General features: G+C 38.6%; 1 protein-coding gene, 1 long non-coding RNA gene and 1 pseudogene across 2 annotated transcripts; 1 reads left to right on the top strand and 2 right to left on the bottom strand.

Moving 5' to 3' along the window:
* Positions 1 to 11,871: 11,871 nt before the first annotated feature.
* LOC139042585 (uncharacterized) lies at positions 11,872 to 53,092 on the bottom strand. Its single transcript, XR_011499488.1, has 3 exons — positions 52,936 to 53,092; positions 51,722 to 51,835; positions 11,872 to 12,064 (listed from the first exon to the last, which is right to left on the bottom strand). It is a non-coding gene; the product is annotated as an uncharacterized lncRNA (long non-coding RNA).
* LOC139042584 (ubiquitin-like FUBI-ribosomal protein eS30 fusion protein) lies at positions 23,705 to 24,474 on the bottom strand (annotated as a pseudogene).
* A 143-nt stretch (positions 53,093 to 53,235) lies between the features above and the next one.
* AP4E1 (adaptor related protein complex 4 subunit epsilon 1) lies at positions 53,236 to 109,092 on the top strand. Its single transcript, XM_014852394.3, has 21 exons — positions 53,236 to 53,385; positions 55,371 to 55,442; positions 58,425 to 58,548; positions 62,307 to 62,380; positions 63,492 to 63,613; positions 66,214 to 66,373; positions 68,231 to 68,397; positions 71,398 to 71,471; positions 77,787 to 77,909; positions 78,012 to 78,121; positions 79,620 to 79,759; positions 82,026 to 82,138; positions 82,247 to 82,365; positions 85,785 to 86,087; positions 88,579 to 88,693; positions 93,307 to 93,430; positions 97,423 to 97,681; positions 100,976 to 101,527; positions 102,635 to 102,828; positions 104,772 to 104,929; positions 105,946 to 109,092. The coding sequence occupies exons 1-21, from the start codon at positions 53,236 to 53,238 to the stop codon at positions 106,104 to 106,106; spliced, it is 3,414 nt and encodes a 1,137-aa protein (XP_014707880.2). The 3' UTR covers positions 106,107 to 109,092.
* Positions 109,093 to 128,869: the final 19,777 nt, after the last annotated feature.

Below are 128,869 nucleotides of genomic sequence, written 5' to 3'. Positions count from 1 at the left end.
CCCATTTACTGATTCTTTAACGTTCCACTCAGGATTTGTTTTCTCTATGAAAACAAATAATATGCTCTGTTTTGTCTTCTGCTGTCTTTGAAATCCATTAGTAGTTAGTACCTGTTATTAATTTCATAGTTGGAGTCAAATCATTTTGCATTTGCAGGAACATTTGATGGACCAATCTCCTACCCCCTCCAAATTTTTTTGACTGACAACCTATTGCCTCCTTCATTGTTGGACAATTGTAGTTAGGAAGTCTCTCTTATGGGGAACTGAAATTTCTTGTCCTATAACCTGTTAGTTCCTTTACTGGTTTCAGCTTCACATTCAGGTAAACTAAGAATATCTTGAATGTAGATTCCGTGCTTTAGCTAGTGGATAGTCCTTTCATCTAAGTGTCATCTGAGAACCTGGTAAGTCTGTCTTCAATGTCTCTTTCTAGGTTGTTGATAAAAATATGAAAGAGAACAGGGCCAAAGACCAGCAGTCTACTGGATACATATATCTAGATACATGGATATGATATTTAACCAGCTATGAATCACTTAATAATTTACATTTCATCCATTTTCTAAAATGATGTTGTGAGAGATTTTGTGTAAGCTTTGCTGAAATCAAGATACACTAAGTCTGTGATATCCCCCTGAGCTACTAATCTAATTACCCCACCAAAAAGAAAATAGGTTATTTTGTCATAATTTGTTCTTAGTGAATCCACGTCAGCTGCTGCTGATCGCTACACACCTTTTTAAAGGTCCACAGACAAACCGTTTAATAATCCATTCTAGACTTTTCCTGATCAGTCTCAAGCTTTGTAGTTTGCAATTTCCAGAAGCTATACTTTCCTCCTTTTTGAAAATCAGAACCCAGATCATTTTCAGGCTTCTACCACCTCTTATTTTCTCTGTAATTCTTAAAGTTGTTGATAACAGACTTGAGAACTGCACATTTTTTGACTGTTCTTCACCTTGGAGCAAGCTTTGTCTGGTTCCAGGCATTAGAACAACTTTAAGGCAATTATATTTTCTTTCTTTACTAACCTTAGGCCATAATAGCCTCACTATGTCTCTTCTCCTTCGATTTGTATTTTAGCATGTATTTAAAAATTATGGAAATGATATATGCTCATCATAAGACTATTCAAATATTACAGAAATATACAAAGGAGAAATAAAAGTCTCCCTCCTAATCCATCACGGTGTTAACAGATTGGAATGGTGTTAACAGGTTGGGATGTATCTGCCTAGACATTTTTCATGCACTAATGAACATATATTCTTATCTAATTTTTAAATGAGACCATACTCCACATGCTGTGCTGTAACTTAGTTTTTTCACCTAATGATAATATATCATTAACATCGTTCTGTATGTGTCATATAGAACGATCTCATTTTTTCAATGGGTACATGGTATTCCTTTGTAAATACTGCAAAAATGCACCCTTGTACGTATGCCTGTCTTTCTCCATCTTTTTTTCTATATGCCCTCCCTTGAGACTAAAGGGGAAACTGCACAGGGAGCTACCTAGAGAAAATAAGGGGAGGAAGGGCTCTGCTGTGTCCCAGGGGCTCTGAGGTACATAGCCATGTTGTTGTCTTGACATGGCAATTTATGGTTTATGATTGCTTTCACATTTCATTTCATCTTCATCAAGTCTGTGAAACAGCTAGGCCAGACAGTTAAATCATCCCACTTTACAGTCTCAGAGTTATTAAATAACCTGCCTCATGCCTCACACCTAGTTAGGGGCAGAATGAGGTTAGAATCACGTCTTCTGTCTCCTAGTCCACTGCTTATTACAAAGTAGACAGTTGCTTCCGTGCCGGCATGTGGGAGGAGAATAGGACTAACTGAAAAAGCCTGTGTAGTGATTCACAGGGATCTCGGGATAATGGTTGTCAGGAATGTGCTGTGTCAGCGAGTTGGTGTCATGTTGAGCAGTGTTGGTTTGGGTAGTTCTTTTATATGGTGAGAAGCAAAGAGAATGAAATTCTCTCTACATGTTTCTTAGGCTGATCAATGATTTCTGCTTACACAGTAGAGACAGTCATTGTATGCCTACGCACTTATAATCTTAAATGTAAGGCTGGGATTCTTAACCCTCTCAGCACACTGGAATCACTTGGAGAGCTTTAAAAAATAATCACCCTGGGGGCCTCAAACCCCAGATAGTCTGACTCAACTGTCAGGAAGTGGGAAGCTTCTCAGGTAATTCTAACAGGCAATCCAGGTTAAGGACCATGGATTGGGAGGGCAACCAGAATTGTGAATGAAGTTAAGCTTTACTAAGTGTCTGGGAAGAAACATTTCCCCCCTTCCCTGTAAGTTTGTCCCATCAGAAGGGTTCTCAACTCCTTGAATGGCTAGCCATCCTCCCAGCATAGGACCACATACATAGATGTTTATTAATCAACTGGCCTGATAGGTAGTAGAAGGTTCAGCAGTCAGCAAACAGAGAAGAGACGGGAAACAAAAAGCCTCTATTTTGGGAATAGGGAAAAAATATAAAAAGGAAGTATCACAGAGCGGAAAATCAAGATTTTCATCCTAAGGGAAATTCCATAAAGTAGTGTGACTCAATCTTTTGAGTAGACAATAGCCATGAGTGTCGGGAAGAGTCAGGGAGGTTGTTGGATGGTCTTTCCAGGGAAAGAGGCACTTGTCATTCCCAGGGCCTTCACAAATCCTCTTTAACCCCACGGTCACTTTCAGGCCTAAAGCAGTAGCTCATCGCTGTTCAGCTCCTGCTTGTAGTTCTGGGATCTTAGACCCTGGGCCCAAATTTATACTCTGAACCTCAGAATAGCCCTTAACAAACATGGCATCCATTTAGAGGATATTTATCTCTTAACTAGGAGCCAACACCCTGGAGGGTACAGGTTAAGTGGGCTGAAGTCACTTTATACTTATAGTAACCCTTAAAGCAAGTTTGCTATTCTCTTTATACCAGAAATAACCAAGAAACTTTCAGACTCTGATCACCCTGAATGAACGGTCACTCACAGATCCCAAGAAGGGTAGTAGCAAGAAAATAAGCTAGATTTTACTTCCATAAACATTATAGGCTTAAGGAAACATTTTTAAAAATAAGTTTATTATCATCTGTATTTTCTTTTTCTTCTTTTTTATTTTTCCTTCTTCTCCCCAAAGCCCCCCAGTACATGGTTGTATATATTAGGTCTGGGTCCTTCTGGTTGTGGCATGAGGGATGTGGCCTCAGCATGGCTTGATGAGCATTGCTAGCTCCACACCCAGGATCCGAACTGGCAAAACCCTGGGCTGCTGAAGCAGAGCACATGAACTTAACCACTCGGCCACGGGGCTGGCCCCAGGAAACATCTTAAAATATTACACTGTTTAGATCTCCAGACAGGTACTGTGTATGACTTCTTCCCACACTGGAAAGAAGATACCACTGGGGTATCAAGGCACAAAACAGGAAGGAATAAAGGCATCGAATACCAGAAGATGGGAAAAATCTGACAGAAACCAATAACTTCCAAGATAAACTCAAGATAGGTAGAGAGGAGCAAAAATTAAACAGGTAGTTTAATAAAGGAGAGATAATATTTGTATCCAGGAATTTTTAAAGACTTCCATGTGGATAAATATCACATTAGAAGATACTTATAGGTAGGGTAATCGACCATCTTAGTTTTCTTAGGACTGTCCCGATTTTAGCACTGAAACCCCCTTGTATTGGGGAAGCACTCAACCCTGGACAAATTGAGAGTGTTGGTCGCCCTACTCATAGGCCTATCTTCTTGGAGAATTAATGAATATCAGAAAGTCTATCAGTTAGGGCTCATCATACTCTCAAATTATAACAATTTGAGGAGAATTTAACAAAGGGACTATTTTAAAAGTTGTGGGCATGTCGCAGGAAAATCACAAGGGAAAGTGTAGTATCCTAAAACTGATAATAGCAGGGCTCCCTGTACCACTTCCAAGGCTTACAGTGGTGAGTGGAGGATGTGGAGACAGATAGATCCTGGAGATAGAGGGATTCACGAAGAGGGCAACCTGACTGGGGCTGAGGTCTCTGATGCAGGCACACATCTGATGCACAACACTTCAGGGAGCGGGCCAGGGCATAAATATCCTGATGTCTCTCTCCTCCCTCCCTCTGACCTCCTGCTGGTGCTGCCCATTGGCCAAACCAAACCAAAAATGAGAGGGAAGAAAGCTGTCAATCTGCCTCCTGGGTTACAGAGCAGGGTGGAAAAAAAGTGGAGGGTGGATCTGAAGGACACATGGAAACTATCTGGCCCGGAAAGAAAGAATGAGCGACTACAACTATATTTATCTCTCTTTTTTTTTTTTTTTTTTTTAAAGATTGGTACCTGAGCTAACAACTGTTGCCAATCTTTTTTTTTTTTTTTTCTGCTTTATCTTCCCAACCCCCCCGTACATAGTTGTATATCTTAGTTGCAGGTCCTTCTAGTTGTGGGATGTGGGATGCCGCCTCAACGTGGCCTGACAAGCGGTGCCACATCCGCGCCCAGGATCCGAACCCTGGGCCGCCGCAGCGCAGCGCGCGAACTTAACCACTCGGCCACGGAGCCGGCCCCTATTTATCTCTGAAAAATAAGGTGGATAGAACATTACTTGTTCCCCAAAGATTAGGCTTCAGGGAGAGAAAGGTGAATAGAAGGAATAACAGACTTGACCTTAGGATTCAGAATGCCTAAGAACCAGAGGCTCCATGTTGTTTAGATCAATGCTGTCCAATAAAACTTTTTGTGATGATGCTCATGTCTTATATCTGCTCGATACTGTGGCTGTGGAACAATTAGAATCTGGCTAATGGTACTGAGAATGTGAATTTTAAATTTTATTTAGTTCTAATTAATTTAAACTTAAACAGTCATGGCTTCTAGATACTGTATTAGACGGTGTGGGTCTGCATGCACAGATCGTCTATGCCAAGGTACTGTTGCAGCTGGGTAGAAGCCAAGATGAACTGGATTTCACAGTGCTTTTGACTTCATCTTAACTGCTTTGAAACATTTGGCACTGTTGACTATTCCTTCTTTCTTAGTCTGTTCTTTGTGTTTGGCTGTTATGATACTCTCTTCCTCTGGTTGTCTCCCTACTTCTCTGTCCTTTCCTCCTCATTCTCTTGTGTAGGCTGGTCGTCTTCCCTTGCCCTTTAAACCTTCCTCAGTATGTGGGGATGCTTTGGTCTGCAAGTAACAGAAAACCCAACTCGAAGAGCTTTGAACAATAAGGGAATTTATCTCACGTTATAAGAAGTCCAGGATTCAGGTGACTCAAGTGTTGCTCCATTCAGCAGCTCAATTAAGTCATGGAGGTCTCAGGTTCTTTTACACATTTCTTCTCTGTCATCCTTAGTGTGTCAGTTTCGTCCTTGGACTAACTCCTTTTATGGTTGCAAGACAGCTGCTGCAATTCCAGACATAATATTCAAAAGAAGAGGAGGTTTCTTTTCCTGCCACCCTTGAAGAAAGCTGTCCCAGAAACCCTAGGCAAATTTCCTACATCTCATTGGCCAGAGGCACATACCCAGGCCTAAACCATTCTCTGGCAAACTAACCGCGAATAGCTCAGCTCAGTGGCTCTCAAGCTTTGCTGCATATTTGGATCACCTAAGAAGTTTTTAAACTCCTGATGTCCCAATCCAATTAAAATGCAATCTCTGGGGATAGACCCAATAATTAAAAATATATATATAACAGCTTTATGGACCTATAATTAACATATAATTCACCTATTTAAAGTGGACAATTGAGTGGTTCTTAGTAGTATATTCACAGAGTTGTGTAACCATTATCATAGTCAGTTTTAGAGCATTTTCATCACCCCTGGAAAAGCCTGTACTCATTAGCAGTCACCCTCCATTCTCTTGAAGCCCCCAGTCCCAGGCAACCACTAATCTACTTCTTATCTCTATGGATTTGCCAATATTGGACATTTCATATAAATGGAATCATACAGTATGTGGGCTTTTGTGACTGGCTTCCTTCATGTAGCATAACATTTTCAAGGTTCATCCATGTTGTAGCATAATCAGTACTTCATTACCTTTTATGATTGAATAATATTCCAATGTGTAAATATGCCATATTTTATTTATCTATTCATCAGTTAATGGACATTTGGGTTGTTTCTGCTTTTTGGTCATTATGTATAATGCTGCCATGAACAGTTGTGTACAAGTGTTTGTGTGGAAATATCTTTCATTTCTCTTGGGTATATACGTAGGAGTAGAATTGCTGCGTCATATAATAACTCTACGTTTAAACTTTTGAAGAACTGCCAGACTGTTTTCCAAAGTGTCTGCACCATTTTATATTCCCACCAGCAATATATGAGGGTTCTAGTTTCTCTACATCCTCATCGGTAACTATCATCTGTCTTTTTAACTATACTCATCCTAGTGGCTGTGAAGTGGTATTTTATTGTGGTTTTTATTTGCATTTCCCTGATGGCTAATGATGTTGAGCATCTTTTCACGTTTATTGACCACTTGTATGTCTTCTCTGGAGAAATGTCTATTTATATCTTTTGCCCATTTTAAAATCGGGTTGTTCTCTGTATTGAGTTGTAAAATATATTTTAGATATATTTAACATATATACATATTAATATAATATATATAAAATATATTTTAGATATAAGTCCCTTATTAGATACATGATTTGCAAACATTTTCCTCCATTTTGTGGATTGTCTTTCACTTTGTTGATGATATTCTTTGAGGCACAAAGGTTTTTAATCTCGATGAAGTCCAATTTGTCTATTATGTTTTGTCATGTGTTCTTTGGTGTCATTTTTAAGAAACCACTGCCAAATCTGAGGTCATGAAGATTTACCCCTATGTTTCCTCCTAAGAGTTTTATAATTTTAGCTCTTGTAATTGCATCTATGATCAGTTAATTTTTGTGTATGGTGTGAGGAAGGGGTCCAATTTAATTCTTTTCATGTGGATATCCAGTTGTTCCAGCACCAGTTATTGAAGAGACTATTCTTTCCCCATTGAATTGTCCTGGTATCCTGTAGAAAATCAACTGACTATAAATGTGAGGGTTTATTTCTGGTCTTTCGATTCTATTCCATTGGTCTGTATGTCTATTCTTATACTAGTACAACACTGTCTTGATTGCTGTAACTTTACAGTAAGTTTTGAAATCAGAGTGTCAGTCCTCCAACTTTGTTATTCTTTAATATTGTGTTGGTGATTCTGGATCCCTTACATTTCTATATAAAATTTAGGATCAGCTTGTTAATTTCTGCTAAAAAGCCAGCTTGGATTTTTATAGGGATTGTGTCGAATATGCAGATCGGTTTGAGGAGAATTGTTACTATTAATAATGTTAAGTCTTCTGATCCATGAACATGAGATGTCTTTTCATTTATTTAGATTTTTAAAAATGTTGTATAGTTTTCAGAGAATAAAAACTAGTGCTGGGGTGATGAAGAGTGGGTTGTTGCTGTTAGTAGAATTTTAGCTTCCCTGAATGTACATAAGTTGCCTGGGGGAGAAAAGACTACCACATGAAACTCTAGGTTCTCTTCAGACAGACCAAAAGAGTATACAGTGAGAAGAAATTTCTTAGGCTTGACTGGTGCCTTGGGAACCCACACTGAGGAAGGGAAGGTGAGATATCGTTTATTTTTTACTTTTCTTGCTCCTTCTGCTCTTTTGCAATTTCTGACTCCTCCAGGGTAGGGAGGGGGAATGAGTAACAGGTAAATGGGTAAAGGCTGGTGCTATTCATACTTTTCTCTTGGCTGTGGAATGCCTTCTGTAATAGCAGGTGACCAAAGGTTTCTCCCTTCTGGGGCACTTTTATGAGTTCTTTGGCAAACCTGTGGTGGACCTCCACACACCTTTCTGTGCCAGAGGTGATCTTTTCTCTGCCTGACCTTTGGTGATCTCCCCTCACCTTTTCTCTCTTCTTGCTGTACATCCCTTCTTTTTGGTGGTGGTGGTGGTGGGGGAGATGGTGGTGGGGGTGTCACTTAGTGGTCAGTTCCCTCAGACAAAGTTCTTTCAGACAGCTCATGCCTGGCTGCCCCTTGCAAGGGTGTCCATTTGGCCCAGGGAATTCATGTACTCATACCATGCCAAGTGGTGGAAGTGCAGTTTGACCAGCTCTGTCTCCCTTTCTTGCTGTCATGGTAGCTCTAGCCAGTCTCCCCCATTCAGACTTCTCTAGAGAAAGAGCAGGCATTAGGCCTAAGACTCCCGGGACACTTATCAGGCTCTCCCAGGACTCTCAGGCTCTGCCCTGATAGTAAGTAGCCTGGGGCAGGCCTAAGAGTTTCTGTAACTCAGCCACCATTCCTTCAGGGAATGGGACGTTAGTCTCTCCTGTTGTAGGCAATCCCCACATCTGTGAAGATTCTTTTGGAACTCGACATACTTGGCTTGGGGGAGCATGGAGAGGAGAAAAATGAAAAGGAGCAGCGTCTGTATTAGCCCATATGACCCAGTGTGAATTAGGAAAAGGACCTTTACTCCTCAAGATACTTTACTGCCATCTGCTGGAAAATTGCTATAGCACTATATAAATCTCCAGTGACTGTGGGGTGAATGGTGCCCCCTGTAGTTGTGCAACATACACTTGGCACAGTTGTAAGGAATGTTCCCAAGAAGAAAATCTCAACACTCCTTGCTTCTATGAATTCCTTTCAATGATTCCTTTTTAAACAACCTCTTTTCTCATATGCAGATTGTGCATGGACGAGAGTTCTATCTTTCTATAAATCCTGCAAAGATGTATCTAGCACCTTTCCTCCCAACATGGGAGTATCGATTGCTCTCTGTCTTCCACTTTGTGGCCTTGGATGAAATTCTGAGAAAAGAGAAAAATCCCATTTACTTCTTGTTATTGCCATTTGTTAGCCGATGGTTAGACAGAACTCAAAGTTAACTTATGAAGAATCCAGACGATAACAACTCTTTTGAAGTGAAGTACAAAATATCTACAGTAAACTTTCCCCAACTACAGAGTTAGCAATAACCAAATTTACCCTGGATAAGAATGTGTCAGAGAATCCAAAAAGTCCCAGTTATGTTTTAGACCCAAGTACATAATAAATAGACATTTCAACGATGAATGAATGAGAAAATGAGTGAATGAATGACCAATGGAGGCCATCTGAGAATCTGGGAGTCATTTGTTTTAATTCATCAGGGTATTTCTGGGAAAATCTGCCCCATATAAGTTATATTAGTTTCCCAGGGCTGCCATAACAAATTACCACAAACCGGGTGGCTTAACACAACAGAAATTTATTCTCTCACAGTTCTTGGGGCTAGGAGTCCAAAATCAAGTTGTTGGCATGGTTGGTTCCTCCCGGAGGCTCTGAGAAAGAATCTGTTCCATGCCTCACTCCTATCTTCTGGTGGCGGCTAGCGATCCTTGGCATTCCTTGACTTGAAGCTGCATAACTCCAATCTCTGCTTCCATCTTCGCATGGCTTTTCCCTGTGTCTCTCTTCTATCTCAAATCTCCTTCTCTTTTCTCTTATAAGGACACAGCCATTAGATTTAGGGCCCATCCTAAGTCTAGGATGATCTTACCCCAAGATTCTTTATTTTTAATTTAATTATATCTGCAACGACCCTATTGCCAAATAAGATCACAGTTACAGGTACCAGGGATTAGAACTTGGATATATCATTTTGGGGTCTATCATCCAACCCACTATACCAGTGAAAATCACTCATACTGTGGTCCATACTTGTGTCCTGCAATACAAGTGAATGACTTTTTCCACATCTACTTTTGCTTTCCAGCAGACAGTAGGATTCTATTTGGGCAGTGCAAGTGTGGCTTTGACTTTCCACCAATGCCACCATCAATCATGAGGAACACACCCATCACCGCACCGACAGTAATGAGGTCATATGAGGTGTCTAGACTTTGCATGATAATAAGCGAAGGAAAATTACAAGTAGAATATTCTGAGAGGCACAGTCATCAAATAAACGGACATGCAAAAAATGACAGTCTCTTTGAAAATACAGAGAAACAACAGGCACAAGAGGAGATTCCTTCCTTGTTAGCTCAATGGTTTTTCCTGATATTGAAATTTTTTAGAATAGTCAAATTTCTCAAAAGCATCTATTACAAAAGTGAAGTGAGAAAAACCTTGTTCTTCAGCAAATACCTATAACCATAGCTTCTGAACTGAATGAACCCACCAAAATATACATTTTTTCAAATATAGCATCTTCTGGTGAGCATGAAGGCCTTGTTTCTCTTCACTGAATTGTGATGCAGTGTCTGGGCACCATGCAGTTCATCGTGCTGAGGATCTGTATGGGCACCAGCTGCTTACCATGCTCATTCCAGTCTGAAGAGGGTCCACACAGTCCAATAGGATTCCTCCATGAATAATAATAATTGTTTCTTGTCTATTCCTTTTTTCTGCTGGGTTAAATCCCTTCTTTGTGAGGAATAGCCTTTGTGTTTAAACGAAAAACTTTATCAAATATACACAAATATATAGGCCATCGTCACAACAGCCATCATCAAGATTTTAGAACTATCAATATTTTGCCATACTTACGTAATCTATTTTTTTTTTTGCTGAAATATTTTAAAGAAAATCCTAGACATCATGCCATTTTATTTCTACATACTCTGGAATGAATCTCTAAAAATTATAGACGTTTTCTTACATACCATACACAATACCAATATCATACCCAACAATAATTTTTCAGTATCATCTAACACCCAGTCTATATTCAAATTTCCCTGATTAGCTCAAAAATGTCTTTTCATGGTTTTGGTTTGTTTAAATCAGGATCCAAATAAGACCCACATACTAAATTGGATTGTTGTGTCTTTTCAATCTCCTTTAGTACAGAGTTTCCAGCAGTGGCATTATTAACATTTTGGAGCAGTTAATTCTTGTGGGGGGTTGTCTTGTGATTGTAGAATGTTTCGCAGCATCCTTGGCCTCTCCTTCCTAGATTCCAGTAGCACTTCTCACATTGTGACAATCAAAAATGTCTCCAGACACTGTTAAATGTCCCCCTGAGGACGAAATCATCTCTGGTTGAGAACACTGATCTAGTACAGTCCTCTTTCTTTTTTTGTATGGTGTTGACTTACAGAATAAATTAGACGTGTTGTCTTGTAGAATGTCCCACATTCTGAATTTGTCTGCTCCCTCATGGGATCATCTAACTTATTCCTCTATCCCTTTTTCCTCTCATTGGAAAGTAGGTGAAGAGAGGAAACTAGCTGAAGAGAGTCTTGGTTAGGCTCAATATTTCTGACAAAAAATATTTCAAAGTTGGCGCCATATATTGTACTTCATATTGTATCAAATCAGGAAGCCAGCCTGTCTCACTGTTGCGTTTTGAGTGACGCTAAGATTGATCAGTAGGTTCATGTGTTGACAGTCTTATCCCTCCCTTGTAAAGTTCTACAGCAACTTTTTCTCTAGTGGTTTCATCCACTGATGAGCCTTGTCTCTATCAACTATTTCATTTGGTTGAAAACGGAAGATTTTCTAATTCTATCTTTGCTTTATATTTATTAACTGAAGTTCTTTTGTATAGCTCATTCTGGAAAGACAGGATAAATTCTTAATTATTTTTAATTGCCAATTTTCAAAATAAGCACTTGTACCCTAGGTTTCAATAGTGACCAATGTGTGTAAATAGTGTGTGCTTGCTTTCTCTTGTTTGCTTTTTGATTTTGTAATATTATGAACTCATGAATTTTTATATAGTCAACCTATTTTAACCTAATACAGTCATTATTCTATTTGACGTTCACTTTTTCTCCTGTATTTGGCCAATGGGAACTTCTTTTATTCTATTTTTTCCAAATAAGAAAATTTAGTAGTTCTTTCATGAGGGTCTGGACAGAAATTGCCTTAGTCTTCAAATGTCTGAAGAAATCTTTATTTTGACTTCCTTATTAATTAAGGGTACATATAGATTTTATAACTATACTATTATTTTTCCTCAGCACTTTGAGGATATTAATCCATTGTCTTCTGAAATCTACTGTTTTGATGAGGTGTCTATCGTCTTTCAGATGTCATTCTCTTTCAGGAATTTTCTCTCTTCTCTCTGTTAATTAAAAAAAAAATTAACTTTATTTTTTTAGAGCAATTTAGATTTACAGTGCAAAGTACAGAGAGTTCCCATATATCCCCTGTCCTCACACACCCGCAACCTCCTCTACTATTGACATCCACACCATGAGGTACATTTCTTACAATCTATGAACCACATCACTATCATCCAAAGACTATAGTTTACATTAGGGTTCACTCCTGGTGTTGTACATTCTGTAGCTTTTGGCAAATGTATACCAATATGTATCTATCTTTGTAATATCATACAGAATAGTTCACCGTCCTAAAAATCCTCTGGGCTTTGCCTATTCATCTTTCTTCTCCCTAACCCCTTGTACCACTGATCCTTTTACGGTCTCCACAGTTTTGCCTTTTCCAGAATGTCATATAGTTGGAATCATGCAGTATGTAGCCTTTTCAGATTGGCTTCTTTCACTTTGTAATAGGCATTTAAGGTTCCCAATGTCTTCTCATGGCTTGATAGCTCATTTCTTTTTAGCACTGAATAATATTCCATTGTGTGGATATATCACAGTTTACTCATCCATTCACCTACTGAAGGACATCTTGGCTGCTTCCAAGTTTTGGGAGTTATGAATAAAGCTGCTATAAACATCTGCATGTAGGTTTTGGTGTGGACATGTCTTCAAATCCTTTGGGTAGATACCAAGGAGTATGTTTGCTGGACTGTATAGCAAGAGTATGTTTAGTTTTGTAAGAAACTGCCCAACTGTCTTCTAAAGTGGCTGGACCATGTTGCATTCCCATCAGCAGTGACTAAGAGTTCTTGTTGCTTCACAAACTCATCAGCATTTGGTGTCAGTATTTTGGATTTTTCCCATTCAAATAGGTGTATAGTGCTATCTCATTGTTGTTTTAATTTGCAATTCTCTAATGACGTATCATGTTCAGCATGTTTTCATATGGTTACTTGCCATCTGTATTTCTTCTTTGGTGAGTTAACTGTTTAAGGCTTTTGCCCATTTTTTATTTGGATTGTTGATTTTCTTATTGTTGAGTTTAAAGTGTTCTTTGTATATTTTGGATAACAGTCCTTTATCAGATGTATCTTTTGCAAATATTTTCTCCCAGTCTATGGCTTGTTTTCTCATACTCCTGACACTGTCTTTTCTTTTTTAAACTGAAAAGCTGCTCTTCATAGCATTTATTTTTTTCAAGCTTTATTGAGCCATAATTGACATATAATATTGTGTAAGTTTAAGGTCCACAATGTGATGATTCAATACATGTATATATTGCACAATAATTACCACAATAAGGTTAGTTAACACATCCATTACCTCACATAATTACATTTTTTTTGTGTGTGTGGTGAGAACATTTAAGATCTACTATTCTCTTAGTAACTTTCGAGTATATAATATAGTATTGTTAATTATTCTTACCATGCTGAATATTACATCTTCAGAACTTATTCATCTCCTAACTGGAAGTTTGTACTCTTTAATCAATATCTCCCCATTATCCCCTTCCCCAGCCCCCTAGTAATCACCATTCCACTCTGTTTCTATGAGTTTGGCTTTTTAAAATCTTTTTCGGATTCCACATATAAGTGAGAGCATACAGTATTTGTCTTTCCCTTTCTGACTTACTTCACTTAGCACAAAGTCCTCAAGGTCCATCCATGTTATCACGAATGGCAGGATTTCATCTTTTTTATGGCTGAATAATATTCCATAACATTACCACATTTTCTTTACCCATTCAGCTGTTGATGGGCACTTGGGTTGTTTCCACGTCTTGGCTATTGTGAATAACGCTGCAATAAACATTGGCGTGTAGATATTTCTCAAGATAGTGACATTGCCTTTCTCACAGCAGAAGATTTTAACTATAATGAAGCCCAGCTTATCAACTGTTTCTTCCCTGGATCACGCCTTCGGTGTTGCATCTGAAAAGGTGTTGCCATACTGCTCTGCCTATTCATCCCTCCCCGACCTGATCACTTTTTATGTGTGTTTTTCTACTTAAGGTTCCTAAAACTTGAAGGTAGTGTGAATTCAGACCTTATATCCACGAATGGCACAGGTCTGGGTTTCTTATTTCTTTGGATTCACGGCCCAGGATGACAGCAGAACTCCTTGCTACTTTTACTGAAGTCCACACACAGTACTTACTGCTTTACTTCAAGGGCAGTCCTTTGTGGGTCCTGGTGTTATGGATTTTGTTTCAGCTTCCTATCTTTCTTTTTTTCATATTTTGATCTGTTTTTAAAGTTTGTATGTATTTAAGTAACTTTCATTATTTTTAATTTTTTAATATTTTTTTTCAGTCTTTTTTTTTAAGATTGGCACCTGAGCTAACAACTGTTGCCAGTCTTTTTTTTTTCCTGCTTTTTCTCCCCAAATCCCCCCATAGTTGTATATTTTAGTTGTGGATCCTTCTAATTGTGGCATGTGGGATGCCACCTCAGCATGGCCTAATGAGCGGTGCCATGTCCTCACCCAGGATCTGAACCAGCGAAACCCTGAGCCGCCGAAGCAGAGTGTGCGAACTTAACCACTCAGCCAGGGGGCCAGCCCCATAAGTAATTTTTATTTTAAAAAAATTGTGGTAAAATACACATAATATAAAACGTTACTACCTTAACTATTTTTCAGTCTACAGTGCAGTGGCATTAAGTATGTTCATATTGCTGTGCTGCTACATCCATCTCCAAAGCTTTTATCTTCTCAAAGTGCAATTCCATCTCTGTTCAACAACTCCCCATTCCTCCCTCCCTCTAACTCCTGGAAACTACTATTATACTTTCTGTCTCTGCAAATTTGACTACGTTTTTTTAACAGATTTAATTTTTTTTCCTGCTTTTTCTCCCCCAATCCCCCTGGTACATAGTTGTACATGTTAGTTGTGGGTCCTTCCAGTTGTGGTAAGTGGGACGCCACCTCAGCGTGGCCTAATGAGCGGTGCCATGTCTGCGCCCAAGATCTGAACCAGTGAAACCCTGGGCTGCCGAAGTGGAGCGCACGAACTTAACCACTTGGCCACGGGGCCCGGCCCCAAATTTGACTATTTTAAGTACCTCATATAAGTGGAATCATACAGTATTGTCTTTTTGTAACTGGCTTATTTCACTTAGCAGAATGTCCTCAAAGTTCATCCATGTTGTAGCATGTGTTAGAATTTCCTTCCTTTTTAAGGCTGAATGACATTCTACTCTATGTATATGTCACATTTTATTTACCCATAAATCCCTCGAAGGACACTTGGGTTGCTTCACCTTTTGACCATTGAGAATAGTGCTGCTATGAGCACGGCGTACAATCAGCTCCCTGTCTTTTGCGGACTTAGGATTTAGTGTTCTTTCCTCATATATGCATTTAAACTCTGTCCTTCAACCCCAAAGGCCTGTTTCCAATTTCAAAACCCCTGAGTGATGTAGCTTCTTCTCTCATTGTTAGGGCTGATACTGGCCCTGATATCAGCTCCACTACATTAAACCCAGGACATGTGGGGTTAAAACCAAAAGTACTCATCCCCTTTCCCTGCTTCTCTAAGCTACATTCATATGTAAATATTGGTTCTTTTAAACCTTTGTATCCCTGAACTTCACAAGGCAAATAGAAGTTACAAATTGTTAAAATCCCAGATGACCTCAGACTGGGCTCACACTGAAGTTTTGGCTAATTATGGGTTGTTGAGGTTTGTTACAGGGAAAGTGATATCCAGAGAATATCAAGAAGTTGAAGCTTCCCAGACCCCAACCCCTTGGTTTCCTGGCACCAGAATCCACCATCCATCACAGAGACAGACAACCAAGGATGCCTACCTATGGACTCCCTTATCTTGCCATCCCCTTCCCTACAAGCAGCCTGACAAGGCCAAATACAAGCTGAAGATGAAAACTAACAAGGAAAGTCCAGATAGGGAAGGGAAAAGAAATTCAGTCTTCGAGGCCACGTGCAGGCTGGTGGGAAGGCACCAACCGGCAAGGCCACATGCTCCTCCTTCCCTACCTAAAACCCCAGCACATGCTCCCCCTCCTCTATGTAAAATCCCAAATAAAAACCGCTACCTTTTTCCCTTCAAGGAGGCGGATCTGAGTTCTAACTAACTCCCATCTCTTCGTCTGGCTGCCTTTCAACAATAAAAACTCTTTCCTTGCCATAAGCCTGGTGTTCCAGTTTTTGTTTGGCCCCTCTTGTGTGGGAGGTAAAGAACCTGTGTTTGTGGCTGGTAACAGGGGCACTGGGTACAGTTATGCAGGTTATGTCCTACACAAGAGCACCTGGGTGAGGTGGTGCCCGGGGGTGAAATCAAGCTTGAGCTCCACTCACCAAGTCCTGCGCCCATGAGAGTGAGTCCACTCAGAGGGTGGTCCATTTTCTGATTTATGCAAAGGCACCTATTGGGTTAGCTGCCTTGCTGCTTACTTGACTCATGTCACGGCTTTTAGTTTCTGCTTCAGTTTTGGCATCTAGGGATTTTCCTCTCTTTCTTTTTAATTTATCTAAGTATTTAATTTTTTTTGTTGTTATATATGTTTTATTTCTAAATGTTTGGAATAGGAGGAAAGGCCTTTTTGTTGACTGGAAGTTATGATCTTTATTGTTATTTTAAAATGATGCATTTCTTCTGCGTACCTTTTATTCTTCCAAATTTAGACTGGAGGGGCTTATAATAAAAGAAACAGGAAAAGTTAAATTATAAACCTATTAATTAAGAGCAAGAAGACAAAAATCAAATAATAAAGTGTGGATGTATTGCTAGAAACATATTTGTGCTAAGAGGAGCTACTGAGGGACCAGCCCTGTGGCCTACTAGTTAAGTTTGGTGCACTTTGCTTCAGTGGGTCAGGTTTTGTTCCCAGGCATGGACCTATACTACTTGTTGGTGGCCATGCTGAGGTGGCAACCTACATCTGAAATAGAGGAAGATTGGCACAAATGTTAGCTCTGGGTGAATATTCCTTAGCAAGAAAAAAAAAAAAAAGAAAGGAAGAAAGGAAGAAAGAAAGAGGAGATACTGAAAATGAAGCCTAATTGCCCCTTTTGAAAATCAAGGTAACTACAATGTATGTATTTAAGGCTTATTATTTGGTACCTGATATGTATGTAAAACATAATTTGGTGGGGTTGGCCCAGTGGTGCAGTGGTTGAGTTCACACATTCCGCTTCTTGGCAGCCTGGGGTTCACCGGTTCGGATCCTGGGTGTGGACACAGCACGGCTTGGCAAAAGCCATGCTGTGGTAGGCATCCCACGTATAAAGTAGAGGAAGATGGGCATGGATGTTAGCTCAGGGCCAGTCTTCCTCAGCAAAAAGAGGAGGATTGGCAGTAGTTAGCTCAGGGCTAATCTTCCTCAAAATAAAACCAAAAAAACCATAATTTGGTATTCTTTAATTTTCCCATACCAACAAAAAGATAAACCCTTCTTAGCCCCACAACATAGAGAGGCACTGTGGACTAGATATTCTGAACTTGAGTTTATAAGTGCAAGACTGGCTCTCCTAAGTTTGCTTTTCCATCTCAAGAACCAGAACATTCCTGATTTATACAAAGGATCTGTCCCTGCCTTCCTCTGTTATAACTAACACTTGGCAGGTAACTATGGAAAATTTTTCTGCTCGGTCTCACTGCCTCTATTCGAAGTGGAAGCAGAAGTGTTTTGCCCTCAAGGCAAAAGGTTTTAGTTCTTCCTCTGTGCTTTCCCTTACACAACGACCTAGAAAAATGGAGCCATGAATGTTGCTTAACTTGTTTGAATGGATATGAGGGTAGAAGCCACAGCCTTAGGATTCCGAACCTGAAAGTGAGGGCAGACCACAGAAGTCACCAAGTCCTAGTTTTGAGGCCAATGGGGTCACCTAGAATTTTTTTGTTTTCTCTTTCTCTTGGCCACAGAGTATAAGCAGAGAACGTATGGCCATGAAAGCTGCCTAGAGGCCTGGCAGCAGGGGTATTTACCTGAATTGCATGACAAAGAAAGTCCAGTCTCTCCAGCCAACAAAAGAGGGCTTCTCTTTTCACTGACACCTTGCTCAACCTTTAGATAAGGCACCTGCATTCAATTTTGCATAAAGGGCTGATTTCAGAGTAGCCATAGCAGGAGTGAAATTAACTTGGTGAATCTCAAAACATCATGTGAGAAACACATCCTTGTGCTCACAGTAGGGTAACAAAGGTTAGACCTGCCTAAGATGAGATGGATGCTATCAGAAAGAGAAGTAACAATCAAGAAAAAAGAATTGGGTGAGTCCTGAGATACTTTTGGAATGTGAAACAGAAACAGTTTACCTCTCTGGTTTTGTTCCCCGGGGAGTTTGAAGATACGGAATATAATTCTCCCAACCTTAGCTAATTACTCTGGTTGCTACCCTTAACGTTAGTTTCCTAAATAGTCTTGTGCAGGTGGGAGACTGGGACATAATATGGTCTGCTAACGTCTTCATCCAGGGTCAGAGAAAGACATCTGATGTACATGGCAGAAGAGACTGAGGACGGGGTGGTGATGTTTCCACAGAAGCCCAAGTCTGCAAATGGGCTTGTGGAGCTCCCTTTAATTACAAGGTAGATTATGTATTAGCAGTTTCCTGCTCAAGAAATTCCACTAGGAAGAGTCTAGTCTCTAACAGGATTGCTGTTCCATCTAGGCTACTCTACTCGCTCTGTGAGCCCCAGCCCATGCCTTAGCGGTGATTCTACCTCCAATTCCTTCAGTCTTCAATTCCCACACCTGGTGTCCACTGAAAACCTGTCTTCCTACTTCCAAGTTATTGCAGAGTGCCGCTTGCTTTCTTGGGGGTGGGAAGCAGGCAGATGGGAATGTGTGTTGCTCCGCGTTCATTTCCCACGTTGTCTTTATCATGTGGATAGAGTGTAAGAGTGGGAGTCCCAACCAAATTTTAAGCAAATCTCTTCTATATTCTATTGGCCACAGGATAATTTTACCTGCAATGCAAATCTAACAGCGATTTACACTTTCCTCACAGTCCCTGGCTATAGGAATCACCTACTCTTATTAAACTATTCTCAGCAGTTCACACCGTATCTTAACTTCAGTTTATCACAGTGCCTACCTGCAATACTACCTGATGCTCCCCTCCCTAAAAAGAATTTTATTCTCTTGTGCTTACTTTACCCTTTTCTGTACAAACTCCCACTTATGTACTTTCACGTGTTGTTGACATTATGCTGTCCTTCTCCCCTCCTTTTCCAGCTGGGTTCTGAGGTTTGGGGGTGAGGTTCTGCGCTCCTCCCTTTCTAGTGGATTCTCTCTGCCTCCTTTGCTCTTCCTTCTCCCCTCTCCTACTCTCTTGTCACTGGCATCTCCAGTCTGCTTTTCTTCTCCTCTCCTCTTTTGTCCAGTCTTAGAGCGTCCCCTAAGAAATGCGTTTAGCAGGAAGTCTCTGTTCACTGGTATTAATTTCTTCTTTGGCTATATTTTTAGCTTTTGTGTGGTCCCTGAGATTCCTGCTACAGCAACATTCCATGGAGGACAGCTGGACACTAGGGAAAGGAGAGAGGAAGCTGGGCAAAGAAAAAGAAGAGGGAAGGAGAGGGGCCCCAGGAGGACCGCAAATAAGCTACCATGGGGCATTTAGGAGTAAACTCTAAAAATAGACAGATGTTTCCAATATCTACAAAGTGTTTTTTACGTTTGATACCTGATTTATCTGGGGCATAGGCCTACTTCTTCACATTTTGCAGATGAGGACACTGGGGTATAAAAAATTAAGAATAATATAAACTGTGACAACGCAGCTTGTCACAGCAGGATTGGACTCTGAGGCTCTACCTTCAGCTCTCTTTCCATGTGCACCATTCCACAGCACCTGGAGAAGCAAGGCGGCTCAACTCGGGGAGAATTCAAGTCACCCACAAAAGGCTGTGCTTTTCACAAATTCAAAAAACCAAGAAGTCAAGATTCATGCTATAGATTATTGCAATTATTTTTTTCTTGTGGTAATAGCATAACTTAAAAATTAGGCATTGTTTATTATAGCAACAAGCAGTGAATTACTTTCCAAATTGGGACTATCCCTTAACAGTTAATAGAAGAATGAGTTAAAGTGTGGCAGAGTAAAATCTGCTTGAAGATAAATATAAGATCAACTTATAAAAATTCCTTAGACATTGACAGAGCATTAGACCTGATTTCTAAGTGGTCAGAAAGCTCTCTTTCTAGAACAGCTTCATTGCAGTCCCGTGTAGGGGCAGAAAGATGGACAGGGAGACCAACCATTCAAGGCCCCTTCCAGCAAGGCAAAGATGGTGGACATATTAGGGGGTCATTTTCACTTCTCGTGATTTCAAAATCTCGTGCATTCTATTATTCTCCATCCTTTCTGTGCCTTTGAGAATTGCTCATTCTACCTTAAATCACCTCCGGAATCACTAGGGTAAACATTCTGAGCAAGGAGCATTATTGAACATAAGGTCTCTAGAAAACAGACTGCTGTGTCATTGCATTTGGAAAACAATCATTTTAAGACAGTTTTCAGGTAGGTGAAAGACCAGCACAACAAACTGATAGAATGGCCTGTGTTATCTGATTTCTTGCAGCCAATCTGATGAGAAGTGTGTTACAGTTAGGAACCTGAGCAGAAGCTCTGGCCAGGAGGCCTCTATTTTGCTGGAATCCTGCCCCAATTTAAGGGTCAGATTTCAGCTCTCCCAAAAAATTGCTCTGTAATCGGCTGCATTACTCAGAAAATTCCAACAAAGCACCAGAATGTCTGAGATAAGAGAGTTCTTTGTAAATTAAGGAGAGAAATAAAGGACATAAGCATAATCCTATCTCTAAGCCAAATCTGGATAATGTTAAAGAACTTCCAAATAACACCATTTAACTCCTTCTTTGCCAGAAGTACAAGAATCTGCCCTGGGAGGGATGTTTGTTTCTCTTTCTCTCTCTCTTTCTCCGCAAAGCAAGTAGCAACACCTCATGAACTTACTATTTAAACATGGAAAGGAGCAGAAAAAAAGTGGGAATAAAGAAGGTAAAGTGGGAAGATAGCAAGGAAATGTCCCACTCTTAAACACCTAAAAAAATTAAAAAAAAGATTTGTAATGCCAAGAGTTTCTTAAAGAATTTCCTCTACCCTGCTAGGACCTAGAATCCATTGCATCAACCCTGACACATTTCATCACCTCTCATGCCCACTGTGTCCTTACTTTCCTCCTTACCCAACTTCTATTCATGGTCCTTGCATACACTCCCAATTTCCTTCCCCTCTCTCCTGTCATAGTACTTGCCTGGCAAAATCCTGACTCTAATTAAAACCAGCTCTACCTACTTCACACTTAAAAGCATTGAGGAAAACATACAACCGTGCCAACTGGACTCAATTTAAATTGGAGATCATGGACATCCTATGGCCCTCCATGCTGCCTGGCTAGTCCATCACATTACCCCCTCCCCTAGATTGCTAGTTCACACCTGCTGCCCCTTTTTACTCTGCAAGTCAACTTACTTACTCTTTCCTTATATGAATAATCAGAGGAAACTTCCATGTACTCCCATTACCCCAATTCTCTCATGACTCACATCTATTAAACCCTTGGAAGATGGCTCTCAGCATTGTCTTCATGTTCCTACTCTAGTTGTCATTTAGTTAAAGGGCAGAATATTTACTGGAGGTAAAACAATCAGAGAGCATCAAGATAGCACTGTCCTGGGCATACTTCCTGACAGCAGTGTCCCTTTGTCTTACGTTGCTGCATCTTTTCTGTTCAAAGCTTCAGTAAGTAAATGCAAGCCTATCTAAACTAGGGACTGAGCATTTTCCCTGCCTACGTTTCTGCTGAACTGCAGGTCACATGTCTCCCTGGGCCAGCCTCAGGAGGATGCTAGGTGTACAGATTGCTTTTGGTTCTCACTGCTATTAACCCCATCCATCTGCCACTCAGAGCCCTGCCCAAGGTTTGTAGGTGCGTGTCCCAGGTGTAGGGTGGGGCCATACAGGTCAGCACTTGTGTAGGGCTGCCCACTGAGTGCTGTCCTGATTTTTGCCACCTCCTCTGCTGTCTGCCAGAGGAAGAGACCATGGTAGAACTTGGGAAAACAATATTGGGCATTATGAGGAGGGGAAAATTTCCCCCCTTCCCCTCTTGGTTCTTATGGCTGATTGAACAATTAAAATGACATAAGGCAGGTGAACAGGAGAAAATCAAATTTAATGTGTACGAATGGGGAATTCACATAAGTGTTAAAAATTCCAAAGGCAGTCAGGGAAAATGAGGTATATACAGTCATGTGCCGCATACGACATTTTGGTCAATGACAGACCACATACATGATGGTGTCCCATAAGATTATAATGAAGCTGAGAAATTCCTATCACCTAGTGACAGTATAGTCACCTTAACATCATAGCACAATGCATTACACGTGTTTGTGGTGATGTTGGTGTAAACAAACCTACTGCACTGCCAATTGTATAAAAGTATAGCACATACAATTATGTGCAGTACATAATACTTGATAATGATAACAAACAACTATGTTACTGGTTTATGTATTACTATACTATACTTTTTATGGTTATTTTAGAGGGTACATTTTCTACTTATATTAAAAAAAATTTACTGTGAAACAGTATGCTGTGTTATGCCAGCAGCAGCCTCACACGTCTCATGTTTACCACATCTCTTGATTGCATTGTTTTCTCTTATACTAGATTTAATTTTGTGTTGTTTTGTTCATCATGGCCCCTAAATGTACAAAATCCACTGCTAACGTTACCAGTAAGAGGCCACATTGAGTGAATAACCTGCAAATAAAATTAAAAGTGATTAAGGACTATGAAGGTGGAAAATCGGTGATGGTTATTGATTGCCAGTCAGGCATGTCTCGTTCCACCATTCCACCAAGATCCAGCTATGATCTTGAGAACAAGAACAAAGTGACAGAAGCTGTTAAAGCATCTGCTTCATTGAAGGCAACAAGACTAATAAAAATTGGAAAAAGGCCTATATCAGACAGAAACTATATCAGGAGAAACTTTTAATGACCTGGCTTGAAGACCAGACAGAGAAGTGTATCCCTCTTAGCACCGTGTTGATCACTGCCAAAGCAAAAAGTTTGTTTGCAATGTTGAAAGAAAAGGCTGGACCTGACTACAATGTTGAACTTGCTGCTAGCTCTGGCTAGTTTAAATGTTCTAGAATCATTATTCATTACGTAATGTGAAATGAGTGGTGAATCTGTGAGTGCTGATGTGAAGGCAGCTGAGAAATTTTTGGGAACTCTAGTTAAGCTGATTGTGGAGGAAAATTACTAGCCAGAGAAAATATTTAATATGGATGAAACCTTCCTATTCTGGAAATGGATGCCTGAAAGGACTTTTATCCATAAGGAGGCCAAGTCAATGCTAGCTTTCAAGGCTTTTAAGAACAGGATAACAGCCTTGCTTGGGAGCAATGTTGCAGGCTACAAATTGAAACCTTTTGTGATCTGGCACAGTGAGAACTCCAGGGCCCTCAAGCATATCAGTAAGCACACTACCAGTGTACTACAGGAGCAATAAGAAGTCATGGATGACCCAGCTCCTCTTCCAAGGTGCCCTCCTGAATTGTTATGCCACCGAAATGGAGAAATACTCTTTGGAGAGTAACATACCTTTCAAGATTTTGCTTATTATTGATAATGCTCCTGGACATTCTCCTTTTATTGCTGATCTTCATCTCAATATCACAGTGGTATTTATCCCTCCAAATACCACCTCTTTGGTATGATGAAGGAGTTACAGCAGCTTTTTTTTGACTGGGTTAAGTGGCTTTATTAGAGAAAGCCAGGATTACAAAGGACTTAAGAGTTGGCATTGGGGCCCTTCTTTTTGCCAAAGGTGGGCACAATGTTGACAAAGTGTCGGTTGTACTGCATCCACTGCTTGGCTTGACCTGTCTTCTTTTTTTCCTCCTGTTTGGCCACCTTTGGAGTCTGACCTCTTACTTTCCCAGCACTGGCCAGGGAACCATGGACTTCACCTCCAAGCATGCAGGTGGCTACTTCAAGAGTGGTCAGAGCTGCCTCCACCCCACACTGACAGCCTCATCCTCTAGGGGCATGCCTGCCAGGAGCCTGACTTGATCTTCTGGAGTGATGCCCTGCAGCGAGGCTACATGAGCCTTATGCAACCATCTCCTGGCTGGTCACCTCAATGGTGTGGAGCTCCTGGGCGCGGACAAGGAGCTGCATGTCGGTGACTGAACCATGGCCACTGCTGCTGCTACCTTGAAGATGGAGTTGAGAAAGAGGACGGAATGAGGGCACACATGTCCTCATTGCCTGCTGCATGCCACGTCACTCTACAGCAGCTTTTAAGGCCTACTACCTGAGGAGGATCTTTGCCCAGGCTATTCTTGCAACTGAGGAAGACACTAAGACAGTGATGCAATCATGAAAGGATGACAACATCTATGACTGAATCAAGAACCTTGATTGAGCTTGGGGTAATGTCACCAAGGAGTGTATGAACGGCATCTGGAAGAAGACACTCAAGAGGTTTGTCCATGACTTCAAAGAATTTGCCAAGAACGAAGAGGTTGCAAAAATCAACAAGGATGTGGTTGAGATGGCAAACAATTTTAACCTGGGTATGGATGAGGATGACATTAAGGAGTTCCTAGAGGTGGTTCCTGAGGAATTGACTAATGAGGAGCTGTTGGAGGACTGGAACAGGAACATATAGCTGAAGAAGAGGCAAGAGAAAAGGAAACTTCAGCAGAAGAAAAAGAAGAACCCCCAAGAAAATTCACAGTGAAGGGTTTAGCAGAAGCTTTTGCAGATCTCAAGGAGCTCCTCAAAGAGTTTGAAAACATGGACCCCAACACTGAAAGGTTTTCATGAATAGAGAGGAACACTCATAGTACATTATCTGCTTACAAATAAATCTATGATGAAAAAAAGAAACAAGCCAAGCAAACCACCATGGGCATATTTTTGAAAAGAGTGATACCTCCTCAAGAAGAGCCTCAGGCAGGTCCTTCAGGAGGTATTCCAGAAGGCGTTGCTATCATAGGAGACGACACCTCCATCCGTGTTATTGCTCCTGAAGACCTTTTGGTGGGACAAGATGTGGAGGGGGAAGACAGTGATATAGATGATCCTGACCCTGTGTAGGCCTAGACTAATGTGTGTGTTTGTGCCTTGGTTTTGAACAAAAAAGTCTAAAAAGTAAAAAAAAAAATTAAAAATTTTAAAAATAGAAAAAAGCTTATAGAGTAGAGATATAAAGGAAAAATATTTTTGTACAGCTGTACAATGTGTTTGTGTTTTACAGTGTTATTACAAAAGCATCAAATAGTTAAAAAACTTAAATGTTTACAAAGTAAAAAAGTCACAATAAGCTAAGGTTAATTTATTATTGAAGAAATAAAAATATTTTAAATAAATTTAGTGTAGCCGTCTACAGTGTTGATAAAGTGTACAGTAGTGTGCAGTAATGTCCTAGGCCTTCATATTCACTCACCACTCACTCACTGACTCACCCAGAGCAACTTCCAGTCCTGCGAGTTCCACTCATGGTAAGTACCCAACATAAGGGTACCATTTTTTCTTTTATATCTTATTTTTACTGTACCTTTTCTATGTTTAGATATGTTTAGATAGACAAATACTTAACATTGTATTACAACTGCCTGCAGTATTCAGTACAGTAACATGTTGAACAGGTTTGTAGCCTAGGAGCAACAGCTATACCTTATAGCCTAGGTTTGTAGTAGGCTACGCTATCTAGGTTTGTGTAAACGCACTCTATGATGTTCACATAATGATGAAATCACCTAACGACATATTTCTCAGAATGTTTCTCTGTCACTAAGCGACAAATGACTGTATGTCATTCTGGACTAAGGAGAAGAGGGCAGGGGTCTGGGCCTTCAAAAAAGGAGGCAATTCACAGGAAGATGAAAAGATTTAATGTTTGGTAAACAAATATTTGTTGAGCCAACTAGAGACAGTAGGACACAGAGAGGACTTTGATCAAATGGGCCTTGCTAGGCTCCTCCCTGTCTACCACACCTAGTTCATATTATACTATAGTTATCTATGGTGATAGCTTCTTCCTGGAATAGGCCTTCTATCTTCAATTCTTTCAGGCACTTATGAAGAAGGTCAAAGTTTCTTCCTGAGCCTTTTGTTTCTTAAAAATAATCAGCCCAAAATAATCCTGAAGCCAAAGAGACACATTTCGGGGTGGCAAATTCTGCTCCCCTACAGCTTATTCAGGATAGCTACCATTTATTGAGTATCTGTTATGTGCCAGGAGCCTTCCATACACTAGCTCACTTAATTCCCACAACCACATTCCAAGGTAAGTTTCATTGTCCCCACTTTCTAGATACGAACACCTGCTGTCTTCAGGGCCTCAGCTTTGGATTTCTGGATAGCACCTTATCTGGCAAGAATACACATTACCTAGTTGTACCTAGGACCTGTACCTGTACAAGCAACAGGGCTGCCCTAATCCATTTAGATTCGTATGGAGAGAAAAGAGACATTGCTCCCACCTCAAAAGTGACAAAGTGGGCAGAGATAAAGCACAGGCTCAGAAGCTAACAACTGTGTGAGCAATGAGAATATCTAGCCAAGTTCTCTCTGCATTTAGGTTTCCCCAAAGTGCTTTCCACGACCCAGGGGGGCTACGAGTTTCACTTTTTGTAAAGGGCTCAGTGGGGCATTTCACCAGAGCAAAGGGGGACAACAAGGAATAGTCAAGTTTTCACCTCTTTCTAGACTGAAAAACTCTCTAGCTTTGAAAAAAATAGCTTTTCTAGATTCTTCAGTCTCCTGCCAACCCTCGCTCCTAGCCCTTAAAAAATCTTACAAGTTCTGGGCATCCTGTTGAAACAACCTCATTTAAAAGATTAAAAAACTGAGATTTAGAGAGGCTTAATATCTTGCTCAAGATCAGCCTGGACATGAGCCCAAATCTTCAGATTTAAATTCCACACATTCTCCATTGTACAACACTGTAAAATTAAACTACTGTAAACTCACAAGGACTTTGACAAACATTCTTTAATAAGGTCCCAAGGTTGAATATGCCCCTATGTATTTTTTTTCTATGGAAAAGAAACTAGCCTCAAATGGCCATGTGACTATAGCTGGAAAAATAAATATTGATCTAGTTTCTTCTTATAATTCTGAATTCTAGATCATAAGAACTTAGAGTTGTAAGCAAATTTTAGACATTATTTAGTCTAAATCCATCATAAATTTTAAGTATGAGGGAAAACTCAGAATAGCCTTATTTAAAACAAAAAAGTGCCTTTAGATATAATGCTATTTTCACAGACATATTATTGATAAATGAATCTATTGAGACAAAAATAATATTAGAATAAGATATCTTTGAGGCCACAACTGGTCCTTTTTAGGTTAATGGCAAAACTACAGGTTTGAAATACACGTTAGGATGAAGGTGAAAAGAGTTATTTTACGAAGTCTATGAAAGTATAATGAAAGTTTTGGCTTTCATACAAGGTTTGAATTTGTTTTGTAGATTCTTCCTCATAACTAGATTTAGAGTTTAGATTATCTCATGTGACTCTCTTATAAAAACAGAAGTTTTAAGTCAAGCACTGACATGCAAAGTGAAAACAAAAACCTTTTTCCTTTAGGGACTAGCCTAGTTGTACTTTTAGCTGGAAGTTCAGCACTGCATCTACATAGACATGATGATTCAATCGAGCTGCTAACAAACTTGAAGTTAAATTTTAATGAACTTTTATAGCTGGGTAATAAATTGTATTTAAATGAGTCATGGATGGAGACCTTAGTTTATATAAAATGTCAAAAAACAGTACTGATTGATATACCGCAAAGAAAAGAGGCCTTGGCGTTCTGTGTTCTGGATCGAACTCTGCCACCATAGGTCCTCAGCCACATCATTTAGAGTCTCTGGGCCTTGGTTTCCTCATTGCTAAATATGACGGTTACATTTGGTAATTGTAACCAATGTATGTATAGTGCTTAAGTCTCCAAAGCTCTTTTCTGTGCACGATCTAACAATTTTTATAATTCTATGAAGTAAGAGGACAGATAATGTTACCCTCATTATACAGATGAAGAAACTGAGGGTCATAAAGGCTAAAATATATGACCAAAGTCTTGCAGCTTGTAAATGGTGGTGCTAGGATTCAGACACAGTACTGCAGACACAATTCTGTGTAAGCAGACACCATGCCTACCACCTCTAAGAGTCCGATATAAGAAAGTCGTGTTTAGTCATTCCTCAATTATAACCAGACTTTTAAAGTACCTTAAACACTATTCAACAGGTACAACATGTTCTCTAGCCTGCAGGACTGAATGCTTTTATCATTCCACTGTAGGAGGATCCAATTAAGTGCTAAGTTAATAGCCAACTTTATAGCCAAGCTAATAGAAAAGCCACATTACACTGGCTCCTTCTTGTCAGACTAGCCACTTTTAAGACTTCGTGCTGATTTATGTCCCTGATATTTGTTGGAATCTCTAGGTTACTGTAAAATAATGCATTCTCCCATCGCTCTGCTACTAAAATATGTTAAGTCACAATAGTAGTCAGAACACTTGTAAGTAAACAATGTAGAGTAGTTATGTGTCTCAAGCTCTTTCCTCAGATATTTGACCCCAGGCATTTGGTAAATCCTAAGGAGCCATTATTTCAGCAGTTCTTGGTTTCTACTTGAAGTCAAGCCAAATATTACATCTGCATGGCATTCTTTTATATTTTTCAAAGGGCTTTCACATTCATTATTTCATTTTATCCTTATATAATGCTAAGTGTAGGCTGAAGTTGTTCTCTGTGGTCTCCCAAGCAGCTATTTATTTATTTATTATTTCATCTCTGATTTTCTGTCTCCTTTTAACCCATGGGGCATTACAAATGGTAAAGAAAGAATAAAAAAGGGAAGTCACAGAACTTCCATGAACATAATAGAATGAAGAACAGTAAAGTGTACTAATCCTACCTAATCTACTGAAAATAATTTCAACCACTTGTTGACCACCTCCTATGGGCCAAGGCCTGTGCTAAGCATGTTCAGTATGTTATCACAAATCCTGAAAGTAACCTTGCAAGGTAGTTAGCACTAGCCCCATTTTACAAATGTGGGATGAGACTCGATACAGTGACATAGTTTGTCCAAGTAAGTGGCAGAGCCAGGGCCTGCCATATAAAAGTTATAAATCAATCTGAAGATTAATATACATACAGAAAACTACACAAATTCTCAGTATACAGTGCCATTAATTTTTACCAAGTGAACACTACTTGACCAAGTTCACAGTGCTTGAAACCAAGGAAGCAACAATAATAAAATGGAGCAACATATGTTTCAAAAGTTATAAATCAGTCTAAAAAATATAACCTAGGTTCAGTAATCAAATTTGCAATTCAAAAGAATAGAGAAAGTTGGTAGGAACTGGCTAAAATACTTTTATAGAAGAAATGCCAGTAATACTTATGGATTCAGAAGCAGGCCAAAATAAATTAATACAGATTATTTTTAAAAGATAAAATAAGTCCCAAGGACATTCTTTACAGAAATTGAACAAAGAATCCTAAAATTCATATGGGGCAGCAAAAGACCACGAATTGCTAAAGCAATCCTGAGTAAGAAAAACAAAGCTGGAGTCATCACAATCCCCGATTTCAAAACATACTACAAAGCTACAGTGATCAAAACAGCATGGTACTGGTACAAAAACAGGTGCACAGATCAATGGAACAGAATTGAAAGCCCAGAGATAAAACCACACATCTATGGACAGCTAATCTTCGACAAAGGAGCTGAGGGCCTACAATGGAGGAAAGAAAGTCTCTTCAACAAATGGTGCTGGGAAAACTGGACAGCCACATGTAAAAGAATGAAAATCAACCATTCTTTTCCACCATTCACAAAAATAAACTCAAAATGGATCAAAGACTTAAAGATTAGGCCTGAAACAATAAGTCTTCTAGAAGAGAATATAGGCAGTACACTCTTTGACATCAGTTTCAAAAGAATCTTTTCGGACACTATAACTCCTCAGATGAGGGAAACAATAGAAAGAATAAACAAATGGGACTTCATCAGACTAAAGAGTTTCTTCAAAGCAAGGGAAGACAGGATTGAAACAAAAAACAGCCCACTAATTGGGAAAAAATATTTACAAGCTACTTATCCGACACAGGATTAATATCCATAATATATAAAGAACTCACACAGCTTAACAACAAAAAAACAAACAACCCGATCAAAAAATGGGCAGAGGACATGAACAGACATTTCTCCAAAGAAGATATAAGTATGGCCAATAGACACATGAAAAGATGTTCATCATCGCTAATCATCAGGGAAATGCAAATCAAAACTACACTAAGATATCACCTTACACCTGTTAGATTGGCAAAAATATCCAAAACCAAAAGTGACAAATGTTGGAGAGGTTGTGGAGAAAAAGGAACCCTCATACACTGTTGGTGGGAATGTAAACTAGTGCAGCCACTATGGAAAACAGTATGGAGATTTCTCAAAAAGTTAAAAATAGAAATACCCTATGACCCAGCTATCCCACTACTGGGTATCTATCCTAAGAACCTGAAATCAACAATCCCAAGAATCCCATACACCCCTGTGTTCATCGCAGCATTATTTACAATAGCCAAGATGTGGAACCAACCTAAATGCCCAGAAACTGACGACTGGATAAAGAAGATATGGTATATATACACAATGGAATACTACTCAGCCATAAAAAAGGACCAAATTGTTCCATTCGCATCAACATGGATGGACCTTGAGGGTATTACGTTAAGCGAAATAAGCCAGACAGAGAAAGACGAACTCTATATGACCCCACTTATAGGTGGAAGTTAACATACAGACACGGAGAACCAATGGGTGGTTACCAGGGAAAAGGGGGGGTGGGGGGAGGGCACAAAGGGTGAAGTGGTGTACCCACAACATTACTAACAATAATGTACAACTGAAATCTCACACGGTTGTAATCTATCATAATCTTAATAAAAAAAAAATCGGCTCTGGGTACAAAAAAGAAAAAAAAAAGATAAAATAAGAAATAATTGAACACAACTTTACCAAAACCCATGAATATTCAAAGTAAGAGAATAGAATGTGCAGTGAGGTTAACAGTTAGGTGTCATAGTTTAATCAACAGTTCTTTTTATAATAAAATTTTGAAGATTATTTGAAACTGTTAGTTTTTCTTTTTATAAAGAAGAAACATATGCTGGTATGTACTTAGGAAAAAATACCTGGAGGCATATATGTCACTTTAGTAGCAGCAATTGTAAAGGAGAGAACATTTATTTGTATGGATCTTGATCTGATCTGAAACAAAAGTTTCCAAACGTTCTTGAAATATGTGTGAGTGTTCTCTTTCATAAGACAGTCAGCTCTGTCTCCTTTAAAAATTCCAGCTGGAGAGCTACTGATGTGCTCGTAAACTTACTGTCCCTTGAGACATTTTGAGTCAGTGTGTTTCAATCTTGGGCCCATCAAAATTTGGCTTTGTGTTTCTCTCGTAAATTCTAATGGATGAGGGAGAAGGAAAAGAGGAGAGAATAAGTTCCAGAAGTCACAAGATGGAGGATAAAATATTATGGTCACATTTTAATTTATCCAGGAACACAGCAAGCAGCAGTTTAAGCCTAATGCCAGTCATAGTGTATTTCAGAACACCCAGTGCCTCCTAACCATTTTATGTCTGGAAAGGTTCCTAGAAAAAGCCTAATTTGATTTACTGCCACTCTGGGACCATCCTGGCTGTGGGGCTGGAGTTGTTTTCCCATCTGTCCCCTCTGGGTGCAGTTAAGTGGCCAACTAGTGACTGGGTTGGGAATTGCAGCTTCCTTCCAGCCCCACCCCCTGGGGGTGGGGAAGTTTGTCAATTCGGAGAAATTAGGTTGGCCAACTTCTTCCTCATGGAGACCACCTCAATGCCCCACTTTGCAAGTCTGTCTCCTTGTCCAGAAGCATCTCTGACAGAGCTTTAAATTCTCACATTACTTTACAGAGTTACAAGGGGATAAGCTGAAATTACATAAAGTGGGACACACAAGTGTAGTTTTAAAAATTACTATTATTGTTTTTGTTAGTTAAACCCTTGGAATAGGTCACTGAATAGCCTTGTTAAGTGCAAGTGTGTCAAAAAATCAGAGATGCTAAGGTAGGCAAGACTTGAGAAATCGATGTTTCGACAAAAACTTGAGAAACAAAAGCTTCATTTCAAGTTCAATTTCAAGAATGAGGAAACTGACATTCAGAGAGGTAAAGAGAGAGGAACTCACAGGGCAGTTATACTTTTATTCATTTGTATATTAACAGTATTGTTCACTGAATTTCTACTCAGAGCTAGGTACTGGGGAAGCAAAGATGGATAAGGCACAAGGAACACTCTGTATAGAGGGAAGCCAGACACAGAAGCAAGTGAAGAAGAATGTGGGAGTGCAGCTGGTAGAGCAGTGCAAAGGACTGGCTCACACTAGACCCTCTGGGGACCCTAGGTCCCATTTAAGGCAACACATTTTAAAAAGCACACAGAATAAACAAATGTGGTATATCCATACAATGGAATATTATTTAGCTTTATAAAGGAAGGAAATTCTGATACAAGTTACAATATGAATGAACCTTGAGGACATTATGCTAAGTGAAATAAGCTGGTCACAAAATGGCAAATATTATACGATTCCACTTACATGAGGTATCTAAAGTGGTCAAATGCATTGAGACAGAAAGTAAAATGGTGTTTGCCAGAGGCTGGGGGAAGGGCAGTTGGGGAGTTATTGTTTAATGGGTACAGAGTTTCAGTTTAGGAAGATGAAGAAGTTCTGGAGATGGATGGTGGTGATGGTTGCACAACAATGTGAATGGACTTAATACCACTGAACTGTATGCTTAAAAATGGTTAAGATGGCAATTTTATGTTATGGATATTTTATGACAATTTTTCTAAAAAGTACACAGAAAGCAATGAGAATGAACAAACTACAGCTCCACCCAATATGACATGGAACTCTCACAATGTTGAGCAAAGGAAGCCAGACACAAAAGGATGTAGACTGTGTGCTTCCCTCTATATAATCCATGTGTTAAAAATCAGGGTAGGACCAGCCTGGTGGTGCAGCGGTTAAATTCACACATTCTGCTTTGGCGGCCCGGGGTTCATTGGTTCGGATCCCGGGTGTGGACCTATGCACCGCTTGTCAAGCCATGCTGTGGTAGGCATCCCACATATAAAGTAGAGGAAGATGGGCACAGATGTTAGCTCAGGGCCAATCTGCCTCAAAAAAAAAGAAAAGTCAGGATAGTGGCTACCTCTGGCGGAGGCAGAGATGGGATAGCATGGGCTTCTAGGGTTCTGGTAATGCTTCTGTTTCTTGGTCAAGTAGTGTTCACTTCATAAAAATTAACTGTACTGTATATTTAGAATTTGTGCAGTTTTCTGTATATATGTTAAGCTTCAGGTTTTTGTTTTTGTTGATTTATGGGACATAGACAAACTGAAGAGGAATCAGTAGGACAGTGAAGGGACTTTAAACCTTCATAGGAGGAAGGGTTGAATATTTTCAGTTTGGTCAAAGTAGTATGTAGTCTTCAAATATCTCAAGAAGTGGCATGTGGAAGAGGAAGCCAGAGGAAGCCAACTTTGCTTGTCATACTCAGAGGGGTAGAACTTGGAGGTGGTGGTGGGTGGGAGGTAGAGGAGGCCAGAATCCAGCTTACCATAAAGGATGCTTCAGTTGTAGGGTTAGAATGGGATCTTTCAGGAGATCACAGTCAAGTAGAATGAGCACCGACTTCTGAGCCAACTGTAATTGGGTATGAGCCCTGGCTCTGCCACTTACTTGGACTAACTATGTCACCATATCGAGTCTCAGTTCCACATTTGTAAAATGGGGCTAGTGCTAACTACCTTGCGAGGTTACTTTCAGGATTTGTGATAATGTACACAACGTGCTTAGCAGAGGCCTTGGCCCATAGGAGGTGCTCAACAAGTGGTTGAAATTATTTTCAGTAGAAGATTAAATAAAAAGTGGAGAACACCTTGGTAAGGTGTTAGAATTTTAAGCATCGGTCCCTTTCAACCCCAACATTCTATGATTCTTTGTATCTTTCTTTGTAACTTTCCCCAAATAACACAGCTACTAAGTGGCAAGGCCTTCTGTCCCTGAGACGGGTCCACTCTAGTGGGCTGCCTTAGGCAAGAGGGTTACTAGCAGAAGCCACTGCCCACCAGGGTTAGTTAGATAATCACATCAGCAATCAGCCCTGAGGAATTCTGAGTGTGCTCTAGAAAAGTTCAAAGAGTGGAAAACCTGGGAAGGTTGTTCAAGTGGTGGGTCATGAACAGATAGGTTACAGCTTGAGGATACCATGGATCTGTGTGTACGTTTGTGTGTGGGGGCAGATGGGAGAATTGTTTTAAAAAAGTGAATTAAAGAAAAATTTGAAGAAAAGCTTGGCCTGCCTCACCATTTTTCAGGGTCTAGCTCTTACTGGTTAAATTAACAAATCGTAATACACAAATAAGAGATGCTACTTTGAAAAGTTTCTTCATTTGTAGCAAAAGCAATAAATTCAGTCCATGAAGGCAAGAAAATCGTGGGTTAGTTTAGCACTTTGGGCTAAGGTTTCCTGACGCCTCTTTCTTACCCTGACTCCAGGCTTCCTAAGCTTCACGTTTACAAAGGAAATGCGCGGCTGGAGTGGAGCTTCTCGGCTTATTCTAGGCTCCCTTCCTGACCTCTGTTGGATATTTCTGCCTCAGCTTTATGCCCTGGAAACAAGGAGAGTCCCTGTGACAAGAGACCTGAGGAAACAAACACCTAGAAACAGTCTCTCTTTGTCTTAGGTATTATACACTGTAGTCAGACTGACCCTGTGAACTTGTTTATTCTCTACAGCTGCTCAAATGTTGTATCTTGGCCCGAACAACTTTCATATTGGTTGAGAAACAAATGGTATGAATTTAGCTGTCTATAGTTTTGGCTTTAGCCAAAGGAAAGAAATACTAGCAGCTTCCTTTTGCAAGTAGCAACTTATTTTAGCATTTTCCCACTTCAGACTAAAGTCCTTGGTAGAAACCAACGTTACAGCTGAAGCCCACACAAAACCTCAGATTTTAGTCATATGTCTCACAAGGATGTTACATCATTTCTTAGTTTACCAAATGGAGACATTTCCTGAAACACAGCGACCCACTGCAAGCTTTTGCCTTCAGGATTTTGGGATGATCAGTAACTTGATCTCCTTATCTGGCAAGCCCATTGGCAGGTTTTTTTCTTTCACCTTGGTCAGTGGGCTTGTCCTTTTCACAGGAATACAAAACAATTAGTTGTCTTATTTTTCAGATTCCAAGAAGCTCCTAGTAGACGATGTTAAGGTCCTGCAGGAAATGATGGACACTCAAAATGAGTAATTTGAGGAAATAATACTAATAAAAGGACTATTTACAAAGGTAAACAGGGTTCTGGGAGAAGCAACAAGAGACAGCATCCCAGGGTTAGTAGCTGTGAGCAAAGGAAAGGGAGTATTAGTAACAGCAGTGGTTCTCACACTTTGTATGCATCAGAATCACCTGGGGCGCTTGTTAAAACAGAGATTGCTGGGCCTCACCCCGGATTTCTGCTTCAGGAAGTTTAGGGTAGGACTAGAAAACTTATATTTTTCACAAATTCCCTGGGGATGGCAACGCTGCTGGGTCTGGGGAGAAAACTGTATGGAGAAGGCAGTTTGACTCAAGCTGTGCCCTCTTGGAGAGGTGCAGCCAACCTGAGGAGACCCGGCATGAAGGATACTGAGGAAATCTAATCCAATCAGCCGAACAGCCCCCCTCTCCAATCCCCTCTTTGCTCCTCCCTGATTAAATTCAACCAGCAGCCAAAAGGCTAGCGGGCCCATTGAGGCAGTTCAGAAAGTTCAGCCTCCAGCACACAGATCAGAGGGGAGGGGGATCTGGAGGAGCAAATAGAAAATATCCAGGACTTCCACCCAAAAATATCTTCAAGTACCTTCTCCTCACCGTTGTTTTTTTTTTTTTTTTGAGGAAGATTAGCCCTGTGCTAACATCTGCCACCAATCCTCCTCTTTTTGCTGAGGAAGACTAGCCCTGAGCTAACATCCGTGCCCATCTTCCTCTACTTTATATGTGGGACGCCGCGGTGCCATGTCTGTACCCGGGATCCGAACCAGTGAACCCTGAGCCACTGAAGCAGAGGGTACACACTTAACTGCTGCACCACCAGCTGGCCCCATCATTTTTTTTTTTCATACAATCTTATATTTCTATTGTGCTTTCCCATGATGTGAACATTCATATACACGATGTAATGTGATTCTTACAGTAACCCTACAGGGTGAGCGGGAATAATATTTATGCTAAATTATGAATAAGGAAACCAAGGTTCAAAAGGGTAAAGGCTGCACATCTGGGACTTCAACACAAGTTTTCTGGGTCCCAGTTCAGGGCTTCTGCCACCACTTCACACTTCAGACAAGAAGGAATCTGGCAGTGACGCTGGTCTCCCCACTCTGGGATCCTGGGAAGCTGTCTCTTCACCCCTCACTACCCACTGTGCAAGCCCCTCAAGCTGCATTCTCTTCTGGAAGAGGCAGCTCCCCTCCTGAGGAGCTCAGCCCTTGCTCAAGGGCACATGCTGTAAAAATTCAGTCTCCTGCTAGAGTCATTTCTTTGGGTTATTCACTGGTTTTCAAACTTTTCAGTGGCCCGGCTACTTAAAGTCTTAATTTGGGGGCTTTGAAGAGGCCAATAAAACTGCAGCTCTTACCCTGTGTTCAGAACCTTTTCAGAAACAGACAAACGAGTCAGACACATGGAGATAAAAGTGTCAGCTTTGATGGGGTGAGGCCAAAGTGGAGGAGCCACAGGTCAGGGCTTACAACCAGACTTTAATACTCATCCCCTGCACCTTCTGGGGAGGCAGGGGTGGCTGCACGTGTGTGTGGGAGGCTGGAGGCTGGTATGCACTGTCTGGTGGGCAGGCTAAGTCCCAGGAGAAGGTGCAGAAGGTGCCAAGCATGCTCAGTGCCTTCCCCAGTGCCCCAGTCAGATGAATCACTCCGTTGGGGAGAATTGAGAGGGGTAAAGCAGGAAGGCAAATGCGCTTCACAATTTTGAAGAAAAAGTGGAAGTTTCTGTTTTATGGAGCTGGGAGAGGGAGAAAATGGCTTCCCCCAGCAATAATGCCCTTTGAGGAACAACTTGCTCTTAGCAGTGTGTAAGAAGGATTGATGTAATTAATTCTGTCACATGATCTAAGCACTGTATTTTTAAAGACTCGACTCTCATTAGCACATTAGGATAGCCTCAGGCCTCAACAGTACTATCACCTCTTTGGAATGCCACTTCTGTTCCCTTTAACTTGGGTAATTTCTGATCACTTTCTACAATGCTCTGGATCAGGGTCTGCTTGAGTATTGAGGACATTCCCATGGTTTCCTTCTGAGAAGAGCTCGGCTTATCAAATCTAGAGCTTCTCTCTCTTTCTTGTCCAGGATTGGAAAGACTATTGGGAAAGTCCTCACAGAGATTTTCTGGGAACTGGATTTCTAAAACAAGTGTCTGTGGGAAAATACTCTCCAGCTGTGAAGGGGGCTCTGTTTCTGCCTATACTTATTTCTCAAGCTCCTTGGGGAAAAGAGAGTATTACAGGTCAAATCCTGTTACATGTAAGCCCGGCTGAACTGTCCAAATACGTGGTGTGGGTTAGAATTTTGCTTCATTGACTATGGCTTGAACTAGTTTGGACATAAGCAGGGCTGTGGAGGGCTCTTGGTAAGATTTTCATTGCACAGGTATTTCTTGTAGAGGAATTTACCTGGTAAACACAGATCTCTTCCAGGTAATGTTTTCATCAGGCTGATTCAGACTGGGGGGCAGGAGTGGGAAAACACTGCGGACACAGTCTGCTGGCTAGTGGTCAAGGCAGAGGAAAGAAAACACAGGCTAAAGTCTGTGTGAACTGTGGATCTGAGTCACGGAGGGAGAGGAAGAAAATAGCATGTGTCATTCTGAAAAAGCTCCTCTTAGGGCAGTTTCTTTTGGCTGTACTGCTGCCTTTCCCCTGGAGACCGTCACAGGGCCGCACTTGGCTCTCCCTGCTGCGTTTTCAGACTTAAAAGGAAACCACCTTTAGGCAAGTTCCCTCTTCCTCCCAAGAAAGAAAATAAAAGGAAATTGAGAGTCCTGGTCTCTGAGGAACCTGGGTTGGGTTTTGAATGAACCCAGGACAGTGCCCTGCCATCAGGGACTGGAAAGTCTAGTCACAACTGCGGCTTGCTCCTCTGGCGCCCCCTTGGGCATGAGAGCGGAACTGTGTTCTTTAAAGTTGCCTAAATCCCCACCATAGCAGTCCCCAGAACTCTCCCAAGGATGTCTCCTTTTCTAGGCCTTGTCTCAGCCTGGAGAACTTCCTGACCAACTTCTGGCCATTCTCAAGGTCTCTCTCTTGAAGTTTTTCTCTGGTCACCCCCTATAGATCCTCCTCAATGTATTAATTTTTCTAAACAATTTCTCTCTTTCCATTTCTGCATGCATCTCTGATCACTAAGCCCAGAAAGATCCTGTTGCAAACTGTGAATCAATCATTTCTGAAATTCATTAAAAAATTTTATAGCACAACCAGAGGACCTATAGCTAGAATATACAACTATGTACTGGGGGTTTGGGGGACAAGAAGAAGAAGAAAGAAGATTGGCAACAGATGTTAGCTCAGGTGCCAATCTTTAAAAAAAATTTTTATAGTTTTATTGAAATATAATTTACATACCATAAAACTCACCCATTGTAAGTGTACAGTCAACGATTTTGAGTAAATTTATAATTATTGTCATAATCTAGATTTAGAACATTTCTAAAACCCCATAAAGTTCCCTCATGTGTATTTGCAGTCAATCCTCAATTTTACCTCCAGTTTCAGGCAACTGCAGTACTGATCTGATTTCTGTCTCTACAGATTTGCCTTTTCTGGTGATACCATGTACGTGGAATCACGCAACACATAGTGTTTTGTACCTGGCTTCTTTCACTTAGCATAATGTTTTTGAGGTTTATCCATGTGGTAGCACGTATCAGTGCTTCGTTCCTTTTTATGGCTGAAAAATAGTCCATTTATAGATATACTACATTTTGTTTATCCATTCATCAGTTGATGAACTTCTGGGCTGTTTCCAGCTTTTCACTATTATGAATAATGCTGCTATGAACATTTCTGTACAAGTCTTTGTGTAAACATATATTTTCATTTCCCTTGGGTAAAAACCTAGTAATGGAATTTCTGGGTCATATGGCAAATTTCTTTAGCTTTTAGAAAAACTAGCAAGTTGTTTTACCATGTGGCTGTTCCATTTTACACTCCTACCAGCAATATATGAAGATTTTCCCACCTCTTCTCTGACACTTGGTATTGTCTGTCCTTTTGATTATAGCCCTGTTGGGTATGTAAGGCTACCTTATTGTGGTTTTAATTTGCATTTCCCTAATGACTAATAATGTCAAACATCTTTTCAGCTGCTTTTTAGCCATTCATATATCCTCTTTGGTGAAATGTGCATTCAAATACTTTCCTCATTTTTTAATTGGATTGTTAGTCTTCTTATTACTAAGAACTTTTTGTATATTTTGGATACAAGTTCTTTATTAGATATAGAATTTGTAAATATATACTTTAAAATACAAAATAAAACTTCTATAGTTTTACATTTAAGTCAAGATTCATTTATTTTTTTTAAAGATTGGCACCTGAGCTAACAACTGTTGCCAATCATCTTTTTTTTTTTTCTGTGCATTTTCTCCCCAAATCCCCCCAGTACATAGTTGTATGTTTTAGTTGTGGGTCCTTCTAGTTGTGGCATGTGGGACACTGCCTCAGCATGGTCTGATGAGTGGTGCCATGTCCGTGCCCAGGATCCGAACCAGCAAAACTCTGGGCCGCCAAAGTAGAGCGTGGGAATTTAACCACTCAGCCACAGAGCCAGCCCCCCAAGATTCATTTTGAATTAATTTTTGTGTATGGTGTGAGGTGAAGGTCTCAGTTAACTTTTTTTGCATATCGATATCAAATTATGCCAGCATCATTTGTTGAAAAGACTGTCCTTTCTCCGTTGAACTGTCTTGGCTACTTCATGGAAAATCAATTGACCATAAATGTAAGATTTTACATATGCCTATCTTTACACCAATACCACACTATCTTTTTTTTTTAAAGATTGGCACCTAACAACTGTTGCCAATCTTCTTTTTTCCTTGCTTTTTTCTCCCCAAATCCCCCCAGTATATAGTTGTATATTTTAGTTGTGGGTCCTTTTAGTTGTGGCATGGGGGATGCCGCCTCAACATGGCCTAATGAGCAGTGACATGTCTGCGCCCAGGATCCGAACCCTGGGCCGTCGAAGTGGAGCATACGAACTTAACCACTTGGCCACGGGGCTGGCCCCAGTACCACACTATCCTGATTACTGTAGGTTTATAGTAAATTTTGAAATTGGCTATTATGAGTCATCTAGCTTCGTTCTTCTTTGTCAAAATTATTTCGGATATTCTATATAGAATTTAGGATCAGATTGGTTGTTAGTGCCAAAAAGGCTGCTGCAGTTTTGCACAGAATCTACAGATCAATTTGGGGAGAATTGCAATCTTAACAATATTGATTCTTTCCAATCCATGAACATGGAATATCCATCCATTCACTTAGATCTTCCACCTATCAACAGACAAAAATTGACAAAATTGAAGGGAGAATTACAGGGCTACAATAGTGGTTGGAGACTTCAATATTCACTTTCAACAATGGATAGGAAATGAGACAGAAGATTAATAATGAAATAGAGGCCTTGAACAACACTATATACCAATTAGACCTAAAAGACAGATACGGAACACTCTATCCAACAACATCAGAACACACATTTTTCTCAAGTGCAGATAGAATATTCTCTGGGATAGAGTATATGTTAGGCCACAACACAAATCTTAATACATTTAAAAAGGTTGAAATCATACATACATGCAAAGTATCTTTTCTGACCACAATGGAATGAAACAAGAAATCAATAACAGGAAGAAAATTGGAAGTGTGTTGGAATTAAAGAACATACTCTTAAACAACCAAGAGGTCAAAGAGAAATCACAAGGGAGATTTGAAAATACCTTGAGATGAATGAAAATGAAAACACAACAGACCAAAACTTACTGGATGCAGCAAAACAGTGCCAAGAGGGAAATTTATAATTGTAAACACATACATTAAAAAAGAAAAAGGATTTCAAATAAATAACCTAACTGTACAGATCAAGGGACTAGAAAAATAAGAGAAAACTAAATCCAAAGCTAACAGAAGCAAGGAAATGATAAAGATTTGAGCAGAGATAAATGCAATGGAGAATAGAAAAACAACACAAAAATCATTCAAACCAAACTTTATTCTTCAAGATGATCAACAAAATTAACAAACCCTTAGCTAGACTGACTAAGAAAAAAAGAGAGAAGACCCAAAAAACTAAAATCAGAAATGATAGAAACGATATTACTACTGATGCCACAGAAACAAGGATTATAAGAGGATACTATGAACAACTGTATGCCAACAAATTGGATAACCCAGAAGAAACAGATAAATTCCTAGTAACATACAATCTACCAAGACCGAATCATGAAGAAATTGTAAATCTGAACAGACTTATAATTAGTAAGAAGACTGAATCAGTAATCACAAACCTCCCAACAAAGAAAAGCCCAGGTCCAGACGGCTTCACTGGTGAATCTACCAAACATTTAAAGAAGAATGAACAGCAATCCTCTTCAAACTCTTCCAAAAAACTGAAGAGTAAGGAACACTTCTGAACTCATTCTATGAAGCTAGGTCAAGGATATGACAAGAAAAGAAAACTACAGACCAATATCCCTTATGAACATTGATGCAAAAATCTTCAATAAAATACTAGCAAACAGAATTCAACAGCACATTAAAAGGATTATACACAATGACCAAGTGGGATTTATTTCTAGAATGTAATGATGATTCAAGATACAAAAATCAATCAATGTAATAGACCACACTAACAGAATGAAGTGAAATAGCTCATTTGGATTTAATATAATTATGAATATGGTTGGAGTCATGACTGTCATTTTGCTATTTGTTCTCTATACGCCACGTGTTTTTTCTGCTTCTCTGTTCCTATTTTACTGCTTTTTGTCATGTTTAAAAAACATTTTTTTGTATACTTAAGCGGTTACTCTAGGAATTACAACATGCACCTTAATTTATCGCAGTCTATTTCAGATTAATAATAACTGAAATAATAATATACCAATAAAATATGTAAATTTTGCCTCAATATAGTTCCATTTACTGTTCCTTCCTTTGGGTTATTGTCATACATATTACATCTATATGTGTTATAAACTCAGCAATACAGTGTTATGACTTATCTCTCACAATCTTTTGTCTTTTAAAGGAGTTCTTAGAAGGAAAGAGAAAATACATATTTCTAGTCTTTTATATTTACCCATATAATGCCATTTTGTGTGCTCTTCATTTCTGTATAAAGTTTGAGTTACCATCTGGTGTCATTTCCTATTAGCATGAAGAAATTTCTTTACCATTTCTTCTAAGGCAAGTCTGCCAGCAACAAATTATTTAATTATCTTGAAATGTCTTTATTTCACTTTCATTTTTTAATAGAAAAGAATACAAATTTACTTAGTATAGGTTTTATCTGACAAAGGAGCCTTCACAAGGAAATGAAGTCCCTCGCTTTCATTTTCACAGGTCAGTTTTGCTGGATATACAATTCTTGATTTTTCAGTTCTTTGAATATATTACCCCACTGCCTCTGGCTGCCATTGTTTCTAGTAAGAAGTCAACTATTAATCAAACTGGTTTTCCCCTTTACTTGATAAATTGTTTTTCTCTTGCTGTTTTGAATATTTTTCTCTTTGTGTGTTTTATCAAATGTGAGAAGTTTTCAGCCATTATTTCTTTAATTATTCTTACTACTCCATTTTCTTTGTCCTCTCTTTCTAGGACTCCCATTACATGTACGTTGTAATGTAATGGTATTCCACAGATACCATTGATGGTACCCCACAGATCTCTGAGGCTCTGTTTATTTTTCTTCATTCTTTTTTGCTTGTAAGATTATATAATTTCTATTGCTCTACCTTCAAGTTCACTGATTATTTCTTCTGCCATCTCAAATTTGCTGTCGAACTTCTCTAGTGAATTTTCAACTATTATACTTTTCAACTTGAGAATTTCCATTTGGTTCTTTTTTTATAGATTGTATATCTTTATTGAGATTATTTACCTGTTAAGTCATTGTTGTCATTTATTCTTTTAATTCTTTAAACATGATTTCCTTTAGTATTTTGAAAATATTTATAATAACTGCTTTGAAATCTTTGTCTGCTAAATCCAACATGTGGGCCGTCACTCAGAAAGAGTTTCTTTTTTTTTGGGGCCGGCTCCGTGGCTGAGTGGTTAAGTTCACGCACTCCACTGCAGCGGCCCAGGGTTCGGATCCTGGGCGCAGACATGGCACCACTCGTCAGGCCACATTGAGGTGGCATCCCACATCCCACAACTAGAAGGACCTGCAACTAAGATATACAACTGTGTACGGGGGGCGGGGGGGGGGGCGCGGTTTGGGGAGATAAAGCAGGGAAAACAAAAAAAAAGAAAGAGTTTCTTTTAACTGCTTTTTTTCCTGAGTATAAGTCAGTATACTTTCCTGCTTCTTTGACACTCTCATAATTTTGTTGCTGAAAGCTGGATATTTTAGATAAAATTCTGTAGCAAATCTGGTTTCTGATTTTTGCCCCCAGTGATAGTTGTTGTTGCTGGTTTTTGTTTGTTTAGTAACACCTGGACTAAATCCATGGATATGTCTCTCTCACATTGTGTGCTCACTGATGTCTCTGGCTTTCTGGGGTCACCCTCATGTCTGGATAGCTTAGTGGTCAGCCAATGATTATTCAGAGGTTCTGCTCACATACCCAGAACCAGTAAGACTTCCATCTTCTGCTATCTATATACGTGGTTTGGGGAGAACTTTCACATTTTAGGCAGTTTTCAAGTCCGCCTTTTACTTTCCAATGGACCCTGTTGTGTCCCTTTTGTGTGCATGTAGCCTCTGGTCAGCCCGGGATGGATGGAGAGCCACTATCTACAGCTGTCTATTTCCTGACCTCTCTGTTACTTTGCTAGCTAGTCCTTGATCCACTGCTTATCTCAATCAGGACTGCAACCTCAGGTTAGCAGATGACACTAGATTTTTACACTTGTTTCCAAATCAAGTGAGTCCCCTCTAGCAGTGAAGCTGTTGGTTATCATGACTTGCTCTACCCCAGTAGATTACAGCACCAGCCAAACTTGGAGTGGGGTGGGCATGGGCAAGCAGCCCCAGGGAGGAATGCCATGACTTCCTCTATTCTTATCTGATGCGTATTACTTTTTCATGAAGTGACACTTCTCAACTTGTTGTGTGCATTTGATTGATTTCTAGAGCACTGAAATGAATGTTTTTGATAATTTTGCTTTATACCTGTTTTCAATAGACAGGATTTGCTGATCTCCTTTCTCCATTATGTGAGAAGTCCTGTCCTGAAATCCAATTTTTTTATTAGATAAAATTATGTTTTATCCATAGAAAACAAGTAGTTTATCAATAGAAAACAAACTAGATTGTTGTTTGGTAAAAAATTTGTTTCATATTTTATGAATGTTTGGGAAATGCTGAGTTAAAATTAAATACGGTTCTTTATTACAGAACTTCACAGGGTCATGAATATGCCAAGATGCACTGAACATCCCTAAGAACAAGGTTGTTAGTAGAATACAAATATGCAGCATTTTCCAATTAATTTAGGAATAGAATATCTTTTACAGTGAATATCTATTAACACTTAAGAAACGTAGTTTGCTAAATGCTGGGACAAATGAACTGCTTAGACTTTGGGTCAAATATAGGGATCAGTTATAGTGGATATGGTCATCAATGGGTACTTCTTTATATTCCTACAGGTTATTGCCAGTACTGGAGAACAAATAAAGAGTGCCCTCCTAGCACCTCTTTCTTCTCGTAATTCTTCTACTGGTTGTGTTTTAATCCCTGACACTCTCAGGTCCCACAAGTCCCATGTCTGAGGCAAATCTATTCTTCTTTTATTTTTTTTTGAGGAAGATTAGCCCTGAGCTAACTACTGCCAATCCTCCTCTTTTTGCTGAGGAAGACTGGCCCTGAGCTAACATCGGTGCCCATCCTCCTCTATTTTATATGTGGGACACCTGCCACAGCATGGCTTGCCAAGCGGTGCCATGTCTGCACTCAGGATCCGAACCGGTGAACCCTGGGCCACAGAAGCGGAAGGTGTGCACTTAATCGCTGCACCACCAGACCAGCCCCCTGAGGCAAATCTATTCTGACAAAGAAGGTAGAATTGGGGCCTGGATGGGCCTCTGAGTTCCTGGTTTCTTTCCTAAAATAGTTTTAATTTTCCTTATGATTATAAAACATATTACCATTTCCAAAAATTCAGTAAATACCAAAAAGTATAAAGAAAAACATACAAAGTAGCCATAATTCCACCATCCTAGGCAACTACCTTTAGTATTTGGGTATTTATGCTTCTGGATATTTTTCCATGCACACCCCTCCTTCCCACCACACTCTTCATATAAGAAATGTAAAATGAGAGCTTATTAAGTGCCAGGCATTGTGCAAATGTCCAGGCACTGGGCAAATGGTGGGAAACACCTGATCTTGCCCTCAAGGAGCACTCAGCCTAGTGAGGGAAAAAGACATTAAATAAATCAGGCAAATAATTTTATATTTATAAATTGTGATAGATGTGAAATTGATAGGCACTTTGTCAAAGATGGACTCAGACCACACATACATATGCTTTATAATTGTTTCCTTCACTTACATCAATGTATCATGAATATCTTTCCATGACAACAACTAGAGATTCTGTGCTAGAATTGAGAATAGGAAAAACATGCTTCTACTCCTGAGCGTTCAGTTCTAATGGGAGAGAGACATACAAATAGATCATTTCAATTCAATTTTAGTAGAGGTGGTATAAGGTACAAACATGGGGCAGGGAAGGCTCCACAGAGGAAGTGATGCCTGAGATCTGTTTTAAAGGATGAATAGGAATTTTCCAGTTAAGTAAGAGTGGGAGAATATTCCAGGCAATCAGCATGTGCAAAAACACAAGGAGTTAAAAGTGTGGCAAGTTTAGGGGACTACTGGTAGCTCAATATTGCTAAAACAAAAAAAATGTGAGCCCAAGTCTAGTAGGAAAAGAGGAAAAGAGGTGGGCAATACGAAAGTTATTAAGGGCTCGATCCCCTGGTAAGGAGTATGTGCTTTTTTTGGGGGGGGAGGGTAAGGAAGATTGGCCCTGAGCCAACATCTGTTGCCAACCTTCATCTTTTTTTTTCCCTCTCCACAAAGCTCCAGCACATAGTTGTATGTCCTAGTTGTAAGTCATTCTAGTTCTTCTATGTAGGATGCTGCCACAGCATGGCTTGATGAGCAGCGTGTAGGTCCGCGCCCAGGATCCAAACTAGTGAAGCCTGGGCTGCCGAAGTGGACAGTGTGAACTTGACCACTCGGCCACAGGAGTTTGCATTTTATCCATTGGGATATTTTGATCTGAGAATGACAAGGTCAGACTTCTGACAGAGAAAGCTCTCTCTGAATGGCTGGCCAAAAAGAGAAGAAATTGGTGATGGTGGGTGACTAATTAGAAAATTTTTGTAATAAGGACAGAGATGAGGTACTAAAGCAAGGTGGCGGCAGGGGGAAATGGAGCAATGGGGGTGGCTTAAGCACGTTATTAGGGAAGGGAAGCAGGGAAAATACTGCCAAATGTTAGACCCAAAGAGCAAGGGGCTGGAGAAAGTTAAATGGAGCTTAGAAGTTGAGGGGGTTGGGAACAGGATGGATGACTCGGAGCCTAGGGGAGAATATGGCTGAGGATAGAGGGTGAGAACTGGGGCCACGCGTATGTGTGTGTCCTGGAAATCCCCTTTCAGGTGGTTCCCAGGCACATTCCTGGGACAGCACAGCAACCTTGGAGTCAGTGAGCATAAACCACTGTGGTGCATCCTGGCCGCATCAACTGAGGGCAGAAATTTTCAGAAAAATGTTACATGAAAACATGATTCCCTAGAGAGATATCCTGAAAAGAAGTGGGCTGAATTCTCTGTGAAGTGGGGGTGGAATCTAAGGCTGTCAAAGTGAAAGCCAATGTTTATGTATAAAATATTTCTGAAGAAACACATCATAGCAGTTGCTTCTAGGGAGGGGAAGTGGGGGGCTGGGGGAGGGGAAGGGAGGAAGACTTTCTCAGTATAACTTTTTGTACATTTTGAATTTTGAATAAAGTGAATTTAACATCTATTCAAAATAAAAGTTTTTTTAAAGAAAGCTGAAGAAATGCACTGAAGAAAAACATTTATTACTCTTTCGCACATCTACATACATTTCCTAGCGAGACAGCTCTGCTTAGAAAGTTTGTGGTGGGGCTGCTGCTATTCTGTGGGGAATAAACTAGTTTGCCCCCCTGCTGTCCTAGGACCACTGCACCTTCTTAAAATGTACTGAGTCACTTCTCTGCCCTATTTTCAGCTCAATGAGAGCCACCTTCCCCTCCGACCAGAAGAAGAGTCAGAGGAAATCCAGCTCCAGAGGGTTTAATTTAATAGCTTCAATCCCTGTGATAGTATGTCATTCTGAGTGAAATTACCTGGGACAGAGGTGAAGATGAGAAAAGGAGAAAGAAGAGCCCATATTTATGGAAAAAATGGACAGTCTAAAATTATAGGCCTAAAAGAGAACATCCACATCTCCTTCATTGCAGGGCAGGACTTGGAGCAGAGTCTCAGAACGGGGAAGCCACAGGCACCCACTTCATTGGCAACACCATGAAGGCATGGGGAAACATTCCAGGCTCAAAGTCTAGACTTAGGGCTCCAATTTCACTTCTGCTCCTAAGGTTGTGTGACCTTGGTCAAGTGGCTTCCACAGTCTAAGTTTCAGTATCCTTTTCTACAAAATTAGGTGATTGGATGTGTGGATGACCTCCAAATTTTCTTTCAGTTCTCACATCCTATAATTTGAAATCTTAACAAGAAGCTAAGAATTCTGTAGCTTTTCCTACCAGACCCTTCACTTCTGGGCTTTTGACATTAGTTTCTTAGCTGTGTTTTCAATTTTTAGCTTTTGTTTTTGTTTTTTCTCCCCCTGCTTTTTCTCCCCAAATCCCTCCAGTACATAGTTGTATATTTTAGTTGTGGGTCCCTCTAGTTGTGGCATGTGGGATGCTGCCTCAACATGGCCTGATGAGCGGTGCCATGTCCGCGCCCAGGATCCAAACCAGCGAAACCCTGGGCCGCCGGGGTGGAGAGCATGAACTTAACCACTGGGCCACGGGGATGGCCCCTCAATTTTTAGCTTTTTGAGGTGGAAGTCAGAGGAGGAATGGCAGGAATTGGTGGGGATTCAACGATCTTTGTGCCTGGGTCACAGGGTAGGAAGCTCTGGAAGTTGTTCCAGCAACTTCTTCATCATCTGGTCAGTTGGAGATAATTCTTTTTTCCAAATGTTTCTCTTTTCTAAGAACTCTCTGTCTTCCCTTGCAACCTCTCACCTTATCCCTAAACTCTTTTGCTATTCACTGGCTTATACTCATACATCGATTGATGTGACTGAATGATAAATATAACGATTACTTCAATAAATAATTGAGCACCTACTACATACCAGATAAGCAGTTTTCAAATGTTTTGGTCTCAGGACTCCTTTACATGCTTAAAAATTGAGGACCCCCAAAAGCTTTTGTTTATATGGGTTATATCTATAATATCTACTTGAGTAGAAAGTAAAACTGAGAAAATTTTAAGCTATTAATTCATTTTAAAATAGCAATAATAAACCCATTATATGTTAACAACATTAAGAAAAATGAAAAACAGCTATATATTCAAAACAAAAAAAATCAGTGAGAGGAGTGGCATTGTTTTACCGTTTTGCAAATCTCTTCACTGTCAGGCTTAATATAAGACAGCTGGATTCTCATGTCTGGATCTGCATTTAATCTGTTGCTTTGGGGTTTGTGTTAGTTTCCCGGGGCTGCTGTAAAAAATTGCCACAAACTTGGCTTAAAACAATGGAAATGTATTCCCGTAGGGTTGTGGAGGCCAGAACTTCAACAACAGTTTCACTGGGTGGAAATCAAGGTGTGGGCAGGTTAGTGCTCCCTCTGGAGGCTCCGGAGGAAAATTCATTTCCGGCCTCTTCCAGCTTCTGGTGGCTCCTGGCATTCCTTAATTTTGTGAGTGCATCATTCCAATCTCTGCCTCAACCTCTCTTCTTTTGTTTTGCGGTGGTTAATCTCCTTCTGCCTCTCTCTTAGAAGGACATTTGTGATGGCATCTGGGGCCCACCAGGATAATCCGGGATAATCTCTTTATCTCAAGATACTTAACTTAATCACATCTGCACAAGTTTTACCGCACAAGGCAACATTCACAAATTCCAAGGACTAGGATGTGGACACATCCTCGGCAGCCATTATCAGCCTATCACAGAGTTGTTATTTTGTTTGAAGTTTATGAAGAAAACCTGGTCTCACACAGATATATAATTCAGGGGAAAAAAGAGAGTATTTTAATAGCCTTTTCAAATAACTGGATATTCTTCTTTGATACAACATCAAAACTCAACAAGAAGTAGTTTCTTAAAGGTTTGTTGCAAGGTGGAATTTGAAAACAGTGAACTTTTTCTATCGGGTTACATTAAAATCATTGGTCTAGGGGCCGGGCCCGTGGCCAAGTGGTTAAGTTCGCCCGCTCCACTTCGGCGGACCAGGGTTTCGCCAGTTCGGATCCTGGGCATGGACATGGCATGGCTCATCAGGCCATGCTGAGGCGGCGTCCCACATGCCACAACTGGTGGGACCTACAACTAAAATATACGACTATGTATGGGGGAGATTTGGGGAGAAAAAGCAAAAAAAGAGATGGGCAACATTTGTTAGCTCAGGTGCCAGGCTTTAAGAAAAAAGAAAATCATTGGTTTATATGCACTTTAAATGGATCTTTAGTCTGTACATAATTTTATAACGTCATGCATTGATCATTTGGAAAATATTGGTTCTCTGAGTTATATATATCTTCCAAATGTTGACACCTTTAATTATACAATACAAAAATAGGAGATTCATTAATGTCACCACCAATCTTATCAGAACAGTCCTTATATATTGGGAAATTATCAAATTCCTGGTGGCAGATACACATTTTTCAAAATTTTAATTTTGAAAGCTTGGCAACAAATACTGTCAGTTATTTTCCTGGATGTGACAAACTCATTGTTCATTTTCAAGAAAACCACAGCTTGTTAATCATTATTTCAATAGAAAATTGTGTTCCGTGAAGAAAAGCGGCTGGTTCAGCTTTCAAGTCAAACAATTGCACAAACGAGAAACCTGGGTTGCGCATCAGACCTGCTTTATGTGTACTTCCCGCTTAGCCACACACAGTATTTACAGGAAATGTTCACAAGCGTTGTGATTTAATCAAATTAAGAATCCTTACTGCTTCATTAAAGATATCCTTAGGTGAAACTGGCTTTTTTTCTCTTTTTTAAAATGTGAGCGTGTGTTGGTGAAGAGTACAGTCTGGAGTCTCGGCCTTGATTTATACCAAGATGCCAGCAGCTTTGGCCAGCAGTGCTTTTATATCATAGTGCAGGTATCAGCACAGTTGTTCCAGGATAAACTACGAGATGAAAAAAACTGTTCAACACTTGATTTCAGCACTACTTGTGTTTACTGCCAAGCATTTGTAGAAAAGATCTTCAAGTATTTGTCGGTGCTGACACTGGATCAATACAAGCAAAGCAACAAGTCTAGCTACATCTGTAATTACATAATTTTTGTCCATCTTAAAGCCAGTATAATTCTGCAGATGAGACATCAACTCAGTCTTATGTTTGCAGCTAAATTTCTATTTTGGTGAGTGACTACATCTTTGGAGAGCAGCACTGCCATGATTTCTTTGACTGATTTTTCATCTAGCAGGCACAGTAATGCACAGGCTTTATTAGTCTCTCAGCTATCATATGCTCTCTTCAGCCAGTGCAACACAATAACTTAACCTGTAAGATGCTTCAGTGGGTTTTTCATTTCTAGTTTGAAAAGTGGTAAGAAAAAAGCTTTGGCTTTTAAAGCGTTTATCATGTTTAAAATATTTAATTTCCTTTCCTTTAAACTCTGAATGATTGGTCTCAAAATGATGCCTCAACTTAACTGGCACCAAAATAGTATCTGAAAATGTTCTGTTGACTAAGACAAAATAAGCTAAATTATTAACATCTCTAAACCCAAAGAAAAAATGAAGTTTTGGGCATAATTTCCATTTTTTTTTGGTGAGGAAGATTGGCCCTGAGCTAACATCCATGCCAATCTTCTTCTATTTTGTATGTGAGACACTGGCACAGCACAGCTTGATAAGCTGTGTGTAGGTCCAGCCCAGATCTGAAACCACCAACCCAGGCCAATGAACTGGAGCTCAAGAACTTAACCACTATGCCACCGGGTCAGGCCCATACTTTCCTTTCTTGTTTACAGTTTCACCCAGACTCTTCTCTTTACCTGAGTCAGAGAAGCCTCTGATATTGACCTCAACATCTTTTTCAGCATCTTTAGATACGAGAAGGTTAGGAAAGCAAGTCTTCTAATCTTCCTTTTGTAAGCCAATGAAAGATCCTAAAAATTAAAAAAAAAATATATCAACAAAATTTTCTTTTAGAATAAAATATTACATTTTAAAAGAATAAAAGTTATAGATAAAATTTAAATACTTACAACAGTTTTCAATAAATTAAAAAATTCTTGCAAAACAAGTCAACAAAGTGAGCTTTTTTCTTATGTTTCTGCATAGGTCCAAGGACAATTTAGGGATTTCAAAAAAACGTGTATTGTATAATTAATGAGGTTACAGAGAATAGGGACAAGTGAAGATAGCTTGTAAGAACACACTAGAAGTACGGAAGACAAGCTGAGAATCTCTGACAACGTGTATATTTATACTCTAGACCTTAGAAAGTTCTAGAAAACACAACAGTACCCAAGCATACATTTCACTAACCAATAGGGCGATTGTAAATCATCTATTCTCTTGAAAACTTCTCTGTGCACTCCCGAGAGGATGAGCGCAAAAACAGCAAATAACGTTAAGTAATATTACGAATATAGTTTTGACTTTGTGGATCCCCTGGAAGGGTCCGGGACCCTCGGAAGTCACCAGACCACATTTTGAGAACCACCGTATGTACTAGATTCTGTTCTAGGTCGAAGTTGGGGTAATAGCAACGTTAATAAGGGTCTCCATAGGGAGATAAATATTTATGTAGCAGCAACTGCGATCAGTTCTAAAATGGAAAAGAAGCGAGCGTAGTGAGAGGGTAGGCCAGGGAGACCTATCCTTATTTGCCGGGCCAGGGACGTCCGCTCCAGGAAGGTGACCTTTAAACTGCGACCTGCTGAGCAGGAGTCGGCCGGGGGCAGGGGGTTGCCCGCCCGACCGCTTCTCTTTCCCGGCTGCCTCCCCAAATCCCAAGATGACAGGAGTGGATGGGAAGCGACAGTGGCCACGAGTCCCCCGTACGCGGCGGGCTCTGAACCTGGTTGGATGACTCCGCAGGACAGAATCAACACCACCAGAGTCCCCAGCACCGCCAGGGCGAGGGCCCCGCGTCGACCCCACCCCTCGGGGTGCGGTGGAAGGAGGCGGGCGGATTGCTCGGCTACAGGGAAATGGAGACCTTCGGGGACGAAGTCTAAGAAGGACGGGCCCGAGCGGCTACCTTAGGAGGACCACGAGACGCCCGAGATCCCAGGGTTGCCATCGAAACGGGAGCGTCGGTCCTTCTATTGGTCCACAGGAGGCCAACCTCTGCGAGCAGGCCTGGCGCGCTGCCTTTCTGCCGCGGACTCTCGCGCCCTCCGGCGGCCTCTCTCGAGAACGACGCTGTGTTTGTCCAGCGGGACGCGAATAAAGATTTATTCTTCAAACAAACAGGAAGTGCCTACGGAGGCCGGGCGGGCGGCTGGGCAGGGGCCGGGCATGAAGCCGGGCGGCGACCGGAGGACGGGCGGCGGCGGCGATGAGCGACATAGTGGAGAAGACGCTGACGGCGCTGCCCGGCCTCTTCCTGCAGAACCAGTCGGGTGGCGCCCCGGCGGCCGCCAAGGCGTCCTTCTCCTCGCGGCTGGGCAGCCTCGTCCGCGGCATCACCGCGCTCACCTCCAAGCACGTAGGTGCCCGCCGAGCTGGGAGGTCGGGGGCGCCCGGGGGAGGCCCCCGCGCTGGGAGGCCCTGGTCGGGCGGCCAGCCTCCGGGATGGGCCCTCCGGCGGGGTCAGGGACAGCGTGTGTGTCTGTCTGTCCTTGAGTCTGTTTGCAAGCTTCACTTTCCTGCCCGGACTGACAACTGGGAGGCCGGGTTTCCACAGTTGACCCTGACCTGACTCATTATCATCTAGGGGCAAATCTCTAATCTTTGAGTCTCCAGGTGTTTCCTGAACGTTGAAGTGCAAGAGTACCAATACATATTTCATAGGTTGTTTTGACGATTAGATGAGACTTCCAGCGTGTGAAAACACCAAGTGAACGTGTCAGCATTTTTCACCTTCTACGAAGTTTCTTTCCCTGCTCAAGTTCTTTCTCTCCCCCAGTTCTTTCGACTTCTAGAGGTCACACACCGGAACAGACTCTGCCATACCAATATGTTTGGGGAGCTTGAGGTTCTTAGGTTAGACCAACGGGCTGGGCAAAGAAAAAGCATTAATTTTTCCAAAATGTAAAATTTGCTGAGTAAGTCGCTGTCTCAGAGGGGCTTCGAAAATGAGCAGTTGAAATAGAAGTTATTAAGTTCCCACAGACTTTTGGTAGTTGCATGAGTTGTGTAAGAACCTGATTCAAAGCTTCAAGGAGTTTCTATTTTAGAAAAAGATGGTGTGTTTTGTCATAATTTGTTCAAAAGATATTTATGGAAGAGGTTATGTGTTACACCCTGAGGAAATAGAATGAAACATTTTCTTTTCCCAAGGAATTGATCATTCATGTTGGGCTTAAAACAAGTCTAAGCAGTATGCAATGAAATCTAACTGCCAGGAGAGAAGAAAAGATGGAGTGGGTTTTTCTTCAGCATGCTCTGAGGGTTTAAAATGTGCTTTTAAAACTGAAATAGGATGCTGTACTGCAGAGGGTCTGCTTTACATTCAGAAATCATTATTTGTGGACTAAATATTGTTTGTCTTTTCTTTTTTTTAAAGATTGGCACCTGAGTGAACATCTGTTGCCAATCATTTTTTTTCTTTCTCCTTCTTTTCCCCAAAGCCCCCCAGTACACAGTTGTGTATTTTTTAGTTGTGGGTCCTTCTACTTGTGGCATGTGGGACGCCGCCTCAGTGTGACCTGATGAGCAGTGCCATGTCTGCACCCAGGATCCGAACCGGTGAAACCCTGGGCTGCCGAAGTGAATCATGCGAAGTGAGGGAAAGGATTTGAGGAAAAAGAAGAAAAGGATAGGGAAGAATATGGTTTAAGGGAAAAAGATGGATTTCTGTTTCTGCCTTCTTACCGTATTTCTCTATTCCATGAAGACATTTTACTTTTTTTTTTTTTTTTTGAGGAAGATTAGTCCTGAGCTAACTACTGCCAGTCCTCCTCTTTTTGCTGAGGAAGACTGGCCCTGAGCTAACATCCGTACCCATCTTCCTCTACTTTATACGTGGGACACCTACCATAGCATGGCTTTTGCCAAGCAGTGCCATGTCCGCACCCGGGATCTGAACCGGTGAACCCCGGGCTGCCGAGAAGTGGAACGTGTGAACTTAACTGCTGCACCACTGGGCCAGCCCTGGAAGACGTTTTACTGTTAAGGGGAAAGTGTGAGAACATTATCCTGGACTAGTACATGAAGAATTTCTTTTCTGCTTTCTCTTTACCATTAATTTTTAAAAAAATTTTCTGCTAAACTGTCCTTTAGGGGACAGTAACAGTGAACAAAAGAGGAATGGTGGGTTAGCCTGGAAATATTTATTCTTTCCAGGAATGATTCTGAGGGTTGGAGAAATGCCTTTAGGCAAATCTTAAGCACATAATTTTTATAACTCTCCTTTAGAATATGGTTTCTTTTTTTATTGAAAGTATTATAAATTATATTTTTCCTTTAGAAAATGATTCTACAGTTTAAAAAGATAGCTATTCATGCATTTAAATATTTTCACTTTTTCAGGAGGAAGAGAAATTAATCCAGCAAGAATTGAGTAATCTGAAAGCAACTGTTTCCGCTCCTACTACGACACTGGTAAGGTTGCATAGTCAGTGTCAGCACGTTTGAATTTGAAATCTGATCCACTGTGGACTTGATAGTGGCATCTAATTGATCAGTTGCTAAAATCTGATTTATCGTAGTCAAATCCGTTATGGATGGTAGCAAGTCAGACATTAACTTTAGCCTTTAGTTATTGACTGGCTGCACCAGAGTAAGAGTTGCTCGACTGATGTCACTGCCAACGTGACGATAATTACATAAATGTGGCAATCCTCCCGGGACTTCACTGCTGATATTTTTGTTTTAATGTTGTGCACTGAGAAAAGGTTAGAATATATCATTTAAAATAATGTTTTTGGACCAGAATTGACATATTGTAGATCTCTTGTTTTACTATTATAGGTTGGCTGACAGGTTTGAAAATGATTTTCTTGCTGTAAAACGGAGTATATTGCACAACAGTTAAATCAAGATCCAGTGTTAAAAAAATTTGGTTCCATATCATTTGATTTTTCAAACTGCATTCATTCAGCAACTATTTAATGAGCGGCCACTACATGCAGGCCGCTCTGAGACCATCCCTGCCTAGTTAAAGACCTCCTTTTGTTTTGTTTTGTTTTTTAATTTTCTTGTGGTTTCATATAATGAGGTTTTCCCAAGCCACATTTATTCAGCAAATATTTAGTGAGTGCCTTCTGTGTGTAAGTCACTGTGGGAATGTATTTCTAATAAAAATATTGGGGTGATGATTTTGCATGAGCACATGATCATGTATGTGAATAAACTTGTAAAGTCTGAGAAAATGTGTATATTTCCTTTTATGACATTAGTAATATGTGGGCAAATGAAACTCAAAACATGATTAACCTGATATATCCATGTGTATATATGTACATATGTGTGTGTGTATAGATATGTATGTGTGTGTATTTATAAAATCACTGTCTGTCATTATACTTGATAGAAATGTTAAACAGAAATGGTTTCTGTCTTTGTACTTTCCATTTTCTATAATTGGCATCAGTAAATATAATTTTTCTTGCTACCAGGCATAAACCTGGTGTGGACAGAGCTAAGATAAATAGGTAGAAGTTAGGGAGCCAGAGTTGGGAAGGAAGATTTTCTAATAGTTATGGCTACCCAGCTCTGGGCATACTTTACAGAGTAGTCCGTCCCCGAGGTGGTCATGGAGAGGTTGGGTGACATTCGTTAGAGATATTGTAAAGCAAATTCCTGCTTGGGAAAGGCACTTTCTTCTCCAAAAATAAGAGAATAATAGTGTATGCAATATAATTTTACTTAAAGTTCATAATGACTTTTGAAAAACGCTGAGATAAAATGTTATAAAACCAGAATTGATAATTAATGGCTTAAATGAAGTCTTTTGTTTTAATTGATGCAGAAACCTTTGAAGAGGGACTTCCACTATCTTTTAAGCTTGTTTTCTCAGTATTTAGTAGTCTTAATTAATGTGCTAATGAATTAACTATGGTTACTGTAATCACAAGTGACCTGAATTAAATTTTATTCCCCTAAGATTTTCTTATGATTTCTTTTTTTTTTTTTAAGATTTTATTTTTCTTTTTTCTCCCCAAAGCCCCCCAGTACATAGTTGTATATTCTAGTTGTAGGTCCTCCTAGTTGTGGCATGTAGGACGCCGCTTCAGCGTGGCCTGATGAGCGGTGCCATGTCTGCGCCCAGGACTGGAACCGGCGAAAACCTGGGCCGCTGAAGCAGAGCACGAGAACTTAACCACTCAGCCACGGGGCCGGCCCCGATCTTACGGTTTCTTTTTAAACTCTTCATGTTTACACACACACACACACACACACACACACACACGTATATATGTGTGTATATACATAAATGGAATATATATATGAATAAAATGTTGAACATTATTATCCTTACTTTAAAACATTTTATTTTGCTGTTTTCTAAGCATTTTGTGATTTAGTAATCCTGTAATGTACTAACCCTAACCAATTTTTAGATGTTAACATAGTCTGTGAGCTTTTCTTATTTTGAAACACATTTTATTTATATTTTTAATTTCAGATGAAAATTTGCTGTAAATATTGAGAATGCAAATATTATCATACTAATAAAACAAATTTATAGAATCTCCTAAAACAACTTACTAGCTTGTGTTGTAAATATTAAAAGACCCAGTTAAAAAGTTAAATATTGAAATGGCTATACCATTAATGAAGTCGTGCCCTTCAGTTCATGTAATTGTGAGGATTGTTGAAAAGAATTCCTATAAAGCAAACTTTTGCATATTATATAGAACATAATAATTCTGAAGAAAGTCCAGGTGCAATTTAGTTTTTAAATGTGAAAAATATTTTTGTTATAGAAATTACTACGGACCTGTGGGGAATTTTATGGATGTTTTCATTTGACAAATGTATATTACAATGATGTGCTGCATTCTAGAAGCCAATCAGATTACTATAGGTGAAATTTTTTATGAGGAGCATGTGTCTCATGTTATAACCAAATTTTACACAGGGGCACCTAGAATTAGAAATAACTACAGTTGGGGGCTGGCCCCGTGGCCTGGTGGTTAAGTTCAGCATGCTTCACTTCAGTGGCCTGGGTTTGGGTTCAGTTTCAGTTGCGGACCTATAACCTATACCACTTGTTGGTGGCCATGCTGTGGCAGCGACCCACTTACAAAATAGAGGAAGATTGTCAAAGATGTTAGCTCAGGGCGAATCTTCCTCAGCAAAAAAAAAAAAAAAAAAAAAAACCCGCTACAGTTGATTTATTTTATAGTGTTGTCACTAAAAAAATATTGAAATAATTTTACTAAAATGAGTATTGTTGGTAGTTAAGTTTGGGAGCAACTTTTATTTATAAAGTCTGACTTTGGATGATTAATTTATAATATATATGTTATCTCTTCAGTGCCAGGATTAAAGGATTCCCCTGTTACATGATTACAACATAATAAAAAAAATCAGAACATTCTGTTTGTCTATACAGTTACTGGATATTTTGCTTTTCAGAAAATGATGAAGGAATGTATGGTGAGACTTATATATTGTGAAATGCTTGGATATGATGCTTCCTTTGGCTATATACATGCAATCAAGTTGGCACAACAAGGAAATCTTTTAGAAAAAAGAGTAGGTATGTATGTATTTAAGACTTTTATACTTAAAGTTGTTCTTAAAGTTTCAGCTACTATCTAGAATGAATGATGCCAGGTAATTAGTATGTTTTTAGAATATTGCCTTGTAATTTCCAAAGCTTTAAAAAATAACACTTCAAAAACTCAAAGCCTGTAAATGAAATCAATTTTCCTAATCCGTACCATTTTGGAGTTATAAAGAAGATTAAAAATCACTGCCTGATCTTTTGATGGTGGTTTGATGCCTGTATATAGTTGTCAAAACTTGTTAAACTATACACTTAAAATGGGTGAATCTTCTTGTATATAAATTATACCTCAGTAAAGCTGATTTTAATAAGTCTGTCTGACCTCATCAGTTTAATGATCGGAAACGTTTCTTAGTAGAATAAAACTGAAATTGACTTAAATAATTTTAAATTTCCTGTTGTCAGTTTCACAAATGTTAGCTATGAGGATTAGAGGTTTCTTTTTAAAAATGTTATCTCTGTAATCAAGCTTTAGGGCTATTAGGAAGAATCCTTTCAAGGACCTAAATATTTCTATTCATATAGGTTCAGCTTTATATCAGAGTTCCAAGGAGGAAGCTCTTTAGAATAATAGAGTAGAACATATTCTTTATTCAGAGGGGTTGATAGTGTCATGTTGTCAAGGACCAGCATTCGTCACAAGTTATATTGACCTGTGCTTTCAGATGATGTGGTGGGGTGGGGGATGTCTTTGGTAAAGATTCGGAGACTGTATGCACACAGTATTCCACTTGTTAAACCTCACTCCACCCAAAATACTCTTCTATCTTGTAGATTTGTTGTATTTTTTCCTCCAAGAAGAATATCCTCTGGTATCCTGTCTCTCCCTTTCCGTATTCCAAATCAACTTTTAACTCTTCTGTGATCACTCGGGTGGCTCCTCCCATCTGTTATCTTATGGTGTTGTCTTTGCATATACTAATGTCTTAGCTCCTGAACCAATTCTAAGATCACTAAAGGCTGGAAATTTTGGAAACAATAGGTACTCAATAAATATTAGATGGTTAGTGGGGTAGTTATTTTGTACAACTATTGCTACATTCTGCTTCTTAGACTTTCTTGTAATTTTTTTCATTTTCAATGTAGTTTTATTTTTAAAATATGTAAAGTGTTATTGGTTCAAAAGTTAGGGCCTTAAGCAAAGATGAAATCAGAGAAGTCTCACTTTCGTCCCTAGCCCCTCTACCCAGTTTGTCCGTTACGCCCATAGGAACTATTTTCCTTAGTTTTTGGTTACTCTTTCCATTGTTTCTTGTTGAAAAAACAAGCAAATGCATGGATACACACTCACACATTCCCACTTATACAAAAAATAGCATGCTATATAGATTATTCTACACCTTGTTTTGACATCTTCATACTTTTATCCAGTTGCAAAGTTTTTGTTGGGTGGATGGATGTACCAGTCTTTTCAACCAGGTCAAACCAGGCTTAGAGGCCCTCAGGTTCCTCTTTCTGAGGAAGATTCACCCTGAGCTAACATCTGTGCCAGTCTTCCTCCATTTTGTATGTGGGTCACTGCTTCTGTGTGGTTCCGTACGAGTGGTGTAGGTCCGTGCCCGGGATCTGAACCCAGGCTGCTGAAGTGGAGCATGCTGAACTTAATCACTACGTCATGGAGCTGGCCCCATGGCATTTGGGTTGTTTTTCATTTTTTGCTCTTATAAATAATGTTGCAATGAATAACCTTGTACATGTATTATTAGTAGGTAGGGTGGCTTATCTTAAAGAAGACCTCACAGTCATTTTTATTGAAATTTATCATCTTCCTTAGGAAAATACTGTATTGCCAACTAGAGAGAGAGAGATCTGCAGCTATCAGATATTCTTTATATGTGCTAATGAGCGGAAGTTGTTTTTTGAGACAGCATTTAAGCCTTTTATGTGTCTCTACTCTGATACTATTGCTTCATCCACTCTCCTGAGATTTCTAAGGCTAGCTTTGGTGCTTTCTCTGATGGAGAATATCTTCTTATTTTTTATGTGAATATTGTTGAATAAATAAATTTCAGTACCCATTAATTCAGGCATTATGTTAGGTGCTTTATCTTGTGAGATAGTATTTCATTTTACAGAGGAGAAAGCTGAGGTTTAGAAAGGTCAAGTAACTTGTCCAGGGTCACAGAGCTAATAAGTGGTGGAGCCAGAATATGAAGCCAAGTTTCTATGAGTCAAAGCCTGTGTTCTTATTCTATACTTCACTCTTAGTCATATCAAATATACTCGATAATCATAGTTGTTACTCTTTGTTTTCCTGAAACCTTTTTCATTTTTTGAGTCACAGAATATCTTTTTCTGTTTCCTGATTGTCAAAACAGCATAGTCTCTGTAACAGATAGATTAAGGTTTCATTGAGATGGTCTTGGATTAGTTTGTTGATCTTGTACCTTGATATTTGTGATTTGGTTGTGGGTGATACCTTAGCTGAGCAAATGAGTTTTCAGCATTCTGAGAAGACCTAATCTCTGCTTTAAATGCTCTCTAGAGTTTTTCTCATCTGTTTCTTGGCTCCGGTTAGTTCTTTTTTCTCTCTCACAATTGTGGGAGTAATAGCTCTGCTCCTCTGACCTTCAGTGAAGATGTTGCAGTGGGTCACGCTGCTACTTCTTGGTTGTGAGAATAGGAAGTTTCTAACAGTTTTCCCCTGTTTCCCAAAAGACACAGACAGTATGGATGCTGGGTAATGATGGGGATAGTGAACATTAGAATCCCTAATAAAAAGGCTGAAAGAATTGAGGAGAATGAAGAACAATGAGCATGGGAGTCAGGGAATAGAGCCTCAAAGTAGACTGTGTGGAGAGACGTTACAGCATGGGGGTTAGGAACAAGCTAACTGCTGACTGGGTTTGAGTCCTGGCTCCACCATGTAATAGCTATAGACTTTGGGCAGTTACCCTTTTGGGAGCCTCATTATTATATTGGGAATGATAATAATACCTACCTCATAGGGTTGTGAGGATTAAACAAGGTGAGGCTTGTAACGTACTTGACCCATCCTAACTGTCTAACAAATGTTATCAATATGAAGGGTGACAGGAAAATGAAATGGAGCTTCTAAATTCCTTGCACATGGCATTTGTCACAGTATTAAGGTATTTTCTCACTTCTAAGATGTACTTTTTTGTGTTTTAATATTACTGAAATAAAAATGCTTAAGGTCAGTGAGTACATTTGATATGGTAGACAGTGTTTCTTTCTTCAGTAACTATTCATTCAATAGTACGTCTTCAAATAGAGAAAATAAGGTATTATTTATGGCTGAATATATGATTTACATTATATGGGTTGGTATTAGGTAGTGCATTCAGTAATACAAATAGCCAGTAACTCACTGTTAACTGTAGTAGCTATTAGTTTTTGAGTAATTATATGTTTAGCTACAGGATAGAAAATGTTTTGATTGATTGTGTAGAGATTTGCACAGGAGATAGAAGGCATATATTCCTAATGTCATTTACAGAACTTTTAAGCTGGTACACATAGCTTCTTTTCCATTTCAGGTATGTCCTGGGAAATACATAATTCTGAAAGATTTCAGGAGGAAGATGACCTGGAATCTTACTTACTGAAGTTTTTGAACCTCCTGTTTTGCAATTTGTTTTTATATTTACCTGTAACTGGTATTTTTGACCCTTGAATTTTGGAATATGTTATTGCTTTGTTTAACTTCTCAGGAAAAGTTAATTTTTGGCAGGTAATAATAAGAGTTTTTCCCTCCAATTTTATAGGTTATTTGGCTGTTTCTTTATTTCTCCATGAAAATCATGAGCTGTTGCTTCTCCTGGTGAATACAGTTGTAAAGGTACTGTATTGTGTGTTGGTTAATATGAAGTCTTAAATTATTCCTGCAAGCATCTGACATTTCTCCTTAATCCTATTGAATTAGACATTTTTGGAAGAAGGTAGGCTTACAGAATGGGCTTAGAATGGTCTTTTAGATCAGTTTCTCCATCTGTAAAGTGAGGATAAGAAGAGAACTTAACCAAGTTGTGAGGTTTAAATGAAACACTGTGTAAAGTAGTAGTTGTTGCTGCTGCTGTTATCACTGTTTGATTAAAAAAAGCAGAGTTGGAATTATAACTGAGATCTCCAGACTCCTAGTCAGGTACACTTTCCAGGCTGTTGTCTTTTTCTTTGGGGTCTATTCTAAAGGGGTATAGACATAAATTGAATAATTGAAGTCTTTTAAATTCTAAAAGTCATTTTAAAGGAGAGTGGAGTATAATTGAGTTACTGAAATGTACAGGTAATAAAAATACAATTTAGTCCACACTCACAGTATTTTTTCCTGTAAAACTTTTAATCAAAATTGGTAATGAAGTATAGTTGAATTGCTCAGCTTTTTCGTGTTTATCTTATGTCAGTCTTTTGATGTGTGAGTCTGTGTGTGTGTGTGTGTAGTACTTACTGAATTTTAAGTCATATACCTTATTAAAGTTACAAGTAGCTTAAATTTTTCCAAACTTTCAGAAACATATTTTCAGCTTCTATTAGAATGCTTTATAAACTTTGTGTTTATGTGAGCCACTATGAATGCATGCATTTTATTGTATATATTTGAGAATTACTTCCTTTTAAACTTCCACTTGTATCATTAACAAGAAAAAATTCATAAAATTGTTTTATTAGTTTAGAGAAGTTTTAAAGGCTGTAATAAAGGAGACTACTTTGACCAGTGTTAGAACAGAAAAACAATCTCCTTTTGGATCAGTTGCTTTTTTGGCTATATTTGTCTAATGACTCTATTAAGGCAAATGAAACAGGCATATTCGTATAAAATAAGAGGTAAGCCTGACTATACGAATTAATTATAAAGTTAGTAAAAAACTGGTAAGTATGTATGACTTAAGGATGTTGAGCTCACTATCCCAAGTTTCAAAATTTGCACTGAAGGTTTTCTTTTCTTATGTCAGGACTTGCAGAGCACTAACCTGGTAGAAGTATGTATGGCACTTACTATCGTCAGCCAGATATTTCCTCGAGAAATGATTCCAGCTGTTCTTCCATTAATAGAAGATAAGCTTCAACATTCTAAGTAAGTAAATTCTTTTTGAATAGGTGTCTGTACTATATGTTTCAAAACAAAACATTTATACTCAAAAATCTGTTGTAACTTTAACTTAATGCAACCAGGGTAGAAGATATTCTTTGATTGCCAGATATAGTGCCATAATCCCCGATAGCATTGTCCTTTATTTTTACGTGGGTTTAGAAAAATGTTACGCAGCTTTCTCAAGTTAAACTGAGACAGAGGCTTGGTGTCAGGAATCCTTGGCTCTCCTCCCACTGGTGCCACTAATCAGCAGTGGTTGTGTTTTTCCCTTGGCTATATGGGGTTGGTTGAAGCTCCTTAGTTCTCACAGGGTTGTTTTGAGGATAAAGTGAAATAATGGAAAACATTTGGAAATGGTTCAAGTGCTATGAAGGCAGAGCTTCAGTGTGCTGGGGATGCTTTTAGGTCAAAACTGCAGTGCTCAAATTCTATTTTATAACAGAATCTATCTAAATAAGCCTTAACTTGTAGTTTTCTGCTAATCTTATTTGTGAGATTTAACTCACTCCTTATCAGCTTGACTTACTTTTTCATCACACTTGGAATTCTTTTGTTTTTGACCAAGCCACTTAACTTTATAATCTTTAAAGCTAGGAAAAAGTTTGCAATCATTTTCCATTTTCTTTTGTGATTACAGTATTTAATTATACATACGTTCTTGATGAAGTTTTTTTGTTACTCATATAGTATTTCCTTATTTCATATGCTTCTCTAAGTCAGTATTTTTAGTGTTCTAAGATTATAAAATGTTTTATGGTTTCTATTCTTTAAGAAATCTTGGACTATTAATCTTCCAGCTAAAATGATAACTTTTACTAAGAATTATAGAATAACTTCATAGGTTTTTTCTGACTTGTTATAATGTTTTCTATCACATCTGTTTAAAACAAATGATGACTATGGACAGTTAATTACTGGAAATAAAATATTAACTTTTCTTAGATAATTATAGGTTAATCTGATCATAGCAGAGCATATTTCTATATAACTTTTCCATCAGCACCACTGTTTTGTGGTAATCATACTTACCGTTTGTATGAAATCCTTCTGAGAACTGAATTTTTTCCCTCTGCTTCCCATTTGCCCTTTTGGTTTTTTCTTTCTTGCTTCCCATCTACTCTAATTTAAAATCCTGGCCTCTCCTGTCTTCTACTAGTTAGTTTAGACTTTTTGAAACTCTACTTCTGCAGTTATGGTCATATCTAATTCCATGCTGTAGAGTAAAGAGCTCAAGAACATGGGACTGAGCTGCAGGTAGGCCAGTCAATGTCCCAAAGAAGGGGTGAGACAGGACTTGGACTTTACTTTTGAATCCCTCGGTGAATTTCATCGTGCCAGATCTAGAGCCCCAGTCCTGGTCTCTTGATGTCTTGTGTTAGTACTACCACTTCAGGCCAGGTCTTGGGATTCCTGAGCCTGTTCAGAGTTTTTATTCTTTCCTCATCTCATTTACGTGCTCTCTCCTAGAGCTAATATTGGCTAACACTCAATAGCAGTGCATTGGGATTTCGTTTATAGTCATCATAGTATTAATACTAACAATAAATCTGTTGTTAATCTACTTTTCTTTCTATGTGAATTGTCCAGCATGGCATAGTTTGCTTAGGAAGATAGTGAATGCTCGTTAATGGAATTTAGCAGAAGCTGAATGACCATTTGTTAGGAATCTTATAAAAGATATTCTTGAGTGCAACACAAAGGACTGATTGCATAATCTTAATTTTGAGATTCTGTGATTTTAGGTAAAAGAAGTATATATTAAGGAATCCTAAAATCAAATACTTCAATTTTGTGACATTTGTTGCTGTTGTAAGTGCTGCCAGCATAGTCTGCAAATATGAGATGTGAAGAAATAGGCTTGAGAGAGAATAACAAGGAGTACACTTCCTGGGAAACTACATTACGAACATAGGATAGCAACTCTTTATTTTTGCATCTTGCGTGCTAGACATTATCTGTTACAAATGGAGTGCAGGACTTAGGTACACTTTCCTCTTTGTTGTAATGAGGTTTTTGAAACATGAACTGGGCAAAGAGAGGAGTAACATCTTTTAATGTGAGTCTTCCCATGCTTTCCTGCCCCCCTAAGGTATTTGGAGTATGATTACCCATGATATAAGAAAAGAAATATGAAAAGCTGGAATGTTAGAGAGACTTTTAATATTAATGAAGAGACTATTTAATATTAATCAGCCGAAATTACCTCTTACTAGTTTAAACTTGCTGTTGATTCTTTTACCAATTTCTGGAGAAATGGTCCTCAAAAATGGAATTAGGGAATTAAGGAATTTATTTATCTTTCTTGTTTGTTTTGGTTTTAAAAGTAATATATACTTGTTACCAAAAAATTCTTAACTACCTGGGCAGCTAAAGTCTCCTGAAGTCTTGCGTCTTAGAGATAACCACTTTTTATAGTTTGGTGGATTAGAATAAAGAAATTAATAATAATAAATGTATAATTCCCTCTTGCTCTTTAGTTTAAGGTAATAGCTGATATTGTGAAATCATCTAGTCCATAATCTTTTCAAGCTAAATGCCCGATGATTCAGATGGTTTGTTTAGATATCATTTTTTATCCTTAGGGAGATTATACGAAGAAAAGCTGTTCTGGCATTATATAAATTCCATCTCATTGCTCCTAATCAAGTGCAGCATATTCATATTAAGTTTCGAAAAGCGCTTTGTGACAGAGATGTTGGGGTCATGGCTGCTTCCTTGCACATATACCTTAGGATGATTAAGGTAAGTTGGAAATTTCACGGGTACTGAGTAGTTACCATTAGAAAAATATAATTATGGAATTAAAAGAATATTTAGATTTTTCAGTAAAATGCTTAACATTTTAAATTTTTATCATTGACTTTTTAAAAAAATTTATTTTATTTTTAAAGATTGGCACCTGAGCTAACAACTGTTACCAGTCTTCTTTTTTTTTCTTTTTTTTCTCCCCAAATCTCCCCAGTAAATAGTTGTATATTTTAGTTGTGGGTCCTTCTAGTTGTGGCATGTGGGACACTGCCTCAACATGGCCTAACTAGCGGTGCCACGTGTGCACCCAGGATCCAAACCCTGGGCTCCCAAAGCAGAGCGCAGGAACTTAACCACTCGGCCAATGGGGCCAGCCCCTATCATGGACTTTTTAATAGTAATTTTTGCAAGTTTTGATAGCATGAGTTATAGGCACATTACAGAATTTCTTTTTTTTTCTTTTTTTTGCTGAGGAAGATTCGCTCTGAGCTAACGTCGGCTGCCAATCTTCCTCTTTTTTTTTGTATGTGAGCTACTGCCACAGCACGGCCACTGACAGACGGACGAGTGGTGTAGGTCTGCATCCGGGAACCCAACCCGGGCCCCTAAAGCAGAGGGCCCTGAACTTAACCACTAGGCCGCGGGGGCTGGCCCTAGTCTTTTTTTTTAATGCCTAGAATTTTTTCATGTTGCTAAAGAAGCATGGAAAATGGTAGTTATGGAAGGCAATTGAAATTTGCAGAGTTGAGGTTTTTTAAGCAATGACTCTCTTTTATACAACTTTATGGGATGCATATAATAGCTTATAGAAATGAGGAGAGCCAGGGGAGGTTGTGCAAAGTATAGACTACAGTGTTGACTCCATACATTGATACTGTGTCAGATGAGGAAGGAGAGTTGAATGGTATGGTAAAAAAATTTTTCTAAATGATGATATGGGTTTATATGAATTCAGCCCCAGTGTATTGCCTGAAAGCCTTTGTCTCTGAAAGTATGTATTTGTGAGAGCTTTCCTGAGTACCTTGTAATGAAATGGAACATGCTATTGAAGTCAATTTAAAATTACAGAACTGAAGGTTGTCTTCACTTTTACACATTGTGTTCCAAAATGGTATGTTATAAATAGATATTTGATGTTAAATCTTTTCCTCTAACATTTACTAAACTTTGAAAGAGCTATTAGTTCCCTTCCAAAAAATTTGTCCTTGATACGTAATAAAAATTACAATGAAGAATCTAATGTTCGTTTTGAGGAATGTGTATTTAATTTCCCCAATCTAAGAGATTAGTCAGATAGATAATCAAGACACACCCATTCAGAATCATAAAATATGTTTAAATACTGTAGGGTTGATTAATTTTTAATAAGCAGGCTCACTGATTTTGGGGGGTTTGAATGTTTGAGTAGTCTTGGCTGTGCTCTTCCACCCAGAACACATTTAGCTCATTTACACGAGAAGTCTTGCAGACAAAGTACAGAGATTGCAAACAGGCTTTGAGTTTCATCAAAAGGAGAGATTGTTACTGCCCTTTTTTCAGCATGCTAGTTCTTTTCACTTTTTGCTTTAATTGCTGATGTTAGCTATTAAAGGTTCTATCTAAGATGCAATTATAAGAACTTTTGCAATGTGGTTAAACTGTGTGTGGGGACAAGTAGGCAGCGTTGGAAGCTTTTTGAAGGATGATTCAGCTTTGGATCTGGTAGCCGGAGGAGTTCTTACTTCTAAGTGAGCATGTATCAAATTAGAGTCTATATGGCATTTCAATCAGCTCAATTTTACATTTGTTAAGACTTTTATTAACAGAAAGTTTTTTGTTTTGTTTTATTTTGTTTCATTTTTTTGGATGTAGGAGAATTCATCTGGTTATAAAGACTTGACTGGGAGTTTTGTAACAATTTTGAAGCAAGTAGTTGGCGGAAAGCTCCCGGTAGATTTCAATTACCACAGTGTGCCAGCGCCGTGGTTACAAATTCAGCTCTTGAGAATCCTAGGACTTCTAGGAAAAGACGATCAAAGGTAAACTATTGTAAGTAAGTTTGACAGCCTTAGGCTTTAGTCACTTAGAGGGTTTATGATAAGCCAGATTCTCCCAGTGCTTAATTGGCGTAACAGTGATAAACAAACTGCTGTAAGAAGTATATAAGTTCAGGTTGCTGGGATAATCCTGGCTTGCTCTTTATTTAAATCCTACTCAGAGTGAAAGGTACGGCTGAAGTTCCATGTCTTCCTGAAGCTTTCTTAATCATTCGAGTTTAGGAGTTGGGAAACTTTTTCTGTAAAGGACCAGATAATAAATATTTTAGGCTTTGTGGGGTATGGGTTGTCCTTTTCAGCCATTGAGCTCTGCTCTTGTATAGCTGAAAAGCAGCCATAGACAATATGTAAATGAATGAGCACCCTTGTGTTCCCAAAAAACCTTTTATGGACATTAAAACTTAAATGTCGTATAATCTTTATGTGACCTGAAATATTATTATTTTGATTGTTTTTCCAATTATTTAAAAATGTAAAAACCATTCTTAGCCTCCAGCCATGCAAAAACAGACATCTGGCCAGATTAGGCCTGTGGACTAGAGTTTGCTGACCCTTGCTCTAGTTGGGTATGAGCATTTCACCTTCTTAATTCTTTTGTCTAAATTACTCTTTTAGCCAGTAATTTATATTAAACTTTTTATGGACATCTTTCCAATTATATATATTTTTTGTAACTTTTTATTTTGCCATAGTTTTTCAAACTTACAGAAAAGTTCCAAGAATAGTACAAGGAGCTCTCTTCTACCCTCTATCTAGATTCCTCAATTATTTGCATTTACTTTATCGTTCTTTCTCTCTCTGTATGTGCATGGGTGCACACATATTATTTTTATTTTTAAATTTTTTTCTGAACTATTTCAGAGCAAGTCCAACTAGATTTTAGTTCCCTTGAGACAAGGACCATGCTTGAGTCCCTGATGTGTTTCTGTTTTAAGAAAATATTTGCTAATCAGTGTTCTTATTTTATGAGATATGGTTCTCTTTTATGCAGTAGGGTACATTTTTATGCAGATTCTTTAGCCTAGCTTTATGAAGGGAGTGTCCTCTAGGCTGTTGTTCCTAGTAATGCCTTTTGTGTTATGTCAGCATCCATCTGCCTTTGAGCTCCTGGTGAGCACTAACTGGGCTGTATCATTCTTGTTGTTGCTTTTTCTGTGTTTATGAATCTAAACCCTGATTGAAACCTAGGATGAGAATCTGGAGGTCATGGAGCAGACACACCCATTAGAAATGTTTGTCCTAATTATTTTATATAACCCAACCTATCCCAGTGTGGAGCTCTAGTTGGACTTCACTGGAATTCTATTTTAAAACCATGAATTTTATGGTAATACATCCAAACCTCAGTGGTCTAAAAAGATTTAATGCCATTATATACTGTCAGGAAGTAACTTCAGAGGAATTTAATGAGTTTACTAAATTCATTAACCCATTACCTTCCTTTCTTCTTTCCTTCATGGATGAATTTGGAGAATACATACAAAGATGAATAAGAGAGTGCTTTGCTAACCTTCAAAGAGCTCAGCCAAATAGAAATTAGGCTCAATTAAATGAATAAAGAGTGGAACTCTTTTATAACGTTGTAGAATATTAGAAAGTTTTCTCCTTTGTTGTCCCAACTGTAGTGAGATTTGGTGTTAACATAAATTTTATATTTCTTAAGACATTTAGCTCAATGTGGCAAAGTAAAAATCTTGTTATTTTGTAACAGGATTCTAATGTATTTAATTGAAAGAATTAATGGACTGGAAAAGTCTTATATTTATGTCTTTTATAACTATTGTTTGAATATTTTCTTGTGTTTTATAGCATTTTGTTTTTTAGGTTATTAACATTTAACTCGATCACGTCTGCAAATGTTTACACATTTCATGTGGTTAATTATGACTGTTATGCCAGACATTGGCTTTTAAAGTTGAGAAGCCAGACTGTAATCTAGGTGTAGTGTCACAAAATTTTTTGGGGAGGATTCGTAATGTTTGTGTTCGTTATTGTTTGTGTAAGAAATGCTTACACAGTAAAGAGGGATTTTAGACTATGGCTCTGGATTCTCACTGGATATTTATACTTCAGTGAAGATAAAGTAAAAGTACATGCAGTTCAAATTGGATTTTATAGCTCTATGTTTGGAATAAAGAAATTTTCTGAAAAAGATATAACATATATGATATGTAATTTGTATAGCTCCAGATTGTTTTGATCTTTTGTTTGTTTTATAGTGTGGTTTCTCTACAAAACAACTGTGTATTCGGTGTTGATGGTAGTTTTTCTATTAGTGCTTTTTGAAAATATATAAAAATATCAGCCGAGAAGCCCTAGTTTCCATATTGGCCTCTTGGAGAGGACTTTTCTAGGTTTGGAGGCAAAGTCCTAGGGCTCTATAAAGCACTGCATTTTCTTACAGTATCTGCCTCAACCCGGTTACGGTAACTAAGCAGTGACCATAAAGACATAGGAATGGTACAAATCTGTTAATTCCACAAAATATAATTTCTTTGTCTTTAACATAGATGAAAGTTAAAGTTTTCTTTCTGAAGAACCTAGTGCTACTCAAAGACTAGTATTTGAATATATTTTAAAACTATGTGATTAAAATACAGATAATATACTGTCTGGAATAATCTGGATATGTGAGGTATTACTATAGTAACTTAAAATAGATAGAATGTTTTATTATAAAAGATAATGTATTCAACCAAACAAAAACCTGATTTGTAAACTAGGTACAGGTTGAGGAAAGAGTTGATTGACTTGTGTATATCTCTTCATTGACTAGTCGACTTTGATAAAGCAGGAAGTTAAACTCAGGAAAAAAGAGTAAATGGAATCTTTAAGAAGTGAAATTCCCATAACTTTATAAAATGAATTTCTTTCACTTCTTTTCTGTAGATCCTCAGTTTAAAGAGAGAGAAGTTTGAAAAACTATGTTTTATTGGGTTATAATACTGTAATTCTACTGCAAATAAAATATCTTTTAAACAGGACAAGTGAATTAATGTATGATGTTCTTGATGAATCCTTACGAAGAGCTGAATTAAATCACAATATCACATATGGTAGGTAATACTCTAATGAGTAACAATGTTTTTCAGTATTATAGCTAAATCTGTGTTAGAATACTATAAAGTTCAATAAGACTTTATATGTTAATTTTTAAGGTGGTTCTTTGGGTTATTTTTCAGTGGAAGCATTGAATAACTAATAGAAATAATTTGAAATTATGACATTGTTTTGAATGTTGACCTAAGTTCATTATTATAATTCTCTCTCTTTTTTTTAAAGACTTTATTTTTTAAGAGAAATTGTTTCTTTATTGAAAACATTCATCAAGCATCTAATTGACTGTGAAGGTAACCTGGTAGATCTGTTCCATATTTAAGAGACAGTTCTTAAATAAATCAATCTGGTCAACTAGTCATGAGATATTTCTGAAATTTCTCGTTTTTGTCAGGCCCTGTGCAAGATGCTTGGAATACAGCAGTGAATGAAACAGTATTATCACTGAGCTCACTGTCTATATAGATGGAAAAGGACAGGTGCTGTAAAGTGTTATAGAGGAAGAGTACAGTGTGCCGTGGGAGAATATAGCAGCTAGTCTTAGGTGTGGGGGAGAACAAGGAAAGTTCTTCTGAAAAAGTGATATGTAAGAAGACAATGGAAGGATGAGTAGGATATAGATAAGGATATATAGGTGTGGAATAATAACATACTATTTGTGAAAAGACAGTAGCTATTTATGTTATATAAAAAGTAATTTTGTGATGGTAGATAAGAGTAAGTTGCAGGCAGAGGGTGGAGAACTGAGAAAAGTAACCAAAAAACTTCAGTCTGAATAGCCAGAGGGAGGAGCTGTTAGTTCTTTAGTGATCAGTCTGAGAAAGCTCAGTGAAGAAATAGGGATATTTAGAGACATTTAAAAGATAGAAGCAAACAGTTTGAATTTTGCATTGCAGAAGAGCAGAAGAAGAGGCATTGAGTGATAGAACTCAAACAAGAAGTTATTACTTAATCTGGTAAAATACCATAAAGCAGGGGATGAAGAACATTGCTTGTTCTTTCTGACAGTGCTGAACTGTGGATCTTTAAGAACAATAGTTGTAGAAGTGTGGGGTAGATGAGAGGGCAGAAATTGCACTAGTTTAACTGTAATAAAAGTGCTTGACAAAGGTGCAGTAGGAATGAGGAGAAAAGATTGCATGCCTAAGACTAGTCCAGGAAAAACCATGTGTATGGTAGTGAATTGAGATAGTAAATTTTGAAGGATAGATTTATGTTTGCATGTATAAATGGTAATTAAAGGAATAAGAGTGGTTTATGCATTTGTTCAGCCAGTATTTACTGAATGCCTGCAAAACGATACTTGATTTGTAAACTAGGTACAGATTGAGGAAAGAGTTGATTGACTTGTGTATTCCTCCCTGCTAAGTGTGGGAGATGGACAGAAGAATAAGGTAGACACAGGCCCTGCCCTTATGAGTGTGTAGTATAATGAACAGTGGATATTATCTGGGATCCTGCTATGTAATGGGAAAAATAAGGGGCCAGAGATAAGGAGAACCCTTACTAAGGCAGATGGCCTTGCTAGGAGGGTCAGAAGATCCAGACAAGTGTCAGAATCTTTGTAAGTTAAAAAGTTTTGCCTCAGGTATAATCAGTGTCTCAGATAAGGGTTTGAAAGGCTCTCAAGGAATTCTGTTTAAAATCAGTTAAGAATCTGCTTTTCTTTTCCTTGCAGAAAGTATTTTTTTTTGTGATTGACATTTCAGCTTTAATTTTTTTTATTTTTTTGAATAGGTAATATATGCACATGGTTCAAAATTCAAAAGGTACAAAAGGGTATACAGTGAACAGTAAGTGTCCCTTTGACCCTTATCACCCAACCTCCCAGTTCCCCTTCCTGGAGATAACCACTGTTACCTATTCCTTTTGATTTGGAGAATACTGTATACCCAAGGAAATATTTTTTAATGTTCTCCGCTAGGATACCCTTTTATTAAGATTGCTGGAACGAACACCAACAATTTGTTTCTTTGTAGGCTGTCAGTCTAGTGTTTCACCTTGCCACGGAAACCTTATAGTTTCTGTTGTTTTATTTCCTTTATTCATCTTTCTATTGTTCTGCTTTTTTCCTCGTATTTGTATTGATACAGTTTATAGCTTACATTGATTTTATCAATGGTATTTTCTAGTAATCCTAATATAAATATTTTATTGCTGAAGAATGTGAATTTTAAATTATAAACTTCATAAGGGCAGGGACTGTGTCTGTCTTACTAGTCAGAATATCCAAGTATCTGGCACTGGGTTAATCAATGAGTAATATGTTTTAATTGAATTAAAGGAAGAGAAAGTTATTTTACTTTTATCAGTTAATCTGATTGAGTTTCAGTCTTAATACTTTCTAAACCATATTTTTATGAAAGTTCCATTATTATAACTTACCTTAGTGTCAAATCAAGAAATAAATCACATCAGAGACATTTATTGAGTATCTGCTATGTGCCAGTCATTGTAGAAGGGGATGTAGAGGATATGAAGTATAAAATGTGATCTTTACCTTCAAGGAATTTGTAATGGAAGAGATGACTCCTTTATGAAAGCATCATACCGGTATAAGGCAGAATGCAGAGGGGTAGTACAGGGAATAAATATTACAGGAGTCCAGAGGTGGTGTAGAGATCACTGTGGGCCTGAGGGTGCACACAAAGATTTATTGATATAATAGGACCCTGAAAGGTAAGTAGGATTTAGATAGCCAGAAAGAAGGTTGAAGGGGGTTCTAGGCAGAGAGAACATGAGAGAAGGTGCAGAAGCGGGGGTGTTTAAAACAACTTCAGAGGACAATGACTCACCAGTCTGAATGGACAATTCATAGTGAGAGCGGTGGAAAGGTCATATTGTGGAGGTCCTCTCATGGCAGCCAAATGAGTTTGGACTTTATAATATATCATTCTGGAGGTATGGAAGATTTTTGGACAGGGTACTGATGAGATGAGAATGACATTTTTAGTAAACTGCTTAGTAAACTGGGAGAGTTATATAAAAAGGACAGAACCATCAAAAGTAGATAGAAGTACTTTTTCCTGTTTTCCCAGTAAGTACAACTAAAAACCCTGGAGGTTATATGTAAAACAAAGTAAGACTCTGAAAGGGGGAGAAATGGAGATAGACTGGTTAGGGACCTTGGAACTCAAGGAGGGAAACCATGATGAGGACTCTAGGTTTTCTTTTTGCCTCATATACCCCAGACTGGGTACTGGAGAGCCAGCAACCTGGAAACATCAATAGGCGTGGATAAAAATGCCAAGAAAAGTCTGCTCTCTAGCCAAAGGACCAAGAAGAAAAGGCCAAACTAGTGAGGTAGAAAACTTTTAGACAGTAGCCATTCCATTCTAACCAAGCACCACACAAAAAACTGGGGACCCACCCACGGTAGCAAAGGCTGAGTGGGGAGCCAACATTTTCACCTTCACCAGGTGTAACGAGGTACCAATCCTTCCACTGGGCTAGTGGTGGAAAACCCCAGCAGGGAAGCAGATGTCATCCCTTCCAGGTCTTAGAGCGGGCCCCCGTTCTTGCATTGTTGGTGGAGATGATGTGGGAAGCCTGGCTTTCACGTTATCCAGGAGCAGAGAGTAATGAGGTACCCCTCCCCTCTTTGCTGGGGTGGTGGTAGAGGAAACCTAGTGGAGAGTCAGGGCTTTCACCGCTGGTCAGGGATACTGAGGCCACCCCCTCAGTGTCAGTGGAGGCCACACAGGGAGCAGTAATGAGGTACCCCTCCTTCTCTGGGCAGGGTAGTATCAACAGATACTCCAGTCCCCCACCCAGAAGGAACCAGGATCCCCTTTCTCTCCAAGTGTCAAAGGAGGCAGAGTGGAGAACCTGGACTTCCACCCGCATTGGGCAGTACCCCTGTCTCCTTGCCAGAGTGGTGTCAGTAGATGGAGACAGAACTTATTTAAAATGAAAGTAAAGTGTAGTCTGAAGGATAAGGTATTAGTAGAATTTCTTCAAATTTTGTGCATAATTCAACCCCCAAAATGATAAAACTACAATGTCACAAATGTTAGAATGTTGTTAATTTTTAATTTGTTAATTTTTATTTGATAGTGTTTTGGTTAGGACCTGGGTTCCTCTGAGGAGTAAACAAAGCTCCACGTCGTGTTTTTAGATTTAGAAATCCTCTGAAGCATGTTTCTTTTAACCACTGCAGAGAGGACACAGCGGAGTGGCTGCTTTTTCATTTATGGACTTACACTCAGATTTTTATTGAGTTTGAAAATAAAGAGACCTAGCTTTAGGTAGGAAAATAGTTTAAAAATCTATTAAACTCATTTTCAACACATAAGTAGCTAATAAGTGCAATTTTTGAACGATTAATTTTATCTATGTTAGCTTTCCAGAAATCTTATGAGCATCTAAATATACAAGTTTAGATTTTAGATGGGTCATGAGAAGCTTTTCTAGTAAAACAATTTGATAGCAAGAGAGTTCTGATTGGCAGGAATCCATGAAGGAAAATGTCAGTTACGATAGAAAATGGAGCATCATCGTTTTAAATCTTACTTAGGACTGTCATGTTAGGTCAGGGTTTGGCAGACTTTTTCTTTCTTTTTTTTTTTTTTTAAAGATTTTATTTTTCCCAAAGTCCCCTGGTACATAGTTGTGTATTTTCAGTTGTGGGTCCTTCTAGTTGTGGCATGTGGGATGCCGCTGCAGCAGGGCCTGACAAGCGGTGCCATGTCCGCGCCCAGGATCTGAACCGGCGAAACCCTGGGCCGCCAAAGCAGAGCGTGCGAAGTTAACCACTCGGCCATGGGGCTGGCCCCACAGCAGACTTTTTCTGAAAAAGGGGCCAGAGTAAATACTTTAGGCGTTGTAGGTCGTATAGGTTTCGGTCATATATTCTCCTTTGATTTTTGTTTTGTTTTTTTACAACCCTTAAAAAATATAATTGTATACCTGAAACTAATATAATATGTCAATTATATCTCAAAAAAAAGGTGAAAATCATTCTTAGTTCACGGGCATGCAAAAATAGTCTGAGGGCTGGGTTTAGTGGTTAGTTTGCCCACTCCTACCTTAGTTGATAGTCAGTTGACCAAGGCTCTCTTTGTTTAGTTCATGAAGTCATAAAGTCAACTTTTTTCGTAGCACAGAGTAAAGGCATTTTGCAGCACAATATTTGAATATACAAACTGTCTTTTTAGGTTCAATTAATTTACTTTGTAAGTTTTCCTTTAATTGAAGTCAGTTCCCTTCTTAAGATAAATTTATATTTCTCATTTCTTTTCTCTCACTCTCTCCTTCTATAGAGAGCATTTATATAAAGCTTTTTACGCAAAATTTATGTGTGCATCAGTTGATGGGCAACTACTCAGTGTAAAACTAGTTGAATGTTCAGGATCTATCTTGTACACAAATTGACCGATTGTTATGTTTTAAGCTTTTGGAAACAGAGGAGGAGTGATTCTCCTGAGGATGCGTGATGTGCTTCAGCTTGTAGCAGAACTGTTTTTAGGTCGGCTGATTCCCTACCTCACTTCTCACACTGTGGTTCTGCAGGACACACGGGACGGAATGGTGCCTCAGGGATTCTTCTTTGCCAAGGCAAAACTCCACCTCCTTGACTCATGCTCTTTAAAAGAGTTTGGAAAAAATTTTATCATCCACTTTGATCATCTATTATAGATATCTGTCGTAGCTTTGACTATATTTGAAAATCAAATTTGAACACTATCAAGATGTTCGATAGGTTCTGTATTCTTTGAGGTTAATTTTAAAGAAGTGACTTGAAGATTTTTGAGTGTGGCCCTACTATGAAATAAGTGCTGAAGAATCCTAAAATGATTATATTGAAATTAAACACATCAAAATAAACTACATATTCACTTTCTGTGGATAAGTGGTAGAAACTGCCTGGGAATCAATTATTTTAAAGCATTCAAGGAGTGTTGGAAATAGCTGTTTATATAGGAACAGTGAATATATTACTTACGTGTCCATTAGAATTTGAGCTCCTTGAGGGCAGGGCTTTTTGTCTGTTTTGGTCACTGCTGTATCCACCCTAGTAGGACTATGCCTGGCACATAGGAGGTGCTTAGTAAATACTTGTTGCAAGAATGAATTCTTATCTATTAATATATATAATTCTCTTTAAATTGAAATACATACTGTAGTAACGTAATCTTAATAACTGTATAAGCCTGAAAATAGTAAAGTTCCTATCTTTGAAAATTTTACATAAATAAGATTTTTGACTAAAACTGACCTTCCAATTAGTTTGTTTTGTTATGAGTTCTACACAAATATGTTCTTCCATTGTGCCTTAACATGATCCCTGACATTTTTGTGTTTTCTCTCTCTAGCTATTCTGTTTGAGTGTGTGCATACAGTCTATTCTATTTATCCTAAATCAGAATTACTTGAGAAGGCTGCCAAGTGCATTGGAAAATTTGTTCTATCACCTAAAATAAATCTCAAATATTTAGGTAAGCTGTTTGGTTCTTTTGACTGAAATTACAAAGAGTGCTTTTGAAGTTTGATGGGTGTTTGCTTCAAGTCACTTTGTGTGATGTAATTTTTGTTTCTAGGACTGAAGGCTCTTACCTATGTTATCCAACAGGATCCCACTCTGGCCCTTCAACACCAGATGACGATAATTGAATGCTTAGACCATCCTGATCCCATTATTAAAAGAGAGGTAAACTGATATTGTGAATAGTGTATGTGAAGTGTTACAATTTTTAAACTTTCTATTGGTGTTATGGAGAGAGATTAAAGTGGTGGGCAGTGTGTGTGTGTGTGTGCACACACGTATGTATTTTAACTTTTGAGTGCATTTTATTCTTTCCACTAAAAGTTTAAGGAACTTTTCTAAAAAGTGCTTGTGTTGGTATTCGGAGGAATGTTTTTAAATTGTGAGTTGGAGGAGTTAGGTCCAATTACCTGTATGGATTGATTTATATCTTTTTGGTCCAAAAATTATATCACTAGGAGACCTGAATTCTCTTTCTAGGCCTTCTCATTAGTACCATTTTAAGATGTAATTTATGACACCACTCAGTCCTGGAAGCGCTGAATTTCATGGTCTTAGAGTAGGAAATAAGTTTGATGTAGATTATCTAAAAATATATAACATATAGTTTAGTCTACAGGGAGCATGTCTGAAATTGAAATTGAAAGCTGAAATAAATTGAAAGCTGTTGATGGTGGGACCTAAGTATTTATAGATTTTAAATGGAGTTAAGGATTAACTGACACAGTTTTTTAAAAAAGCTTTCAACATCTGTTATCATTATACTTGGATAGTCCTGGCTGTAAGGATTGAAAAATTAGAAAGAGCCCTAAAAGTATTTTGAACAAATTTGACAAGTAAGATACATGGAAATACTAATGGCTAGTATTGTTGATCCTAAAACACTAGTAAATGATACTTTCTTAGTATGGTCCTTGGTCTCATATTGACTTCTGGGAACCATGATATTTTTAGAACCTTAATATGGGGCCTTAGAAAGCCAGCCAAAAGAGAGCTTACTCTGCTACTGGTCTTCCTTCATCTTGCTCGAAGCAGCAAGTTGTATATTCCTCAGCACTGAGAAAGTAGCTGTAAAACGGTTCTTTGATACCCGAGGTTCTGAACGTAGGCCTTGCCAGGCTTTGAAGCATTTGAGCCACTAACGTTTGTCCATCCGTTAGAGGCCATTGGCCCTTAGCTGACAAACCCACTCAAGGGCTATTTTCTGTTGTTGGGTAGTGTGGAAAATACAGTTCGCAACACTAGATTTTTATACGTGTTTGTATGTGTGTATACACACACGTGCACACGCACACACACACACAGGCATAAATAATGTAGATTTAAGAAACTGTTATATTTTTAGAAAATAGATTATAAACCTTTTAACTTTTTAGTCTTTACACAGCTTGTCATGTGTAAATGTCCGATCATAATTATCTGTATGAACAGAAGGCTTTTAGACTGTGGAATTTATCATAATTCATTTTTTGACCATAGTTTTACCTTTCTTAAGTTCTATTTCAGTTAAAATGTGCATTTCTTGAGCACCTGTTAACTGACTGCCCAGGAGATCTAGGTAAAAGTGGAAGAATCAACTGTTATAAACCTATATGTTACTGTATTTATTGGTGTTATCATGCATAGTTTGATAATACTAATTTTATTTCTCTTTCTTAAATAGACTCTGGAACTTCTTTACAGAATTACTAATGCACAGAATATAACAGTGATTGTCCAGAAAATGCTTGAATATTTACATCAGAGCAAAGAAGAGTATATTATTGTCAATTTGGTTGGTAAAATAGCTGAGCTGGCTGAGAAATATCCTTTGGACCATAAGTCATAAAATACCTTTAGTTATATAGTGACTTTATTTATTTTATTTTATTTTTCAGTTATTTTATTGAGATCATAATGGGTTTTTTTCTTTTTCTTTTTTTTTTTATTTTGTTGCGGTAGCATTGGATTATAACATTATATAGCTTTCAGATGTACGTTGTAATATATTTCAAATTCTTTGTAGGTTACATCATGCTCACCACCCAAAAACTAATTGTAGTCCATCACCTCACATGCGAGCCTAATCACCCCTTTTGCCCTCCCTCTCCCCCTTTCCCATATGGTAACCACCAATCCAGTCTCCATTGCTATGTGTTTATTTGTTGTTGTTTTAATCTTCTACTTATGAGTGAGATCCTACGATATTTGACTGTCTCCCTCTGACTTATTTCACTTAGCATAATACCCTCAAAGTCCATCCATGTTGTCACAAATGGCTGGATTTCGTCATTTCTTATGGCTGAGTAGTAGTCCATCGTGTATAAATACCACAGCTTCTTTATCCATTCGTCCCTTGATGGGCACCTAGGTTGCTTCCAAGTCTTGGCTATTGTGTGTAATGCCGCAATGAACATAGGGGTGCAAGTATCTTTATGCCTTTGTTTTTTCAAGTTCTTTGGATAAATACCCAGCAGTGGGATAGCTGGATCATATGGTAGATCTATTCTTAATTTTCTGAGTATACTCCATACTGTTTCCCATAGTGGCTGCACCACTTTGCACTCCTACAGCAGTGTACAAGGGTTCCCTTCTCTCAACATCCTCTCTAACACTTGTTGTTTCCTGTCTTGTTAATTATAGCCATTCTGACAGGAGTGAGGTGATATATCATTGTAGTTTTGATTTACATTTCCCTAATAATTAGTGATGTTGAACCTCTTTTCATGTATCTGTTGGCCATCTGCATCTCTTCTTTGGAAAAATGTCTGTTCATATCCTCTGTCCATTTTTTGATTGGGTTGTTTGGTTTTTTGTTGTTGAATTTTGAGTTCTTTGTATATTTTGGAAATTATCCCCTTGTCGGATATATGATTTGTAAATATACAAAGCAACTTTAAAATAATTGGTATTGACATGGTCACTTGCAAGTTGAGTTCAGAAACCTGGCAATAACTTCCATTTCTGATATTCAAGCCTCTTGTTATCAAGAAAAGAAATTTGTCTAGATTTTGTAGGAGATGGCTTTTTCCTGATTCTGTTCATTTGGTTGGTCAGTATTATGAGCATGAAGATACAGGAACCTCTGCCTAATTCCTCTTTCAGTCCCTCCTTGTTTTTGACTTTACTCCCTACTCAGTGTCTTTTCTGAGTAAAAGTTCTGGTTGTTTTGTAGAGTGTTGGTGGAGATTTAGGATGCCAAAATTTGTCTTTTACACTATTGTTTTACTGGAAATTGTCACAATAAAGTAGTTGGGACCTCGATTCACATGTTACTTTTCTTCACATTTGTTTTTTAAAAATCAGAGGAACTTTACAGGTCACAAGGATATTCCATTCTTTTTAAGATGTCTGTTTAAATCTAAGAAAGAATGAATGAGTAATGTTAATCAAATTTTCTTGGAAATTGCTCAAGTATAGTTTTGTCCTAGCTAGTGCTATAGCTCTGGCCAGCAAAATGATAGAATTTTAGAACTGAAGAGGAACAGATTAGAAACGAGGTTAAACATCTTGTTCAAGTAGACATACCACAACAGTTGGCCTCTCTGAAGTATGTATCATTTTCCATTACAGTCATGTGTTGCTTAATGATGGTGATACGTTCTGAGAAACGTGTGATTAGGTGCTTTTGTTGTTGTGTGAACATCATAGAGTATACTTACACAAACGTAGATGGTATAACCTACGACATATCTAGGCTATATGGTACTAATTTTACGGAACCACCATCATATATGCGGTCTGTCGTTGACTGAAACATTGTCATGTGGTGCATGACTGTATTTATTTGTCTGTAGTTAACTGGAACATTTCTTTCAATTCTTTCACATTTATTTATTGGATGTCTATTATTTGCAAGGCACAGTGCTAGATAAAGCAACATGAACTCGGTTTATTAAGTTTATTAAATAAGCTTATACTGAGCACCTATTTTATATAAAACTGGAGTATACAAGTTTATTGGCAGAAGTTAAAGGTAAAAATGCCAAACTAGGATGAATTGGGGTTTATATTTTAAAAGGTTGATACAGAGAGGATAATTTTAGTAAGTGACATTTAGAAGTGTACTTGTTCTTAACACTGTGGACACATATGCTCCTGATAATGCATGGTTTATTCAGACAATGAATGCTGTGTTTTCAGTGGGAGGAGATGTAATGCATCCTGATATTCCAAATAACTTTCTGAGACTGCTCGCTGAAGGTTAGTGAACTGCTGCATTCTGTAAAGATTTTAAAATTAGATGTTTTTATTACAGAGGCCTTAGAGAATCTAGTGGAAATTAAAATGATATACCAATTTTTTTTATAGGTTTTGATGATGAAACAGAAGATCAACAATTAAGGCTTTATGCAGTTCAGTCTTATCTCACTTTACTAGATGTGGAAAATGTGTTCTATCCACAGAGATTTCTTCAGGTTATGAGTTGGGTGAGCAAAGTACATTAAATTATAAACGTTTATAACGTTATTTTTTATAAACCAAATACTAACAATATATTTCCTTCAGAAATCATTCGGTTCTACTCAGCTAGCTCCTTCAGTCATCAATTTTCTTTCCCAGTGGCCACCTTCTGTCACTTAACTACTTGTCTGTTCATTCTCCCTGCCATCTCACTTGTCTAGTCTTTTAAATGTGGGTATTTGTGTAGATACCTGTCTGTGTCTACAATGTATTTGTTGTGTTTTCTCTGTAAATCTTTATTTGAATATGTGAATACTCATGTATCTGTGTTATATTAGTTTTTTGTTGCTGCATAATAATGTTACCACAGACTTAGTGCATAAAACAACATAAATTTATTATCTCACAGTTTTTGTGGGTCAGGAGTCCAGGCATAGCTTAACTGGGTTCTCTGCTTAGGGTTTCTCTGGGTTGTAGTCAAGGTGTTGGTTGGGGCTTCGGTGTCATCTGAGGTTTGGTGGAGGATCTGCTTGCAAGCTCACATGTGCTTGTTGAAAAAATGAGTTTCTTGCACCTATAGGACTGAGGGTTTGAGGTTCAGACTGTCGAGTATAGGCTGCCTTTAATTCCTGGAGCTGCCCTCAGTTTCTTGTCTTGTGGGTCTCCCAGCATGGCTGCTAGCCTCATCAAAGCCAGCAAGGGAGATTATCCCTTTGCAAGATGAAGTTCACAATTTTATGTAATATAATCGTACATAATTGCATATATCCTGTCACCTTACCTTTATGTATTCTTTCTTGTGCCTATGGCTGAGTGTTTCTTTTTTTAATTAATTAATTTTTTTGTTGTTCAGGAAGATTGGCCCTGAGCTAACATCTGTGCCAGTCTTCCTCTATTTTGTATGTGGGATGCTGCCACAGCATGGCTTGGTGAGCGGTGTGTAAGTCCATGCCTGGGATCTGAACCTCCAAATCCTGGGCCACTGAAGTGGAGCACGTGAACTTAACCACCACACCACCAGGCCGGCCCCTGGATGAGTGTTTCTTTAGGGGGCGGTTTGGAGAAGTGCACCTGCTGAGTCATAGGATATGCACATTTTAATAGTTTAGTTTTGCCAAATGTTAGCATGTTAACTTAAATTTTACCTAGACTTTTATTTAAGAATTTTTCTTTTCTCATCGACAGAAAAGTTGAAAGACTAGTGTAATAGATAAGCCTATACTTTTCATCTAGATTCCCAGTTCATATTTTTAATCACCTTTGCTTTACCACATCTACATTTATATCTAGGTCTAGCTATATACAATTTGTTTTGCTAAGCCATTTAAAGTTAAATTGCAGACATCGTGACACTTCACCCATAAAAAATTCAGTGTAAATCTCCTAAGAGTGGCATTGTTCTAGATGACCATAAAACTATTATTACACCTAAGAAATACAACATTAGCTGAGTGCCAATCTTCCTCACACACACAAGAAAAGAATTCCTGCATCTCTCTTCATGAGGAATATTGGTCTGTAGTTTTCATTTTTTTCTGCTCTGTTTGGTTTTGATATCAAGGTAATACTGGCTTCATAAAATGAGTTGAGAGTGTTCTTTCCTCTTCTATTTTCTGGAAAGATTGTGTGGAAGAGTGTTGTTAAGTTTAAATGTTTGAAAATTTCCTGTTTTCTTCTCTGTTACCAATTTCTAGTCTGATTCCATTGTCATCAGAGAAAATACTTTATGATTTCAGTTCTTTTAAATTTATTGAGGTTTGTTTTATTGCCTAAGATATGATCTTTCTCGTTATATGTTCTGTGGGTGCTTGAAAAGAGTGGGTATTCTGCAATTCTTGGGTGATGTGTTTTATAAAAGTGAGTTAAATTACTTTGGCGATGGTGTTGAGACAAGGGTGATGAGGTCTCTATGTGGCCTCATTATTGCTGAGCAGTGGTGAAAATCCTAACTCTCCACTGGGCTTCCCCTGACATCACCCCAGCAGAGGTGGGAGGCGTACGTCTTCATACGTGGGTGGAGGTGAAGTGCAGCCTTCCTATGTGATCTTCATGGACGCTGCAGAGGAGTGGGCCTCTCTACACCTTGGTGGCAATGAAAGTCTTGGCTCCCCACTCAGTCTTCTCTGCCACCACCCTTGTGGGGGAGTTGGGACACCTCCTAGGGGTGAAAGGCTTGGCTCTCCACTCCGCCTTTGCTGGTGTGGGTGGGGCTGCAGTTTTTTCTGTGTGGTGCTTGGCTGGAGTAAAAAGGTTATTATCCAAAAGTTTTCTGTCTTCCTGGCTCTTTGATTAGAGGGCAGGCTTTTCTTAGGGCTTTTTGCCTGTGCCCGTGTTTCAGGGTGTTTTCAGCTTTCTGGCTCTCCGGTACCCAGTTTGGGGAATATGAGGCAACACACAACCAACCCACTGTATTGTTCCTTAGGTCCCGTAGTCCTTAGCGATCTGCCTTATTTTGTCCAGTCTTTTTATGTGTGTTTTGTACATAACATCAAGGGTTTTTAGGTGTACTTAGCGGGAAGAGGAGGGGAAAAGTACATCTACTCCATTTTCCTAGAAGCATAAGTCCATTGATTTTGAACTGGGATTTAGGTTATCTGCTCTTCTAGAGCTACCTTCTATCTTTTATTAAACCACTCAGAACGTTATCTTACTATTTAAGGATTGAGCTTATTTAGTCCTGTTTCTTTTTCCTCCTCTTGTTACCAGCTATAAATCTACCCTTGCCTATCACCTCACCTCCCTCTGTTTTTTCTTGCTGGTGCCAACATTACACCAAAGACATGAAAGTGCTTCATAAATACCACTTAGGAAAGATCTCACACTCCATGAATTATCAGTTTATTAATGATTCTTAGACCAATAGGATTATATATCACCTGGATAAGTTAGATGTAAAAAAAAGATATGTAACAGATCACTGTTCCTCATTGTCTCTTCTATGGATCATCTAGATCAGAATCAGCAGACACTTGTTCAAAACGTGTATCTTAGATCCCCACCACAGACATACTGAATCAGAATATCTGGGGTACAGCCTAGAAATCTGTATTTTTATGAAACACCTCAGGTGATTCTTATGCATATTAGCATGTGAGAACTACTCTTTTACATGCTTATTGGAAAACAGTAACAATGTGAAAGTGCTTGTAAAAACCAACAACCAAACCTGGAAGTTGAGAAGAAACCTAACTTGTAAGGGTATGCTGCTTTATATATTGTTAATGATAAAGATGTGGAAACCTTTTTGTATTGACTTCCAATTCTTGATATAATTTTGAGCCTGAAATGTGTAATTGTGTCTTTATCCAAAAATTTCTTCACCGTGAGAATATGTTTAGTCTGGATTAAATTCAGTCTGGCAGTAGGCACTTTATTTAGGTTTTTGAGTGTAGTTTGCTATATAACTTGATATTTGTATGTAAACATCTCTTTATTTTGCTCATAGGTGTTAGGGGAGTATTCCTACCTCTTAGATAAGGAAACACCAGAGCAAGTTATAACCAAGCTCTACAAGTTACTCATGAATGACTCTGTCTCTTCGGAAACAAAGGCCTGGTTAATTGCTGCTGTGACCAAGTTGACGGCGCAAGCACACTCTTCTAACGTAGTTGAGAAGTTAATCCAAGAATTTACTGGATCTTTGGATACTTGTATGAGACAACATGCATTTGAATTAAAACATTTGCATGAGAATGTGGAACTTATGAAGAGCTTGCTTCCAGTTGACAAGAGTTGTGAAGACATGGTGGTAAGGCATCTGCATTCCATCTTTTTAAAAAGTGCATTGTTTTTAAACAGAGTAATTCTTGCATTTTTGTGATATATCTGGAATATATCAAAATATAGCTTCTGTAGCACTTAAAATGAAGGTTGGAGTTTTCCTCACATTAGCATGAGACAGAATTTGAGAGCTTCCGTTCAGTAGTGATCCTAAATTCCTGATAGTCGGGAATAGAAGAGTCTCTCTTCTGGAGAACTGCAGTGAAGGGATTTATATTCAGTGACAATCTCTTTTAATATATCATAATTCAAGAATTTTTTAGTTTTATCTCCTTTGGACTTCTCTAATATGTCATTTTATTATTACTCTGTTTTCTGTGAGAATGTAAAAAAATAGTTCTCCATTTTATTTTGTCAATCTACTATCTGAATTCTTTACCATTTGGAACCTGATCACCCAGCTTTCCTTCTCCCACCTGCTGTCAGCCACCACCTCCTTTGACCCGAAGTGCTCAGTTACTACACACCCTCTGACTTTGTACCGGTCTCTTCCTCAGATTGGTGTAAATCAGAAAACTTCCGAAAGGAGACCAGATTTGTTCAAATTTTTGTGTATTAGATGTCATATAGTTGAGAAAGAGGAGAGGATAGGCAGTGTTCTCACTAATTCTGATTGAGATTTTCGTGGCTTGCATTCATTTTGAACCTTGTTCATTACTTCTTTCAATAGCTCCTCAAGGGCAGAGGTCTTGCTTTAACATCTGGTATGCATTTCAGAGACATTCATTGAAATGATGAATAAATATGCTATATATAGTATTAAATTAGGAAGTAATTGCACTTCCCCTTTCCTCCAATAAAAGATAACAATGATGACATAGCTTCATCCCTTAAGAATCTTGTTGAAACTCAGCCTTCCCAGGGGCCAGCCTGGTGGCGTAGTGCTTAAGTTCACGTGCTCCACTTTGGCAGCCTGGGGCTCGCAGGTTCAGATCCCAGGTGCAGACCTTCCCACCACTCATCAAGTCATGTTGTGGCGGTGTCCCATACAGAATAGAGGAAGGTTGGCACAGATGTTAGCTCAGGGCCAATCTTCCTCACTAAAATAAATAAAATTAAAAAATAAAAAAAGGACTGGACAGTAAATATTAAAAAAAGAAAAAATAAACTAAACCTTTCCAAATTCAGAGTGTGACATGTGACTTAAATATTTGAGTTACTTGCTGTTCTAAATTATCTGAGCTGTTTGCATACACTTGGCTAAATCAGGAGAAGCAAATCTGTGGTTTCTGAGGTCATCACTGCTGTATCCTCTTGTGTATATCTTATTTTTCTCTCTCTATGCCTTTTTTCTTTTCTCCTTTTCTCTTAATCTCTCTTCATTTCTTAGTTCTTTTCATTTAATCCTTCTCTTGTACCTTTCTATTCCTGCTGAAATTAAGTAATTTTCCATAGATTTGTGAAAAAGCATTTTCAGGTGGAAGGGAATAGGATAGTTAAATCAAAGGCACTGTGGGAAGCTGAATAATGGCCCCCTCAAGACGTCCACATCTTAATCCCTGGAACCTGTAGGTATGTCACCTTACCTGGTAAAAGGGTCTTTGTAGATTTGATTAAGTTAAAGATTTTGTGATGGGGAGATTATCCTGGATTATCTGAGTAGGCAGGATATAATCACAAGTGTCCTTATAAAAGTGAGGCAAGAGGTCAGAGAGAAGGCAGAGTAACAAGAGAAGCAGAGATTGGAGTGATGTGGCCACAAGCCAAGGAATGCTGGCAGCCTCTAGAAGCTGGAAGAGACGAGGAACTTAGTCTCCCCTGGAGCCTCCAGAAGGATCTAGCCTTGTCAACACTTTGTTTTTAGCCCCTAGCAGCAGGAAACAAATACAGACACTGTAGTTATAGTGTATGTCTTCTCCTCTAGCAGATTACAAGTTTTATGAGAGTGCAAATGTGTGAAGACTCAATCAAAGCACCTAACATGATGTCCTAACATATTGGATGCTCAAAAACGTGTTCTGAATGCAATGAAATTAGTAATAACTGCAAATGACTTACACTGTTAGATTCTTAGCTGATTCATTTGATAATAGATGTTTCAGAAAGCTAGAGAGTTGGATAGTGCTTTTTAGAATTGAAGTTCTGTTTTTCTGTTAAAAATTATTTTTAGGATATATGGGCCTAAATTACTTATGTGAAGGTACCATCTACTGTTGAGGGTAAATTTTTTTTTTTTTTTGAGGAAGATTAGCCCTGAGCTAACATCTGCTGCCTGTCCTCCTCTTTTTGCTGAGGAAGACTGGTCCTGAGCTAACATCCGTGCCCATCTTCCTTTGCTTTATATGTGGGATGACTGCCACAGCATGGCTTGACAGGTGATGCATAGGTCCGCACCCGGGATCTGAACTGGCGAACCCCGGGCCGCTGAAGCAGAACGTGTGAACTTAACCGCTGCACCACCGGGCCAGCCCCTGAGGTAAATTTTTTTAATTCCTAATTTTTGCTTCATTTTAATACAGGTAGATGCTTCTTTATCTTTTTTGGATGGTTTTGTGGCTGAAGAACTCAGTCAGGGCGCAGCACCTTACAAACCTCACCACCAACGGCAGGAGGAGAAGCTTTCTCAGGGAAAAGGTAATGTTTCATGGGTTTATAATAAACTAGATCGTAGGGACATCATTTTTTTTAATGCAATAGATATTATCATCATGTAAGTAAATAACTGAGGATATTTACTTTTATTATCCCTCTTTAAATGTGCTTGTAACTTATTTACCAGCCTGACTAGGTCTTTGGCTACCCAGAAAAAAAAAGTTAGCCTAGAGGTATTCCCAAAGTCATAGGCTCCATATACATAAGTGCCTAAGATATGACAGCCATCTTGGAATTTTGAAAGAACTCGAAGGTGGAATTATCATGTTGGTCACTGTGCTAGAAGGCTGACAGATACTAGTGTGAGCATATCAGTGGATAAGTTTCAGAAAGAAACTGTGGTTACTGTGGACTGGTGGGTTTCGTTTTCATTCTGAGCAGTCCTGTATATCTTAAGTATCTTAGACTTCTTCCTCCAGCAAAATATCTGATCACTGAAATTAGGAAAGCTAAGAAAGGAAAGAATAACTTTACATTTAAGAAATGTAGCCTGTCAGTGAAAGACTTCTGTCATGATTTTGATAAAGAGAAAATCATTGAGATATTTGGCTGGTGGCTGGAAAGTATGTGTATGAATAAAGGGAGACCACTGAATGTTATATATATAGGATTTCAGAATTTTATACTGAATGTTGAAAGGTCTTTTTTTCCCTATTCATCATTTAATGATTTTGTTGAGTACGTATTATTTTTCAGCCTCTGTGCTAGGCCTACGAATACAACTAAATGGTTGATCCTAAAATGAGACCTAAAGGTATGAACACTAATAATAGGCTTGATGTTATCTTTTTTGCAGAAGTATTTGTTCTTTTAAGATTTTTGACATAGTATTTAGCATAGTGATACCTAATGGCCTAGAAAATTCAATTTTCTTTCAATGGGTAATCAATTTCCTTCCTATTAATGCCTGATATATTGATAGCATATGTGGAGGAAAAAATAAAGTTATGAATTACGATTGCCTGACCTCTGACTATAGTGCATATAGAGGCCTTATGACATCCACGGCGTGGAGTGAAAATCTGGAGTTCCAGAGTGGGAGATGTGGTCTAATTGCCATATTTCCTTATTTTCGAATGTCTAGGGGCCATCAGGTGCTATTGTTGCTATTCAAGAGTAGGGTAGGGAAGGGGAAATAGGACAAGACCTAATTCCTGGCACTGCTTGTCTTCTTTCTTAAAATAAGTTAAGTGGCTGACACAAATATAATAGATAGCCCTGGAATTCCCCAAGCTAATCCATTCCTTTGCCAAGTACATTTTTTTCCATAGAACCATCATTATAAATGAGCTTAAGCGCTCAAATTAGGCTCTTCCTCTCTCCTCCCAAATCTGTTTTTCAAAAGTTCTCTAAAGTAAATTGAAATTTTATGAATTTAGACTGTCTGTTATATCATGGAAAAGAAAATCAGTTACAAGACAGGACATAGCAAGTACTTAATAAATACTTGAGGAATAAGTTATAAAATTATATATCTTAGAATTGGAGTGGCTATTAGAAAATAAAGAGTAGGGGAAAAATAGGTATTTACTGCCTAAAAAGTTATTAATTCTGGAATCCTTCAAATATCAGCAATTCTGATACTGATCTTATTTAAGTTTTTTATAAATCATTCAAGTTAAATGTCACTTTTATGAATGGTACTTAAAGAAATTGGCAAAAATAGGATAGTGGGAAACAAACTTTTATTACCAGTTACCATTCAAGAAAAGCATTTAGGCATGAGTTTGGATTATTCTGTTAAAACATTATTTGAATATGTTGTAACCCCAATGTTACATAAAAGTGGAAATAGTAAAGGGAAATAGCAGTGTAATCTCCTGTCTACAAAACCATGGCTCTTAGAAAACCACGTCAAGTTGAGATTGTTAGTCTCTCAAAAAATAAAATAAAAAAAAATAACAGTTGGGGATGGTCAGAGAAGTATAGCCAAATGATGAAGGTATAAAAGCACTGCGGTACAAGGTAAGATAAAGAAGAAGTGTGCGTATAAAGTCACGGAGGTTAAATATTGAGTTACTCACTGATGCGCAGGATGGTTTATATCTTATCTCTCACCTGGATTACTTGCAGTAACTCGCGACTCCTGAGGACTTTCTCCGCCTCCAGCTCGTGCTTGCTTTTCTGCAGGAATTGCCCTGTGCCCTCACTCTTCCTCTGGTGAACTTCCCTGTGTTCCTTAAGTTGCGGTTCAGCCCTCTTCTTCCTTCTCCTGACTCCTGCGCACCGTTGTTCTCCTCTAGCTCCCCAAGTGCACACGAGCTCCTCCACATCTAGTTACCTCCTAAAAATCTTTGGCCCTTCCAGTCATTCACCTCTGTAAGGATCTTGGGAAATTTTCACTAAAGAATGAAAATAAGGTCGTTTGAACTTCATTCTCAAACCTTTCCAGGCCTTCCTTTGATGACAATTTTTAATTTTTTTGTCTTAGGATTGGATTTTATCTGACTATTCTCCAGATATGTCCTCTTCCATGTCTAGTCTTTTTCTTTCTACTTTCAAACTCTCTACCTCTAATTTTGAATTCTTTCTGCTGTTTGCTTAAACTCTTTATCTTTAGTTACTCTTTGGTTTAAACTTTTTGTCTTTACTTGTGCATAGGAAACATTTTACTGTTATTGGAAGTGTTAATGCAGAGTCTGGATGACTGACTGTCAGGTGCTATTAGAAAGAGGCCAATGTGGGACAGAAGGTTAAACTAGATGATTGAAAAGCTTAAAATGAGTGGATATTGTGGCTGAAAAGGACTTTAGAAAGATTTAGACAAGTGGTCCAAAAATGATTATGAGAGTCACAAAGAGAGTTTTTAAAAATGATACAGATTTTTGAGCCCTACTTGTATACATTCTGTATCTGAACCTCTGGAGGTTTGGCTGTATGTATAAAAAGGTCCATGGGAGATTCTATGAAGTCAGCTTGATGCTGGTTCTTAAATCAGCGTTTGGAAACTGCTGATCTAGTCCGAACTCTTCACTTTACAAAGAAATTAAGGTCTAGTTCATACACTTAGTTGACATCCAGCCTGCATCAAGAACTCAATTCTTCTGATTATTAACTAGCCCATTGTTATTTCTTCTTCACATTGATTCCTCTTCTGTATCAATCATTTAGCTAACAAACAAGTATTTATTTAGTACTCTTAGGATTAGATGCTGTTTCCTTGGGAGGAGATAGTGTAATATAATAGTTGAGAGTGCAGCTCTGGAACCAGAGTATCTAATTTTTTATCTGGCTCTATCATTTTCTACCTTTGTAATCTTGGGTATGTTCGTGACAAACTCTCTGCCACAGTTTCCTCATTTGTAAAATGAGGACAATAATTACAGAAGTTCACATTTACATTTTCTAGCCTATTTTTTTGGTGAGAAAGATTTGCCCTGAGCTAACATGTGTTAGCAGTCTTCCTCTTTTTTTTTGCTTAAGGATGATTAACCGTGAGCTAACATCTGTGCCAGTCTTCCTCTATTTTGTACGTGGGATGTTGCCACAGCATGGCTGATGAGTGGAGTATGTTTCTGCCTGAGATCTGAACTGGTGAACCCGGGCCACTGAAGTGGACTGTGCAGGACTTTAACCACTCAGCCATGGGGCTGGCCCCTCGAAGATACTTTTTATGATTTAAGAAGGTCCTTTGTATTATAATCCAGACCGTCCAAAAAGATAAATGTGCCAGTTAGATTAGGTTTAGTTAAATGGCGTATTAGAAAACAAAGTGGGGCCTTATACAAGGCAGAAGGTTATTGCTCTGTCCCATTAAAGAAATCCAGATGTAGGCAGCCTACGTTCTGATGGCCTCATGAATATAAAAGAGGAAGGGAAAGAAGAAAGATGTTTTTTCTTTCAGGAAGATTCCTCCCAGAGGTTGTGCACAAAATGTGTGCACAATTTCATTGGCCAGACCTCAGTCACAGGGCAAAGGAGTCTGGAAATGTCATCTCTTTTCTTGGTGGCATGTACCCAGCTATGAATGGAGGGTTTTATTACTAGAAACAAGAGGAGAATGTATATTGGCATCTGCTCTGTCACAGTAACGATATGAATTTTTATGGCTCTGGTTGAGTTCATTGGGGTATACAGACTCAAAGGGATCTGAACCTGAGTAAACCTTGTTCTTTGTCAGTAAGGGAGATTTCACACTGAGGACTTCCATCAATCCATTTGGTATAGGAATGTGCTGAAGAGCCTTTCATTAAGCAAAACATAGTCATCTCTTCATTCATAGTTCATTAAACATTTTGCATGAGAGCAGCGACTTTTCAGTACACCTGGTTTATCAGCTGTCTTTCGTAATTGAATCCTTTTTTCTCTCTAAGGGAGGTAAAAAGATAAAAATGAAGGACTGTTTGTCTTTGATCAACAAATAGTATGAAGACTGTAGTAGACATTCAATAAATGATGGCTACTTTATTATTATTATTATAAATATTTGATTAGATTATCTCCAGAGTTCCTTCTAGTTTAAAAGTTGTCACTGCATTCTAGTCTTCAATTATTTTATTTCAGTAGTGAATGGTAACTGATAATTTTTGCTTTTTTTCCCCATAATTTTTGCTTTGTTTTAAATATGAACCTCTGTTACTGTTTTAAAATTCTAGTTCTCAATTTTGAACCATATGGACTTTCCTTTTCTTCATCTGGCTTCACTGGACGACAATCTCCGGCTGGCATTTCTCTTGGTTCAGATATATCTGGGAATAGTGCGGAGACAGGGCTGAAAGAGTAAGTTCCTTTCCTATTAAAATTGAGAACATGGGAGTGTTTAACTGTCTTTTAATATAGAAGGGTTTCTGAAAGCTAAATTCTGCATGGGCTGTTGTTTCAGTTGTTTCTATTTATTGCTCTTAAGATGTTGATACTGTATAGTCTGTCCTTATACTTCAAGAGAGCTTGCTTACTTCCAAGACAGCATAGGATGTACACAAGGTAATGATATGTGTGTTATTACTACATATTGTATGTATATGTGTATAAATATATATACACATATACACATATATACATATATATATTTTTTGAAATCAAAACTGTATCAAAACTTATATAACCAGGTGGTGAGTATTCAGCATATCTTTCTACATTCTTCATAATCTACTTACTATAACCATCTGATTGGAAGATTAACAAATATAGAGATGAACATAAAATAAGGAAACTGACTTCACTTCGGGAGGCTCTGTGATTTGCTCAAAATGCTTTCAGAGCCTCTTTCCAGCCACCTTAAAAATTCGTGACATGTTTGTCTAAATGTCTCACATAGAGCCAAATCTTCTTCCTTTTTAGATTTTGATTTTGGAAATATAAATAAATAATTTTTAGAAGCATGATTAAGTTAATAAAATGAGATGAATGTAAAGTGCCTCATCTAACCCAGTACATAGTAAGTGATTGATAAATGGTAGCTGCTATTGTTAATAATAATTGTCATTGCCATCATGATCATCATTATGCAAAAGCTGAGTTTACCAAATAAAATTAGTGATCAGTCTGGATAACTTTGGTCAATAGTATACTGATGTGACATAGAAAATGAAAATGGCTTTCTTGTCTGTGAAGGAGCTTTTTCTAAAAGAGTTAAAAAATGTTTTGAGAAGTGGCAGCATGGTTGGAATAAATGTGATAAAATCTCAAAGGTGACAACTTTGAAAGATGCCATTTGAATTTTGAGTTCTCATGTGTTCATTAAGGAGTCAGTCTCCTTATTTTATGTTCATCTTTGCATTTGTCAGTCTTCCAATGAGATAGTTATAAGAAGCATTTATTAGAAGAATGACACATAGATTATGAGGAATGTAAAATATGTCGCATGAGATGGCATAAATTCAACTTCTCTTTCTTAGCCTTTGTTTTCCTGCTCTGTTGATACCCTTTCACCCTTTTCTTTCCCAGACATTTAATTTTGGTATTCCAAGCATGGGGAGCATGTGGGCATGTGATTGCAATTAAGTGCCCCAAATGGAACCAGAGGGGCAAGGGAAGGAGAGACAGGAACCCTTCAAACCCGGGAAGGAAGCTTAAACAGTCCCTTTTACCTGCACAATAGGTGACAGCATCTGCGTTTTTGGTGTTGAGCTAGGATCTAGGGGACTTGACAGGGCCTTGTAAATCCTGTACATATGCATGTCTTACCCTCAGAGAAATGACATTTGGCAAAGCTGCTAAGGAATTATACGTATGCTGTATTATGGTGAAATGGAACATGAAGGATGAATTTAAAATTTCTTTCCAAAGAGGACCACAGCTCATACATTATTTCAGATTAGGAACCCGTGTGGTAGTTAGCAAGGTAATCAGCTTTAGAGAGGAGACAGTCGCTCTTCTGCAGTCTCTGGCAAACTGGGAATAAGCCCAATTTAGAATTTCTTACCTTAAGACCTGTTATGGGGCAGTACCCTTCCTCAAATGGGAATTCCTAGAGCTGAATTAAAGTCTATCCCTAATCTTTTGAAGGTTGCTTGGCCAGAATTTACATCTTTCTTTGAATGGTCTGATTAAAAACAATACAATATACCATATAAAACCACGAATTATATTATTATTGTTGTCAAAATCCAGGCAAAGATGACTCATGTTTAAAAAAATTCTTTTACATTATGTTTTGTATCATAAAGAAGTGTATTTTGTGTATGAAATGGCCTTTTGCTGTTCTCTTATTTTCCTGCTTTTTAAACTGTCTATATGTAATGCATGACAGAGAAAATTTGTGTTGATAATAGGCATGTATGAAGATGAAATGAGCCAGAAAAATCTTTAAAATAAGTCAAGACTCCTTTTAGGCTTATTTTTCCTCCCCTTTCTCATTTTGCCCGTTGTTGTGGGTTGGGTTCCCTCGGAAGCTCATTCTGTGGTGGAATTTAGCATGCAGAATATAAAGGAGTGCCCTTGGGATCAACATCTGTGGAAGGAAGGGGAAAGGAGCAGGTTTGGGCAGAGGAAGAAGATGAGATGTGATGCAGTACCAATGACAGCTTCTCCCGACCCTACGGGGAGGTCTGAAGCTAGAATGGCCCTTCAGATTTGTCCTTAGTTAGGCCAAAATGGGTGGCCAGGATCAGTCACTGGATGTGGGCTGCCCTGGGAAGGGGTGTGATCTCGGGTGAGGTGGCCCTCTGCGGCCGAGGCGATTCCAGAGGGGCCTGCACTCCCAACAGCTGGGCAACAAGTGCTTCATTGAAGGGGGATCTAGATGGAGCATTCTAGTGTCCAGTGTACCTGCCTTTTTTTGGTTAAACTAATAGTTGGATCATTTATTAGTGGAACTTGGGGAGCTGCTCTTTTTTTTCCTTAATAATTAAAGGATTTGTTTTGGTAAACAGGGTTACAGAAGCACTGTAATCCTGTTGTGGGCATTCATGAATCCCTTTGAGTTGCTGCTGTTGAGCAGCCTAGAGATGTTGGTGTTCAGTTTAGTGGTTCCCATGACTACTTTCACATCTGCTCATGCAAGGACAATCAGTTTTCTTCTAAGAGGTTTGATAGATAACTAATGGTTTTTATTTTTTAACAACTTTTAGAAAACTCTTTTGGTACCTGAAAGACAGGGAGAAAGGAAGATATTTGTAAAGAAACATTCTTCAGTAAAATAGATTGAGGAGGAATGGACTAATTTCCTGTAGGGTGTGCTTTATTAATATTCAGATTTTCGTTCAGCCCATTTGTGCTTAATAGTATCAGTTCTTCACTCAATATGAAGTATAACTACCTGTTTTTGTTTCTGGCAGAGTACAGAAAATCAGATTGTTCATGATTCCAGCAAATTAGAAGGGAATAATAATTAGTACAGATATTTCTGAGTCTTTCTTTTAGATTCATCTCATGATCTGCCTATCTTGTAATATAAATTTTCAAAATGCTATTTTGGACCATGACAGAGATGCTTAAATGAGCCAAGTGCCAAGGACACATAGTTTTTATATGTAAACAACAGAGGCAGTCTTTGGCTGTTTCAGCCAGCGCTTATGATTATATTATTCACTCTAGATTCACAGCTGTAACTTTTGGGATAATTGTAGGTGAGTCCAAATTCTAATCACTACTTTAACTCTTCTTCAACTCAGGTATAGAAAACTCCTAACCTTGATGCTTTTTCCAGAAATCTTACTGTTTTCTTTTATAGATCAAACCTTATTTCATTTTTATAAAATTACATTTATAATAGTTGAAAATGTAGCTAGTGTTGATATTAAGAAAATCTTGTGGATTAAAGGTAAGTTTACACATAGTAGTGGATTTGAATGATGTTTTTTGCTTTCAACAGGATTTTATTTAGTGAATTTTTAGGGTTTAGTGAATATGTAGGGTTAATTCCTTTGTTGAGTGATTATAGCTAAGAAACTTGAGTCATTTCTGATCTGTAACGCATTCAGAATTAAAGATAAGATATTTTTGAAAAATCAATGGGGGAAAGGAACCGATTTACAGTAGTTCTATTTTTGGACAACTTATTCAAGCAACTAAGTGAAAGTTAAATGATCTGAAATTTTTAACTAAGTCTAGAGTTTTGTTGCTTTAAATCCTTTGGCTGGAGGGTGGAGGGAGGTTGGCTATAATTAAAATAAAATCTAGAGACCTAGGTTTTACTTCTGGAATATGGGATGTAATATGAAAGCTGTTTCTGAAAAACCATGGCAGAGATGTGTTTTTAAAAATGCCTCAAGAAAGTAACTATTTAGCAATTATTTAAATTGACCAGATTTCATTTTTGATCTCCTTAGGACAAATAGCTTGAAACTGGAAGGTATTAAGAAATTGTGGGGGAAAGAGGGCTACCTTCCCAAGAAGGAAAGCAAAACTGGTGATGAAACTGAAGCTGCGCCTGTACCTCAAGAGAGTATAACAATGGAGAATGTAGATCAGACTATAACAAAAAAGGATCATTCTCAAGTCCTTACCCAATCCAAAGAGGAGAAAGAAAAGCAGCTGCTGGCGTCATCATTATTTGTTGGGTTAGGATCAGAAAGTACAGTCAATTTGGTAAGTAGTCAGTTATATTCCTCTGAGAATCTATGTCCCCTGTTTTGTACAAAAAAATTGGCTCTACAAAAGCTCTTGGCTGTCATTTATACACATGGTGGGAAATGGCTTCCCCAGCTCCAGAATCACTAGCGACACATTTTTTATGTTCCTGAAAGAGAAAATCTAATGGCAGCTCGAGTCAGGTGTTCTCTTTAGTGCAGTCAGCTAGGGCCAGAGTCAGGGTCCAAATAAAGTTCCAAATATGACCATGGGTATGCTCACCCCTGTGGGTGGATAGGACAGTTCTCAGTGGGATGGGGACTTGATGGAAATGGTGCCAATAATAATAGTTCAACATTATTGATATGTCTATGGGAAAAGTTCTTCTCAGAATGGCTTTGTTGTTGTTGTTGAAGATTAGCCCTGAGCTAACATCTGTGCCAGTTTTCCTCTACTTGGTTTGTGGGTCTCTGCCACAGTATGGCTGACAAGTGGTGTAGGTCCACACCTGGGATCCAAACCCGCAGACCTGGGCCATTGAAGCAGAACATACTGAACTTAACCACTAGGCCATGGAGCCAGCCACTCGAAATGGCATTTCTAAAAGTGAAAAATAGGAATCAGTTTAGATGTTTAACAGTAGGGGAATGGGTACATGTTATATTAGCTCAGAATATTACTCAGCCTTTAAAAATGATAAATGCTGCATTGTAAATTAAAAAAATACTTATGATATATTAAGCAAAAAAACCAGAATATAAAGTTTTATTTATACCTTTGTATTACTGTTAAGAAGATAAAAGTATGTTGAAGCTGAAAGGAATTATACAAAAATGAAAATTAGATTCAGGCATTATGATTATGATGATTTTCAAAACTTTTTACTCTGATATAATGTTCTCATAGTAAAAGAATGAAAAGTTGGAGTGAAGGGCAGGTGCTGTTTTTGAGCATCTGAGAATTCCATGTAATTTGCCGTTTGGTGGGCTGATGAACTTAACTAGTGCAAAATTGTGATTAGAACTACATTTTCTTCAGTTTTACTTCATCCCAGTTCTTGCATCCTTTTTCTCCCCACTGGTGGAATTTTCCCTCCATCCCTGTCAACACTAGGCCAGACTCTAGGCTATACTCTGCCTGTATCTCTCTGTTTTCCAGACCCCATTTCTGTCAGACTTGATATTCCCTCCTAAGAAAAAACAAATTCAGCCTAAAAGTATTATAAGTAACGTATCTCAATGCTGTCTCGTCAGCATTTGCACTTCAGCAGCAAAGTGACTGATCTTGGGTCTTTGAGTTGTTACCAGCCGGCTGTGGTGAAGGTACCAGTGGGTGCTCTGGCACTGCTGGTGCAAGTTCTCAGCAGTCAGAGCGCACCCAGGCTAATGAAGCCCTGATTTGTGAACCTCATTGCTGGTGTGGAAGATTCCTGCCTTCTCAACAAAGTGCATAGCTTTCAGTTAGAGTCTTTCTCAGGAGAACACAGGGTGACACATGAATCATCAGACTCTTTTGTGGTGGGCTTGAAATCAGAAATGTAATTAAGCTGTTTTTCTATTTAAGTTATGCTGAATCCTTTTGAGTTAGCCCTTATGCTTTTCTTTTCCCCTCAGCTATCATTAGAATAGTTTAAAAAAAAAAAAAGGAGTGTATTTCCCTGTTTTATGGGACCCTGAATTCTGTGAGGAACTGTGTTGTAACTCAGATGGCATCATGCAGAAAGGAGGGGAAGCAAATGCTTACATAAAATTGGCAAGTATCGTCTCACCCCTCAACCCTGATTTTTTGTCTGTCCCTAGGGCAGAGCTCACAGCGTGGGCACTGACTGGATATGCTCCATGTTTTTCTCTAGCAGTCCTTTTCCCTTCAGATTTTTCTAATGTTTAAGGTTCTCAGTTACATAGATCAAGGCTATATTGATGTATTTCATTTTAACTAGCTTTTATTTTTAGGTCTGTGGTCCATTATGAGTTAATTTGTTTACATAGTTCACTGTAAGGGTCAAATTTTTTTTCCCCCGCCTTTGTCTTTTATTTCACCTTCAGTTTTAAAAGACATTTTCTCTGGGTAGTGAATTCTAGGTTAACTGTTTCTTTTCCTTAAGTAATTTAACAAAGATGTCAGTCCTGTGTTTTCTGGCTTGTGTAGCTTCTGATTAACAGCAGATTAGACAGTACAGGGGAAAAGATCATTAAACTTGAAGACAAAATAATAGAAACTATCCAAAATGAAACACAGAAAGAAAGAAAAGACAAAACAAAAAAACAAGCAAATGAAAAAACCCAGAGCATCAGTGACCTGAGGAACAATATCAAGCCGTCTAATATACATCTAATTTGAGTCCAAATGGTACTGGAAATGGAAGTCTTTCACCCACTTTTCCCACCTCCTTCGCTTGTTTCCATTTTTGTGTTAATAGAATTTTGGTTCTTGTTTGATGACTTCTGAAGTGAAAGGTAGGAGGCAAATGTCTGCTGAGAGTTGGAAGAGATGTTGGAACTTGAGAGAACGACAAGGTTTGAAGAGAGAACTAGAATTCTGGATAACTAGAATCATGCAATGTGTGGCCACACAGTGTTGAAGCCCCCAGGAGGACGGAGACATGGGCTTAGAGTAATAATGCCAGTGTGCTGTCCTGATCTAGACAGAACTTTGTGAGGCGAGGGGACACTAGACCCATCGCTCTTCTTACAGAGATTCGTAGACCCTTCCTCAGAAGGGGAGCTCAAGGATGGCAAGTTTGCCGTTCACCCTCCTGAGGCTGTAGCAGACATCACTAGTCACAGAATTCTTTCCTGCTGTGTGTTCCAGTCAGCCTCTGCCAGTTGATTCTTGAGGTAAAATCAGTTTTCTTCCCTGTTTATTGACTCACAGGCCATGAAATCATTTTATAAACTACTGAACCAGAATTTGAGCCATCCCTGCATTTGAGGGTATCTTAGCTTCTACAAGACGACTCTGGAAACTCAAAAAAATGGCTAGGTTCCTCACTGTTTTTAATTTGTACTCTAGTGTTCTGAAATCTAACAAGTTTTTAGAATTGTTCACAGTTGACTTTTTGACCTTATTTCTTTTTCTGATTTTATGTCTTTTTAATGAGAAATAAGATTTAGCTAATAGTTCAAAGTTATGTAGCTGTCAGAAATTTTAGGGCTTAACATTTTATTCATCTCTGATTCTTTGTTAATCTATGCTTTATAGATAGAAGCTTAGCAAGTTAGTAAATTGCTCATTTGAAATTATAGAAAAATGTTTAAAACTCATGACTAATAGAATGGTTTCTTTTTATATTATTATGTTTTATTTTTGCAGCTAGGAAAAGCAGATACTGCTTCTCACAAGTTCAGAAGAAAATCGAAAGTCAAGGAAATCAAAAGTGGAGAAACAACCAGTGCTCCTAATATGACCTGTTCTTCCTTTAGTTCCTCGCCAAATGTGACTTATGAAGATTATTTGGATAATTTGCAGGATAGAGGAGACAAAGAATTAAAGAAATTTTCTCTCAGTTCGGAACTTTTGGATTCTGAGTCACTCACAGAACTGCCCTTGGTTGAGAAGCTCTCAGATTGCAGACCACGTACACTGTCTTTGTTTGCTGATAACAGCATGGAAGTTTTTCACCCCTCTCCATCCACTGCAGCCTCGGCTGCCAAGGAAACCTCTTTAGTTTCTTCTTTGTTGGAAGGAACTCCTGAATACATGCATTCAGATCTTATGGAGGTCTGTAGTAATGAAACCTTATCAGTGTCTTCTTACAAAGTTTGGAAAGATGACTGTTTATTGATGGTCTGGTCAGTTTTTAATAAGAGTGGTTCGGAATTGAAAAGTGCTAACTTAGAAATTGTTCCTGCAGAAAATTTCAAGGTAAGACAATAAGTGCTTCATTATTTTTGCCTTAAATGGTCAGTGCATACTTAGTGTTTCTACCGTTGGCTCTTCTGAGTGTTTATAAATTTCTTCCATTTCCTTCTTTCCTCTTTAGCAAAAAAAGTAAGAGGTGTGACAGATTTTTCGTTATTTTGAGTAGGGACGAATTATTCAAGAGATGAGGAAACATAGTAAAGATTGTGGTGGGGAAGCCCATAAATGTAAAGTGAGTGTTGACAGAGCACAGTAGTTAGGAATGCAGGCTCTTCACTTGGACTGCTTGCCTTTGAATCTTGCTTCTGCTGCTTTTGACCTGTGTTACAGGGTCGAGTTATGTAACTGCCTTGTGCCTCAGTTTCCTCACATTTAAAATGAGGATATTAATAGTGTGTGCCTCTGCACTATACTGAGTGCCCAGGCATCAATTCTGTTTCTTCTCTAGCTTCAAGAGACTGCCATTATGATTTCAGGAAATATGCTAATTGCGATATTGTGTGGATGTCCTTGGTGAGGTTATAATGAGATTTGAGTAGTAGATCAGTAGTCCACAAAACTGACCCAATTTCCTCTGTGAGCTGGAATGTCTTGAATGGGATGTTACCAGGGCTTAGCCAGGACTGAAGTTCCTGACTCTAGATGTGCAGTAGAATCACCTGTGGAACTTAACAAAACAAAGCAAAACCAAACCAGTCCAGTTGCTGAGCTCTCCCACCAGAGCTTGAGTAAGGGAGGAGAATGAGAAGGGAAGACACCTGTGTTTATTTATTTTTAACGCTCCTAGCTTTCAAAATCTGGTGCTGGCCAGGATTGAGAGCCACAGACTAGAGTTTAATAATCTTTTTTGTCATTGTTGTTAAATTATACAGAAGTTTTCATTGTAATGCCATTTGTTACATAATTTTGACTTGTGTACTTATTTCTTAGTTATCTGTGCTAGTGAATTTTTCTCAGGTGAAGTAGTTTTCATCTTCATAATGTGCTTCGTTACTAACCACATCTCACAATAGTATGCTTTTGTACCACTTCAATTAAATAGAAAATTGGTATTCATATTATAGTGTGTATTGATCTCTTCTTCAGTACTTTTATTACTTTTATTTACAGATTACTGAGCACCCTGGATGCTGCTTGCCTGTAACAGAGGCAGAAAACACCACCAAAAACTTTCAATATAGTGTGCAGATGGAAAAACCTTTCACAGAAGGAAGTCTTTCTGGTTTCATAAATTATCAAATGATGGATGCTCATTCTCTTCAGCTCGAATTTTCAGTGAACTTATCATTGTTAGATTTCATTAGGTAAGTATTTTCTGGAATGTTAATTCAGGTTATTCATTCATTCAGCAAATATTTATTAGGCCTTTTCTCTGGGCAGAAGCACTATGCTAGGTGCTAGAGAGTTTAACAGTTCAAAACTAGACACAGTCCCTACCTTTAGGGAGTGTCCAGTCAAGGGAGGAGACATTGAACACTCATATAAGTGCATATGTAATTGTGTCATGCAGAGAAAGTAAATGGGACAATGAGCAATTACGATATGGCATCCAATTTAGGTTGGGGTTGGTTAGTGATCTTGGAAAACTTCTGAGAGAAAGTAATATTAAAGTAATATTTAAACTGAAATAACTTAGAAGATTCTGCATGATTTTTTTTTAAAGCTTTTCAAGTTTGTATTTCACTTATTTGATTAATTCTTTCATAAAATCTGTTTATTAAGCTTTAGAGAGCTGTAAGAAAATTATTCAACAGTTATTAAACTTTTATAGTACGTATTTAGCAGTATACTAGGCCCTGTGCAGTATTACCAGAATAATTGAGAACAACCTAACTCTTCTGCTCTCCTTTAGTTTTATGAATATTTTGTACTGTATTCAAACATTTTTTAAAATGAAGGCTACCTGAACCAAGAATGCAGAATACCACTGAATATCTGTAAAATTTTTTTAACCTCCACACATCCAGTTGTGTTATAGTGCTATAATTTTTGCTCCTCTTTCAAGTCTTTTAGTAACAACTTGTCTATCAATCTGTCAAAGAATATTAATGACCATGGTACTGTATTAGGTAGAATCCAGCCTTCAGAAAACTTGCATTCTGTGACTGTGAAGGTATATTCCATGGTGAGCATTAGTTACCTGAAGAAGTACAATATATATAGCAAAACGAGTTCTGTGCATATTAATAAAATCTTCTGTATCTTTAAAAAAATCTTTTTTCCTAATTATAAAATTAATACATACTTATAAAAATTCAACTATAGAAAAATATAAGTAGAATATAAAAGTTCTCTGTAATCCCACCCTGAGATACCCATTGTTAACTATTTGATCTTGTCTCATGAATCACTTTTAAAGTACATTTGTTTGATGGATAAAAAACTAGACTACTGATGGTGAGCACAATGAGGTCTATACAGAAACTGATATATAGTAATGTACACCTGAAATTTACACAATGTTATAAGCCAGTATGACCTCAATAAAATAGTTTAAAACAATATTGAGGGGCCAGCCCCTGGCCTAGTTGTTAGGTTAAGCATGCTCTGCTTCAGTGGCCCAGGTTTGCAGATTCAGATCTTGGACCTACACCACTTGTCAGCCATGCTATGGTGGTGACCCACACACAAAATAGAGGAAGATTGGCACAGATGTTAGCTCAAGGCTAATCTTCCTCAAGTAAAAGAAGAGGAAGATTGGCACCAGATATTAGCTCAAGGCTAATCTTCCTCAGCAAAAAAAAAAAACCAAAAAAAACCCCCAAATTATTGATCTCTATACATGATAAAGGCAGTACAAAAAAGAAAAAAAATACATCTGTTAAAGTCCATTCTCTTGCTCTAATTTACTTAAAGTGCTGGTCTTTGTATTCATACTTGTTTATGACTTTAATAGAATGTCTCGTTATCCCAAATCCAAAGTATACATGGAAGAAAAGTTTTATATTATATTTGAATGATTCTTGAAGTTACTTGGTAAAATTTTAGTGAAATGACTCATACTCAGAACTGAGTGATTTATCGAAATGACATTTGCACTTTAATAACATCTCCTTATTCAGTATTTTCATCAGGTTGGAGGATGATGGTAAGCCTTCTAATCATATTTGGTTTAAAAATATAAATTTTATGGCACCCAGGTATACAATGATTGTTTTATTCCCATGAGTTATTTGAAATGGATTTGTTGGTTTAGAATCATTTCATTCTCTTGGACATAAATCTAATTTTAAATATTATTTTTCAGACCATTAAAAATCTCGACTGAAGACTTTGGCAAACTCTGGTTATCCTTTGCAAATGATGTGAAGCAAAATGTAAAGATGTCAGAATCTCAAGCCAGTTTGCCTTCTGTCCTAAAGACCCTGCAACGGAAACTAAGACTTCATGTCGTTGACATTATAGGTTTGTAGAATCGTGAAAAGGCAATCCTGTGTTTATAGGGGCTTTCTCATAATCAGAACACAAATCACCTCTTATAAGTGTCAGATTTCTTAGAGCTACATTTCCTGTTATGAGTATCTTTCAGATGAGTGTGTTTTTCAGACTTTATTAAAGAATTTTTTTTGTGTGTGGTAAAATATATATAACAAAATTTACCATTTTAACCATTTTTGAGTTTACAGGTTAGTGGCATTAAGTACATTCATGTTGTTGTACAACCATCGCCATCATCATCTCCAGAACTTTTTCTCTTCCCTAATTAAAACTGCACCCATTAAACACTAATTCCTCATTCCTTTTCCCTCTCCAGCCGCTGACAACCACCATTCCACTTTTTGTCTCCGATTTGACTACTCTGGGTACCTCATGAGAGAGGAATCATAATATTTATCCTTTTCTGACTGGCTTATTTCACTTAACATAATGTCTTCAAGGTTCGTCCATATTGTAGCATGTGTCAAAATTTCCTTCATTTTTAAGCCAGAATACTATTCTATTGTATGAATATACGACATTTTGTTTATCCATTCATCAGTCGATGGACACTTGGTTTGCTTCCACCTTTTGGCTATTGTGAATAATGCTGCTCTGAATATGGGTACACAGATAGCTGTGTTGGAGACCCTGCTTTCAATTCTTTTGGTTATATACTCAGAATTGCTGGATCATATGGTATTGAGTTTTTGGAGAAATTGTATCGTTTTCCACAGCAAGTGCACCATTTATATTCCTACTAGAAATGCACAAGCCTTCCAGTTTCTCCACATCCTCTCCAACACATTTATTTATTTATTTTGATAATTGCCATTCTAATGAGTGTGGAGTAGTATCTCGTGGTTTTGATTTGCATTTTCTTACTGATCTGTAATGTTGAATGTCTTTTCATGTGCTTATTGGCCATTTGTATATCTTCTTTGGAGAAATGTCTATTGAAGTCCTTTTGTATTAAAGAATTTTTAATTTTTATTCTGTTGTAGGCAATGAAGGGCTATTGGCCTGTCGGCTGCTCCCATCCATCCCCTGCTTGCTGCATTTCCGAGTTCACAGTGACGTATTAGCCCTGTGGTTCAGATCCTCCTGCCCTTCTCTTCCTGACTCTTTACTGTATCAGTGTCAAAAGGTGATGGAGGGATCCTAGCAGAAGTTCTGTTTATGTTTTACTCCATCAAAATAAATGGTTTACATAGGTAAACTTATTTACCAAAGTAAAAAGAACTCATGATACTTCTAATGAAAATGGGGATTATTACAAGTTGTGGTTTTATGTGTTTTCTTCATGATTCTTGATCAAGAAGGATCCCCAAGAAACTGTATCCCTAACCTTTTACTCAGGATTGTACAGTTTGTTTGGGTCTCCAAAAAGTGACCTAAGCTCATATTATAAACTGCTAATGATTTATATATCACTTAGCGTGAGGGACTGAAAATATTTATTTTGTTATAAATAATTTTATAGCAAATTTACTCTAGTGCTAGCTGATTTGTAGTAAAGCCAAATCTGCGTTAATGGAGGGGAGACATGGAATTGATAATCCCAAACCTAATTCATATCTGGCTTGGGAATGCAGTGTATGCTTTTTGGTAGGGAAGTCATTACTTTCAATTATGTTTTTTATATCAGTGTTGAACTAAGTCGGCACAGCACTCTCTAACAGTTCAGGAGATCCAGGAGCATGCTGGATACTGGGGAGATCCAGTCTGCGACACAGCTTTTATTATAGATAACTTGTTGCACATAATTGCAGATAATCTGGCTACAAAATTTGTATGTTTTCCACTTGCATTTATTTTTAAAATTCAAAGTGAATCACTTATTTTATTTTAAAAACTCACAGCCAATTACAAAATATTATCATACAGAAACAAAACCCACAAGAGCACACAATACTAAAGCAAACAAATATAAGGACTTTTTAGTTATGGCAAATATCTTAGTTACCACTGAAGTCCTTTTGCCAAATTAAAATTTGTGATTAGAGTATAAATGGCAAAACTGTCTTTCCTGGCCTTTGAATCCACTTGTAGTCAATGGATACAACTGAAACATAAGTATACTGTACAGGTTCTTCAGTAAAATATATCATTTTCATGTTATAGTTGTGCCTGTATGGCCTCTGTCAGAACTGTTATCAGTAGAAGAAGAGGTGAAGCCTAATATGAATAATGGACCAGAATCTTGAGATTGTACATTAATGTTAAAAACTGAAATAGTATTTTATAAAACGTTATGGTGCTGTGGAAAATATTTATTATTTCACTTTTTCTGGTACTTCACCATGGAGACTATTCAGGTAATATAGTTTTAAGTCATTGCAGTTAATACTCTGATTAATTGGTACTGTTTATCACCAAGGTGTGGAATTTTGGTTTTAAGTTATCTCATGCATCATAGCTGATAAAGATGCTTAAGGGGATTCCCGGGAGCTGATAGATTTCATTAGGCATTTATGTCTAGCATATTCCTCCCTGAAAACAAAAGGAGTATTTTTTAAAATTATTTTTTAAGTTATTCATTTCAAAAAATGTTGGACCTTGGTAATTTTATGCTTTAAAAAATACAGTATAACCTTGCTACAAGAGCAATGAAAAGTGACTGGAATTTCCTGTGTAGTTTCTCCTTTTGAATAGAAGATCAGATTCATCCTTAGGCTCCCAGCAGTGTTGTGGTGAAGGGAATGTACTGTCTCTGGGCGTGTGGTGGACACTAGTGGCTAAACTCATCAGCATCCTCTTTGTTCTTACCTCTGTCAGCAGCACCCCCCCACTCCACCTGATTCTGCTGTTACTCTGACAAAGAGCTAGGAAGTGCCCTCTCACTTTGCAGAGGAATGCAGCATGTAGCAAAGGAGGTGCTCCAATTTTTTGTGTTCTTACTTCCACATGTTTGCATGGTCACCGAGGCTGGGTCTGGTGTGGAGCAGTAGATGTAAGGTGCTCAACAAGTACATGGACAGCTGTCTGGAAGAGATTACAATGAGCTGCTGTGCTGTGTTGCTACAAGGGTGTTCATGAGTGGGGTTCATGAGTGATAGCAGCAGTTGTCACGAGAGACATGCTTGGCCTACAGAGCTGTCGATGCCGGAGACATGTAATGGTAGGTTAGGGCTGGAAGCATGATTTTGGGTCTGCCAAAGGGGACATGGTGTCACTTTTGTTCTTTCTGAACCCTTTAAATAAAAACTAGGGTAACAGGGTTTCTACTGAAATGTTTAGTAGAATGTTTACAATTTTTATATTTTTCTGGTTTTAAAAACAAACAATAATAAGAAAGAGTAGATTTTAAAGTACTTCAGAGCATTATCTATTCTGCCTAAACTAATTTCAATGTTTTAAGTTCTAAATCGGGCATCATCAACCTTTTTTGCATTGTAGGAGATGTGACTATAAAGTAGAGAGAATGATTTTGGTGGGTAGATCGTCTCTTTACTTTACAGTCATAATTTAGTCAAGTGAAGGGACAACATCTGGAGTAAGAGCTATGTGGGGGGATACTCAGCTACATGAGTTCCGCGTCAGGCATCTTTGCTGGGAATGCAGGTGGCAGCAAGTGTGAATCTAGGGGAGAGTAAGGGCAGACAGGGAAAGCCTGCAGCGCAGGTGGAGGAAGAAGGATCAGGCTCCCACCAGATAGTGCCGGTGGAGCCAGGCAGATCAGGCTCAGGGGAAGGTGGGCTCTGAGGAAGGGTCCTTCTGAAAAACCGCAGATGGAAGCAGAGCAGTTATCGGGTGCTTATGTGCAAAGCATGCCAAGCACGGCATATGCTCTGCAGAGGAACATTGTTTTAAACAATATTCTACTACCATCTACCAAAACACTGGTGGTGAAAATGCAGTATTTTATTTTTTCCTTTGTTTTATTTCATGTCAGTAATATTTTAAAATATTGAGCTATTTGTCCTATTTTTCATGGATAAATGTGGTCTTTGTCTCATGATTGTGAGCCACTGAAAGTGCACTCAACCTATTCACATATCTTTAAGGTGTTTTGCTGTGTTAAAATTTTAGGAGGAAAAAATGCAAGCGAATAATAACTTAGCCATTAATTACCTTATTTTGGAGTTGAATTCTGTAATTTGAAAAAACTCAGTTAAACAAATAATAAATGCAAAGTGACCTATACTGTTCTTTGGTCTATATATTCTTTATTATCTAAATAGTTGAATAATAAGTAATACTATTCAGTAATTTGATAGGCAATAGCTAAAAAGAACAGAAGCAATTGGAATGGGATGAAAAGAGTAATTTACTTATTGTAGCCCTAAAGAACTGGTCTAATTGGTTAAAAGTAAAGATACTCTGGTTCCATATGATGTTCAGAGAGAAATGTGTGGACTTTAGAGCATGGATTGCTAAGTGCCTGTCCATATCCCCCCCTTTCATCTTAGCCTGACCAGAGCATTCAAAGCAGAGTGTTCTGTTTCTGTAATGCCCTTTCCTTACTGCTGCCTCAAGATGCAAGAGACACAGTAAGTCAGATGGAGACTTAGTGACCGAAGACTGAGTCTCCTGGCTATCTCTGCATTGTGCATCCTAAACACAAAGCTAGATCAGAAATGGCATTTAAATTTCACTGATTTTTTCTTGTTGGCTATAATGTATAGCAGGAAAAAAGTACTGAGACTTGAAGCCCCATCTTTGGGGCGCTGACTGTAAAGGAGGTTTAAATGCACCACACTCACTGCAGTAATTGAAAAGAAGGTGGCACTTGAAGAGAGAGGTGCCCTGCAGCCAGATTAATGACTGGCCAGGGTTAATGACTGTATGAAAGTTACTTGTTTATGTGTGTGCATACTGAGAGGCTTTTTTATAGTAAGGAACCATGTGCATATTTTTATGTCCCTTTTGCCTGGTGCATAATAGGCACTCAGTTTATTGAATGAATGACTAAAGAGACTTATCCCCTCAAAATAAGTAATCTGAGATCAAGTAATATCTAGGGATTGATTTTGGTAATCCTGTGGCTCTCTCAGAAGTAAAGAAAAGTGATCTTATCTAGTTTATAAATAGAAGTCAGTGGAAAAGGGTTTTGGTGAAAATAGCTTGTGCCAGTTTGTACCAGGTGGAAGATAGGAAATATGACTACTTGATGAGACCCTGACCAGCCTGGAGGCTAAGTCCTCTGAGGACTTGCCATTGCTATTTAAGAGATTTCTCTGCAAATGCAGTGTGATTACAGATAGAAATTATGATTTGAGGGAGGGGGACTTTTCTGTTTTATGGCAGATGTCCATAAAGTTTTACTGGTCTAGAAGGACTTGTTCTAGGACAGCAAGCAGTAGACATTTGATCAGTAAGGTTAAAGACAGGGTGCTAATGAATATGATAAGGCAGATTTACCAGTTAAATTAGCTTCAGCTATTTCTTTAGAAAGTGAGCGCTATGATCATGGGAGAGACAACTATATTAACGTTAATAAGGTCAATAGCATCAGGAAAGTTGGGAAAGAGCAGGCCTTCTGGGATGAAGCAGCAGGAAAAGGAGTTGCTTAAAAGGAAATGTGTTTCATTTGCATCACATGGGAAACTTTATGGTAGGTGCATGGATCCAAGATAGGAGGATCCCCAAAAATGAGTCTCAGAGAACCGTGAGAGCTCAGAGATTGTGGCCTGGATACAGAGAAGATGGGCTGGGTGTGTGGAAAGTACAGACGATGTCAAACACTGTGAGTTTCCTGGAGCACCTATAATGCTGAAAAAATAGAGAGTCCTTGTGAGTGGTTGCAGCTAGGTTGTGGGCTTCTTTCCAAGGGAAGGAATCAATTTCCTTTAGTTATTTTAAACTGTTTTCCTAAGTGGATGAGTACTTTTCCTTCCCCAAAACATTAAATTGCCAGTGTGACTAAATGGCTGACCTCAGGAAGTTTTTCCCTAATGGGATCTGGCAGGACATATGCCAACTGGATAAAGATTAGAGCCCAGAGATTGTTTATATTTCAGTGAGAGAAAAGTAATTAGACATCTGTTTAATTGCAGAGCTCCTCCACCCCTTATATTATGTGACAAGTAGAAACAAGGGCAACGCATATGTATTCGTAGGCAGAGTTGCTATTACATCATTTAATGATGGTAAGGGCAAAACTAGTGGCTGGAACAAGCTGGTGCCCATTGATGATAGATATCAAGGTATAAGAATTTATTTCTTCATCTTACTTGACTGAGTAATAGATGATGAAGTAGAAGAGTTATTGTGAGCTATGGGAAAGAAGAAATGATTTGAACCCAGATATTGCACTATTCTTCATCTACAGAAGTAATAGGAGTTTCTTTTGTAACTCATAAGGAGCCTTTTTGAGCACACTTGAGTTTATGCTAATGAGGTGACTTAGAGTAGGGCTCCTTATGCCTAGCCTCAGAATGGGACTGGCCACCAGAAAGACCAAGTAATCAGAGAGTTGGAACCTTCAGCCCCACCGACCAACCTCAGGGAAGGGGAAGGTTTGGGAGCTGGAAATTAAGCTCTATAAAAACTCTTGAACAACAAGATTTGATGAACTTCTGTGTTGGTGAATGCATCCGCGTACTGGGAGGGTAAAGCATCCCTGTTCCATGGGGATAGAAGATCCTGTGCTCAAAACCCTTCCATTTCTCACCTTATGTACCTCTTCACCTGGTTGTTCATCTGTGTCCTTTATAATAAACTGGTAAATGTAAGTAAATGTTTCTATGAGTTCTGTGAGACACTCCAGCAAATTAATGGAGCCTGAGAAAGGGGGTCGTGGGGACCTCCAGTTTATAGCCACTTGTTGAGACAGCCTAGACTTGCAATTGGCATCTGAAGTGGGAGCAGTCTTGAGGGACTGAGCCTTTGACTTGTATTATCTGATGCTATCTTCAGGTAGATAGTGTCAGAATTGAGTTAATTTGTAGGATACGCAGTGTGTCTCTGCTGAGAATTGCAGAATTGCTTGGTGGTGTGGAAAAAATTGCATGAATTGACAAAATTTGCATATGTTTAGGTTGTACAATGTGGTTTTTTAAAGGTGTGCAACATGATTTAATATACATTGTGAAACGATTATCACAATCACGTTAGTTAACACATCCATCACCTCACATAGTTACTTTTCCAATGGTTTTTTTGAGATTTTCTATATATAAGATCATGTCGTCTGCACACAGCAAGAGTTTCACTTCTTCACTCCCTACTTGGATTCCTTTTATTCCTTTCTCTTGCTTAATTGCTCTGGCTAAAACCTCCAGTACTATGTTGAATAAGAGTGGTGATAGTGGGCATCCTTGTCTCATTCCTGTTCTCAGGGAGATGGTGCTCAATTTTTGCCCATTGAATATGATGTTGGCTGTGGGTTTGATATATATGGCCTTTATTATGTTGAGGTAATTTCCTTCTATCCCCATTTTGTTCAGAGTTTTTATCATAAATGGCTGTTGGATGTTGTCAAATGCTTTCTCTGCATCTATTGAGATGATCATCACATAGTTTTTATGTGTATAGTGAGAACACTTAAAATTTTAGCAAATTTCAAGTATATAATACAGTATTACTAGCAATAATCACCACACTGTCCATTAGATTGGGGACCTTTTTAAAATCCTATGCCCTAGACCGTTAAATCAGAATCTCTGAGGGGGGGCCCAGGCTTCAGTAACAGCACAGGTAATTACAATGTGCAGCCAAGTTTGAGAACCACTGTTTTAGATGATGTATCACCCTACTCTTTCTCAGTGAGATTGCTTGTGATTGTGTTTTCCCCATACTCCTTCCTGCAATTGAGGTTGATTAAAAGGAATTAGGTATTGAGTGTTTGGGAAGTAAATAATGGTGTTATTTGGGAAGATTGGGTAGGTACAGGGGAAGAATCTTGTGTGACTAAAATGTTGTAGGTCCTAGGGAGATGGTGGCAGTAGCAACTTAGTGTTTGAATTTCCATGAATCGCCACACAAAAATGAGCAGGAAAACTAGATAGCAAAACGAAAAACCCACATACAATTTTTCCAGCAAAACTAAGTGACAAGGTAACCCACGAGCCCCAAAATACAAGCAGGTGGGGACAAGGTACTGCAGCCAAAATGTGTGCATATTTGCATCTCTACAGGAGGAGGCAAAGGGAGGCAAAAGTTGTCTTAATAGACCTGAGAACAGGACAACTCCAAAATAGCCAGCAGATCTCTGGAAAGCACAGAAGATCAGTTGGAGATTAGCATGTGAAACTGGAAGGGGTTTTGCACAATTCACAGGGAGTGAGTGCAAGGCACATTCAGATCTGAAGCAGTCTAACCCCTATGAACTCTTGAAACTGACTGGTCATAGCTCCCTTCCAAAATAGGGCAACAACACACTGCTTGGAGATGTATCAAAATTGAGCAGGATACAAAGGCTCTGATGTCAAGACTGTCAAATTTTGATTCCTGACTCCACTAATGACTAATTTGTGCCTTTGGACAAATTTCTTAACTGCTCTGTGCCCCAGTTTCTCATCTGTATAATGGGGATAATAATAATATCTACTTTATGGGATTATTGTGAAATGAGGTAATGCACATGGTGATTCATGTGATCATGATCTATCATTTTCTTAACATCATTATGAGAAGAAAAAAAGAAAACCAAGAGGGGACAATAAAGACAAAGGAAAGAGAGGGTGCAGATAAAAGTGGGGAAGTTTAGCAAAGTCAGAAAACATCAGAAAGCAAACTGACATTTTTTAAGTTATAAAAAAACAGAAAAAAGAGAACTTTGTGAAGTTAGAAAAGCTATTCTGAACCATGCTTCCTAAATACTTAGGAGAACTAATTTTATAGAAATATAAGCAACAGAAAAATACCATGATCAAATCCCATATAAACTGATTATGAGGGAGACAGAGTGGGAGAGAGATTAAGGAGTGGAATAGTACAGAAAATAAAAGCACACTAGTATAACATGCTTACAAAATAGATCAAAACTATTAACCTGCTGTTTCAAAACAGGCTAAATGAAATTAAAGAAATAATTCAGGATGCAAAAGAACAACATAAATTAGAGCTATATAAACTCAGAAATGAAGTGACAAAACTTAGGGAAGAAACAAATTTTTAAAAAGTTTCAGAACTGAAGACTAAACAGAAGACACAAGTGTGAATAAACACAAAAATAATGCCTTAAACAGAGGGTGAAAATGAGGATATTTTAAGAATAAAGAAAGGAAATGGTGGTAAATATTGAAGAGAAAGTGCCATATATTGAAGATAGGGAAAGAAGGTCCAACATACGGGTTGTAAGAGTTCCTAAAGAAGAAAGTAAAGCACAGGACCAAAACAAATACCAAACATGACAATTCAAGGAAACATTCCTGAAAGTGCAATTTTTAAAAATGATTTGAAACTAGGAGTACACTGTGTACCTGGGGATATGAGTTGACAAACACCAAGACAAAACATTCTAGTAGATTACTAAACCATTCTAAAAACAGAAAAAATCCCGTGGCCATCTAAGAAAAAAGACCAAGTGACTTACAAGGAAAAGAATTTAGATTATTATCAGACTTTTTGACATATGCTTTATGCCAGAAGAAAATAGAATAATATATTTGAGATACTCAAGGAAAGAAGGTGTGGACCAAAGATTTTATGCTCAGTAAAAGTGATCTTCAAGTATGAAGAGCACAAACTGCTATCAACATATGAGTAGTCAGGGAATATTGTTGCTATGGGCCCTTCTGAGGAATTTCCTAGAGAATGAGATTCATAAGGACTGGTTATAAGCATTAAATGTATGGTTATTTGTAGAGCTAGGAATAAATAAGGATTACAACAGAGGAAGAAGTAAAGTATGTAATGGCCGTATGCACTGACAGTGTGGATATAGTACAACTGAAAAAAAGGGAAATGGATAATGCATATGCAAAATTTAAAAATATTTTTAGTAATGATATCATTAGTGGTATCTGAGACTGTATGTAATGTGGGATAAAAAAATGAGTAATTATGGGATATTTCAGTTTTATCATAATCTGTATCCTTGAGACCAGGATTCTCAGAGTGGAAGAAAGCAAATACAGATATAAAATAGAAGCGGGTGAGTAAACTTGTAGTTCTCATTTTGTATTAAGGACATACACACAGACACATACCCCCTCTGCTCAGATTATGGTCCTGAAATACTATAACACAATTTCCCACTGAAAGAAACTAAGCCTTCTTGGAGAAATAGTTGATTCTGGGTCTGGTGCAGAAATTATACAAGATGAACCTGGAATGTCTTTTATACCAGGTAGCAAAGAATCTTTAAAGACAATTAGTCCTAACAAAGAACACAGTGGCTAACTTGAAGAGGCTCCCACTGGCCAAAAATAAGATAATTTGAGCTTCAGTATAGGTATGCATTGAAATCCAAATATGATTAAATCCTTCAGTTCTTAATGTTTACCTTTGGAGGATTATAGGGAGTAAATTCATTTTCTTGAAAACTAGCAAATAAAGGGATTAAACCACTAGAGAGCAAAAGAATAGATGAAGAGAGGCATCTCTTACTAGAGTATTCCTGCTAATAAGTGAAAAAACAAATGATAGAATATCTATACTTTGCAATCTTCAATGAATTAATGGATCTAGGCATTGAATACCATGTACTACTAATATCACAAAGGCAACCAGATGTTTTTGCCTCTTTATGAAAGAATACAAATCACCTATGGTTTTAACCAAAGTGATAAAATAATCTTGAGTTTGTTCAAGTCTCTGGATTGAGTTGCCAACTTGCAACTCAAAATACAAAGGTCAGAGAAAAAAGTTAAACTGCACTACAAGTTGGAATCAGCAAAATCCATACTGTGGAAAAGCCTAGAGGCCGAATGTCCTGGGTTCTTCAACAGATAAGAAAAAGAAAAGGATAAAGGGAAATCTTCAGATTAAAAAGGACATATGAGGTTTCTTAAAAAGGGGCAAGACTAACAACATGAAAAGACAACCGACCAACTGGAAGAAAATATTTGCAATCATATATCCGACAAGGGGTTAATTTCCAAAATATATAAAGAAATCATACAACTCAACAGAAACAAAACAAACAACTGGATCAAAAAATGGGCTGAGGATATGAGCATTTTTCCAAAGAAGATATGCAGATGGCCAACAGGCACATTAAAAGATGTTCAACATCACTAATTATTAGGGAAATGGAAATGAAAACTACAATGAGATATCACCTTACACCTGTCAGAATGGCTATAATTACCAAGACAAAAAAATAACAAACGTTGGAGACATTGTGGAGAAAAGGGAACCCTCATTTACTGCTGGTGGGAATACAAACTGGTGCAGTCATTATGGAAAACGGTATGGAGATTTCTCAAAAAATTAAATAGAAATACCATACGATCCAGCTATCTCACTGGCTGTCTATCCCAAGAACTTGAAATCAACAATTTGAAGAGATTTATGCACCCCTATGTTTTTTGGAGCATTGTTCACAATAGCCAAGATATGGAAGCAACCCAAGTGCCCTTCAACTGGTGAATGGATAAAGAAGATGTGGTGTGTGTGTGTGTGTATATATATATATATATATATATATATATATATATATACACACACAATGGAATACTACTCAGCCATAAAAAAAAAACAAAATAGTCCCATTTGCAACAACATGGATGGACCTCAAGGGTATGATGTTAAGCAAAGTAAGCCAGGCAGAGAAAGACAAACACCATATGATTTCACTCATATGTGGAAGAGAAACAAACACATGGATAAAGAGAACAGATCAGTGTTTACCAGAGGGGAAGGAGGTTGAGGGCGTGGTCGAAAGGGGTAAAGGGGCACATATGTATGGTGACGGATAAAAATTAGACTATTGATGGTGAGCGCGAAGCAATCTATACAGAAACTGATAAATAATAAAGTGCTCCTGAAATTACGCAATGTTACGAACCATTATGACCTCAATAAAATAACTGGGAAAAAAATGGGCAAGACTAAACTATGTTGTCTAGGGATGCACAGTGGGTATTAAAACTAAAACTAAAAGAAATGCAAGGAAATGATTGTAATAAATGCCAGGATAGTGTTACTTTTTGGGCCAGGGAGGAGATTGTGATTAGAATTGGGCATACTGAGGGCCTTTTTGGGTGGCTGGCAGGCAAAGTATTTCCTGACCTGAGTGCTATTACAACAGTTTCCCTCTTATTAATAATTTATTGTTATCCATTGCTATAGTTGGTTTTCTGTATCTATGTTTTATTTTACAGTTGGGAAAAAAAGGCTTTTCTAATCATTGAGAGGCACCTAGTGATGAAATTTGAGCCATTTCCTATAATGATGATTGTTTTCAGCCCATGTTATTGCTTATTATTAATCTATATTTTATCTTCCTTGGAGAATATGGGGTCAGCAAAACTACCACTACCTGTGCAGAAAGAAACACATCAGTTACTCAGCTGTAATTTCTCCTTTTTCCAAAGAGTTTTCAAATTGAACCATCCACAAGATCTGATACTTCTTTGTTCAGCACATTCATTCCCCTTTTCCTTTCTCCTTCTGTTCTTGTTGGTATGGCCAATGGAATGTTAGCAAATGTAATATGAGCAGAGGTCTTAAATGTGTGTGTGGTTTGGCTTGACTCTTGTTTAATTATGATTTGTCACGTGGAGAGAATGCACCAGTAGCTGCTGCTCCTTCGGGGGCACGCCCTTGCTCCTTGCTCATCAGGTGGCTGGCTGAAGAGACTCCAGTGAAAAGTCTCCAGAAAGGAGACAGTGGAGCTACTGACTGGAAGAAGGCTCGAGTCCCTGAATGAAGCAGCGTTCTTTTCCCTGTCAGAGTCCCTGGATTGTGACCTGAATTAAAAATGTCTTGGATTGTGTTAAGCCACTGAGATTTTTGGATTTATTACAACACCTAGCATTACCCTGACTGATGCACCTGCTCAGACCCACTATGTTAGCCACTAGCCACATGTGGTAAGTGAGCACTTGCATTGTGGCTAGTCAGAATTGAGATGTGTTCTAAGTATAAAGTAAACATTGGATTTCAAAGATTTAGTACAAAAAGTGTCAAATATTAATATTTTTATATTAATGATTATTTTGGATATATGAGATGAAATAAAATATATTAATAAAACTAATTTCACTAGTTTTTATTTTTAATATGGCTGCTAGAAAATTTAAACTTACATATGTGACTGCATTATATTTCTATTGGACAGTGCTGTTTTGAATCTAACATTCAACCAAGATCTCAATTTATAGTCCTATAAAGATCACATCTAGAAAAAACAATCAGTGATTATTCTATGCCTTCTTGGCTGCTAATCCTAACACTAAGTCCCTTATCCTTAAAGTTTAATGGCAATTCAGAGAGAATTATATCTTCTTATAAGGAAGAATTTCCTTCCACTTCTGAAAGAATCTGATATCTGTTCTTGTTTTTTGTTTCCTTTCTGTATCTAACTTATCTTTGTCTAAACTGCTAGTAATGTGTTTCTTAGTTCAGATATAATACTTTTCATCCCTAGAAGTTCCATTTGGGTCCTTTTTATACCTTAAGTTTCTCTCTTCATCATTCTCATGTTTTCTTCTACTTTCTTAAACATATGGAGTGTATTTTTCATAGCTGTTGTAATGTCTTTGTTGGATAATTGTGGCACCTCTGTCATTTCTGTGTCGGTTCAGAGTGCTAACCATTACACTATGGGGCCTGTGTCTATTTCTTTCTCCCCCCACCCCCCACCCAAAGATTGGCACCTGAGATAACATCTGTTACAAATCTTTTTTTTTTTCCTTCATTTTCTTCTCCCCAAAGCCCCCCAGTACCTAGTTGTAGGTCCTTCTTGTTGTGCTATGTGGGACGCTACCTCAGCCTGGCCTGACAAGCGGTGCCGCGTCCTTGCCCAGGATCCGAACTGGCGAAACCCTGGGCCGCCAAAGTGGAGCACGTGAACTTAACCACTCGGCCATGGGGTGGGTTGGCCCTGTGTGTCTATTTCTATTGATTGCACTTTCTCCTGGTTAATGGTCCTATTTTCCTGCCTTTTTTCATGCTTGATAATTTTTTACTAGATGCCAGACATTGTGAATTTTACCTTGTTGGGTGCTGGATTTTACTGTATTTTTTTACATAGTGTTGGACTTTGTTCTGGTGCCCAGTTAAGTTGCTTGGAATCAGTTTGATCCTTTCAAGACCTGCCTTTAAGCTTTATTAGGCTGAGTCCAGAGCAGTGTCGGGTCTAGAGTTAATTTATCCCCACTAAGGCAACACCCTTCTGAGGATGCTACCTCTGTATCATGAGGGCACACTGGCTGGTAGAAACATAAACTATTTCCATCCCAAATTCTAGCCACCTTGGCCTCCCTGAACTCTTAGAATTTTTCCTCCTTATCTTGTGCCCTGGAAACTAGTGTCCTAACCAGGTTTTAATTTCATGAAGGACACCTTCCTACCCTATTCTAGGAATTCCTGAGGCACTTGATCAAATTCAGTATCGAATTTGGAAGGAGGAGGCATGTGTCACTCTGCATAGACACAGAACCCTCCTCTGTATGTGTTAGGTTTGGCCAGGGTATTAAAGATGATGTGCCTACAATTAGGGAATGCAACTGGCATCAAAAGAAAGAGTCCCTTATTGTGGCAGCAAAGTGTTGATTAAGAAAGCAGAGTGGAGTAGATGAGGACTTACTAAATCTTCCCATCAGAATGAAGCCTCTGAAAACTCTGATCAACAGACCCTGCCGACAAGCCTGGAGGGCACAAGCAGAGGCCTTTGCTGGAGCAGCCCCAGCCTGAGAACTCTGTGGTAGGCCAGTCCAAGCTGAGCTCTCCCCAGCATTGGGAGTGGTATTTGGCAGTGTTCATTGTGGGACAATACTGTGAACTACTGATTTGTCTGTGCATTATAGTAAAGTTTTGGGCAGGGGAGCATGGGAGAGGGTTGTTGTTTCTTTCCATGGACAGGAAACTTAGGAATGTTGACAATGGTGTCAGCTCCTGGGCTGTCCAACAGAGTCTCCCTTCCCAGTCTCTTCCTCTAGTTTCAAGAGCCTAAGTCAGTAAAGTAGGATATCCCTGAAGAGTTGTCCCTGGAATGCCATGGATCTTATCAGTATTGGCATTTTTGGTTAGATAATTTTTTTTTTAATGAAGTGATTCTGAACGGAATTATTTCTTGGTTTAAGAAGTACTATTATTTGTCTGAGTTTCTCTTATGAAGTTGGCTACCAAAGTCATCGCAGGTGTGTCCTTTGTGCATGGAAGATCAGGAATGGCCCGTGCCATCACTTCCTCTTCTGAGATCAGGGCAGACGTTGCAATCTGTCGTATCCCTCCTGCTTCTGGAGTCAAGACTCAGCTGCAGAATCCTTCTCACCATAGCGCTTCAGGCATCCGCTACTAGTTAGTGTGAGCTGGCACTCAAAGTGAAACCTTGTCTTCTCTGCCTTAAGGAGTACATAGTTGGTTTAAAATATCAACCTCCTTCACGTTAGGGGATTCCCAACGAGTAGACTGCAAGTGCCTCTCAGCTGTACCTCTCCATTTAGTTTATCTACTATCTGTAATAACTCTCTATCCCTAATTGAATCCAAAAGGCCTCCAAGGAAAAGTAATTTGTTGTCACAACAAAAAGGAAACATTCATTGAGTGCTACTAGGTCAGAAGCTCTTTGAAACACTATCATGTGCTTAATCTCCCCAAACCCCAAAACACAGACTTTTTTTTCCTGTTTTCTTGATGAGGAAACTGAGGCTCAGAGAACTTAAGTGACTTGCCTAAAGTCACACAGATATCTAGCAGTAGAGTTAGGACTTAGACCGGGATTTTATGATCGACCTTGACTATCCTCTGCCTGTTTTCTTCTTTCCTTTTTCCGTTTTTTTCCCTTCCACACCTCTTGGCTTTGGTGAGGAGCAGCTGGCCCTTTGGGAGTTCTGCCAATTAGAGGGTGCCGTAACTTCTGCGAGCACGTTGACAAGCCTGTCACCGGGAGGGTGCTTCTTTTTCTGCTGGAGAGAGAGACATTTTGCTTTTTCTTTTCTTGGTTACTTCCAGATTTGAAGCCATTCTGAATGCCGAAAGGCCAGCTAGTCTAAAGAAGATTGAGGGGCCGGCCTGGTGGCACAGCGGTTAAGCGTGCATGTTCCGCTTTGGCAGCCCGGGGTTCACTAGTTCGGATCCCGGTGTGGACACGGCACGGCTCGGCAAGCCATGCTGTGGTAGGTGTCCCACATATAAAGCAGAAGAAGATGGGCACAAATGTTAGCTCAGGGCCAGTCTTCCTCAGCAAAAAGAGGAGGATTGGTGGCAGTTAGCTCAGGACTAACCTTCCTCAAAAAAAAGAAGATTGAGAAATTACAGTAATTTGTTTTTATTTTAGATTAATTTGGCAGTTGGGTCAGGAAATTAAATAATGCTGTGATGATTTTATTTAATTGAAGCAGGTAATTGTGAAGTCAGAGGAGAACTATTTTCAACAAGTTAATCATTGAAGATTGATTATTCACTAGTGTTTTGTTTTGTTTTCAGAACAATCATCACCAAAAAAGAGTGATAAGCAGATTAATCCAGCATTCATACACAGATACACATGTACATATATAATTATTTAATGAAATAAACATGTTTGAAATTGTTAACTGTTTTATTTATGTATGTTAAATATCTTTTTAAAATTAATGAATTATTTCAGCCACATCAACTTGAGACCTCCGAATATAAAGTTTTTCAGCCACTGTGGCCTGACTGCTCCCAACAGGGCCCAGTGTAGAGTCATCAGAGCAGCAGCTCCTGTCCATAGTGCTGGGACCAAGCCCAGGGTGGCAGGACTGGAGTTCAGGGCCGGCTGTGTGCGGCCGGATGTGAGGCTTCACTGTCTGGTCTAGGGGCGTGCAGCTGCCAGTCCCAGAAGTCCAGAGAGGAGAGGGGGCAAGCGCCAGTTGTCTCGCCAGGCTTTCCATCGTTCTCTCTGGATCCCACACTAGAGAACAGAGGGGACACGACCCCCCAAGGACTGGGGCTGCAGGAATAGAGCACAGAGTGACAAGTAGGGGTAATCTTCCCTCCTCCTTCCCTTATTTCCTTCCTTTCAGCATTTGAGCACCTTTTATAGGTCAGTCACAGTGCTAGGTCCTGGGGAATGAGACGGGGTCCTTGCCAGTGGGGAGTTCCTAGTGTGGGGGAAAATATCTGGATGGCAGAGTGTGGTGGGGGTGGGGAGAAGGTAACGGCAGGAGCCCCATGAGGTGTTCGAAGGGGACCTTCTCCTCAGGGTGTGTAGTGTCTTGGTTCCTGAGGGTACAAAGGAGCTATTACCTGGTGCTCTGGACTGTTTCTAAGTAGGGTGACAATGTAATTTATGGTGGAAAGTAACACACTTTTGAAAATGAATGAGGGCTTTAAATACAATTTAAGTTATATAATTTTTGAAATATTTTTTGATCAATAAATTGGTTTATTATAGTGGTGGATTAATAAAATAGAAAGCTATTTCCAACAAATTTTTGGAAAAAAGTAACACGAATCTGTGTACATGAAAGCAAAAGTTAACGTCTTTATATTGACCATCTGATTGTTTAAAAAATAACATAAGCAGAATTATTTTTCTTGGAACATATTAACATTTTTTTTTTAAAAGATTGGCACCTGAGCTAACAACTGTTGCCAATCGTTTTTTTTTTTTTTCTGCTTTTTTTCTCCCCAAGTCCCCCCAGTACATAGTTCTATATTTTAGTTGTGGCTGCTTCTAGTTGTGGCATGTGGGATGCCACCTCAGTGTGGCCTGATGAGTGGTGCCACGTCTGCACCCAGGATCCAAACCAGTGAAACCCTGGGCCGCCAAAGCCAGAGCACGCTAACTTAACCACTTGGCTACGGGGCCGGCCCCATATTCACATTTCTTAGTTGTTTCTGTCCCCAAAACATATCACAGGTGTTTTTCTGAAGAATGTATTAAAAGATATATCTTATTTTTTTTCTTAAAATTGCCTACAATCTTCTTGAAAGTTGCATTTTGTAGTTAGTAAGTTTGAAATTATTATTCTCTGAAGACCATAATACATTTTTTAAATTTTAGCATTTTTTAATTGAGATAATTTGCGTAACATAAAATCCATCATTTTAAAGTGTATAATTCAGTGGTTGTTAGTATATTAACTGTGTTGTCCTAGCATCACCACTATCTAATTTCCATCAACCCAAAAAGAAACCCTGTGCCTATTGGCAGTTAGTCCCAATTTCTCCTTCTCCCCAGCCTCTGGCAACCACTAATATTCTTTCTGTCTCTATGGATTTGCCTATTCTGGACATTTTATAAAAATGGAATCATACCATATGTGGCCTTTGGTGTCTGGCATCTTTCACTTAGCTTACTGTATTCAAGGTTCATCCATGTTGTAGCATTTAACAATATTTCATTCCTTTTTATGACCAGGTAGTATTCCATTGTATGCATATACCACATGTTGTTTTTCCACTCAAGTTGATGGACATTTGGATTGTTTCCACTTTTCGGCTATTATGAATAATGCTACCATGAAAATTTGTGTTCAAGTTTTTACATGAATATATGTTTTCAATTCTCCTGCGTATATATCTAGGAGTGGAATTTCTGGGTCATATGGTAACTCTATGATGCATTTTTTGAGGAACTGCCGCACTGTTTCTCCCCCAGTGGCTGCACCATTTTACATTCCCACCAGCAGTGTACAGAAGTTGAAGGCAGCCCCAAATAGGACACAGTATAACCTGAGATTAACATAAACCATTCTTTACCAAGGCAGGTGACAATGATCGAACTCCCTTATATGTAGCCCTGGCTGTCTCCCTCCAGGATCAGCCTCCTTTTAAACAGCCATCCAGAAATTCCCCAGAGGAAGGAGTAATGTCAAACAAAGTAACTATAGTGAGGGATTCTTCCAAAGTCCTAAAAGCAGCCATTACCCAAAATAGGCATTGAACCTGTTCATTTATGACTCGGCATAAATACCAGCACTAGCAATATTATCTTCATATGAAGAGTTGACTTCATAGTGCTTTAGAAAGTTACAACATCATAAATATCTATGAGTATGTTATTTCATGAGCTCTCATAATTTATCTGCTCCAAGAGAGTTCTGGCCAATTTTAGAAGTTTCCATGTAAATATATGAGTATAATGGTAAGAAAAAAATGAGACAGAACAAAATGAGGTCAAGTATCACATTTAATCCACAAATATTAGGATAGACTATGAAATTGTTTTATGGGTGGCTAAAGTAAACTTTTTTTGGTGGAGGAGGAGATATTATGTGTATTGTCACCAGTGGAAAAACAAAGGATGCCTAAAAATAGGGAATGCAAGGAGCAGCATCTTTAGAACCTCTTTTTTTACTCTAGTTAATGATGTCCATCTTTGTAAATGATTTGGTGGTGTCCTAAAATACTAGACCCAGCACATTTATGTACAAATAAATTTATACTGACACTTTAAGAGTAACAAAAAATGTTATTTTATAACACTCAATGCTCAATGACATGTCTGGAAGTGTGCCATAAAAGAAAATTAATTCTGAAATGGAGTTTGTTCCCATCTCTTGTCACCAAAAGTCATTCAGGTGAAAATGAACAGTTTGGGCCTGACTCCATGAAGGTGTTAATTAAGGGAGCAATTATGGAAATAGGTTGACAATTATTGCTCACTCCAATTTTCTTAAAAAATATGCCCAGGGTATGATCTGTGATTCTCTCTTCTTTCCCTGAGTCTGGAATCCTTGCCTGCTCCCGGTTACTGTTCCAGCTACCTGGGACTCTGGGGGACTCTCTTGATGCCTTTGATTCCCAGATGTGCTGCAGGTGTGGAGCAGGCAGATTTCAGGTTGAGGAGGTTCAAGTGTAGTACCCAGGAGACACGCTTGGGCGGGTGCGGCTGCCGTTTGAATGTCCCTGTTGTGTACGTAAATTGGTGATAGGGTAGATTAAAAAACCACTGCTTAGTGGTTTGCTGGCCACTCACTTCCTGCAGACTTTCTCTCAAAGGCTCAAAGCGGACTCAGTAATATTATTTCCAGGAAGCTATGGAAGTGGAGGTGGTGAGAGTATTGATTTGGAGAACACATGGGACTAAGAGGAATTCCTAGGTCTGGAAAACTTGGTTCTCCCTCCTCCTGAGACTTCTGGTTAAGCAGGAGATGTGGCTTTGGAGAGCAAGTATCTGCCATATAATCTGCCTTGGAAGTAAGCAGCAACAACGGGGGAATGAAAAAAAAAGTCTAATGTGCCATTGAGTGTAAGAGTAAAAACCTACACCTTATTTCTCACCAATTCCCTAAATTTATTTTTTACTTTTTGTAACGGCGGTAGCTCCAGGACCACTTTGGATAGTGAAAACCAGTGACCAATACCGTTTAAATGCCTCCTGCTGGAGAGTTTGTTTTCTCTTGTCCTGATTTCAGTGGAAACTCTGCAACCTCTGGGCCTTTTTACAAAGCACAATTGGGGGCTTACAAAGAAAGAAGACAAAGTTAGAAATGTTCGCAAGTAAATACGTCCAACAACTGCTGTAAGGGGTGTAGGGAAACACATTAGACATTCCGGAAGGTTGGATGGCTGAAGGTGAGGCACAGTGAGCTTATTTTAGAACCTGGTGGAACTCAAGGAACCATTTCTGAGATAAACACCCTTATTCAAATGCCACAGACACACTGTTTCCCTAAACAGAGAGACTTGAGGCCCAGCAGTTTCTATGCTCGAGCAAAAGATTTGGGTCAGAACCCAAGTTTTAAAGACTTTTATTGAAGAAGTTCAAAGATCCATTGGCCAGCAGCCAAGTGTGGTCTGATTTGTTTGCATTTCCTCTGGGAACTCACAGGCAAGTGAGGAATTGGCCAGCCACGACTGTGAGGGTCATCCACTCCCCTGTGGGCCCTTTCTCCCTGGGCATTTACAAGGTGGGGGAGGAGAGCCAGGGGGAACCCATTCCCTACAAAGGCCGGGTTCAGCAGCCCAGTAAAGCTGCAGTTCTCTCCTGGGTGAAAGGGCCTATAATCTCCCCTCACATCAACCCGGCATTAATTAGTCCACAAATGAGACCAACATCACTCAGAGGGAGAGAAGCAGCGAGGGGAGGGAGAGGAGGCGAAATGTCACCACTTCTTCCCTCCACTAGAGATGATTGGAGAACCTGCTCCAGGCTCGGAGGAATCAAACATGCGTGTTCATGGCTGATTTTCCTTGTTCAAGTTCTTAGAGATGAGTTTTGCCAAGAATCTTTCAAGCCTTCCTGTTGTTTGTAGTTAACTCAGAGATTTTTGGGGAATTTGTCAACTGGATTTGACTTTAAAAAATGAAAAATATTTTGCTGTGGTTTGGGGAGTCAGAAAAGAAGGTGCATGTGGCTCACACGTGTGTGTACACATACGCAGCATGGAGAGCCCTCTCCTTTTCCTGGGATTTTGATCACAGTGGCAGAAAATTGGGCAAAATGTGAAAGGATATATGATTGCAAAAAGGTGAGGAGTAAGAGTTAGATAGATTCAAAGGGGTGGGCTTGGTTCTCCTGGACTGATGAATCCTGACACGTGGCCTGTGCCCATTGCTGAACAGAATTCATGACCTCTTCAATGGTCTTAACACCCAAGCCGGGGGTTGAGCGGGAAAGCTGGAGGTCATAAATTTGTTAGGCGTGAGAGGGCACAGGGTGAGTTGGCAGGAGACCCAAGAGTGAATGTGCCATTGAGGATTCTGAGAAGATGGTGGAGTAGGAAGCACCAGGGATCTGTCTCCCCAGCTAGACAAGAATTGCCCTGGCAGAATTTGTCTGATGAACAATTTAGAACTCTGAAGTTTATTGAATAAGGCTTGCAACTTCCAGGGGAAGGCTTAGGTTAATTTCAGCTCTTAGCACAGTAGCAGCTACCCATCCCCCATCCCCAGCCAGGAAGCAGACAGCTGTGCACACAGTTTGCAGGAAACCAGGACAGGAAAAAAGTACCCTGTCCACCAAATACTGGGGATCTGTGCTCTGATCACTGATTGCTGCTTCTGATCACAGAGGTACAGACAAAGAGGCAGGTGGCCATTGTTGCTGCACCTGTCACCACTGTTGCAAACCCCTCCCTCTCTGGCCGAGGTAACTTCCAGGAGATTTAAAGGGCTAGTGCCCTCCCTCCTTTATACTTCTCTTTTTTTTCCTTTTGGGAGCCAGATATTAAAGACTAGGACATTTTAAAGCAATTGCATATATGGGGAAAATTAGAAAGTGACTGCACATGCCCAGGGAAAGATGCAGCTCAGAAAAGTCAGGAGAAGACCTTATGTTTATATCTCAGGCTGATTCTTGGCACAGAGAGATGCTACAACAATCAAAAAACAACAATAAAAACAATAACAAATGCCAGAAAACCCTAGGAAGGGAGGGAATCTGATTTCCAGCATTACCGCATTAGATTCACATGTCTAGTTTTCAACAGAAAATCACAAGGCATAACAAGAGACAGGAAAGTATGGCCCATTCAAAGGAAAAAAAATAAAAACAGAAACTGTTCCTTAAAAAGACCTGATAGACGTACTAGACAAAGACTTTAAAACTGTCTTAAAGGTGCTAAAAGAAATAAAGGAAGATATGGAGGGAGTGAAGAAAATAATGTATGAACAAAATGGAAATATCAATAAAGAGATAGAAAACCTAAAAACAAACCAAAAAGAAATTCTAGAGCTGAAAAGTACAATAACTGGAATGATTTTGCTAGAGGGATTCAAAGACAGACTTGAGCAGGCAGAAGAAAGAATCAGCAAACTTGAAGATAGGACAATGGACAACACACTCTGAAAAATAGGACAACCCACTCTTAAACAACCAGTGGATAAAAGAAGAACTCACAAGGGAAATTAGAAAATACCTAGAAACAGGGCCAGCCCTGGTGGCCTGGTGGTTAAGTTCAGTGCACTCTGCTTAGCAGCCTGGGTTCGGTTCCTGGGCGTGGACCTATACCACTTATCTGGCCATGCTGTGGTGGCAGCTCACATACAAAAAGAGGAAGATTGGCAGTGCATGTTAGCTCAGGGCGAATCTTGCTCAGCAAAAAAATAAAATAAAAAATAAAATACTTAGAAACAAATGAAAACAAAAACACAACAAGCCAAAACTTATGGGATGCAGCAAAGACATTGCTAAGGGGAAAATGTATAGCTATAAATGTTTACATTAAAAAAGAAGAAAGATCTCAAACCAACACCTAATTTTACAACTTAAGGAACTAGAAAAAGAAAAAACTAAATCCAAAGCTAGGAAAAGGAAGGAAATAATAAAGATTACAGCAGAGATAAATAAAATAGAGATAAAAAAATAGAGAAAATCAATAAAACCAAAAATTGGTTCTTTGGAAAGATCAACAAAATTTAGTTGATGGACTAAGAAAAAAAAAAGAAGACTCAAATTACTAAAATCAGAAATGAAAGTGGGGGACATTACTACCAATCCTACAGAAATAAAAAGGATACAAGTAAGATATATCTATGATGTAAGAGAGTACTAAACAACTGTACACCAACAAATTGGATAACCTAGATGAAAACAGATGAATTCCTAGAAACACAGAACCTACCAAGACCAAATTATGAAGAAACAGAAAATCTGAATAGACCTGTAACTAGTAAGGACATTGAATCAGCAATAAAAAATTTCCCCACAAAGAAAAGCCCTGGACCTGATGTCTCCACTGGTGAATTTACCAAACATTTAAAGAAGAATGAACACCAGTTCTTTTCAAACTCTCCCAAAAAACTGAAGAGGAGGGAACACTTCCTAACTCATTCCAGGAAGCCAGCATTACCCTGATACCAAAGCCAGACAAAGACACCACAGGAAAGAAAGTACAGACCCGTATCCCTTACAAACATCGATGCAAAAATCCTCAACAAAATACTAGCAAATAGAATACAGTAGCATATTGAAAGGGTTATACACCACAACGAAGTGGGATTTACTCCTGGAAA

Source organism: Equus asinus, chromosome 2, assembly GCF_041296235.1.
Source record: "Equus asinus isolate D_3611 breed Donkey chromosome 2, EquAss-T2T_v2, whole genome shotgun sequence".
NCBI classification, from domain to species: domain Eukaryota; kingdom Metazoa; phylum Chordata; class Mammalia; order Perissodactyla; family Equidae; genus Equus; species Equus asinus.
Note: the sequence above shows the minus strand (reverse complement) of the source record. Positions and strands in the feature narration are given on the sequence as shown.

Bases quoted from the DNA above. Each gene is read 5' to 3' on its own strand.
- AP4E1 (XM_014852394.3), top strand. From the start codon at position 53,236: ATGAGCGACATAGTGGAGAAGACGCTGACGGCGCTGCCCGGCCTCTTC. The intron at 93,431-97,422 runs GTAAGTTCCTTT...TGATCTCCTTAG, and splicing joins GCGGAGACAGGGCTGAAAGA to GACAAATAGCTTGAAACTGG. The intron at 104,930-105,945 runs GTTTGTAGAATC...ATTCTGTTGTAG, and splicing joins TCATGTCGTTGACATTATAG to GCAATGAAGGGCTATTGGCC.